The following is a 144,179-nucleotide window of genomic DNA, read 5'->3' as shown; positions in this document are numbered from 1 at the left end:
TGGTAAATTGGGCCAAATTTTGCTCAGAAATGTGACAAAAAGCACTTTTCAATTTATTACCCAAATCAGAAAAAAAACGTAGACCCGCGGTATGTGATTCTGGTGAAAATTTTGACCATTCATGAAACCTTGTTTTTTCCATGACAAATGACTCAAACGAGTGGGAAAATGCATGGGCATGGTAAATTGGGCCAAATTTTGCTCAGAAACATGACAAAAAGCACTTTTCAATTTTTGACCCAAATCAGAAAAAAACGTAGACCCGCGGTATGTGATTCTGATGAAAATTTTGACCATTCATGAAACCTTGTTTTTTCCATGACAAATGACTCAAACGAGTGGGAAAATGCATGGGCATGGTAAAATGGGGCCAAATTTTGCTAAGAAATGTGACAAAAAGCACTTTTAAATTTTTGACCCAAATCAGAAAAAAACGTAGACCCGCGGTATGTGATTCTGGTGAAAATTTTGACCATTCATGAAACCTTGTTTTTTCCATGACAAATGACTCAAACGAGTGGGAAAATGCATGGGCATGGTAAATTGGGCCAAATTTTGCTCAGAAATGTGACAAAAAGCACTTTTCAATTTTTGACCCAAATCAGAAAAAAACGTAGACCCGCGGTATGTGATTCTGGTGAAAATTTTGACCATTCATGAAACCTTGTTTTTTCCATGACAAATGACACAAACGAGTGGGAAAATGCATGGGCATGGTAAATTGGGCCAAATTTTGCTCAGAAATGTGACAAAAAGCACTTTTCAATTTATTACCCAAATCAGAAAAAAACGTAGACCCGCGGTATGTGATTCTGGTGAAAATTTTGACCATTCATGAAACCTTGTTTTTTCCATGACAAATGACTCAAACGAGTGGGAAAATGCATGGGCCTGGTAAATTGGGCCAAATTTTGCTCAGAAATGTGACAAAAAGCACTTTTCAATTTTTGACCCAAATCAGAAAAAAACGTAGACCCGCGGTATGTGATTCTGGTGAAAATTTTGACCATTCATGAAACCTTGTTTTTTCCATGACAAATGACTCAAACGAGTGGGAAAATGCATGGGCATGGTAAATTGGGCCAAATTTTGCTAAGAAATGTGACAAAAAGCACTTTTCAATTTTTGACCCAAATCAGAAAAAAACGTAGACCCGCGGTATGTGATTCTGATGAAAATTTTGACCATTCATGAAACCTTGTTTTTTCCATGACAAATGACTCAAACGAGTGGGAAAATGCATGGGCATGGTAAATTGGGCCAAATTTTGCTAAGAAATGTGACAAAAAGCACTTTTCAATTTTTGACCCAAATCAGAAAAAAACGTAGACCCGCGGTATGTGATTCTGATGAAAATTTTGACCATTCATGAAACCTTGTTTTTTCCATGACAAATGACTCAAACGAGTGGGAAAATGCATGGGCATGGTAAATTGGGCCAAATTTTGCTCAGAAATGTGACAAAAAGCACTTTTCAATTTTTGACCCAAATCAGAAAAAAACGTAGACCCGCGGTATGTGATTCTGGTGAAAATTGTGACCATTCATGAAACCTTGTTTTTTCCATGACAAATGACTCAAACGAGTGGGAAAATGCATGGGCATGGTAAATTGGGCCAAATTTTGCTAAGAAATGTGACAAAAAGCACTTTTCAATTTTTGACCCAAATCAGAAAAAAACGTAGACCCGCGGTATGTGATTCTGATGAAAATTTTGACCATTCATGAAACCTTGTTTTTTCCATGACAAATGACTCAAACGAGTGGGAAAATGCATGGGCATGGTAAATTGGGCCAAATTTTGCTCAGAAATGTGACAAAAAGCACTTTTCAATTTTTGACCCAAATCAGAAAAAAACGTAGACCCGCGGTATGTGATTCTGATGAAAATTTTGACCATTCATGAAACCTTGTTTTTTCCATGACAAATGACTCAAACGAGTGGGAAAATGCATGGGCATGGTAAATTGGGCCAAATTTTGCTCAGAAATGTGACAAAAAGCACTTTTCAATTTTTGACCCAAATCAGAAAAAAACGTAGACCCGCGGTATGTGATTCTGGTGAAAATTTTGACCATTCATGAAACCTTGTTTTTTCCATGACAAATGACTCAAACGAGTGGGAAAATGCATGGGCATGGTAAATTGGGCCAAATTTTGCTAAGAAATGTGACAAAAAGCACTTTTCAATTTTTGACCCAAATCAGAAAAAAACGTAGACCCGCGGTATGTGATTCTGATGAAAATTTTGACCATTCGTGAAACCTTGTTTTTTCCATGACAAATGACTCAAACGAGTGGGAAAATGCATGGGCATGGTAAATTGGGCCAAATTTTGCTCAGAAATGTGACAAAAAGCACTTTTCAATTTTTGACCCAAATCAGAAAAAAACGTAGACCCGCGGTATGTGATTCTGGTGAAAATTTTGACCATTCATGAAACCTTGTTTTTTCCATGACAAATGACACAAACGAGTGGGAAAATGCATGGGCATGGTAAATTGGGCCAAATTTTGCTCAGAAATGTGACAAAAAGCACTTTTCAATTTATTACCCAAATCAGAAAAAAACGTAGACCCGCGGTATGTGATTCTGGTGAAAATTTTGACCATTCATGAAACCTTGTTTTTTCCATGACAAATGACTCAAACGAGTGGGAAAATGCATGGGCATGGTAAATTGGGCCAAATTTTGCTAAGAAATGTGACAAAAAGCACTTTTCAATTTTTGACCCAAATCAGAAAAAAACGTAGACCCGCGGTATGTGATTCTGATGAAAATTTTGACCATTCATGAAACCTTGTTTTTTCCATGACAAATGACTCAAACGAGTGGGAAAATGCATGGGCATGGTAAAATGGGGCCAAATTTTGCTCAGAAATGTGACAAAAAGCACTTTTCAATTTTTGACCCAAATCAGAAAAAAACGTAGACCCGCGGTATGTGATTCTGGTGAAAATTTTGACCATTCATGAAACCTTGTTTTTTCCATGACAAATGACACAAACGAGTGGGAAAATGCATGGGCATGGTAAATTGGGCCAAATTTTGCTCAGAAATGTGACAAAAAGCACTTTTCAATTTATTACCCAAATCAGAAAAAAACGTAGACCTGCGGTATGTGATTCTGGTGAAAATTTTGACCATTCATGAAACCTTGTTTTTTCCATGACAAATGACTCAAACGAGTGGGAAAATGCATGGGCCTGGTAAATTGGGCCAAATTTTGCTCAGAAATGTGACAAAAAGCACTTTTCAATTTTTGACCCAAATCAGAAAAAAACGTAGACCCGCGGTATGTGATTCTGGTGAAAATTTTGACCATTCATGAAACCTTGTTTTTTCCATGACAAATGACTCAAACGAGTGGGAAAATGCATGGGCATGGTAAATTGGGCCAAATTTTGCTAAGAAATGTGACAAAAAGCACTTTTCAATTTTTGACCCAAATCAGAAAAAAACGTAGACCCGCGGTATGTGATTCTGATGAAAATTTTGACCATTCATGAAACCTTGTTTTTTCCATGACAAATGACTCAAACGAGTGGGAAAATGCATGGGCATGGTAAATTGGGCCAAATTTTGCTAAGAAATGTGACAAAAAGCACTTTTAAATTTTTGACCCAAATCAGAAAAAAACGTAGACCCGCGGTATGTGATTCTGATGAAAATTTTGACCATTCATGAAACCTTGTTTTTTCCATGACAAATGACTCAAACGAGTGGGAAAATGCATGGGCATGGTAAATTGGGCCAAATTTTGCTCAGAAATGTGACAAAAAGCACTTTTCAATTTTTGACCCAAATCAGAAAAAAACGTAGACCCGCGGTATGTGATTCTGGTGAAAATTGTGACCATTCATGAAACCTTGTTTTTTCCATGACAAATGACTCAAACGAGTGGGAAAATGCATGGGCATGGTAAATTGGGCCAAATTTTGCTAAGAAATGTGACAAAAAGCACTTTTAAATTTTTTACCCAAATCAGAAAAAAAACGTAGACCCGCGGTATGTGATTCTGGTGAAAATTTTGACCATTCATGAAACCTTGTTTTTTCCATGACAAATGACTCAAACGAGTGGGAAAATGCATGGGCATGGTAAATTGGGCCAAATTTTGCTCAGAAATGTGACAAAAAGCACTTTTCAATTTTTGACCCAAATCAGAAAAAAACGTAGACCCGCGGTATGTGATTCTGGTGAAAATTTTGACCATTCATGAAACCTTGTTTTTTCCATGACAAATGACTCAAACGAGTGGGAAAATGCATGGGCATGGTAAATTGGGCCAAATTTTGCTAAGAAATGTGACAAAAAGCACTTTTCAATTTTTGACCCAAATCAGAAAAAAACGTAGACCCGCGGTATGTGATTCTGATGAAAATTTTGACCATTCATGAAACCTTGTTTTTTCCATGACAAATGACTCAAACGAGTGGGAAAATGCATGGGCATGGTAAATTGGGCCAAATTTTGCTCAGAAATGTGACAAAAAGCACTTTTCAATTTTTGACCCAAATCAGAAAAAAACATAGACCCGCGGTATGTGATTCTGGTGAAAATTGTGACCATTCATGAAACCTTGTTTTTTCCATGACAAATGACTCAAACGAGTGGGAAAATGCATGGGCATGGTAAATTGGGCCAAATTTTGCTAAGAAATGTGACAAAAAGCACTTTTCAATTTTTGACCCAAATCAGAAAAAAACGTAGACCCGCGGTATGTGATTCTGGTGAAAATTGTGACCATTCATGAAACCTTGTTTTTTCCATGACAAATGACACAAACGAGTGGGAAAATGCATGGGCATGGTAAATTGGGCCAAATTTTGCTCAGAAATGTGACAAAAAGCACTTTTCAATTTTTGACCCAAATCAGAAAAAAACGTAGACCCGCGGTATGTGATTCTGGTGAAAATTGTGACCATTCATGAAACCTTGTTTTTTCCATGACAAATGACTCAAACGAGTGGGAAAATGCATGGGCATGGTAAATTGGGCCAAATTTTGCTAAGAAATGTGACAAAAAGCACTTTTAAATTTTTGACCCAAATCAGAAAAAAAACGTAGACCCGCGGTATGTGATTCTGGTGAAAATTTTGACCATTCATGAAACCTTGTTTTTTCCATGACAAATGACTCAAACGAGTGGGAAAATGCATGGGCATGGTAAATTGGGCCAAATTTTGCTCAGAAATGTGACAAAAAGCACTTTTCAATTTTTGACCCAAATCAGAAAAAAACGTAGACCCGCGGTATGTGATTCTGATGAAAATTTTGACCATTCATGAAACCTTGTTTTTTCCATGACAAATGACTCAAACGAGTGGGAAAATGCATGGGCATGGTAAATTGGGCCAAATTTTGCTCAGAAATGTGACAAAAAGCACTTTTCAATTTTTGACCCAAATCAGAAAAAAACGTAGACCCGCGGTATGTGATTCTGGTGAAAATTTTGACCATTCATGAAACCTTGTTTTTTCCATGACAAATGACACAAACGAGTGGGAAAATGCATGGGCATGGTAAATTGGGCCAAATTTTGCTCAGAAATGTGACAAAAAGCACTTTTCAATTTATTACCCAAATCAGAAAAAAACGTAGACCCGCGGTATGTGATTCTGGTGAAAATTTTGACCATTCATGAAACCTTGTTTTTTCCATGACAAATGACTCAAACGAGTGGGAAAATGCATGGGCATGGTAAATTGGGCCAAATTTTGCTAAGAAATGTGACAAAAAGCACTTTTCAATTTTTGTCCCAAATCAGAAAAAAACGTAGACCCGCGGTATGTGATTCTGATGAAAATTTTGACCATTCATGAAACCTTGTTTTTTCCATGACAAATGACTCAAACGAGTGGGAAAATGCATGGGCATGGTAAATTGGGCCAAATTTTGCTCAGAAATGTGACAAAAAGCACTTTTCAATTTTTGACCCAAATCAGAAAAAAACGTAGACCCGCGGTATGTGATTCTGGTGAAAATTGTGACCATTCATGAAACCTTGTTTTTTCCATGACAAATGACTCAAACGAGTGGGAAAATGCATGGGCATGGTAAATTGGGCCAAATTTTGCTAAGAAATGTGACAAAAAGCACTTTTAAATTTTTGACCCAAATCAGAAAAAAAACGTAGACCCGCGGTATGTGATTCTGGTGAAAATTTTGACCATTCATGAAACCTTGTTTTTTCCATGACAAATGACTCAAACGAGTGGGAAAATGCATGGGCATGGTAAATTGGGCCAAATTTTGCTCAGAAACATGACAAAAAGCACTTTTCAGTTTTTGACCCAAATCAGAAAAAAACGTAGACCCGCGGTATGTGATTCTGGTGAAAATTTTGACCATTCATGAAACCTTGTTTTTTCCATGACAAATGACTCAAACGAGTGGGAAAATGCATGGGCATGGTAAATTGGGCCAAATTTTGCTAAGAAATGTGACAAAAAGCACTTTTAAATTTTTGACCCAAATCAGAAAAAAAACGTAGACCCGCGGTATGTGATTCTGGTGAAAATTTTGACCATTCATGAAACCTTGTTTTTTCCATGACAAATGACTCAAACGAGTGGGAAAATGCATGGGCATGGTAAATTGGGCCAAATTTTGCTCAGAAACATGACAAAAAGCACTTTTCAATTTTTGACCCAAATCAGAAAAAAACGTAGACCCGCGGTATGTGATTCTGATGAAAATTTTGACCATTCATGAAACCTTGTTTTTTCCATGACAAATGACTCAAACGAGTGGGAAAATGCATGGGCATGGTAAATTGGGCCAAATTTTGCTCAGAAATGTGACAAAAAGCACTTTTCAATTTTTGACCCAAATCAGAAAAAAACGTAGACCCGCGGTATGTGATTCTGGTGAAAATTTTGACCATTCATGAAACCTTGTTTTTTCCATGACAAATGACTCAAACGAGTGGGAAAATGCATGGGCATGGTAAATTGGGCCAAATTTTGCTAAGAAATGTGACAAAAAGCACTTTTCAATTTTTGACCCAAATCAGAAAAAAACGTAGACCCGCGGTATGTGATTCTGATGAAAATTTTGACCATTCATGAAACCTTGTTTTTTCCATGACAAATGACTCAAACGAGTGGGAAAATGCATGGGCATGGTAAATTGGGCCAAATTTTGCTCAGAAATGTGACAAAAAGCACTTTTCAATTTTTGACCCAAATCAGAAAAAAACGTAGACCCGCGGTATGTGATTCTGGTGAAAATTTTGACCATTCATGAAACCTTGTTTTTTCCATGACAAATGACACAAACGAGTGGGAAAATGCATGGGCATGGTAAATTGGGCCAAATTTTGCTAAGAAATGTGACAAAAAGCACTTTTAAATTTTTTACCCAAATCAGAAAAAAAACGTAGACCCGCGGTATGTGATTCTGGTGAAAATTTTGACCATTCATGAAACCTTGTTTTTTCCATGACAAATGACACAAACGAGTGGGAAAATGCATGGGCATGGTAAATTGGGCCAAATTTTGCTCAGAAATGTGACAAAAAGCACTTTTCAATTTATTACCCAAATCAGAAAAAAACGTAGACCCGCGGTATGTGATTCTGGTGAAAATTTTGACCATTCATGAAACCTTGTTTTTTCCATGACAAATGACTCAAACGAGTGGGAAAATGCATGGGCCTGGTAAATTGGGCCAAATTTTGCTCAGAAATGTGACAAAAAGCACTTTTCAATTTTTGACCCAAATCAGAAAAAAACGTAGACCCGCGGTATGTGATTCTGGTGAAAATTTTGACCATTCATGAAACCTTGTTTTTTCCATGACAAATGACTCAAACGAGTGGGAAAATGCATGGGCATGGTAAATTGGGCCAAATTTTGCTAAGAAATGTGACAAAAAGCACTTTTAAATTTTTGACCCAAATCAGAAAAAAAACGTAGACCCGCGGTATGTGATTCTGGTGAAAATTTTGACCATTCATGAAACCTTGTTTTTTCCATGACAAATGACTCAAACGAGTGGGAAAATGCATGGGCATGGTAAATTGGGCCAAATTTTGCTCAGAAACATGACAAAAAGCACTTTTCAATTTTTGACCCAAATCAGAAAAAAACGTAGACCCGCGGTATGTGATTCTGATGAAAATTTTGACCATTCATGAAACCTTGTTTTTTCCATGACAAATGACTCAAACGAGTGGGAAAATGCATGGGCATGGTAAATTGGGCCAAATTTTGCTCAGAAATGTGACAAAAAGCACTTTTCAATTTTTGACCCAAATCAGAAAAAAACGTAGACCCGCGGTATGTGATTCTGGTGAAAATTTTGACCATTCATGAAACCTTGTTTTTTCCATGACAAATGACTCAAACGAGTGGGAAAATGCATGGGCATGGTAAATTGGGCCAAATTTTGCTAAGAAATGTGACAAAAAGCACTTTTCAATTTTTGACCCAAATCAGAAAAAAACGTAGACCCGCGGTATGTGATTCTGATGAAAATTTTGACCATTCATGAAACCTTGTTTTTTCCATGACAAATGACTCAAACGAGTGGGAAAATGCATGGGCATGGTAAATTGGGCCAAATTTTGCTCAGAAATGTGACAAAAAGCACTTTTCAATTTTTGACCCAAATCAGAAAAAAACGTAGACCCGCGGTATGTGATTCTGGTGAAAATTTTGACCATTCATGAAACCTTGTTTTTTCCATGACAAATGACACAAACGAGTGGGAAAATGCATGGGCATGGTAAATTGGGCCAAATTTTGCTAAGAAATGTGACAAAAAGCACTTTTAAATTTTTTACCCAAATCAGAAAAAAAACGTAGACCCGCGGTATGTGATTCTGGTGAAAATTTTGACCATTCATGAAACCTTGTTTTTTCCATGACAAATGACTCAAACGAGTGGGAAAATGCATGGGCATGGTAAATTGGGCCAAATTTTGCTCAGAAACATGACAAAAAGCACTTTTCAATTTTTTACCCAAATCAGAAAAAAACGTAGACCCGCGGTATGTGATTCTGGTGAAAATTTTGACCATTCATGAAACCTTGTTTTTTCCATGACAAATGACTCAAACGAGTGGGAAAATGCATGGGCATGGTAAATTGGGCCAAATTTTGCTCAGAAATGTGACAAAAAGCACTTTTCAATTTTTGACCCAAATCAGAAAAAAACGTAGACCCGCGGTATGTGATTCTGGTGAAAATTGTGACCATTCATGAAACCTTGTTTTTTCCATGACAAATGACTCAAACGAGTGGGAAAATGCATGGGCATGGTAAATTGGGCCAAATTTTGCTAAGAAATGTGACAAAAAGCACTTTTAAATTTTTTACCCAAATCAGAAAAAAAACGTAGACCCGCGGTATGTGATTCTGGTGAAAATTTTGACCATTCATGAAACCTTGTTTTTTCCATGACAAATGACTCAAACGAGTGGGAAAATGCATGGGCATGGTAAATTGGGCCAAATTTTGCTCAGAAACATGACAAAAAGCACTTTTCAATTTTTGACCCAAATCAGAAAAAAACGTAGACCCGCGGTATGTGATTCTGGTGAAAATTTTGACCATTCATGAAACCTTGTTTTTTCCATGACAAATGACTCAAACGAGTGGGAAAATGCATGGGCATGGTAAATTGGGCCAAATTTTGCTAAGAAATGTGACAAAAAGCACTTTTCAATTTTTGACCCAAATCAGAAAAAAACGTAGACCCGCGGTATGTGATTCTGATGAAAATTTTGACCATTCATGAAACCTTGTTTTTTCCATGACAAATGACTCAAACGAGTGGGAAAATGCATGGGCATGGTAAATTGGGCCAAATTTTGCTCAGAAATGTGACAAAAAGCACTTTTCAATTTTTGACCCAAATCAGAAAAAAACATAGACCCGCGGTATGTGATTCTGGTGAAAATTGTGACCATTCATGAAACCTTGTTTTTTCCATGACAAATGACTCAAACGAGTGGGAAAATGCATGGGCATGGTAAATTGGGCCAAATTTTGCTAAGAAATGTGACAAAAAGCACTTTTCAATTTTTGACCCAAATCAGAAAAAAAACGTAGACCCGCGGTATGTGATTCTGATGAAAATTTTGACCATTCATGAAACCTTGTTTTTTCCATGACAAATGACTCAAACGAGTGGGAAAATGCATGGGCATGGTAAATTGGGCCAAATTTTGCTCAGAAATGTGACAAAAAGCACTTTTCAATTTTTGACCCAAATCAGAAAAAAACGTAGACCCGCGGTATGTGATTCTGGTGAAAATTGTGACCATTCATGAAACCTTGTTTTTTCCATGACAAATGACACAAACGAGTGGGAAAATGCATGGGCATGGTAAATTGGGCCAAATTTTGCTCAGAAATGTGACAAAAAGCACTTTTAAATTTTTGACCCAAATCAGAAAAAAACGTAGACCCGCGGTATGTGATTCTGATGAAAATTTTGACCATTCATGAAACCTTGTTTTTTCCATGACAAATGACTCAAACGAGTGGGAAAATGCATGGGCATGGTAAATTGGGCCAAATTTTGCTAAGAAATGTGACAAAAAGCACTTTTAAATTTTTGACCCAAATCAGAAAAAAAACGTAGACCCGCGGTATGTGATTCTGGTGAAAATTTTGACCATTCATGAAACCTTGTTTTTTCCATGACAAATGACTCAAACGAGTGGGAAAATGCATGGGCATGGTAAATTGGGCCAAATTTTGCTAAGAAATGTGACAAAAAGCACTTTTCAATTTTTGACCCAAATCAGAAAAAAAACGTAGACCCGCGGTATGTGATTCTGGTGAAAATTTTGACCATTCATGAAACCTTGTTTTTTCCATGACAAATGACTCAAACGAGTGGGAAAATGCATGGGCATGGTAAATTGGGCCAAATTTTGCTCAGAAACATGACAAAAAGCACTTTTCAATTTTTGACCCAAATCAGAAAAAAACGTAGACCCGCGGTATGTGATTCTGATGAAAATTTTGACCATTCATGAAACCTTGTTTTTTCCATGACAAATGACTCAAACGAGTGGGAAAATGCATGGGCATGGTAAATTGGGCCAAATTTTGCTCAGAAATGTGACAAAAAGCACTTTTCAATTTTTGACCCAAATCAGAAAAAAACGTAGACCCGCGGTATGTGATTCTGGTGAAAATTTTGACCATTCATGAAACCTTGTTTTTTCCATGACAAATGACTCAAACGAGTGGGAAAATGCATGGGCATGGTAAATTGGGCCAAATTTTGCTCAGAAATGTGACAAAAAGCACTTTTCAATTTTTGACCCAAATCAGAAAAAAACGTAGACCCGCGGTATGTGATTCTGGTGAAAATTTTGACCATTCATGAAACCTTGTTTTTTCCATGACAAATGACACAAACGAGTGGGAAAATGCATGGGCATGGTAAATTGGGCCAAATTTTGCTCAGAAATGTGACAAAAAGCACTTTTCAATTTATTACCCAAATCAGAAAAAAACGTAGACCCGCGGTATGTGATTCTGGTGAAAATTTTGGCCATTCATGAAACCTTGTTTTTTCCATGACAAATGACTCAAACGAGTGGGAAAATGCATGGGCATGGTAAATTGGGCCAAATTTTGCTCAGAAATGTGACAAAAAGCACTTTTCAATTTTTGACCCAAATCAGAAAAAAACGTAGACCCGCGGTATGTGATTCTGGTGAAAATTTTGACCATTCATGAAACCTTGTTTTTTCCATGACAAATGACACAAACGAGTGGGAAAATGCATGGGCATGGTAAATTGGGCCAAATTTTGCTCAGAAATGTGACAAAAAGCACTTTTCAATTTATTACCCAAATCAGAAAAAAACGTAGACCCGCGGTATGTGATTCTGGTGAAAATTTTGACCATTCATGAAACCTTGTTTTTTCCATGACAAATGACTCAAACGAGTGGGAAAATGCATGGGCCTGGTAAATTGGGCCAAATTTTGCTCAGAAATGTGACAAAAAGCACTTTTCAATTTTTGACCCAAATCAGAAAAAAACGTAGACCCGCGGTATGTGATTCTGGTGAAAATTTTGACCATTCATGAAACCTTGTTTTTTCCATGACAAATGACTCAAACGAGTGGGAAAATGCATGGGCATGGTAAATTGGGCCAAATTTTGCTAAGAAATGTGACAAAAAGCACTTTTCAATTTTTGACCCAAATCAGAAAAAAACGTAGACCCGCGGTATGTGATTCTGATGAAACTTTTGACCATTCATGAAACCTTGTTTTTTCCATGACAAATGACTCAAACGAGTGGGAAAATGCATGGGCATGGTAAATTGGGCCAAATTTTGCTAAGAAATGTGACAAAAAGCACTTTTCAATTTTTGACCCAAATCAGAAAAAAACGTAGACCCGCGGTATGTGATTCTGATGAAAATTTTGACCATTCATGAAACCTTGTTTTTTCCATGACAAATGACTCAAACGAGTGGGAAAATGCATGGGCATGGTAAAATGGGGCCAAATTTTGCTAAGAAATGTGACAAAAAGCACTTTTAAATTTTTGACCCAAATCAGAAAAAAAACGTAGACCCGCGGTATGTGATTCTGGTGAAAATTTTGACCATTCATGAAACCTTGTTTTTTCCATGACAAATGACTCAAACGAGTGGGAAAATGCATGGGCATGGTAAATTGGGCCAAATTTTGCTCAGAAATGTGACAAAAAGCACTTTTCAATTTTTGACCCAAATCAGAAAAAAACGTAGACCCGCGGTATGTGATTCTGGTGAAAATTTTGACCATTCATGAAACCTTGTTTTTTCCATGACAAATGACACAAACGAGTGGGAAAATGCATGGGCATGGTAAATTGGGCCAAATTTTGCTCAGAAATGTGACAAAAAGCACTTTTCAATTTATTACCCAAATCAGAAAAAAACGTAGACCCGCGGTATGTGATTCTGGTGAAAATTTTGACCATTCATGAAACCTTGTTTTTTCCATGACAAATGACTCAAACGAGTGGGAAAATGCATGGGCCTGGTAAATTGGGCCAAATTTTGCTCAGAAATGTGACAAAAAGCACTTTTCAATTTTTGACCCAAATCAGAAAAAAACGTAGACCCGCGGTATGTGATTCTGGTGAAAATTTTGACCATTCATGAAACCTTGTTTTTTCCATGACAAATGACTCAAACGAGTGGGAAAATGCATGGGCATGGTAAATTGGGCCAAATTTTGCTCAGAAATGTGACAAAACGCACTTTTCAATTTTTGACCCAAATCAGAAAAAAACGTAGACCCGCGGTATGTGATTCTGGTGAAAATTGTGACCATTCATGAAACCTTGTTTTTTCCATGAAAAAATGACTCAAACGAGTGGGAAAATGCATGGGCATGGTAAATTGGGCCAAATTTTGCTAAGAAATGTGACAAAAAGCACTTTTAAATTTTTTACCCAAATCAGAAAAAAAACGTAGACCCGCGGTATGTGATTCTGGTGAAAATTTTGACCATTCATGAAACCTTGTTTTTTCCATGACAAATGACTCAAACGAGTGGGAAAATGCATGGGCATGGTAAATTGGGCCAAATTTTGCTCAGAAACATGACAAAAAGCACTTTTCAATTTTTGACCCAAATCAGAAAAAAACGTAGACCCGCGGTATGTGATTCTGGTGAAAATTTTGACCATTCATGAAACCTTGTTTTTTCCATGACAAATGACTCAAACGAGTGGGAAAATGCATGGGCATGGTAAATTGGGCCAAATTTTGCTCAGAAATGTGACAAAAAGCACTTTTCAATTTTTGACCCAAATCAGAAAAAAACGTAGACCCGCGGTATGTGATTCTGGTGAAAATTTTGACCATTCATGAAACCTTGTTTTTTCCATGACAAATGACTCAAACGAGTGGGAAAATGCATGGGCATGGTAAATTGGGCCAAATTTTGCTAAGAAATGTGACAAAAAGCACTTTTCAATTTTTGACCCAAATCAGAAAAAAACATAGACCCGCGGTATGTGATTCTGATGAAAATTTTGACCATTCATGAAACCTTGTTTTTTCCATGACAAATGACTCAAACGAGTGGGAAAATGCATGGGCATGGTAAATTGGGCCAAATTTTGCTAAGAAATGTGACAAAAAGCACTTTTAAATTTTTGACCCAAATCAGAAAAAAAACGTAGACCCGCGGTATGTGATTCTGGTGAAAATTTTGACCATTCATGAAACCTTGTTTTTTCCATGACAAATGACTCAAACGAGTGGGAAAATGCATGGGCATGGTAAATTGGGCCAAATTTTGCTAAGAAATGTGACAAAAAGCACTTTTCAATTTTTGACCCAAATCAGAAAAAAAACGTAGACCCGCGGTATGTGATTCTGGTGAAAATTTTGACCATTCATGAAACCTTGTTTTTTCCATGACAAATGACTCAAACGAGTGGGAAAATGCATGGGCATGGTAAATTGGGCCAAATTTTGCTCAGAAACATGACAAAAAGCACTTTTCAATTTTTGACCCAAATCAGAAAAAAACGTAGACCCGCGGTATGTGATTCTGATGAAAATTTTGACCATTCATGAAACCTTGTTTTTTCCATGACAAATGACTCAAACGAGTGGGAAAATGCATGGGCATGGTAAATTGGGCCAAATTTTGCTCAGAAATGTGACAAAAAGCACTTTTCAATTTTTGACCCAAATCAGAAAAAAACGTAGACCCGCGGTATGTGATTCTGGTGAAAATTTTGACCATTCATGAAACCTTGTTTTTTCCATGACAAATGACTCAAACGAGTGGGAAAATGCATGGGCATGGTAAATTGGGCCAAATTTTGCTCAGAAATGTGACAAAAAGCACTTTTCAATTTTTGACCCAAATCAGAAAAAAACGTAGACCCGCGGTATGTGATTCTGGTGAAAATTTTGACCATTCATGAAACCTTGTTTTTTCCATGACAAATGACACAAACGAGTGGGAAAATGCATGGGCATGGTAAATTGGGCCAAATTTTGCTCAGAAATGTGACAAAAAGCACTTTTCAATTTATTACCCAAATCAGAAAAAAACGTAGACCCGCGGTATGTGATTCTGGTGAAAATTTTGGCCATTCATGAAACCTTGTTTTTTCCATGACAAATGACTCAAACGAGTGGGAAAATGCATGGGCATGGTAAATTGGGCCAAATTTTGCTCAGAAATGTGACAAAAAGCACTTTTCAATTTTTGACCCAAATCAGAAAAAAACGTAGACCCGCGGTATGTGATTCTGGTGAAAATTTTGACCATTCATGAAACCTTGTTTTTTCCATGACAAATGACACAAACGAGTGGGAAAATGCATGGGCATGGTAAATTGGGCCAAATTTTGCTCAGAAATGTGACAAAAAGCACTTTTCAATTTATTACCCAAATCAGAAAAAAACGTAGACCCGCGGTATGTGATTCTGGTGAAAATTTTGACCATTCATGAAACCTTGTTTTTTCCATGACAAATGACTCAAACGAGTGGGAAAATGCATGGGCCTGGTAAATTGGGCCAAATTTTGCTCAGAAATGTGACAAAAAGCACTTTTCAATTTTTGACCCAAATCAGAAAAAAACGTAGACCCGCGGTATGTGATTCTGGTGAAAATTTTGACCATTCATGAAACCTTGTTTTTTCCATGACAAATGACTCAAACGAGTGGGAAAATGCATGGGCATGGTAAATTGGGCCAAATTTTGCTAAGAAATGTGACAAAAAGCACTTTTCAATTTTTGACCCAAATCAGAAAAAAACGTAGACCCGCGGTATGTGATTCTGATGAAACTTTTGACCATTCATGAAACCTTGTTTTTTCCATGACAAATGACTCAAACGAGTGGGAAAATGCATGGGCATGGTAAATTGGGCCAAATTTTGCTAAGAAATGTGACAAAAAGCACTTTTCAATTTTTGACCCAAATCAGAAAAAAACGTAGACCCGCGGTATGTGATTCTGATGAAAATTTTGACCATTCATGAAACCTTGTTTTTTCCATGACAAATGACTCAAACGAGTGGGAAAATGCATGGGCATGGTAAAATGGGGCCAAATTTTGCTAAGAAATGTGACAAAAAGCACTTTTAAATTTTTGACCCAAATCAGAAAAAAAACGTAGACCCGCGGTATGTGATTCTGGTGAAAATTTTGACCATTCATGAAACCTTGTTTTTTCCATGACAAATGACTCAAACGAGTGGGAAAATGCATGGGCATGGTAAATTGGGCCAAATTTTGCTCAGAAATGTGACAAAAAGCACTTTTCAATTTTTGACCCAAATCAGAAAAAAACGTAGACCCGCGGTATGTGATTCTGGTGAAAATTTTGACCATTCATGAAACCTTGTTTTTTCCATGACAAATGACACAAACGAGTGGGAAAATGCATGGGCATGGTAAATTGGGCCAAATTTTGCTCAGAAATGTGACAAAAAGCACTTTTCAATTTATTACCCAAATCAGAAAAAAACGTAGACCCGCGGTATGTGATTCTGGTGAAAATTTTGACCATTCATGAAACCTTGTTTTTTCCATGACAAATGACTCAAACGAGTGGGAAAATGCATGGGCCTGGTAAATTGGGCCAAATTTTGCTCAGAAATGTGACAAAAAGCACTTTTCAATTTTTGACCCAAATCAGAAAAAAACGTAGACCCGCGGTATGTGATTCTGGTGAAAATTTTGACCATTCATGAAACCTTGTTTTTTCCATGACAAATGACTCAAACGAGTGGGAAAATGCATGGGCATGGTAAATTGGGCCAAATTTTGCTAAGAAATGTGACAAAAAGCACTTTTCAATTTTTGACCCAAATCAGAAAAAAACGTAGACCCGCGGTATGTGATTCTGATGAAACTTTTGACCATTCATGAAACCTTGTTTTTTCCATGACAAATGACTCAAACGAGTGGGAAAATGCATGGGCATGGTAAATTGGGCCAAATTTTGCTAAGAAATGTGACAAAAAGCACTTTTCAATTTTTGACCCAAATCAGAAAAAAACGTAGACCCGCGGTATGTGATTCTGATGAAAATTTTGACCATTCATGAAACCTTGTTTTTTCCATGACAAATGACTCAAACGAGTGGGAAAATGCATGGGCATGGTAAAATGGGGCCAAATTTTGCTAAGAAATGTGACAAAAAGCACTTTTAAATTTTTGACCCAAATCAGAAAAAAAACGTAGACCCGCGGTATGTGATTCTGGTGAAAATTTTGACCATTCATGAAACCTTGTTTTTTCCATGACAAATGACTCAAACGAGTGGGAAAATGCATGGGCATGGTAAATTGGGCCAAATTTTGCTCAGAAATGTGACAAAAAGCACTTTTCAATTTTTGACCCAAATCAGAAAAAAACGTAGACCCGCGGTATGTGATTCTGGTGAAAATTTTGACCATTCATGAAACCTTGTTTTTTCCATGACAAATGACACAAACGAGTGGGAAAATGCATGGGCATGGTAAATTGGGCCAAATTTTGCTCAGAAATGTGACAAAAAGCACTTTTCAATTTATTACCCAAATCAGAAAAAAACGTAGACCCGCGGTATGTGATTCTGGTGAAAATTTTGACCATTCATGAAACCTTGTTTTTTCCATGACAAATGACTCAAACGAGTGGGAAAATGCATGGGCCTGGTAAATTGGGCCAAATTTTGCTCAGAAATGTGACAAAAAGCACTTTTCAATTTTTGACCCAAATCAGAAAAAAACGTAGACCCGCGGTATGTGATTCTGGTGAAAATTTTGACCATTCATGAAACCTTGTTTTTTCCATGACAAATGACTCAAACGAGTGGGAAAATGCATGGGCATGGTAAATTGGGCCAAATTTTGCTCAGAAATGTGACAAAACGCACTTTTCAATTTTTGACCCAAATCAGAAAAAAACGTAGACCCGCGGTATGTGATTCTGGTGAAAATTGTGACCATTCATGAAACCTTGTTTTTTCCATGAAAAAATGACTCAAACGAGTGGGAAAATGCATGGGCATGGTAAATTGGGCCAAATTTTGCTAAGAAATGTGACAAAAAGCACTTTTAAATTTTTTACCCAAATCAGAAAAAAAACGTAGACCCGCGGTATGTGATTCTGGTGAAAATTTTGACCATTCATGAAACCTTGTTTTTTCCATGACAAATGACTCAAACGAGTGGGAAAATGCATGGGCATGGTAAATTGGGCCAAATTTTGCTCAGAAACATGACAAAAAGCACTTTTCAATTTTTGACCCAAATCAGAAAAAAACGTAGACCCGCGGTATGTGATTCTGGTGAAAATTTTGACCATTCATGAAACCTTGTTTTTTCCATGACAAATGACTCAAACGAGTGGGAAAATGCATGGGCATGGTAAATTGGGCCAAATTTTGCTCAGAAATGTGACAAAAAGCACTTTTCAATTTTTGACCCAAATCAGAAAAAAACGTAGACCCGCGGTATGTGATTCTGGTGAAAATTTTGACCATTCATGAAACCTTGTTTTTTCCATGACAAATGACTCAAACGAGTGGGAAAATGCATGGGCATGGTAAATTGGGCCAAATTTTGCTAAGAAATGTGACAAAAAGCACTTTTCAATTTTTGACCCAAATCAGAAAAAAACATAGACCCGCGGTATGTGATTCTGGTGAAAATTGTGACCATTCATGAAACCTTGTTTTTTCCATGACAAATGACTCAAACGAGTGGGAAAATGCATGGGCATGGTAAATTGGGCCAAATTTTGCTCAGAAATGTGACAAAAAGCACTTTTCAATTTTTGACCCAAATCAGAAAAAAACATAGACCCGCGGTATGTGATTCTGGTGGAAATTGTGACCATTCATGAAACCTTGTTTTTTCCATGACAAATGACTCAAACGAGTGGGAAAATGCATGGGCATGGTAAATTGGGCCAAATTTTGCTAAGAAATGTGACAAAAAGCACTTTTCAATTTTTGACCCAAATCAGAAAAAAAACGTAGACCCGCGGTATGTGATTCTGGTGAAAATTTTGACCATTCATGAAACCTTGTTTTTTCCATGACAAATGACTCAAACGAGTGGGAAAATGCATGGGCATGGTAAATTGGGCCAAATTTTGCTCAGAAATGTGACAAAAAGCACTTTTCAATTTTTGACCCAAATCAGAAAAAAACGTAGACCCGCGGTATGTGATTCTGGTGAAAATTTTGACCATTCATGAAACCTTGTTTTTTCCATGACAAATGACTCAAACGAGTGGGAAAATGCATGGGCATGGTAAATTGGGCCAAATTTTGCTAAGAAATGTGACAAAAAGCACTTTTCAATTTTTGACCCAAATCAGAAAAAAACGTAGACCCGCGGTATGTGATTCTGGTGAAAATTGTGACCATTCATGAAACCTTGTTTTTTCCATGACAAATGACTCAAACGAGTGGGAAAATGCATGGGCATGGTAAATTGGGCCAAATTTTGCTAAGAAATGTGACAAAAAGCACTTTTAAATTTTTGACCCAAATCAGAAAAAAAACGTAGACCCGCGGTATGTGATTCTGGTGAAAATTTTGACCATTCATGAAACCTTGTTTTTTCCATGACAAATGACTCAAACGAGTGGGAAAATGCATGGGCATGGTAAATTGGGCCAAATTTTGCTCAGAAACATGACAAAAAGCACTTTTCAATTTTTGACCCAAATCAGAAAAAAACGTAGACGTATGTGATTCTGGTGAAAATTTTGACCATTCATGAAACCTTGTTTTTTCCATGACAAATGACTCAAACGAGTGGGAAAATGCATGGGCATGGTAAATTGGGCCAAATTTTGCTCAGAAATGTGACAAAAAGCACTTTTCAATTTTTGACCCAAATCAGAAAAAAACGTAGACCCGCGGTATGTGATTCTGGTGAAAATTGTGACCATTCATGAAACCTTGTTTTTTCCATGACAAATGACTCAAACGAGTGGGAAAATGCATGGGCATGGTAAATTGGGCCAAATTTCGCTAAGAAATGTGACAAAAAGCACTTTTAAATTTTTTACCCAAATCAGAAAAAAAACGTAGACCCGCGGTATGTGATTCTGGTGAAAATTTTGACCATTCATGAAACCTTGTTTTTTCCATGACAAATGACTCAAACGAGTGGGAAAATGCATGGGCATGGTAAATTGGGCCAAATTTTGCTCAGAAATGTGACAAAAAGCACTTTTCAATTTTTGACCCAAATCAGAAAAAAACGTAGACCCGCGGTATGTGATTCTGGTGAAAATTTTGACCATTCATGAAACCTTGTTTTTTCCATGACAAATGACTCAAACGAGTGGGAAAATGCATGGACATGGTAAATTGGGCCAAATTTTGCTAAGAAATGTGACAAAAAGCACTTTTCAATTTTTGACCCAAATCAGAAAAAAACTTAGACCCGCGGTATGTGATTCTGATGAAAATTTTGACCATTCATGAAACCTTGTTTTTTCCATGACAAATGACTCAAACGAGTGGGAAAATGCATGGGCATGGTAAATTGGGCCAAATTTTGCTCAGAAATGTGACAAAAAGCACTTTTCAATTTTTGACCCAAATCAGAAAAAAACGTAGACCCGCGGTATGTGATTCTGGTGAAAATTTTGACCATTCATGAAACCTTGTTTTTTCCATGACAAATGACACAAACGAGTGGGAAAATGCATGGGCATGGTAAATTGGGCCAAATTTTGCTCAGAAATGTGACAAAAAGCACTTTTCAATTTATTACCCAAATCAGAAAAAAACGTAGACCCGCGGTATGTGATTCTGGTGAAAATTTTGACCATTCATGAAACCTTGTTTTTTCCATGACAAATGACTCAAACGAGTGGGAAAATGCATGGGCATGGTAAATTGGGCAAAATTTTGCTAAGAAATGTGACAAAAAGCACTTTTCAATTTTTGTCCCAAATCAGAAAAAAACGTAGACCCCGCGGTATGTGATTCTGATGAAAATTTTGACCATTCATGAAACCTTGTTTTTTCCATGACAAATGACTCAAACGAGTGGGAAAATGCATGGGCATGGTAAATTGGGCCAAATTTTGCTCAGAAATGTGACAAAAAGCACTTTTCAATTTTTGACCCAAATCAGAAAAAAACGTAGACCCGCGGTATGTGATTCTGGTGAAAATTGTGACCATTCATGAAACCTTGTTTTTTCCATGACAAATGACTCAAACGAGTGGGAAAATGCATGGGCATGGTAAATTGGGCCAAATTTTGCTAAGAAATGTGACAAAAAGCACTTTTAAATTTTTGACCCAAATCAGAAAAAAAACGTAGACCCGCGGTATGTGATTCTGGTGAAAATTTTGACCATTCATGAAACCTTGTTTTTTCCATGACAAATGACTCAAACGAGTGGGAAAATGCATGGGCATGGTAAATTGGGCCAAATTTTGCTCAGAAACATGACAAAAAGCACTTTTCAATTTTTGACCCAAATCAGAAAAAAACGTAGACCCGCGGTATGTGATTCTGATGAAAATTTTGACCATTCATGAAACCTTGTTTTTTCCATGACAAATGACTCAAACGAGTGGGAAAATGCATGGGCATGGTAAATTGGGCCAAATTTTGCTCAGAAATGTGACAAAAAGCACTTTTCAATTTTTGACCCAAATCAGAAAAAAACGTAGACCCGCGGTATGTGATTCTGGTGAAAATTTTGACCATTCATGAAACCTTGTTTTTTCCATGACAAATGACTCAAACGAGTGGGAAAATGCATGGGCATGGTAAATTGGGCCAAATTTTGCTAAGAAATGTGACAAAAAGCACGTTTCAATTTTTGACCCAAATCAGAAAAAAACGTAGACCCGCGGTATGTGATTCTGATGAAAATTTTGACCATTCATGAAACCTTGTTTTTTCCATGACAAATGACTCAAACGAGTGGGAAAATGCATGGGCATGGTAAATTGGGCCAAATTTTGCTAAGAAATGTGACAAAAAGCACTTTTAAATTTTTGACCCAAATCAGAAAAAAAACGTAGACCCGCGGTATGTGATTCTGGTGAAAATTTTGACCATTCATGAAACCTTGTTTTTTCCATGACAAATGACTCAAACGAGTGGGAAAATGCATGGGCATGGTAAATTGGGCCAAATTTTGCTCAGAAACATGACAAAAAGCACTTTTCAATTTATTACCCAAATCAGAAAAAAACGTAGACCCGCGGTATGTGATTCTGATGAAAATTTTGACCATTCATGAAACCTTGTTTTTTCCATGACAAATGACTCAAACGAGTGGGAAAATGCATGGGCATGGTAAAATGGGGCCAAATTTTGCTAAGAAATGTGACAAAAAGCACTTTTAAATTTTTGACCCAAATCAGAAAAAAAACGTAGACCCGCGGTATGTGATTCTGGTGAAAATTTTGACCATTCATGAAACCTTGTTTTTTCCATGACAAATGACTCAAACGAGTGGGAAAATGCATGGGCATGGTAAATTGGGCCAAATTTTGCTCAGAAATGTGACAAAAAGCACTTTTCAATTTTTGACCCAAATCAGAAAAAAACGTAGACCCGCGGTATGTGATTCTGGTGAAAATTTTGACCATTCATGAAACCTTGTTTTTTCCATGACAAATGACACAAACGAGTGGGAAAATGCATGGGCATGGTAAATTGGGCCAAATTTTGCTCAGAAATGTGACAAAAAGCACTTTTAAATTTTTGACCCAAATCAGAAAAAAAACGTAGACCCGCGGTATGTGATTCTGGTGAAAATTTTGACCATTCATGAAACCTTGTTTTTTCCATGACAAATGACTCAAACGAGTGGGAAAATGCATGGGCATGGTAAATTGGGCCAAATTTTGCTCAGAAATGTGACAAAAAGCACTTTTCAATTTTTGACCCAAATCAGAAAAAAACGTAGACCCGCGGTATGTGATTCTGGTGAAAATTTTGACCATTCATGAAACCTTGTTTTTTCCATGACAAATGACACAAACGAGTGGGAAAATGCATGGGCATGGTAAATTGGGCCAAATTTTGCTCAGAAATGTGACAAAAAGCACTTTTCAATTTTTGACCCAAATCAGAAAAAAACGTAGACCCGCGGTATGTGATTCTGATGAAAATTTTGACCATTCATGAAACCTTGTTTTTTCCATGACAAATGACTCAAACGAGTGGGAAAATGCATGGGCATGGTAAAATGGGGCCAAATTTTGCTAAGAAATGTGACAAAAAGCACTTTTAAATTTTTGACCCAAATCAGAAAAAAAACGTAGACCCGCGGTATGTGATTCTGGTGAAAATTTTGACCATTCATGAAACCTTGTTTTTTCCATGACAAATGACTCAAACGAGTGGGAAAATGCATGGGCATGGTAAATTGGGCCAAATTTTGCTCAGAAATGTGACAAAAAGCACTTTTCAATTTTTGACCCAAATCAGAAAAAAACGTAGACCCGCGGTATGTGATTCTGGTGAAAATTTTGACCATTCATGAAACCTTGTTTTTTCCATGACAAATGACACAAACGAGTGGGAAAATGCATGGGCATGGTAAATTGGGCCAAATTTTGCTCAGAAATGTGACAAAAAGCACTTTTCAATTTATTACCCAAATCAGAAAAAAACGTAGACCCGCGGTATGTGATTCTGGTGAAAATTTTGACCATTCATGAAACCTTGTTTTTTCCATGACAAATGACTCAAACGAGTGGGAAAATGCATGGGCCTGGTAAATTGGGCCAAATTTTGCTCAGAAATGTGACAAAAAGCACTTTTCAATTTTTGACCCAAATCAGAAAAAAACGTAGACCCGCGGTATGTGATTCTGGTGAAAATTTTGACCATTCATGAAACCTTGTTTTTTCCATGACAAATGACTCAAACGAGTGGGAAAATGCATGGGCATGGTAAATTGGGCCAAATTTTGCTAAGAAATGTGACAAAAAGCACTTTTCAATTTTTGACCCAAATCAGAAAAAAACGTAGACCCGCGGTATGTGATTCTGATGAAAATTTTGACCATTCATGAAACCTTGTTTTTTCCATGACAAATGACTCAAACGAGTGGGAAAATGCATGGGCATGGTAAATTGGGCCAAATTTTGCTAAGAAATGTGACAAAAAGCACTTTTCAATTTTTGACCCAAATCAGAAAAAAACGTAGACCCGCGGTATGTGATTCTGATGAAAATTTTGACCATTCATGAAACCTTGTTTTTTCCATGACAAATGACTCAAACGAGTGGGAAAATGCATGGGCATGGTAAATTGGGACAAATTTTGCTCAGAAATGTGACAAAAAGCACTTTTCAATTTTTGACCCAAATCAGAAAAAAACGTAGACCCGCGGTATGTGATTCTGGTGAAAATTGTGACCATTCATGAAACCTTGTTTTTTCCATGACAAATGACTCAAACGAGTGGGAAAATGCATGGGCATGGTAAATTGGGCCAAATTTTGCTAAGAAATGTGACAAAAAGCACTTTTAAATTTTTTACCCAAATCAGAAAAAAAACGTAGACCCGCGGTATGTGATTCTGGTGAAAATTTTGACCATTCATGAAACCTTGTTTTTTCCATGACAAATGACTCAAACGAGTGGGAAAATGCATGGGCATGGTAAATTGGGCCAAATTTTGCTCAGAAACATGACAAAAAGCACTTTTCAATTTTTGACCCAAATCAGAAAAAAACGTAGACCCGCGGTATGTGATTCTGGTGAAAATTTTGACCATTCATGAAACCTTGTTTTTTCCATGACAAATGACTCAAACGAGTGGGAAAATGCATGGGCATGGTAAATTGGGCCAAATTTTGCTCAGAAATGTGACAAAAAGCACTTTTCAATTTTTGACCCAAATCAGAAAAAAACGTAGACCCGCGGTATGTGATTCTGGTGAAAATTTTGACCATTCATGAAACCTTGTTTTTTCCATGACAAATGACTCAAACGAGTGGGAAAATGCATGGGCATGGTAAATTGGGCCAAATTTTGCTAAGAAATGTGACAAAAAGCACTTTTCAATTTTTGACCCAAATCAGAAAAAAACGTAGACCCGCGGTATGTGATTCTGATGAAAATTTTGACCATTCATGAAACCTTGTTTTTTCCATGACAAATGACTCAAACGAGTGGGAAAATGCATGGGCATGGTAAATTGGGCCAAATTTTGCTCAGAAATGTGACAAAAAGCACTATTCAATTTTTGACCCAAATCAGAAAAAAACGTAGACCCGCGGTATGTGATTCTGATGAAAATTTTGACCATTCATGAAACCTTGTTTTTTCCATGACAAATGACTCAAACGAGTGGGAAAATGCATGGGCATGGTAAATTGGGCCAAATTTTGCTCAGAAATGTGACAAAAAGCACTTTTCAATTTTTGACCCAAATCAGAAAAAAACGTAGACCCGCGGTATGTGATTCTGGTGAAAATTGTGACCATTCATGAAACCTTGTTTTTTCCATGACAAATGACTCAAACGAGTGGGAAAATGCATGGGCATGGTAAATTGGGCCAAATTTTGCTAAGAAATGTGACAAAAAGCACTTTTAAATTTTTTACCCAAATCAGAAAAAAAACGTAGACCCGCGGTATGTGATTCTGGTGAAAATTTTGACCATTCATGAAACCTTGTTTTTTCCATGACAAATGACTCAAACGAGTGGGAAAATGCATGGGCATGGTAAATTGGGCCAAATTTTGCTCAGAAACATGACAAAAAGCACTTTTCAATTTTTGACCCAAATCAGAAAAAAACGTAGACCCGCGGTATGTGATTCTGGTGAAAATTTTGACCATTCATGAAACCTTGTTTTTTCCATGACAAATGACTCAAACGAGTGGGAAAATGCATGGGCATGGTAAATTGGGCCAAATTTTGCTAAGAAATGTGACAAAAAGCACTTTTCAATTTTTGACCCAAATCAGAAAAAAACGTAGACCCGCGGTATGTGATTCTGATGAAAATTTTGACCATTCATGAAACCTTGTTTTTTCCATGACAAATGACTCAAACGAGTGGGAAAATGCATGGGCATGGTAAATTGGGCCAAATTTTGCTCAGAAATGTGACAAAAAGCACTATTCAATTTTTGACCCAAATCAGAAAAAAACATAGACCCGCGGTATGTGATTCTGGTGAAAATTGTGACCATTCATGAAACCTTGTTTTTTCCATGACAAATGACTCAAACGAGTGGGAAAATGCATGGGCATGGTAAATTGGGCCAAATTTTGCTAAGAAATGTGACAAAAAGCACTTTTCAATTTTTGACCCAAATCAGAAAAAAAACGTAGACCCGCGGTATGTGATTCTGGTGAAAATTTTGACCATTCATGAAACCTTGTTTTTTCCATGACAAATGACTCAAACGAGTGGGAAAATGCATGGGCATGGTAAATTGGGCCAAATTTTGCTCAGAAATGTGACAAAAAGCACTTTTCAATTTTTGACCCAAATCAGAAAAAAACGTAGACCCGCGGTATGTGATTCTGGTGAAAATTTTGACCATTCATGAAACCTTGTTTTTTCCATGACAAATGACACAAACGAGTGGGAAAATGCATGGGCATGGTAAATTGGGCCAAATTTTGCTCAGAAATGTGACAAAAAGCACTTTTCAATTTTTGACCCAAATCAGAAAAAAACGTAGACCCGCGGTATGTGATTCTGGTGAAAATTTTGACCATTCATGAAACCTTGTTTTTTCCATGACAAATGACACAAACGAGTGGGAAAATGCATGGGCATGGTAAATTGGGCCAAATTTTGCTAAGAAATGTGACAAAAAGCACTTTTCAATTTTTGACCCAAATCAGAAAAAAACGTAGACCCGCGGTATGTGATTCTGATGAAAATTTTGACCATTCATGAAACCTTGTTTTTTCCATGACAAATGACTCAAACGAGTGGGAAAATGCATGGGCATGGTAAATTGGGCCAAATTTTGCTCAGAAATGTGACAAAAAGCACTTTTCAATTTTTGACCCAAATCAGAAAAAAACGTAGACCCGCGGTATGTGATTCTGGTGAAAATTTTGACCATTCATGAAACCTTGTTTTTTCCATGACAAATGACTCAAACGAGTGGGAAAATGCATGGGCATGGTAAATTGGGCCAAATTTTGCTAAGAAATGTGACAAAAAGCACTTTTCAATTTTTGACCCAAATCAGAAAAAAACGTAGACCCGCGGTATGTGATTCTGATGAAAATTTTGACCATTCATGAAACCTTGTTTTTTCCATGACAAATGACTCAAACGAGTGGGAAAATGCATGGGCATGGTAAATTGGGCCAAAATTTGCTCAGAAATGTGACAAAAAGCACTTTTCAATTTTTGACCCAAATCAGAAAAAAACGTAGACCCGCGGTATGTGATTCTGGTGAAAATTTTGACCATTCATGAAACCTTGTTTTTTCCATGACAAATGACACAAACGAGTGGGAAAATGCATGGGCATGGTAAATTGGGCCAAATTTTGCTCAGAAATGTGACAAAAAGCACTTTTCAATTTATTACCCAAATCAGAAAAAAACGTAGACCCGCGGTATGTGATTCTGGTGAAAATTTTGACCATTCATGAAACCTTGTTTTTTCCATGACAAATGACTCAAACGAGTGGGAAAATGCATGGGCCTGGTAAATTGGGCCAAATTTTGCTCAGAAATGTGACAAAAAGCACTTTTCAATTTTTGACCCAAATCAGAAAAAAACGTAGACCCGCGGTATGTGATTCTGATGAAAATTTTGACCATTCATGAAACCTTGTTTTTTCCATGACAAATGACTCAAACGAGTGGGAAAATGCATGGGCATGGTAAATTGGGCCAAATTTTGCTAAGAAATGTGACAAAAAGCACTTTTCAATTTTTGACCCAAATCAGAAAAAAACGTAGACCCGCGGTATGTGATTCTGGTGAAAATTGTGACCATTCATGAAACCTTGTTTTTTCCATGACAAATGACTCAAACGAGTGGGAAAATGCATGGGCATGGTAAATTGGGCCAAATTTTGCTAAGAAATGTGACAAAAAGCACTTTTAAATTTTTGACCCAAATCAGAAAAAAAACGTAGACCCGCGGTATGTGATTCTGGTGAAAATTTTGACCATTCATGAAACCTTGTTTTTTCCATGACAAATGACTCAAACGAGTGGGAAAATGCATGGGCATGGTAAATTGGGCCAAATTTTGCTCAGAAACATGACAAAAAGCACTTTTCAATTTTTGACCCAAATCAGAAAAAAACGTAGACCCGCGGTATGTGATTCTGATGAAAATTTTGACCATTCATGAAACCTTGTTTTTTCCATGACAAATGACTCAAACGAGTGGGAAAATGCATGGGCATGGTAAATTGGGCCAAATTTTGCTCAGAAATGTGACAAAAAGCACTTTTCAATTTTTGACCCAAATCAGAAAAAAACGTAGACCCGCGGTATGTGATTCTGGTGAAAATTTTGACCATTCATGAAACCTTGTTTTTTCCATGACAAATGACTCAAACGAGTGGGAAAATGCATGGGCATGGTAAATTGGGCCAAATTTTGCTAAGAAATGTGACAAAAAGCACTTTTCAATTTTTGACCCAAATCAGAAAAAAACGTAGACCCGCGGTATGTGATTCTGATGAAAATTTTGACCATTCATGAAACCTTGTTTTTTCCATGACAAATGACTCAAACGAGTGGGAAAATGCATGGGCATGGTAAATTGGGCCAAATTTTGCTCAGAAATGTGACAAAAAGCACTTTTCAATTTTTGACCCAAATCAGAAAAAAACGTAGACCCGCGGTATGTGATTCTGGTGAAAATTTTGACCATTCATGAAACCTTGTTTTTTCCATGACAAATGACACAAACGAGTGGGAAAATGCATGGGCATGGTAAATTGGGCCAAATTTTGCTCAGAAATGTGACAAAAAGCACTTTTCAATTTATTACCCAAATCAGAAAAAAACGTAGACCCGCGGTATGTGATTCTGGTGAAAATTTTGACCATTCATGAAACCTTGTTTTTTCCATGACAAATGACTCAAACGAGTGGGAAAATGCATGGGCCTGGTAAATTGGGCCAAATTTTGCTCAGAAATGTGACAAAAAGCACTTTTCAATTTTTGACCCAAATCAGAAAAAAACGTAGACCCGCGGTATGTGATTCTGGTGAAAATTTTGACCATTCATGAAACCTTGTTTTTTCCATGACAAATGACTCAAACGAGTGGGAAAATGCATGGGCATGGTAAATTGGGCCAAATTTTGCTAAGAAATGTGACAAAAAGCACTTTTCAATTTTTGACCCAAATCAGAAAAAAACGTAGACCCGCGGTATGTGATTCTGATGAAAATTTTGACCATTCATGAAACCTTGTTTTTTCCATGACAAATGACTCAAACGAGTGGGAAAATGCATGGGCATGGTAAATTGGGCCAAATTTTGCTAAGAAATGTGACAAAAAGCACTTTTCAATTTTTGACCCAAATCAGAAAAAAACGTAGACCCGCGGTATGTGATTCTGATGAAAATTTTGACCATTCATGAAACCTTGTTTTTTCCATGACAAATGACTCAAACGAGTGGGAAAATGCATGGGCATGGTAAATTGGGACAAATTTTGCTCAGAAATGTGACAAAAAGCACTTTTCAATTTTTGACCCAAATCAGAAAAAAACGTAGACCCGCGGTATGTGATTCTGGTGAAAATTTTGACCATTCATGAAACCTTGTTTTTTCCATGACAAATGACTCAAACGAGTGGGAAAATGCATGGGCATGGTAAATTGGGCCAAATTTTGCTCAGAAATGTGACAAAAAGCACTTTTCAATTTTTGACCCAAATCAGAAAAAAACGTAGACCCGCGGTATGTGATTCCGGTGAAAATTTTGACCATTCATGAAACCTTGTTTTTTCCATGACAAATGACTCAAACGAGTGGGAAAATGCATGGGCATGGTAAATTGGGTCAAATTTTGCTCAGAAATGTGACAAAAAGCACTTTTCAATTTATTACCCAAATCAGAAAAAAACGTAGACCCGCGGTATGTGATTCTGGTGAAAATTTTGACTATTCATGAAACCTTGTTTTTTCCATGACAAATGACTCAAACGAGTGGGAAAATGCATGGGCATGGTAAATTGGGCCAAATTTTGCTAAGAAATGTGACAAAAAGCACTTTTAAAATATTTGACCCAAATCAGAAAAAAACGTAGACCCGCGGTATGTGATTCTGGTGAAAATTTTGACCATTCATGAAACCTTGTTTTTTCCATGACAAATGACTCAAACGAGTGGGAAAATGCATGGGCATGGTAAATTGGGCCAAATTTTGCTAAGAAATGTGACAAAAAGCACTTTTCAATTTTTGACTCAAATCAGAAAAAAAACGTAGACCCGCGGTATGTGATTCTGGTGAAAATTTTGACCATTCATGAAACCTTGTTTTTTCCATGACAAATGACTCAAACGAGTGGGAAAATGCATGGGCATGGTAAATTGGGCCAAATTTTGCTCAGAAATGTGACAAAAAGCACTTTTCAATTTATTACCTAAATCTGAAAAAAACGTAGCCCCGCGGTATGTGATTCTGGTGAAAATTTTGACCATTCATGAAACCTTGTTTTTTCCATGACAAATGACTCAAACGAGTGGGAAAATGCATGGGCATGGTAAATTGGGCCAAATTTTGCTCAGAAATGTGACAAAAAGCACTTTTCAATTTATTACCTAAATCTGAAAAAAAACGTAGCCCCGCGGTATGTGATTCTGGTGAAAATTTTGACCATTCATGAAACCTTGTTTTTTCCATGACAAATGACTCAAACGAGTGGGAAAATGCATGGGCAGGGTAAATTGGGCCAAATTTTGCTCAGAAACGTGACAAAAAGCACTTTTAAATTTTTGACCCAAATCAGAAAAAAACGTAGACCCCGCGGTATGTGATTCTGGTGAAAATTTTGACCATTCATGAAACCTTGTTTTTTCCATGACAAATGACTCAAACGAGTGGGAAAATGCATGGGCATGGTAAATTGGGCCAAATTTTGCTCAGAAATGTGACAAAAAGCACTTTTCAATTTATTACCCAAATCAGAAAAAAACGTAGACCCGTGGTATGTGATTCTGGTGAAAATTTTGACCATTCATGAAACCTTGTTTTTTCCATGACAAATGACACAAACGAGTGGGAAAATGCATGGGCATGGTAAATTGGGCCAAATTTTGCTCAGAAATGTGACAAAAAGCACTTTTCAATTTATTACCCAAATCAGAAAAAAACGTAGACCCGCGGTATGTGATTCTGGTGAAAATTTTAACAATTCATGAAACCTTGTTTTTTCCATGACAAATGACTCAAACGAGTGGGAAAATGCATGGGCATGGTAAATTGGGCCAAATTTTGCTCAGAAATGTGACAAAAAGCACTTTTCAATTTTTGACCCAAATCAGAAAAAAACGTAGACCCGCGGTATGTGATTCTGGTGAAAATTTTGACCATTCATGAAACCTTGTTTTTTCCATGACAAATGACTCAAACGAGTGGGAAAATGCATGGGCATGGTAAATTGGGCCAAATTTTGCTCAGAAATGTGACAAAAAGCACTTTTCAATTTTTGACCCAAATCAGAAAAAAACGTAGACCCGCGGTATGTGATTCTGGTGAAAATTGTGACCATTCATGAAACCTTGTTTTTTCCATGACAAATGACTCAAACGAGTGGGAAAATGCATGGGCATGGTAAATTGGGCCAAATTTTGCTAAGAAATGTGACAAAAAGCACTTTTAAATTTTTGACCCAAATCAGAAAAAAAACGTAGACCCGCGGTATGTGATTCTGGTGAAAATTTTGACCATTCATGAAACCTTGTTTTTTCCATGACAAATGACTCAAACGAGTGGGAAAATGCATGGGCATGGTAAATTGGGCCAAATTTTGCTCAGAAACATGACAAAAAGCACTTTTCAATTTTTGACCCAAATCAGAAAAAAACGTAGACCCGCGGTATGTGATTCTGATGAAAATTTTGACCATTCATGAAACCTTGTTTTTTCCATGACAAATGACTCAAACGAGTGGGAAAATGCATGGGCATGGTAAATTGGGCCAAATTTTGCTCAGAAATGTGACAAAAAGCACTTTTCAATTTTTGACCCAAATCAGAAAAAAACGTAGACCCGCGGTATGTGATTCTGGTGAAAATTTTGACCATTCATGAAACCTTGTTTTTTCCATGACAAATGACTCAAACGAGTGGGAAAATGCATGGGCATGGTAAATTGGGCCAAATTTTGCTCAGAAATGTGACAAAAAGCACTTTTCAATTTTTGACCCAAATCAGAAAAAAACGTAGAACCGCGGTATGTGATTCTGATGAAAATTTTGACCATTCATGAAACCTTGTTTTTTCCATGTCAAATGACTTAAACGAGTGGGAAAATGCATGGGCATGGTAAATTGGGCCAAATTTTGCTCAGAAATGTGACAAAAAGCACTTTTCAATTTTTGACCCAAATCAGAAAAAAACGTAGACCCGCGGTATGTGATTCCGGTGAAAATTTTGACCATTCATGAAACCTTGTTTTTTCCATGACAAATGACTCAAACGAGTGGGAAAATGCATGGGCATGGTAAATTGGGTCAAATTTTGCTCAGAAATGTGACAAAAAGCACTTTTCAATTTATTACCCAAATCAGAAAAAAACGTAGACCCGCGGTATGTGATTCTGGTGAAAATTTTGACTATTCATGAAACCTTGTTTTTTCCATGACAAATGACTCAAACGAGTGGGAAAATGCATGGGCATGGTAAATTGGGCCAAATTTTGCTAAGAAATGTGACAAAAAGCACTTTTAAAATATTTGACCCAAATCAGAAAAAAACGTAGACCCGCGGTATGTGATTCTGGTGAAAATTTTGACCATTCATGAAACCTTGTTTTTTCCATGACAAATGACTCAAACGAGTGGGAAAATGCATGGGCATGGTAAATTGGGCCAAATTTTGCTAAGAAATGTGACAAAAAGCACTTTTCAATTTTTGACTCAAATCAGAAAAAAAACGTAGACCCGCGGTATGTGATTCTGGTGAAAATTTTGACCATTCATGAAACCTTGTTTTTTCCATGACAAATGACTCAAACGAGTGGGAAAATGCATGGGCATGGTAAATTGGGCCAAATTTTGCTCAGAAATGTGACAAAAAGCACTTTTCATTTTATTACCTAAATCTGAAAAAAACGTAGCCCCGCGGTATGTGATTCTGGTGAAAATTTTGACCATTCATGAAACCTTGTTTTTTCCATGACAAATGACTCAAACGAGTGGGAAAATGCATGGGCATGGAAAATTGGGCCAAATTTTGCTCAGAAATGTGACAAAAAGCACTTTTCAATTTTTGTCCCAAATCAGAAAAAAAACGTAGACCCGCGGTATGTGATTCTGGTGAAAATTTTGACCATTCATGAAACCTTGTTTTTTCCATGACAAATGACTCAAACGAGTGGGAAAATGCATGGGCATGGTAAATTGGGCCAAATTTTGCTAAGAAATGTGACAAAAAGCACTTTTCAATTTTTGTCCCAAATCAGAAAAAAAACGTAGACCCGCGGTATGTGATTCTGGTGAAAATTTTGACCATTCATGAAACCTTGTTTTTTCCATGACAAATGACTCAAACGAGTGGGAAAATGCATGGGCATGGTAAATTGGGCCAAATTTTGCTCAGAAATGTGACAAAAAGCACTTTTCAATTTATTACCTAAATCTGAAAAAAACGTAGACCCGCGGTATGTGATTCTGGTGAAAATTTTGACCATTCATGAAACCTTGTTTTTTCCATGACAAATGACTCAAACGAGTGGGAAAATACATGGGCATGGTAAATTGGGCCAAATTTTGCTAAGAAATGTGACAAAAAGCACTTTTAAATTTTTGACCCAAATCAGAAAAAAAACGTAGACCCGCGGTATGTGATTCTGGTGAAAATTTTGACCATTCATGCAACCTTGTTTTTTCCATGACAAATGACTCAAACGAGTGGGAAAATGCATGGGCATGGTAAATTGGGCCAAATTTTGCTCAGAAATGTGACAAAAAGCACTTTTCAATTTTTGACCCAAATCAGAAAAAAACGTAGACCCGCGGTATGTGATTCTGGTGAAAATTTTGACCATTCATGAAACCTTGTTTTTTCCATGACAAATGACTCAAACGAGTGGGAAAATGCATGGGCATGGTAAATTGGGCCAAATTTTGCTCAGAAATGTGACAAAAAGCACTTTTCAATTTATTACCTAAATCTGAAAAAAACGTAGACCCGCGGTATGTGATTCTGGTGAAAATTTTGACCATTCATGAAACCTTGTTTTTTCCATGACAAATGACTCAAACGAGTGGGAAAATGCATGGTCATGGTAAATTGGGCCAAATTTTGCTAAGAAATGTGACAAAAAGCACTTTTCAATTTTTGTCCCAAATCAGAAAAAAACGTAGACCCGCGGTATGTGATTCTGATGAAAATTTTGACCATTCATGAAACCTTGTTTTTTCCATGACAAATGACTCAAACGAGTGGGAAAATGCATGGGCATGGTAAATTGGGCCAAATTTTGCTCAGAAATGTGACAAAAAGCACTTTTCAATTTATTACCCAAATCAGAAAAAAACGTAGACCCGCGGTATGTGATTCTGGTGAAAATTGTGACCATTCATGAAACCTTGTTTTTTCCATGACAAATGACTCAAACGAGTGGGAAAATGCATGGGCATGGTAAATTGGGCCAAATTTTGCTCAGAAACATGACAAAAAGCACTTTTCAATTTTTGACCAAAATCAGAAAAAAACGTAGACCCGCGGTATGTGATTCTGATGAAAATTTTGACCATTCATGAAACCTTGTTTTTTCCATGACAAATGACTCAAACGAGTGGGAAAATGCATGGGCATGGTAAATTGGGCCAAATTTTTCTCAGAAATGTGACAAAAAGCACTTTTCAATTTTTGACCCAAATCAGAAAAAAACGTAGACCCGCGGTATGTGATTCTGGTGAAAATTTTGACCATTCATGAAACCTTGTTTTTTCCATGACAAATGACTCAAACGAGTGGGAAAATGCATGGGCATGGTAAATTGGGCCAAATTTTGCTCAGAAATGTGACAAAAAGCACTTTTCAATTTTTGACCCAAATCAGAAAAAAACGTAGACCCGCGGTATGTGATTCTGGTGAAAATTTTGACCATTCATGAAACCTTGTTTTTTCCATGACAAATGACTCAAACGAGTGGGAAAATGCATGGGCATGGTAAATTGGGCCAAATTTTGCTAAGAAATGTGACAAAAAGCACTTTTCAATTTTTGTCCCAAATCAGAAAAAAACGTAGACCCGCGGTATGTGATTCTGATGAAAATTTTGACCATTCATGAAACCTTGTTTTTTCCATGACAAATGACTCAAACGAGTGGGAAAATGCATGGGCATGGTAAATTGGGCCAAATTTTGCTCAGAAATGTGACAAAAAGCACTTTTCAATTTATTACCCAAATCAGAAAAAAACGTAGACCCGCGGTATGTGATTCTGGTGAAAATTGTGACCATTCATGAAACCTTGTTTTTTCCATGACAAATGACTCAAACGAGTGGGAAAATGCATGGGCATGGTAAATTGGGCCAAATTTTGCTCAGAAACATGACAAAAAGCACTTTTCAATTTTTGACCAAAATCAGAAAAAAACGTAGACCCGCGGTATGTGATTCTGATGAAAATTTTGACCATTCATGAAACCTTGTTTTTTCCATGACAAATGACTCAAACGAGTGGGAAAATGCATGGGCATGGTAAATTGGGCCAAATTTTGCTCAGAAATGTGACAAAAAGCACTTTTCAATTTTTGACCCAAATCAGAAAAAAACGTAGACCCGCGGTATGTGATTCTGGTGAAAATTTTGACCATTCATGAAACCTTGTTTTTTCCATGACAAATGACTCAAACGAGTGGGAAAATGCATGGGCATGGTAAATTGGGCCAAATTTTGCTCAGAAATGTGACAAAAAGCACTTTTCAATTTATTACCTAAATCTGAAAAAAACGTAGACCCGCGGTATGTGATTCTGGTGAAAATTTTGACCATTCATGAAACCTTGTTTTTTCCATGACAAATGACTCAAACGAGTGGGAAAATGCATGGGCATGGTAAATTGGGCCAAATTTTGCTAAGAAATGTGACAAAAAGCACTTTTCAATTTTTGTCCCAAATCAGAAAAAAACGTAGACCCGCGGTATGTGATTCTGATGAAAATTTTGACCATTCATGAAACCTTGTTTTTTCCATGACAAATGACTCAAACGAGTGGGAAAATGCATGGGCATGGTAAATTGGGCCAAATTTTGCTCAGAAATGTGACAAAAAGCACTTTTCAATTTATTACCCAAATCAGAAAAAAACGTAGACCCGCGGTATGTGATTCTGGTGAAAATTGTGACCATTCATGAAACCTTGTTTTTTCCATGACAAATGACTCAAACGAGTGGGAAAATGCATGGGCATGGTAAATTGGGCCAAATTTTGCTAAGAAATGTGACAAAAAGCACTTTTAAATTTTTGACCCAAATCAGAAAAAAAACGTAGACCCGCGGTATGTGATTCTGGTGAAAATTTTGACCATTCATGAAACCTTGTTTTTTCCATGACAAATGACTCAAACGAGTGGGAAAATGCATGGGCATGGTAAATTGGGCCAAATTTTGCTCAGAAACATGACAAAAAGCACTTTTCAATTTTTGACCAAAATCAGAAAAAAACGTAGACCCGCGGTATGTGATTCTGATGAAAATTTTGACCATTCATGAAACCTTGTTTTTTCCATGACAAATGACTCAAACGAGTGGGAAAATGCATGGGCATGGTAAATTGGGCCAAATTTTTCTCAGAAATGTGACAAAAAGCACTTTTCAATTTTTGACCCAAATCAGAAAAAAACGTAGACCCGCGGTATGTGATTCTGGTGAAAATTTTGACCATTCATGAAACCTTGTTTTTTCCATGACAAATGACTCAAACGAGTGGGAAAATGCATGGGCATGGTAAATTGGGCCAAATTTTGCTAAGAAATGTGACAAAAAGCACTTTTCAATTTTTGACCCAAATCAGAAAAAAACGTAGACCCGCGGTATGTGATTCTGATGAAAATTTTGACCATTCATGAAACCTTGTTTTTTCCATGACAAATGACTCAAACGAGTGGGAAAATGCATGGGCATGGTAAATTGGGCCAAATTTTGCTCAGAAATGTGACAAAAAGCACTTTTCAATTTTTGACCCAAATCAGAAAAAAACGTAGACCCGCGGTATGTGATTCTGGTGAAAATTGTGACCATTCATGAAACCTTGTTTTTTCCATGACAAATGACTCAAACGAGTGGGAAAATGCATGGGCATGGTAAATTGGGCCAAATTTTGCTAAGAAATGTGACAAAAAGCACTTTTCAATTTTTGACCCAAATCAGAAAAAAACGTAGACCCGCGGTATGTGATTCTGGTGAAAATTTTGACCATTCATGAAACCTTGTTTTTTCCATGACATATGACACAAACGAGTGGGAAAATGCATGGGCATGGTAAATTGGGCCAAATTTTGCTCAGAAATGTGACAAAAAGCACTTTTCAATTTATTACCCAAATCAGAAAAAAACGTAGACCCGCGGTATGTGATTCTGGTGAAAATTTTGACCATTCATGAAACCTTGTTTTTTCCATGACAAATGACTCAAACGAGTGGGAAAATGCATGGGCATGGTAAATTGGGCCAAATTTTGCTAAGAAATGTGACAAAAAGCACTTTTCAATTTTTGACCCAAATCAGAAAAAATCGTAGACCCGCGGTATGTGATTCTGATGAAAATTTTGACCATTCATGAAACCTTGTTTTTTCCATGACAAATGACTCAAACGAGTGGGAAAATGCATGGGCATGGTAAATTGGGCCAAATTTTGCTCAGAAATGTGACAAAAAGCACTTTTCAATTTTTGACCCAAATCAGAAAAAAACGTAGACCCGCGGTATGTGATTCTGATGAAAATTTTGACCATTCATGAAACCTTGTTTTTTCCATGACAAATGACTCAAACGAGTGGGAAAATGCATGGGCATGGTAAATTGGGCCAAATTTTGCTCAGAAATGTGACAAAAAGCACTTTTCAATTTTTGACCCAAATCAGAAAAAAACGTAGACCCGCGGTATGTGATTCTGGTGAAAATTGTGACCATTCATGAAACCTTGTTTTTTCCATGACAAATGACTCAAACGAGTGGGAAAATGCATGGGCATGGTAAATTGGGCCAAATTTTGCTAAGAAATGTGACAAAAAGCACTTTTAAATTTTTGACCCAAATCAGAAAAAAAACGTAGACCCGCGGTATGTGATTCTGGTGAAAATTTTGACCATTCATGAAACCTTGTTTTTTCCATGACAAATGACTCAAACGAGTGGGAAAATGCATGGGCATGGTAAATTGGGCCAAATTTTGCTCAGAAATGTGACAAAAAGCACTTTTCAATTTTTGACCCAAATCAGAAAAAAACGTAGACCCGCGGTATGTGATTCTGGTGAAAATTTTGACCATTCATGAAACCTTGTTTTTTCCATGACAAATGACTCAAACGAGTGGGAAAATGCATGGGCATGGTAAATTGGGCCAAATTTTGCTAAGAAATGTGACAAAAAGCACTTTTCAATTTTTGACCCAAATCAGAAAAAAACGTAGACCCGCGGTATGTGATTCTGATGAAAATTTTGACCATTCATGAAACCTTGTTTTTTCCATGACAAATGACTCAAACGAGTGGGAAAATGCATGGGCCTGGTAAATTGGGCCAAATTTTGCTCAGAAATGTGACAAAAAGCACTTTTCAATTTATTACCCAAATCAGAAAAAAACGTAGACCCGCGGTATGTGATTCTGGTGAAAATTTTGACCATTCATGAAACCTTGTTTTTTCCATGACAAATGACTCAAACGAGTGGGAAAATGCATGGGCCTGGTAAATTGGGCCAAATTTTGCTCAGAAATGTGACAAAAAGCACTTTTCAATTTTTGACCCAAATCAGAAAAAAACGTAGACCCGCGGTATGTGATTCTGGTGAAAATTTTGACCATTCATGAAACCTTGTTTTTTCCATGACAAATGACTCAAACGAGTGGGAAAATGCATGGGCATGGTAAATTGGGCCAAATTTTGCTAAGAAATGTGACAAAAAGCACTTTTCAATTTTTGACCCAAATCAGAAAAAAACGTAGACCCGCGGTATGTGATTCTGATGAAAATTTTGACCATTCATGAAACCTTGTTTTTTCCATGACAAATGACTCAAACGAGTGGGAAAATGCATGGACATGGTAAATTGGGCCAAATTTTGCTCAAAAATGTGACAAAAAGCATTTTTCAATTTTTGACCCAAATCAGAAAAAAACGTAGACCCGCGGTATGTGATTCTGGTGAAAATTGTGACCATTCATGAAACCTTGTTTTTTCCATGACAAATGACTCAAACGAGTGGGAAAATGCATGGGCATGGTAAATTGGGCCAAATTTTGCTAAGAAATGTGACAAAAAGCACTTTTAAATTTTTGACCCAAATCAGAAAAAAAACGTAGACCCGCGGTATGTGATTCTGGTGAAAATTTTGACCATTCATGAAACCTTGTTTTTTCCATGACAAATGACTCAAACGAGTGGGAAAATGCATGGGCATGGTAAATTGGGCCAAATTTTGCTCAGAAACATGACAAAAAGCACTTTTCAATTTTTGACCCAAATCAGAAAAAAACGTAGACCCGCGGTATGTGATTCTGATGAAAATTTTGACCATTCATGAAACCTTGTTTTTTCCATGACAAATGACTCAAACGAGTGGGAAAATGCATGGGCATGGTAAATTGGGCCAAATTTTGCTCAGAAATGTGACAAAAAGCACTTTTCAATTTTTGACCCAAATCAGAAAAAAACGTAGACCCGCGGTATGTGATTCTGGTGAAAATTTTGACCATTCATGAAACCTTGTTTTTTCCATGACAAATGACTCAAACGAGTGGGAAAATGCATGGGCATGGTAAATTGGGCCAAATTTTGCTCAGAAATGTGACAAAAAGCACTTTTCAATTTTTGACCAAAATCAGAAAAAAACGTAGACCCGCGGTATGTGATTCTGGTGAAAATTTTGACCATTCATGAAACCTTGTTTTTTCCATGACAAATGACACAAACGAGTGGGAAAATGCATGGGCATGGTAAATTGGGCCAAATTTTGCTCAGAAATGTGACAAAAAGCACTTTTCAATTTTTGACCCAAGTCAGAAAAAAACATAGACCCGCGGTATGTGATTCTGGTGAAAATTTTGACCATTCATGAAACCTTGTTTTTTCCATGACAAATGACTCAAACGAGTGGGAAAATGCATGGGCATGGTAAATTGGGCCAAATTTTGCTCAGAAATGTGACAAAAAGCACTTTTCAATTTTTGACCCAAATCAGAAAAAAACGTAGACCCGCGGTATGTGATTCTGGTGAAAATTTTGACCATTCATGAAACCTTGTTTTTTCCATGACAAATGACTCAAACGAGTGGGAAAATGCATGGGCCTGGTAAATTGGGTCAAATTTTGCTCAGAAATGTGACAAAAAGCACTTTTCAATTTTTGACCCAAATCAGAAAAAAACGTAGACCCGCGGTATGTGATTCTGGTGAAAATTTTGACCATTCATGAAACCTTGTTTTTTCCATGACAAATGACTCAAACGAGTGGGAAAATGCATGGGCATGGTAAATTGGGCCAAATTTTGCTAAGAAATGTGACAAAAAGCACTTTTCAATTTTTGACCCAAATCAGAAAAAAACGTAGACCCGCGGTATGTGATTCTGATGAAAATTTTGACCATTCATGAAACCTTGTTTTTTCCATGACAAATGACTCAAACGAGTGGGAAAATGCATGGGCATGGTAAATTGGGCCAAATTTTGCTCAGAAATGTGACAAAAAGCACTTTTCAATTTTTGACCCAAATCAGAAAAAAACGTAGACCCGCGGTATGTGATTCTGGTGAAAATTTTGACCATTCATGAAACCTTGTTTTTTCCATGACAAATGACTCAAACGAGTGGGAAAATGCATGGGCATGGTAAATTGGGCCAAATTTTGCTCAGAAATGTGACAAAAAGCACTTTTCAATTTTTGACCAAAATCAGAAAAAAACGTAGACCCGCGGTATGTGATTCTGGTGAAAATTTTGACCATTCATGAAACCTTGTTTTTTCCATGACAAATGACACAAACGAGTGGGAAAATGCATGGGCATGGTAAATTGGGCCAAATTTTGCTCAGAAATGTGACAAAAAGCACTTTTCAATTTTTGACCCAAGTCAGAAAAAAACGTAGACCCGCGGTATGTGATTCTGGTGAAAATTTTGACCATTCATGAAACCTTGTTTTTTCCATGACAAATGACTCAAACGAGTGGGAAAATGCATGGGCATGGTAAATTGGGCCAAATTTTGCTCAGAAATGTGACAAAAAGCACTTTTCAATTTTTGACCCAAATCAGAAAAAAACGTAGACCCGCGGTATGTGATTCTGGTGAAAATTTTGACCATTCATTAAACCTTGTTTTTTCCATGAAAAATGACTCAAACGAGTGGGAAGATGCATGGGCATGGTAAATTGGACCAAATTTTGCTCAGAAATGTGACAAAAAGCACTTTTCAATATTTGACCCAAATTAGAAAAAAACGTAGACCCAGGGACCAAATAAAATTTGACCCAAAAAAAACTTCTAAAAATTTTGGGACCAAAATAAAAAACGATAAAAAACGTTTCCTAAAGAGCTTCGCAAAGCGAAAAAGAGGTTAAAGAATGTCTTTGTTGACTCCTCCCCCGAAACAGCGCACTTAATCGATCCATAAATATCAATTCAACACTGCCATTGTGCAGTATTTATTCACTATTGCACCCTAAAAATGTATAAATGTGTTGTAATCATCAACATTATACATATTATATTTAAATTACAAAAGGATGTATTAACAAAATACTCCTAAAGATACATTTGACTAAATAAATACTCAAAAATCTAATCTATTTTAAAACATTAAACTTTTTTTTACTTTTTTAAAACTATTATTGTTAATGTAACGGAGGAGCAGACGGGATGCGGACGTAAAAGCAGGTAAGACCGAAGAATTTATTAATAAACAAATAAATATATAAACAAACAAACAGGGAAAGAACTAGAAAATGTATAAACATAAACAAACAGGGGAAAACACAAAGAGCTATACTAAACAGAAAATGAATAAACAGGGCTCGGGAATATATACAAGGATAAATACGTAAATAAATACAAAACAGGGAATAAACAAGGGTATAAACATGATAAACGAAAAACTAGAAATAAACAAGAGATAAACTGAGCGTGACGAAAACCGTGAGCAAACTATAGAAACGTGGCAAGACAAATGACAGAGGAAGGTGCAAAGACCGACAGCAAACATAGGCTGTATTCGGAATGGCATACTGCGTACTGCATACTGCACTAGTATGTACTGCATACTACACACTGCCCAGTATGTAGTATTCGGTACTGTAACACTTTTGATTGTAGTACCCTACACGGTCCTGCTGTGACACACCAGTCAGTGCTCTGTAGTGCTCTGAATTCCTCAGAGTGAGTTGTAAACAGAAAGAACATGAAAAATGTCCTACCTTTTCATTATTAAAACTAATGAGATCTGCATACTGTCCAGAACAGCAATTGCTGCTTTTATTTTAGAGTTTAATGTAAGTGCAGTTAACCCAATTCTAACAACCATTTAGCAGCAGCCCCCACAACCCAAGTATGTTCCAGTTAAATATGTTTTCCTATTTATTTTAGTAGATTACTATTTTCATCTATGTAAATACCAACAAGAAGAACACATTTAAACAAACTCTCATTCATATTTACACAATCTCAACAATAAAAGAAATGAGACACGTTGCACAAGTGAAACAATTTTATTAATTTGTATTCAAATCATTCCCTTATTTAAAAGAAAAATATGTATTAAAACTGAGGGAATTATTAAATCAACAGAACGATTGATTAAGAAGTGAATTATTTATTAAATTAACAGGACGATTTATTGGAATTATTTATTAAAGTAACAAATTTATTAAAACTGAGCGAATTATTTATTAAAAGAACAGAACAATCTATTGGAATTATTTATTAAATAAAGAGAACGATTTATTAAAACTAAGGGAATTATTTATTAAAGTAACAGAATAATTTATTTAAACTGAGGGAAACATTTATTAAAATAACAGAATAATTTTTTGGAATTATTTATTAAATAAATAAGCACGATTTATTAAAACTGAGGGAATTATTTACTAAAATAACAAAATAATGTATTAAAACTGAGGGAATTATTTATTAAAATAACAGAATAACTTATTAAAACTGAGGGAATTATTTATTAAAATAACAGAATAACTTATTAAAACTGAGGGAATTATTTATTAAAATAACAGAATAACTTATTAAAACTGAGGGAATTATTTATTAAAATAACAGAATAATTTATTAAAACTGAGGGAATTATTTACTACATCAAGGCAGCACACAGCGGAGGGTCCCGGCCGCGGAGAGCGCTCGGCCGAGGCAGCGGAGGGTCCCGGCCGCGGAGAACGCTCGGCCGAGGCAGCGGAGGGACACGGCCGCGGCAGCGGCGGGTCTCGACAGCGGTGAGCCAATACTTTCCAAAATAATTCCCTTAATTTAAAAATATATATATTTCCATAATTCTCTCGCACTCGCCTCCATCTTGTTTTTTTTCTGAAGCCAGCTGGAGAAGCCAGTTGCAATGCATGTTGGGATGCAGTACACCGCGAAGATAGCTCCCCATGCACACTGCGGAATCGGAGCGGAGTAGTACACCATCCGGGTACCTGTAGTGCACTACAGATCCTCAGTTTGGTCGCATACTGTGTACTGCATACTAGCTTTAGGCAGATTTAGTACGCGAGTAGTATGTAGTATGCCATTCCGAATACAGCCATAGGCTGCGTCCAGAAACCCCAAAAGTGTCTCCTTTTTCCTACCGATCCTCCTCCTCTCCTCCGTGACCCGGAAACTGATTTCGTGACGCCATCTTGCCGCCTGTCCGAATACCGTAGGAGACGAAAGAAGCCCCTTAAAATTCTCCTGTAGTAGGCTTCCATTGAAGGATACATCAGTGTATCCTACTCCGGAAGACTTTTAAGGATTTTCCAATGACATCACTGCATTCACGCCCACAGAGCACGCGAAAAGCAGTGCGAGGAGCAGGCAACGCCCAAATATACGTCATAAACATATTAATTAACTAGGTTCCTTATCTAATTATACAGCCAGTAAAGCACTAATATATGTTTTTATTTAGATAAGCTGTATGCTCAGTAAAACTTTATTAATGTTCCCATATTTGTAACATGATATATATATATATATATATATATATATCTCACTGGCCAGAGATGCGGCCAAAATGCCTGGGAGTAAGCAGGATTTTATTGGAATATCTGAATATTTAGCTGTGTGACAGTAATGTTCCATTGATGCTGTTTCATCTAATATTTTTTCACTTCAACATGTATGCAAAATATAATATGTATTATTATATTTATTATTTATTAAGATTTGTTATTTGTTTTATTACATTCAATGAAATCATATTTTACTATTAAAATAATTTAATATTTACATATGCAACCTTCATCAATGGCTAATCAGGCTGCACTTTGAAGCTTGATCTCTAGAATTTGGAATTGTGTTTATTGATCTCTCGTTTTTATTTTTGTATGTGGAGCTTTATTCAGAAGCTGTGATTGGCTGGGCAGTATCCGGCATGTGCTAAAAGTGAGCGTTGTGATTGGCTCAGTTCATCGGTAGTCAACATCCTATCTAAAAGGGATCAGCTGTCCCATTTCCCCAATTACAGCTCCTTCCCTCCATTCCTCCTCCTCCTCTCCTCTCCTCAATTCCTCCACCTTCTTCCGGGGTAGGAGAGGAGGAGTAGGAAAGGAGGAGTAGCAAAAGTTTCTGGACGCAGCCATAGACTAACAGGTACTACTTATACTAACATGAAACAATGAACACCTGGGGAAGGGTGGAGCTACAAATTACACACACGTGACGGAAAACTACTGTGACAGGAGACACAGAGGAGCACAGGTCACGTGGGGAAAGCACACAGAGACATGAGACAGGGCTAAGACGTGACAGTAATATATATTATATTAATAGATATTATACTAATATTATTAATAGTAATATTAATAGTAATATTAATGTATTATTATTATAATTATTAATAATATTAAAATAATATAATAATACGTATACATATGTTCCTGTATTTTTTTTTTTTAACCAACAGGAATATGTTTTATACTTCATACACTCTGTGAAGCTCCAGCTCATCCTAAATCACCATCTCAGTTGGGTTTAGGTCAGGGGATTGTGAAGGCCATGCACCTTTTTGTTTACTAGATAATTCCATATGCGTCAATTATTAGTGTTCATGGTTTTAATATTTATCGACAATGTAAAAAAAATTATAAAAACATTAAATGAGACGTGTCCAACTTTTGACTGGTACTTATATATTTGCGAGCTGACACACCCCAGAGTTTGCCCAGATGAACGGCCACAATGTTGGTTAGAAGCACCTGGTTAAGGAATAATATTAAATATTACCTGCACATTCACCAATACCCTTTACAATACGTGTAGGTAGGCCTGGACAATAATTCGATATCGGTATTTATCGCGATAAGAAATGTTTCAATAACGGTGATATCATTTTTGTGGTGTATCGATATGTATTATTTACAGAATCTGTCACGGACAGGCGTTTTACTGGCGTCAGCTCGCCGCACAGCTGAACACAATCAGCCTCCGTAGCTGGACTATCTCTGTGCGTGATGATGTAATCACATAGGCACGTAGCCAGATAGGCTAGGCTAGGCTAGATTTGGCTAGGCTAGGCTAGGCTCGGGTACGCTACGCATCTAAAATGCCTCGCGCTGGAGCCAAACGGAGCCGGGACGAGCGGATCCAAGGCTAAGGTAGGCTCGGTTCGCATCTGAAATGCTCCGCGCTGTAGTGGAACGGAGCGGAACCAAGCCGAGCCTAGCCTAGCCTAGCCTCGGGTCCGCTCGGTCCGCCCACGGGTCCGCTCGGTCCGACCACGGGTCCGCTCGGTCCACCCACGGGTCCACTCGGTCCACCCACGGGTCCACTCGGTCAGCGGTCAGTCTCGGGTCCTCTCGGTCAGCCGCGGGTCCTCTTGGCTCCCAGCACGGGACATTTTTGATGCAAAATGAATGCCCCTGCCGCTTCCACAAGTGATCAATTGAAGGAGGGAGGTCTAATTCAGTGGTGAGGATTTGGTTCGACTCTCGAAGGTCTGCTAAACTTCAGTTTGCTGCTAATTGTGCCGGAGAGTGGAGCCGACCAGCAGCGGTAACGTTAAAACATCTAATCTGTTCCACCACCTCAATCAGTTCCACTACATACAATATTTTCCTTATACTGGCTGAATCACTTTTATAGCGTATGTTGTAAGTTATTTAAGTTATTTAAAGTTTATGAATCCTTTAGGTTTGTTTATTTGACGGGGATATCATGTTCCTTTTATGTTTATAAAGAGTTGTATTTTGGCTGAAGCACTTTTGTAGCTTATATTGTAACTAAGTTATTTATAGTTGATAAAGCCTATAGGTTTGTTTATTTGACGGGAAAATCTTGTTGCTTTTATGTATATAAAGGCTTCTTTTATTCTTTATCCTAGTTGAAACACTTTTGTTTTGATCTGTTAAATTTGTTTACAAAAGAATAAGAAGCTCTGCTTCTGTCCTAATTTAAAGTTATTTTTATTGGTAATAGTTATATAGGCTTATGTTTGACAGGGATGTCATGTTTTTATTTTGCTATATGCAAATAAATTTGAGCATTGATTTATCTTGACTATTTTTTATTTCTTAAGTATTATAATGTTTTCGTGAAAGGACTTAAATTAAATTTTCAGACAGTAGTAGGTACATATTTCCATTGCAGGGATTCTTCGCAGTTTTCTGTGGCCTTCTAAGTATTTATATCGATATCGAAATTATATCGTATCGACCGAAATTAAGGAATATATCGTGATATGAATTTTGGCCATATCGTCCAGCACTACGTGTAGGTGTGATTAAAGACACCGCAGGCGTCCCCTGCACCGGACCTACGATAGCACGAATTTTCACAATAGCATGGAAATACATAGTGTTGTGCTGTAATTCCCGGGCTGGTGGGAATTGTATATAAGTGTGTGTATGGCACAGTAACAGCCTGATTACAGAATCCAGAGACTTTGCAGCTTTGCTTAGACCGTGATCAACATCTGCAGGAATTGACTGATTGCATTTCTTGCAGCATTAATGTCAAGAACTCTACCATCGCTAATCTGGATTTTATTCATTTATTCGTGGGTTTGATTGGTCAATTACAATATGCCCAGTTAGACTACAAGCCACAGACAAAGTTGGCATTAAAATATAATATAATATAATATAATATAACTCATTCACTCACTCATCGTCAACCGCTTTATCCGTTAAGGGGCGCGGGGGGTGGCTGGAGTATATATAGTAGCTGGCTGGCATCGTGCGGAAGGCAGTATACACCCTGGACAGGCCCCTAATCCATTGCAGGGCAGACAGACACACAGACACATCCACTCACACACTCACACCTATCCGACATTCTAATTTTTATCCGACATCCAATTAGGCTGAACGTGCAGTCTTTGGACTGTGGGAGGAAACCGGAGCACCCGCAGACACGGGGAATAATATAATATAATATAATATAATATAATAACAATTATATTAATTAATTTAAATAATAATTATATAATAATATAATTTATTATAATTAATAGTAATATAATATAATTGCTTCAACCACGGAAATGATAATGTTTCACCCTCAAAATTAGCGGTCCCTGTTGTTTAAAATGCTGAACTGCAAGTCGAGATCCCCTAAAGTAGCTCTTTAAGAATAACGACTGGGTCAGGGCACTCGTTAATCTGCGAGCGAGTTTACGTAGTACATTAGTTACGCACGGGTTTGGGAAACACTCTTTAATTAACGATCAATCTTAAGTACGAGTTAACGAAGTTCTTAGCGTTACGAAGCTTTCGGGAAACCCACCCCAGAGCTCTTGCTATAAATGTATTTTTTAATGTAACTGTCAGACAAAATACACCCGCCCCGGGTGCAACTCGTCATTAAAACAGACTACTGGACTACTGAAAGCCCTGTTGGCCTCGAGTACATTGGCAAGCTAACACATCGTAGTCTGTTTTAATGACGAGTTGCACGTGTGTGTGTGTGTGTGTGTGTGTGTGTGTGTGTGTGTGTGTGAGACACCGTCACTGATGCAGCTCTGCGTGCACTACACTCATTTCCTAACCAATAGATGTCGCTGTCTGACAGATTCGTTGAGAGCCAGCAGTTTTCCTAAAGGGGCAGCGCTTAATTAAGGGGTAACCCTACATTAAATGGCTACAATACAGCTGGGTTACATCAACAGCTAACTGACAATGCGAACAGTTAACTGGCGATGCTAACAGCTACCCGTTGATGTTTACTGTAAAAGTTTTCTAAATGAATGTGTGATGTTTGATAACATGTATGTCTGTGCTTTATGGGTGCATGTATTTTTTCTTAAATGTGGGATTTGTAGTAACACTAAAACTAAATAAAAGTATGCAGTGATGGCATTATTTACACATGGTTAAACCATATCACGCTTTTTATGATAAACATTACATTACATAAACAATATTATTATTAGACATTTTTCAGAAGAGTAATTTAAAAAAGAGAGTAGACTGTAAGAGATGTTGGTTAAATGATACACTTCAATTCAGTGCTCTTAATCCTCTCAATGATCTGAGAGAGAAGGAGGAGGAGCTCCACACCTGAGGCTCAGTGTAGAGAGCTCCTCCTCATTAACCGTCTGCATAGTGTAGAAACTACAGCAGTCTGTGTACAGCAGGCACGTTAGAAAGTGTCTAGACTGAAGACATAAATCCTATCAGCGTTGTTTTGTTCTTCGCCTCTTAAAGCCTCCACATGGAATTGTGTGAGCGATGCGCGCGACTTTTTAAAGACGTTGAAGCCCTTATTAAGGAGGAAACAGAAAGCTTTGTGCAGAGAGTGAAAGGTGTTGCTGGGAGAATCTCGAAGTGCTGTGGCTGGGGTAAAACATCTGCTGTCCCTCATGAAAAACTTTATGAACTTCTGCGACGACAGCACTTGAAGCGTGAAAGCAGCTCCAGACTGAACCATCACCTTCCCACAGGTCAGTACTCCTCAAAACCCTGTAGAACAAAGAGCACATGCTGACACCTCCAGTCTAGCGAGTATAGTCAAAGTCAAAGTCAAAGTCAAAGTGTTTTTTATTGTCATTTCAGCTATATACAGAGTACACAGTGAAACGAAACAAAGTTCCTCCAAGGACCATGGTGCACATAAACACAGTGTAGACAGAACAATAGTGCAACAGTACAAAAGTGCAGACAGACAATACAACACCATACAGACAAAGAATAATAAATAAATATAGCCGCAAGTGGCAATCATCGGGTTCAAGCACCAACTTGCACAATGGTGCCTACTGGAGCATTGAATGGTGATGTGTAAGAAGGTCTAATATGATTGGAGATGCCCTGTCACATTTAGAAATTATCAAGTTTTTCACCTGTTATTAATGTTGAGCAGAGGCCTTTCAACCTGATCAGTGCTTAAATTCACATGTAAATCTAGTGAACTTTGTAGGATATTCATTAAGTGAGTTAGAACTAGTCAAAAGGTGTCTACATGTTATTGGTATTGATCAGGTGGCTTCAACCAGAATGTTCACAAAGTGGTATTCAGATTGACCTTTGAACCTTTGCAGAACAAGCTGAAATGTTTGACCAAACAAGTTTAAATTAACACAAAGGAGTGAATGTTCTGATATGACATGTAATTACGAAGTTATTATAAATCTAGTTCTGAATTAAATGGCGCTTCATCAAGCACCAACTAGCACAATGGTGCCTACTAGAGCATAGGATGGTGATGTGTAAGAAGGTCTACCACAATTGGAGACATTCTGTCACATTTAGAAATGATCAAAAGTCTTTCACCTGTTATTAATGTTGAGAAGAGGCACAAAGGAGTGAATGTTCTGATATGACATGTAATGTCAAGTTATTCTTAATCTACTTCTGTATTAAATGGCGCTTCATCAGAGTGATATTGTACAGAGGTCTTTAACATTGTGAGATTACAGCAAATACTGCAGAGTTACAGCAATTTAGGTTAGAAATTCCAAGGACGCACAGATTGCTTGATGCCTGGAGAGTATTGTATGTGAAATTTTCACAAATGTTTTTAATGAACATTTACCTAGAGACTCTACAGTGTGCAGCAAGACTGAAATGGAGGTGATAGGCCAAATATCCAGAGAGTAGTTTCAATATAGTTATTTTCAAACAATTAGCAATTATGAATGAACAAAGCACTTTTTAAACATAGTTGTATTGAGAAATTTGTCAGAGCCACTGTACTAAATATGGCAAAAACAATTAGATGTCAAAATAGTACAGCATGATTGACATATACTCGTTTTTTTGGAACAGCGCCCCCCAGTGGGCGGATTGTTTCAGCACTTTGCAGGTCACTACAGTGTCTCCACCTGAACATAACTGCCAAATATCATCCAGATTGGGCAACATTCAGCCTGCCAAAATGTCTGCTGAATGCTGATTGGCTGATGGTGTTCAGCCATGTTGATTGATTAAGTTGCCCTTTGAACATCCTTTAGAGGCTGTATGATAGATTCTGCATGCAAAGTTTCAACTTTCTAGGTTGCACAGTTGCTGAGAAACAGTGCTCCAAATTTACCTCTTGAAGTGAATGGGGCATATATCCGGAAGGACTAATTTGCATATGGCGGCCATATTGTTTACATATTTCAACTTTTTCTTAATGAATATTGAAGCGCATGCTCTCACGAGTGTTTTGATACCAAACATGCCAGGATTGGTCAAAATTCCTAGGACTAGTTTGCAAAAGTAGGTTTTGCATATTATGCAAATTAGCACAAAATCTATATAGACGGAAGTGCATGGTCCAAATTGGAAAGTTGTTGGTATTGACCCAAGGAATCCATCAAAAAAGAATTTTGAATGTAGGTCTTATGGTTTTTGAGTTATTGAGAAAATTGTGAAAAATGAATTTCCTTGTTTATAGCGCCACCACTTGACCAATCGGTGCCATTTTTGTTGTCCACCGAGATGCACTGATCCTACATCTACCTACCAAGTTTCATTTCTCTATGACTTACGGTTTAGGCTGCACAACTGTTTTTACAGGAGAAAAAGAATAATAATAATAAATATAGCCGCAAGCGGCAATCATCGGGTTCAAGCACCAACTGGCACAATGGTGCATACTAGAGAACTGAATGGTGATGTGTAAAAAGGGCTAATATGATTGGAGATGCCCTGTCACATTTAGAGATTATTAAAAATTTTTCACCTGTTATTAATGTTGAGCAGAAGCCTTTCAACGTGATCAGTGCTTAAATTGTAAATTGTAATTGTAATGTCAATCTAGTGAAGTTTGTAGGATATTCATCAAGTGAGTTAGATCTAGTCAAAAGGTGTCTACATGTTATTGGTATTGATCAGGTGGTTTCAACCAGAATGTTTACAAAGTGGTGTTCAGATTGACCTTTTGACCTTTGCAAAACAAGCTGAAATGTTTTACCAAACAAGTTTACATTAACACAAATGAGTTCATTGTCTGACATGACATGTAATTACAAAGTTATTCTAAATCTAGTTCTGAATTAAATGGCGCTTCATCAAACAGCAACTGGCACAATGGTGCCTACTAGAGCATAGGATGGTGATGTGTAAGAAGGTGTAACACAATTGGAGACACTCTGTCACATTGAGAAATTATCAAAAGTCTTTCACCTGTTATTAATGTTGAGAAGAGGCACAAAGGAGTGCATGTTCTGATATGACATGTAATTACAAATATATTCTAAATCTAGTTCTGTATTAAATGGCGCTTCATCAGAGTGATATTGTACAGAGGTCTTTGACATTGTGAGATTACAGCAAATACTGCAGAGTTACAGCAATTTAGGTTAGAAATTTCAAGGACGCTCAGACTGCTTGATGCCTGGACACTATTGTATGTGAAATTTTCACAAATGTTTTTATTGAATCTTAACCTAGAGACTCTACAGTGTGCAACAAGTCTGAAATGGCGGTGATAGGCCAAATATCCAGAGACTAGTATCAATATTGCTATTTTCAAACAATTAGCAGTTCTGAATAAACAAAGCACTTTTTAAACATAGTTGTATTGACAAATTTGTCAGAGCCACTGTACTAAATATGGCAAAAACAATTAGATGTCAAAATAGTATAGCATGATTGACATGTATTCGATTTGTTGGAACAGCGCCCCCCAGTGGTCGGATTGTTTCAGCAATTTGCAGGTCACTACAGCGTCTCCACCTGAACATAACTGCCAAATATCATCCAGATTGGGCAACATTCAGCCTGCCAAAATGTCTGCTGAATGCTGATTGGCTGATGGTGTTCAGCCATGTTGATTGATTAAGTTGCCCTTTGAACATCCTTTAGAGGCTGTATGACAGATTCTGCATGCAAAGTTTCAGCTTGCTAGGTTGCACGGTTGCTGAGAAACAGTGTTCCAAATTTAACAATTGAAGTGAATGGGGCATATATCCGGAAGGACTAATTTGCATATGGCGGCCATATTGTTTACAAATTTCAACTTTTTCTTAATGAATATTGAAGGCCATGCTCTCACGAGTGTTTTGATACCAAACATGCCAGGATTGATCAAAATTCCTAGGACTAGTTCGCAAAAGTATGTTTTGCATATTATGCAAATTAGCAAAAAATCTATATAGACGGAAGTGCATGGTCCAAATTGGAAAGTTGTAGGTATTGACCCAAGGAATCCATCAAACAAAGAATTTTGAATGTAGGTCTTATGGTTTTTGAGTTATTGAGAAAATTGTGAAAAATGAATTTCCTTGTTTATAGCGCCACCACTTGACCAATCGGTGCCATTTTTGTTGTCCACCGAGATGCACTGATCCTACATCTACCTACCAAGTTTCATTTCTCTATGACTTACGGTTTATGCTGCACAACTGTTTTTACAGGAGAAAAAGAATAATAATAATAAATATAGCCGCAAGCGGCAATCATCGGGTTCAAGCACCAACTGGCACAATGGTGCATACTAGAGAACTGAATGGTGATGTGTAAAAAGGGCTAATATGATTGGAGATGCCCTGTCACATTTAGAGATTATTAAAAAATTTTCACCTGTTATTAATGTTGAGCAGAAGCCTTTCAACGTGATCAGTGCTTAAATTGTAAATTGTAATTGTAATGTCAATCTAGTGAAGTTTGTAGGATATTCATCAAGTGAGTTAGATCTAGTCAAAAGGTGTCTACATGTTATTGGTATTGATCAGGTGGTTTCAACCAGAATGTTTACAAAGTGGTGTTCAGATTGACCTTTTGACCTTTGCAAAACAAGCTGAAATGTTTTACCAAACAAGTTTACATTAACACAAATGAGTTCATTGTCTGACATGACATGTAATTACAAAGTTATTCTAAATCTAGTTCTGAATTAAATGGCGCTTCATCAAACAGCAACTGGCACAATGGTGCCTACTAGAGCATAGGATGGTGATGTGTAAGAAGGTGTAACACAATTGGAGACACTCTGTCACATTGAGAAATTATCAAAAGTCTTTCACCTGTTATTAATGTTGAGAAGAGGCACAAAGGAGTGCATGTTCTGATATGACATTTAATTACAAATATATTCTAAATCTAGTTCTGTATTAAATGGCGCTTCATCAGAGTGATATTGTACAGAGGTCTTTAACATTGTGAGATTACAGCAAATACTGCAGAGTTACAGCAATTTAGGTTAGAAATTCCAAGGACGCACAGATTGCTTGATGCCTGGAGAGTATTGTATGTGAAATTTTCACAAATGTTTTTAATGAACATTTACCTAGAGACTCTACAGTGTGCAGCAAGACTGAAATGGAGGTGATAGGCCAAATATCCAGAGAGTAGTTTCAATATAGCTATTTTCAAACAATGAGCAATTATGAATGAACAAAGCACTTTTTAAACATAGTTGTATTGAGAAATTTGTCAGAGCCACTGTACTAAATATGGCAAAAACAATTAGATGTCAAAATAGTACAGCATGATTGACATATACTCGTTTTTTTGGAACAGCGCCCCCCAGTGGGCAGATTGTTTCAGCACTTTGCAGGTCACTACAGTGTCTCCACCTGAACATAACTGCCAAATATCATCCAGATTGGGCAACATTCAGCCTGCCAAAATGTCTGCTGAATGCTGATTGGCTGATGGTGTTCAGCCATGTTGATTGATTAAGTTGCCCTTTGAACATCCTTTAGAGGCTGTATGATAGATTCTGCATGCAAAGTTTCAACTTGCTAGGTTGCACAGTTGCTGAGAAACAGTGCTCCAAATTTACCTCTTGAAGTGAATGGGGCATATATCCGGAAGGACTAATTTGCATATGGCGGCCATATTGTTTACATATTTCAACTTTTTCTTAATGAATATTGAAGCGCATGCTCTCACGAGTGTTTTGATACCAAACATGCCAGGATTGGTCAAAATTCCTAGGACTAGTTTGCAAAAGTAGGTTTTGCATATTATGCAAATTAGCAAAAAATCTATATAGACGGAAGTGCATGGTCCAAATTGGAAAGTTGTTGGTATTGACCCAAGGAATCCATCAAAAAAAGAATTTTGAATGTAGGTCTTATGGTTTTTGAGTTATTGTGAAAATTGTGAAAAATGAATTTCCTTGTTTATAGCGCCACCACTTGACCAATCGGTGCCATTTTTGTTGTCCACCGAGATGCACTGATCCTACATCTACCTACCAAGTTTCATTTCTCTGTGACTTACGGTTTAGGCTGCACAACTGTTTTTACAGGAGAAAAAGAATAATAATAATAAGAAGAAAAATCTTAGCAAAAACAATAGGGTTCTACGCACCTTCGGTGCTTGAACCCTAATAAGAAGAAGAAGAAGAAGAAGAAGAAGAAGAAGAAAAATCTTAGCAAAAACAATAGGGTTCTACGCACCTTCGGTGCTTGAACCCTAATAATAATAATAATAAGAAGAAGAAGAAGAAAAATCTTAGCAAAAACAATAGGGTTCTACGCAGCTTCGGTGCTTGAACCCTAATAATAATAAGAAGAAAAATATTAGCAAAAAAAATAGGGTTCTACGCACCTTCGGTGCTTGAACCCTAATAAGAAGAAGAAGAAAAATCTTAGCAAAAACAATAGGGTTCTACGCACCTTCGGTGCTTGAACCCTAATAAGAAGAAGAAGAAAAATCTTAGCAAAAACAATAGGGTTCTACGCACCTTCGGTGCTTGAACCCTAACAAGACAGTGTGCAAATTTTGCAGTGTGCAAAAAGGACCAGGTGAGGTAGTAATTACTCTATTACACAGTGTGCAATAGAGTCCAGTGAGGTAGTAGGGTTTTTAGTGCTTTCCATTTTCTGGGGTAAGTGGGGTAAGAGTGTGTGTGCATGTACAGAAAAACCGTCAGTTCAGTCTCTGCAGTTAAGGAGTCTGATGGCTTGGGGGTAGAAGCTGTTGCAGAATCTGGTCGTGCTGGACCGGATGCTGCGGTACCTTCTTCCCGAAGGCAGGAGGGAGAACAGTTCGTGTGAGGGATGAGTGGGGTCATTCACAATGCTGGTTGCTTTGCGGATGCTGCGGGTGGTGTAAATGTCCGTGATGGAAGGGAGAGAGACGCCGATGATCCTCTCAGCTGTCCTCACAATACGCTGGAGGGTCTTGCGGTCAGAGGTGGTGCAGGTCCCAAACCAGGCAGTGATGCAGCTGCTCAGGATGCTCTCAATGGTCCCTCTATAGAAGAGTGTGAGGATGGGTGGAGGGAGACGGGCCTTTCTCAGCTTCCGGAGGAAGTAGAGACGCTGCTGGGCTTTCTTGGCTGTAGAGCTGGTGTTCAGGGTCCAGGTGAGGTTATCTGCTAAGTGGACACCAAGGAACTTGGTGCTCTTAACAATCTCCACAGAGGACCCGTCGATGTTGAGTGGAGAGTGGGTGTGTTGTGCTCTCCTGAAGTCAACAACCATTTCCTTTGTCTTGTCCACATTCAGGTGAAGGTTGTTGACTGTACACCAGTCTGTCAGCCGCTGCACCTCCTCTCTGTATGCTGACTCATCGCCTTTGGTGATGAGACCCAGCACGGTTGTATCATCGGCGAACTTGATAAAGCTGTTAGAACTGTGTTTTGCAGAACTGTGTTTTTCGTGTTACCGGACGAGGACTACAGACTACAGTTCTACAGCACAGCAGAGTGTCTGCTCTAGTCTTACAGTACATTATAACCGTTTACTAGAGAGAACTGTACCAGCACTACTAATAAAACAGGACTAGTCAGTCACTTACAGGTGAAAACTTGTCACTGCTTTATTGTTGTCACCTGACCACGTGATACTCTAGTTAGTTATTTTAGCTAGCTTCCAGCAGACTTTAGCTCACACCACTAATCACTCCTACCTGGATCCATATAATTGCACTGCAGAAAATCCTCTGGCCAAGTATATGTATATTGAATATAATATGTGTATGTAACTGAATTTTGGCTACACATTAAAAACAGTGGTACAAACCACTTTCTTGTACTCAAAGGTAGATTTTTGATAATTGTACCCTCAAATCTATAATATTAGTCTTTACAGGGTCAGATGTGTTCCCTCTAAAGTACAAAGTCTTTCCTAACAGCAGGAGGTTCAGATTTGTACCATTTAACCAGCAAGAAGGTACATTCGTTATTCTGCATCACTGTACTAATAAACAATATATATTTTAATTATACATTTTCATTTGATGACCAGACAATTTTGGATCATCAAGTTCTTGACACATATTCAGTTGGTGATAACCTTTATAATCTTTACTGGTATAAAAAACATGGGTACAAAAAGTCTTTCACTGAAAGGTACTCTATTGTTCCTTCAATATAAGGTACAGCCACCAGCTACAAGCTTTGTACTCTTTAAAGTACAAATCAGTGTACTGGGTATTTATTTATGTAATATATAAATAAACAAGACATATCTTCGTCCAGTACAATTAGATGTACAAGTGGGTCATAAAAATGTATATGTGCAAGAATATGTAAATCATTATATTGTCCTGTTTAAATTATTCATTCTCATTTGTTGCTTCTGGGCAACATTATGCAGGTAGACCACTTGTTTGATTAATTAAGATGAAGCAGTGCTTCTTATCTCTGGTTCTGGAGACGTCCTCCGACCCTCCATGTTTTGGGGGCTTCCTTGCTCTAAAATAGCTTGTTATCAAAAGTCACAATCAAGCACTAAATGAAAGTTTTATTACTTTCATTGCTTTTTTCATTGTTCATTTTTATTGTGTCCTCAGTTTGATGGACTTCCAGGGAAAAGTATACCCTTTAATGAGAAGCAAACTGAGTAAACTGGTTGATCATTTGAGTTCGATGGACTAGTCTATCAGCATGCCCAGTTGGACCAAGCTGTAGTTCTCAAAATACATGTAGCATTCCAAAATACATAGATTTTAGCCAATGCTCCCAACAGGCTTACAATGGTAGTGATGGGGGCATAGAAAGCGATGTATTTCGGAATATTGGGGCCAAACAGAGGTGGGCTATTCAACAAAGGTTTGTACTCGTTATGTTTCACTACACTTCAAGACCATTTCACACAGGATTCCTCCTTTAAATGGAAACATTACAAAACTTTACAGCAAGCTAATCATGTTGACCCTGTGTTGCTCAGTGTGAACTGACTGGGCAGTCATTCCTCAGGGTTGCAATATGAAAATATCATGTTTGTCAATATCTAGGACCTTAGTGTTCATTCATATTACTTTGTCTCTATTGTGAGAACAGGATCTAGTACAATCTAGTATAAAAGTCATATTTTGGCTCTTCTTGCTGTGTTCTTTTTACAGTACAGAATCGTGACTCAACTGTATTACTGGAGACATGCTGTACTCTCCTGCAGTCAGATGATGTGGAGGATCAGAGGACAGTGACTCTGTCCATGCTTAATCTTCTCATAGACAGGAAAGGCAAGTGTGTCCAACTGAGAAATAGCTTGTTACCACCAAAAACAATAAGCAGTTGGTTCTATGCAGTGCCTCTCAGATTAAATTTAACTTTTTTATTTTCAGTTAAAGAAGAGCATGTCATTGAGATGGGGCTTTTGGAGCCACTGGTTGATCTCCTACAGTCTGGTGATAACACAGTTCAATGTCACTCCAGTGCATGTATTGCTTTGCTAGCCTCTTCAGGTGTGTGCTTTTAGGTTTGTTAGTGTTAGTTGGACATTCATAGCTTTACTTTACCCTACCACATGTTCCAACTTCTACTCTATTTTTCCTTTTTAATTCAGATTCAAACAGAGAGGTGATTGTGGCCTCTGATGCTGTGCTGCCTCTGCTTGTCCTGGCACGGGCCTTTGATCCAAAAGTTCAACAAAATGCTGTCAGAGCCCTTCTTAATCTTACCAAATCTGGTAAGGTTTGTGGTCACATGGATTTGAATCACAGACATTTACTGGAAATTTTTATCAGCTGATCGACCATCTATTTATAAAGTTTTGAGTCTTTAAAAAACTGCATAATACAGACACCACACACACTCTTATTTGCATACGTGTAGAGTCTGAGACTTGACTCCTGTGTTTTTGTTTTCTAGAGAATACGGTAGATGTGCTTTGTAAAGAGGGAATTATACCTGTGCTGGCTCTACTGTTACAGTCAACTGATTCTGAAGTTCAGGTACTTTACCTATACCTTTCTGTCAGATTCTGTCAGCTCTAAGGGCCTCTTGGTAGAATGCAAGGTATAACGAATATACATTTTATATCTACAGATTTTTGGACACCTAATTCCCTTAGGCACATTAATATGCCCCTCTGCTCCACTGTTTAAAACAGAGCGGACCAACCACAAATTAATAAAGTGCACACTTTCAGTTTCACGATGTTGGTTTTGCAACATTTCATAACCAGTCTCTCTCATTATAAGGCACTGTAATGTTTGGAACAGGCTTACCATATGTTTATGATTTACTAATGTGTGTTTCTTTACTTTATTAGTTTTGTTTATGATTGCTATTGTTCAACATGAGGATTAGAGTCACATAAAATCACATTTTATTAGGAGTAATATTCTATAGAGATAGTTTAAGCTGTGTGTGTGTGCACAGTTAAATACTTGTGTGAGATGTGTTGGCTCAAATTTGTGTCTGTAAACATTTTTGGTGTATGCTGTCTTGAAAAATGACAGTTATGTTCAGACAAAGAAAAATGTAACATAGTCTTTTCATGCCCTTGTCTAAGTTCTGCAGCTGCTATGCATTGAGTAATATTGCTGCAGTTCCAGAGCATCACAGAAAAATGCTCCAAATTGGTGACCGTTTCCTGCTGAAATCCCTGGTCTTACTTATGGGCTCATCTGTTCTTAAGGTAGGCATAGACTGGTTTAAGAGCATGTAGTAAAGCATTCTGTAAATAGATTTTTCATATTTTGTGCACTTTTCAGTAGGTGGTCATGATATTTTTATGTTCTCTCAGAATTCCACCCAGGCCAGTCAGTGCCTCAGGAGCCTCACTTTGAATGGTAATTGTTTTGTATAATACCATTTAAAGCAAATGACCGTATCAGACTGGTTTGTAAAGCTTAAGAAAACTATTCAAACTCAAAATGTAGATTATAAAGGATCGTTAATTACATATTTTTATGTAAAAATTATTTGTTGGGTGGTATAAGTCTGTACTTATGTGACTCTTATTAATTATTTATCATATTTCTATAACCAAGCATGTAGATGAGACCTTTCCTATGGTAGATCTTAAAAGGATCTTCATGCTAAAAACTGAAACAGCCTGGTCCTCAAAGCCACTCCCCAATCTGGATTGTCTAAACATCTGTCTTCAAATGTGCTGACCCTCTGCTGTCCGTTGCTTACATATTGATTTGGTTTTAGGGGCTGGGGTATTGTTAGTTTCATCCTTTAAATTCTGATTAATTGTGAAGTAAAGTTTTTATAATGCACCCTGGTTTTAGGTGAGGCACATAATCAACTGGTTGGGCTGGATTGGGTGTGCCCACTGTTGACCCTCCTGAGAGCCCCAGAACATACCCCCCCTGAAACTGCTTTAATGCTGCTCTCTCAGCTTTCTGCCCACCCACCAAAGAGAGTAAGAGTACTTTCCATTATATATGTATATTTACCCCAATGCTTTTATCTGTTCTTATTTTACAGTTCTCTTGTATTGTACAATCCCTTCCTCCAGGGTCCACATATGATATGTCTTTAATTTAGCCAGTTCAGTATATTATTTCAGGCCTGTGTCTGAAATTGGTCTGTGCTTTAGAAATGTTTATGGTATGTTTTAAACAGTGATGTGTTGGATTCCTTATTTTTATTTGTAGGAGTCTCTGGTGAATCAGGGTGTGATTCCTGTTTTGGGAGACCTGCTTCTCACACATCTGCCTAACCCAACTATAGTCACTCACTGCACTGTTACCTTCAACCACCTCTGGGACATTGTGGAGAGTCTGCAGGTAAAGCAAGCAAGTAATTAAACATTCACACATATGAGGTCTTAGGACGATGTACTGCCATGACAAAAACTGAAACATCTGAGGCGCTGTGACTCACATGCCACATTTAGACAGTTGTTATTTTACATGTAATCAGTATTTGATTTGGTTCTCTTGAGGTTATAATGCATTATAAAGATGACAGATTTAATGGTGTAAACATATTACAGGCTTAACATAGGGACTTTTTTATTGTAAGTAGAAAATAAAGTCATAATTGGCTGTACAGCTTCATGGAATACTGCTTAAAGCTGCATCCTTTGTTAAAAAAATTTTAATGTTTATAAATTCTTAGGACAATAGAACCTATAATTGTTTGTTTTAAAGAAATGTATTTAAAAAAGTCTTAACCTGAATATATATAATTAGCTCCACCAGTTTCTATCAATGATGGAGTCTCAGTTTCTGCCTGTTCTGCATGTACCGAATGTAACTAATAGAGTGATGTTTATTGTGTTTTTAGGTCCCGCTGCCGATCGAATGCTTGTCTGGGCTTCTTCTGGCTCTTGAGTTTCATTGGAAGGAGGATGACGTTGTTTTAAGTGTATTAATTTGCCTCTATTCACTGGCTTGTCATGGTAATTTGTTTAATCATTAGGCTTGATCTTACCCAGAGTATTTTCAGTATGTTAGAGTTGATTTCTTATATTTATTAATCAGCTTTTGCCTTATTATTCTCAGACTCTCTCCGATTCGGTCTTGTCGAGAAAATGACTACAACTCACATTGGCAGACTTGTGGTCATCTCCAGTGAAAGCAAAAATGTTGAATTGTCTTTTGCTGCCGGTTCTTTAATCAGCAAATTAGACATAAATGGTAAAGTTGGGATCATTTATGCTTTTAATAATTGCTTTATTATGTTATTGTTTGATCATTACCAATAAATTCCCTCCTTGTGTTGGGATATTTTATACAGATGAACTACTGAAACTTCACCACAAAGCCATTGTGGAATACTTGATGAGATTCCTTCGCAGTCAGGAAGTGAGATTTCAGCAGCTTGCTATCTCTAGTGTGTCTAATCTCAAAAAAGGCAAGTTAGCATTTTTCCAAAAGCCCATGCATTTTTTATTACAAGGTTTGATTTTAAGAAGTATAAAACCCTTCCCTATTCTCAGTCAAATGAGCAGGGTGTGGAAAAACGCCACCAGGTCCAGGTGCAGCTCTTTGAATGTCAGTTGGCAGTTGAGTGATAAGATTGCGTCTGTGCAGGTGGAGGGCTGGGCAGAATGGTGACGAGGGTGGATCTGGAGCAGGAGCTGAACAGAGTGCAGCAGCAGACTGAACACACCAGACAGCTGCTCCTGATGCTCCGGCAGGACACTTTAACTATGGGCAAACCCTGAAGCAGCAGTGTTGATTGAATTTATGTGTTTACCATGACTAATGCAGAGTTTTATAGCAACTTGTATTATTAATTTTTGCATAGCAGTGTTTTTATGTTTGTGTTTTTATACTTTTAATAATACTTTTTAAATTATTTTTTACAATGTTTTGCTGAAGAACAAAGTTCTGGATGATGTGACAATTTTTGTACACAGTGAGGTCTAAATGTCTAAAACCACCAATAAATGTTCTTCAGTTTGCCATTCCTTTCTAATTTAACACAAATGTTTAAGTAACATCAATCAATTTTATTCTATCAACATTTATAAGTGAAAAATAAAAAATAAAAAATAAAACTGAAAAAACTGTGTATTAACCATAGACTGTAAATAAGTATGGGCATAGACATCTTATATGATGTCTATGAGTATGGACAACAGGACAGCGGTTGAAAAGTGAAGCCACTACGTCTCTTACGCCCTCTGGTGGCTGGCTTCAGTACAACTTTTAACCGCGCCTATTTCCATTCAACTGAATAAGAGATCTTGAATCTAAAATTACACATCCAGGATTTTTTTTTTGCAGGCCCCCCTCCTGTGCTAATAACCCCCAGTGTTTTTCTTTACAGTTAATACGTTTTATAGGAGTTATTCTGTAATATTAAAAGGGGTGTGGCGATGTGGTGATTGACAGCTGAGGACAAGTTGATTGATAGGTCACCTGAGAACGTGAACGCGCACCGCCACAGTGGCTCAGTCGCGGAGCTCACAGTCAGATCTTTCTGACATTCGGATTTTACTGTTAAAAATGACATTTCTGAAGTAAAGCAGGGGCTTGTTTAGCAGTTAACTGTTGTAATAGACCCTCAGGGAAACGTTCTCTGCAGTTTTCGGTAAGTGGATAATTTCCCTCCATTAGTTCATTAGTATTCATTCATAGTATTTTAGTATCTAGGTTTTTTAAAGCTAGCGTTAGGTACTTAACGCTAGCTAACTAGTTAACTGGGTTAGCCAACTCAGGTTAGCTAAATTAAGTAACTTGTTTGGTGAAAATGACAGTGAGACGCAAAGAGTAATTGAGGGCGAGTATTAAAATATTTCACGATTATTTCACAAAGGGGAGGAGAGGGTTCGGGCAGTCAAACCCCGCGTCACAGAGTGTAAGTTACAGATTCTGCCTCATAAACTTAACCGAGCTTACCACATTTTTAGTTGTATTTTTTTAGCTCATATTTTTTACGCACATAAAATGATCAATGTAACTACATCCAGCCACAGTCTGTAGTTTCTACTAAATGAGCTAAAATACTTCAAGTCCCAGAGTGCAGTTGGTGTCCTCTGCACGCATGCGTGTTAATAACTTTGGTCTGGGAGGGCTGCTGCTGTGCTAAAAGTTGGGGTCTGCGGTTCAGCTGTTAGCGCGTGGGTCCTGTTCAGGTCTGGTTGGCAGAAATGGCGGCTCGGTATGATCGAGCTATAACTGTGTTTTCTCCGGATGGTCATCTGTTTCAGGTGGAGTATGCTCAGGAGGCGGTGAAGAAGGGCTCCACAGCGGTAAGTCAGTCAGGGAGTGCTGGGTCTGCATTAGCTGGGACTGAAACCGGGAGGCTAACCCCTGCCTAGCGCTATCTGTCTTATAAGCTTAAGCTTCATTTTTAAGAGCGTGGAGAGACTATGGGGTCAGTGCCGGTGATTTGCTGATACTGTATTCAGTAAACGAAACGAATCAGTAGTTAGCTAACGGGATCAGCAGTGAGAGGCTGGCTGTGAGCCGAGCATTAGCATTAGCATTAGCGCCTTTTGAATGAAGACTCCGCTCACCGTGACTTGCATGTTGTGGTGGCCGGTGTTCTGTCGAGTTTTGCTACCCATCGATATGTGCTTCCTTACCACTTTGCGCCTGCGCCGACCAACGTTTTTAATATTCATAATAATTCAATACGTTTTTATTGGGAGCATTAAAAAACCTGCTTGTATGTTAAAAAAACACTGTAAAATAACAGTTAAGATAATAATAACATATAATATATATATATATATATATATATATATATATATATATATATATATATATATATATATGGTTTCTAATCACGTATATGATCATAACTTTTAAAACTTTACCTGATACAGGGATTTAGCCTATCCACATATCCTACATAGGCTTCTGCTGAGAGTATTTTCTAATACGTTTATTTTTTTGGTATTTTTAACAACTTTAAAATAAAATAGTACTAGTGTAGCACAGTTTGAAAAGGAAGCACAATTCGACACAACACTGGCGTTAGCATAGAGGCTAACTAGCCGCTGGCCTGCTGTATCAGCTGTAAACAATATGAGGCTTCTTGTAAGCTGTATTATATTATATTAAATGCAGCAGAACTATCTCAGCACATCTCCTGTCCACTGTACTCGTATCTGATGTCTGTAAAGTGTAGCTGTGTAGCCAGTTGTTGTTATGAAATGATGCATTAACTGAATGTGTTTATAGACACCAACCTGCGGAGGGCGACATACTCCTACTTCTTAGCTCAGACTCTAGAGCTATGTGTAGTTTGTTTAGTGAAGCTTATATTAAAAGAACATGTACTTCTCTACATTTGGTTTGCTGTTTTAGAGCCTTTAAAGTAGCAATAAATTTAAATAGGTTGATAATAGATATAAACCCGTCCTTCAATTAAAAAAGTCCTCTCACAATTTAGAGGGACTCTAGTTAATCTGAGGGAGTGATTTAATGTTAACTAATTGGAGGAAAGGATTTATAAAACAAAGGCGGGCAGTTAAATTATATTATATATTCATAAATGGGGAAAAATAAACTGAAAAAAAGGCTTTATTAAACGTTGGGGAACAAATTATTATACTTGAACAACAATATATTTATGTGAGAAGAACAATATATTAAACTTTATTATTTATCTGAAGAAATGATAGATTAGTGTAAATTAACATGTTAAAATGACTAGAATTAATTATGAAATTTGGGAACAAGATCATTTTTAAATTAAAGTGAGTGATTTATTAAACTGAACAAGACATCCAACCTCTGGAATATAATCAAGAGGAAGATGCATGATCACAGCCATCAAACTAAACTGAACTGCTTGAATTTTTGCACCAGTAGTGGCATAAAGTTATTCAAAAGCAGTGTGTAAGACTGCTGAAGAAGAACATGCCAAGATGCATGAAAACTGTGATTAAAAAACAGGGTTATTCCACCATATATTGATTTCTGAACTCTTAAAACTTTATGAATATGAGCTTGTTTTCTTTGCAATATTTTGGGTCTGAAATCTGTTTCTTTTTTGTTATTTCAGCCATTTCTCATTTTTTGCAAATAACGCTCTAAATGACAACGTTCTTATTTGGTATGTGTAAAAAAGTCTGTCCAGTTTATAGAACAAAACAGCAATGTTCATTTTACTCAAACATATACCTATAAATATCAAAATCAAAGAAACTGATTCAGAAACTAAAGTGGTCTCTTATTTTTTTCCTGAGCTGTATATTCAGTTAAAGAAACAACAATGAACTGAGGGAAAGGGGAACCATTTGTAAAACTAAGCGAACACATTGTTTAATTAAAAGTTTAAATATTGGTTATAAAACCACCTCAACTACTGCTGTCTCATGTAGTAATGATCCTCATGTTTCTCTTTTTGTTTTTCTGAAGGTTGGAATCCGGGGTAAAGACATTGTGGTCCTGGGTGTAGAGAAGAAGTCTGTGGCGAAGCTGCAGGAGGAGCGAACAGTTAGGAAGATATGTGCCCTTGATGAGCATGTTTGCATGGCTTTTGCAGGTAAACCTTCACTTTCATAACTTCCCACCAGAGAGTTACACTCATTCTGTCAACTTAAGCGTCAGTCAGTGTAATCTGACCTAAAGCTTGTATGTTATATTATTTATTCAGTACTTGTCCTATCTTGTAGTTTGTTTTCTAAAGGGGAAACCAGTACACCATTCCCTTCATACTCCACTTAAAAAAAAATCTCAGCGTCAGCATGAGTGTTGTATCTGTGTACAGCTATGTATATGATTTTTCTTTACAGGTCTCACAGCTGATGCGAGGATCGTTATCAACAGAGCAAGGGTGGAGTGTCAGAGTCACAGACTGACAGTGGAGGACCCAGTTACTGTAGAATACATCACCCGTTACATTGCCACACTTAAACAGGTACCAGTCCTTAAAAAAAGTAGCTTGCTGTCAGATGTAAACAACTTCTATTACAAGCACGCTAAGCTTATTAAGGCAAGCCCAATTCCAATTCATGTTGTAGCGTTTCTAATGTTTTTGTGATCTTTTTTTTTTTCCATTCTTGTTAGCGTTATACACAGAGCAACGGACGCCGTCCCTTTGGTATCTCTGCCTTGATTGTGGGTTTCGACTATGATGGGACTCCCCGACTTTATCAGACAGACCCGTCAGGAACGTACCATGCGTGGAAGGTAAGGAAAAAGCTGTACCTAATGCTAAACCCGTGTTTCTCCGGCCAGGAAAATGATCTATGAGCTGTGCTGGCATTAATCCTAACATTACCATACCTAAAGCTGGCTGGTATGACATTCAGTTTCATAATAATGTAGGCTATGCATTATCACAAGGTTGTTCTTTAGTGTGAGTATTCAGGTTATTGAAATCATTTCACTGATTGTTGCTACATTATGTTAAAAATATTTTATTCCTAACATACCCTGGATTAGTTCTTGGACGGGGATTAAGCCTAGTCCTGGACTACATTTTTCTTTCAATTGAGAATCTCCATTTAGAATTCTGTGCATTCAGGATTAGATCTACTGCTCTTTAAGTCCACATCTTTGTGGACACTCCTTTTTAAATGCCTTTAGCTACATATTGCACAGATTTTGTTGTCAAGGCCTTGTATAGAATTATTGCCAATACAATAGGACTCTCTGCAGTAGATGCTTGTACATCCTGATCCCACCAATGCTTTTGTCACTAAATGCAATTTAAGCCTTACAGCAATACTCAAACTTTTCAGAACATTCAGAACACTAGCTGTTCATACAGAACAGTACAAAGTACCATGTGAACTACGGGGCTGGTCAGTATATAATCTTGCTTGTTTTGGTTTTCCAGATGGGGATTTAGCCCATCTTAGACAATACAGCACAGCTAATGGATATTCCTTATTAAAAGAGAAATGTAGTCTATGGCCCAATTCCATTTCACCCCTTCCCCCACCACTGTGCCCTACCTCTCTGTTTTGCAGTGCACACCTAGGGGTAGAGTGTCCTAACTGAAAAAAGAAAGCTGATTTCAGCCCCCTATCATAGGGAGGAATAAAGGAATGGCCAATTAAAATTAATTTCTGCACCAACAATTGTCCCAATTTGTAGGTAGAGAAATTCACTTTTTGCCCTTTAACTCTGATCGAAGAGGAAGGGTTTTACTCAAAAACAAGCGGTAGGGGTACAAATTAGAAATGGGATTGGTTCTATGACTAGGCATACTATTCTTGTAAATAGACCTTGACTATAATGTGTCATTTACTGCGTTTGTCAGATAAAATGCTGAGGTATACAGTAAAAGAACTTAAAAGTTACAAAAATATATATATTTAAAGGTTTATCATGGTGTGTCAAGTTTGTAGGGCAGTAGTAGCTGAGGGGAAACAAAAAAAATTATAAACTTTTTTTTTTAAAGCTAATTTATTAATTAACTGTTGTTTATTTGGATGCTATGATGTTCAATATCATAGTTATATTGCTGGCAGGCTCTGGATACTTGGATACCTTGAAGTTCACAAAATGGTTAAAAACAAACTGCTTGCCAACGAGGGCTCCACTAATAGTTAACTAATCCTTCTTATCTAAATCCCTTAACTTCACTAAAGCTGAAAAACATTATCTTGGCATGCCTGTGTATACTGTATTTTATATATATTACTGTATTTTATAATTATTAATTTTTATCATTTGTAAGGCAAATGCGATTGGACGCAGTGCTAAGACAGTGAGGGAGTTTCTGGAGAAGAACTACACAGATGAAGCCCTTGCCAGCGACAATGATGCAATCAAGCTGGCTATTAAAGCACTGTTGGAGGTGAAGATATATTTAACCTTTAAAACCTATAATTGAATACATATTTTTCACATATTGCTTGATCAAATGAATCCATATTTATGTATTTACTCAGGTTGTCCAGTCAGGTGGTAAGAACATTGAGCTGGCTGTAATCAGGAGAAACCAACCCCTCAAGGTAATACAGTCTTACCATTAATCCATTTTATACTAGTGGTGTGTGTGTTAACCTTTTTGTTCTTTGTATTTGGGTCATGGAATCCTCTAGCAAGGGTTTTTTTCTGTTTACCAACATTAATCCTTAATGTTTGTATTAAAACTTTCACATGTACTTCTTTAGAAATTACAATGTGTGAGCATTACACAATTTTGGTCACCATAGTTGACATCATCTAATGTATATACAACTATTGCAAAGATGTATCATAAGACATCTGATTCTTAATGCCAAAACCATCTCTTCTGTGTTTGAACATTTAAATTGGTTTGAGTTTTTTGTTAAAAAAGAGATCAATACTTGGTTTTAAAATGTAACCAATAAGTTAGACTTTAGGAATGTTGGATTTTTGGATGTTATTTTAGTAGGTGAAAAGGAGTATGCTTGTGCTACTTACCTGACTGTAAAATAGTAGATTTGTAAAGTTTATGTTCTCTAAACATGCTAACATAACTGACAGTTTAAAGCAACATTGTTGTAGTTAGCACTAAAATAACCCAGAAATACCTTGTTCACTTTTTATTTTTTTTTACCACTTTTTGCAAAAATGACAAATGATCTCCTCTTGTTCACTAGATCCTAGAATCCAAGGAGATCGAGACACTGGTTGCTGAAATTGAGAAAGAAAAAGAAGAGGAAGCCGAGAAGAAGAAGCAAAAGAAAGCCTCGTAGATTAGACATGCTCACACTAAGTCCGTTACTCTGTTAGTTTTGTTTATTTGGGCAGAGGCACTTGGCTCAGGCCCAGGCTTCATTTCTATTTCCTTGTTGGTTAAGAGCGCATATCTATTTCTTCAGATCCTTGCTGCAAATAATGCATCCAGAAATCACCTTCAATAAACAACTATTATAAGTTTAATAGTTTTTTGACATGCTCATTTTTAGATGACTTTCCTAAACTGTTTTCCTTTGTGTGTAAAGCATGTTTTGGAGGAAAATTTGGATATAATGTAATGATAACAATATGGAAAGCATTGTCTTTCTTTTCAGTATTGCACTCACTAAACAGCACAGTGCCCAGCATCACATTTGGTGAATATGAGAATGTGCTCAAACTGACGTGAAAATAAAGTTGTGTTGTTTGTATTCTGACTGGATCAATCCTTGAGTTGATGTAAGTTCTGCAAGATTCATTTTCATGAACTGCTTAATTCTGTGTGCCAATAGAGAGCAGATCACTGCCAGTGTTAAGTTTGTGACTATGTATTCATGATCCCACTGATGAATATTAATATGAGATAAATTGGCTTTGTCTTCCTCCATTTGACGTCTCGTCAGTGGGCCGGAAACCTAGAGCGCTCTCGTTCTCTCTGCCTTTGATCTGCTTAGGGAACTGAAACACACTGCAGACAAGAAACTCTCGAGCCAGGCTGAAGATACAATCAATAATTAATTAATTTAAGCGTTCCAGTCCAAAACAATTTTGACACCCCCTCATTGAGTAAAAATTTCATTGGGTGTTTATGCAGTAGTCAACATGAAGCACTGGAGAGGAGAACTCTGCTGAGCCAGTAGTTGAACTGAATGGTCTTGTGATTTTAAGTGATGTACCTTTTCTTCTACATGTGGCCTTAACTGTAGTATATGCTGACGTGCCAATAGTCATGGAGGACGGCTTAGGAACTTCCACACTTGTATAAATGATTAGGTGTTATCTTGTGAGTACAGTTAAACACTTCACATTTTGTTTAATGGTGATGTAAGTCATTTAACATTCCTTGGAAAAATGACATCCACACTCATACCCTGCAGGTCAGTGCAGTGTTCATTAGCTTCCAAGGGACATGGCAAAGTTTGTGGGACATAAATTCTAATCCTCTGCCCAACATAACATTTGACACTATTTATAGATTCATGCACAATTCTGAGTAACAATTATTGAGATTTCTGTTAATGGGGTTCATTGTTAGATGCAATTAAGAGTTGTACAGACACTGACAACTTCACTTAAAATGAAATAAAGGTGCTGCAGATGGAGTGATGCTATGTGAACCATGTTTGTTGTGGAGAAGCGAGTGTGAAAACCCATTTTGATTAAGCTTAAAGGTTCTTCACGGAACCAATATTTACCATTTCTCTCTTTTGGGAGTTTGGGGATTTTCCCGCCCTTATTTTTTTACATAGAGATCTAGAATGTGCTTTATTTAGAATTATATTTCTTCATTCATGAAGGCATGTTAAATAAAATTATTTAAAAATTAAAAAAAAAAGCTCAATATATGATTATTTGTTCAAAATATTTGACTGTTGTTACATCAAGCAGTATCTGCATTCAAGTAGAGACTGAATAAACACCTCCTTAGTATGATCAGTCTATTGTACATTCCAGGGTGGATGCAGATTAGTGATCCTGTGTAATTGTAATTTTGAAAGCTTTTATCTTTCATAGCACAAAAAAACAAAACAAATAAGAGTTCTTCTATGGCATCACTCAAAGAACCCTTTGTGGCTCCTTCATTTTTAAAAGTATTGTTTCCCCTAAAGCTGTTTATATGATGAAGTAAGCTCTGCTCTCATAACTCCTATATTGGCAGACTAGGAGAAATCAATGGTCATTTTAAACAGGAGGGTCTGCTGGTTCACTTTCAGAGCAAACTTCAGCTGCCAAACGAGAAGATGAACAAAGTTTATACACAACTGGCCAATCACTGGGCTAATCTAGTCTCAGCATACTGAATAATTCAAAAATGGGGTCATTAGTGAGGGAATGTGGTTAGAGCCTTACTGCAGGAAGTTATAGCTCAGCTCTGTGTCATTTTTCCCTAAATCACATTCCTTCACTGTAGGTGTAGCTGGGACTGGAGGTGCTGCAGGCATTTACTGTAGATGCTTCCAGCAGCTCGTTTCTGCTTATTCAGAGCTAATAGAATATTTCAGAAATCTTTGCCTCAGGGTAGCACACTCAGAATTTAAGTCAGTGCAGCGAATGGCTGTGCAAACAAATGCACTTTTGCTATCCTTTAAGGCAGAGAACCTGGTGATAGATCCAAGAAATCTGTATATATAAATGGACTTTTATTTTATTGATCATCTTCATTAAAATTAAGCAGTCTACATATTATGTTACAAAACACAAATTCATAAAAATGGGGACAATCCTCCTCTTAGCTTATACATAAGTGTTCTCTGTCATAAATTTTGTCCCTTAACTCCCTCTGGCGATGTTGCCTCAATTGTCCCCCTCTGGACCCTGTGGCTGAATGCAGCTCCTGTGGGTCAGCTCTGGTCCCTGAAGCAACATCCTGCTCTCATTGGTTGTTCCTGGACCCTCGGGCCATATTATGCCCTGATTGGTCAGCCCTTTTGCCTGCAGCAGCGGCCTACTCCGATTGGTTGGTCCTAGTCCCTGAGGGGTTTTCTTGTTCTGAACGGTCAGGCTTGGTCCTTGAGGGGAGGCAAGGTCCTGGGGCTTATTCTAAACCCCCAAGTCATGAGCCTTCCTTATTTAAAAAGGGAATAATAATAAACAATGTCATTAAATGACCTCATTAAAATTAAAGTTGCATGGTTGTATAACCAGGAAGGAGAGGAATCAATATTTTATGAATAAATATGAATAAACTTTTATCACTCAACCAGGGCCCATTACAGATAGAAACATCACACAAGTTTGCTGCTGTAGTGTTTTAATAACACTCTTCTTTTTCACCGTACAAATAATTAAAGTGTGAAATTCATTAGTCAACGACTATTTCTTGAGTAATATTCCAAAATAAATCGTAATTTCACAAACAAAACAAACAAATTATCAATTAGCATTTTTTCAGTAGCTATGCAAGACAATAGAGCATGTATGTGTGTATTTAACTACCGTAGATAAGCATTATAGAGTAAACAAGAGTGTCTAAGTGTTGGGTCCTGTTCCATGCAGAAGATCAAATCTCTGAAAGTCACACGTACTGGAGTTCTCTGACCAGCTCTCTGTGCATAGAAACTCAGCGCCTGAGAGAAAGAGAGAGAGAGAGCAAGTGAGAGTGAAAGAGAGAAACAGAGAAAGAAAGAGAGACAGAATATCCTGCTGGAACCAAGACTGATCAAACCAGTAGCAACTAGACTGCATTAAAGAGGCGCTCTCTGCTCGTCTTGCTGCTAGGCTATGCTGGTGGCTCTACCGAGAGATGCATACTCCACTAAAGATAAAGTAAAAACTCCCCAGGCAGAGAAGATTCAAGGCCATTTGGGTAATCTTGTTCAAAGGCTTATGGGTATTATCTGCAATGCAAACACACACATGCACACACTCTACTTCATTTATCATATTCCTTTCCCTAAGGAGGGCAGAATTAAAACATACCACAAATTAAATGTGAATTTAACTGAACTAAATACACAACTCTTTTGTTAAGTCATTCCTTCATTACTTCTTTTCCTGAGAATCCTGAGAAGTCTAAGTTAATTATATCAATATTAATATGAAGCAGCAAATCTCTCCCCCTAAATATATATATCATGCATATGTATACGTGTCTGCAAATGTCCACATTTCTATTGTTTGTGGAACAAAAATGTTTTGTTCATTTGTTGATTTATTTTTCCCCAATCATGAGTAGCATGAGCGAAGGTTTAGACACTACCAAGTCCATATTTACACTCATCTCTGCAAAACACATATTAGGCTGTTCATTTCATCAGCAAGTTTAAAAGTCTACTGCCATATGTTTAAGGCATGTTTTAAATCAGCATTAGTTATAGCAGCCAAATGTTCAGGGCAGTTCCCTAGTCTGAGAATAAGCCCAGATTTGGACTATAGAGCATTTCATGAAGAATCTCCACTGAAAGAAAAACTGTAGTCCAGGACAAGGACTAGGATTAATCCTATGTCCAATCCTATGTCCAGGAAACCTTTCTCTTCTTTAACAAATTGCTTACATTTGCTTCATTTAGATCTGACAGTTTTCATGTTGGTCCAGACTTTCACAATTCCCCTTGAAATTTGCTGTAAAACTGTATTGTGCTCTGTAATTGGCCATAATTACCAACAGATGCCTAATAATTCTGTCCTACTTAATAATTCAGTTAAGGACAAACAATTTACTAAGAAGATTTTAAAATGGGAAACATTGTCTTAACCTTTGTAAAACAACACTTACCATTTATTTATTTATTAATTTAAGTAACACAATATTCAAACAAAAAAAATGTATATAGAGAAAGAGAGTGTTGTCAGAAATGCAAAACCAAACAACCCAAAAATGCAGTGAAAGATACCAACTTTTACAAATACATGCTTGACAAACTAAAAACTCTCTCCACTCACTCCTTCACACACACACACACAGACAGACACACACACGGTTGTGTAAACACGTCAATACCTGGTTAGGCCCGGGGACAGAAGCCTCCAGAGGTTTTCTCTTGCGAGGCCCCAGAGCTGCTAGTGCTGCCAAGTTAGCTTCCCTGTGTTGCATCTGGGCCAGCTCCAGCTGCTGCATCTACACAAGAGAAACAGAGAGAAGGTAAATGTTTGAGAAGCAATAACTACATTAAACAATCTGAAACAAATACAGCGAGTATGTACATTACTGAGAACATAATTTAGGCAACAGTTCAATTTTCTTTTCAAAGTTCTTTTCACACTTTCTTCTAAAACTAACTGGAGTGATAAACAAATTTTAATATACAACTACATATCTACTACAGACATCATCAGAACCATATACTTGGATACTTGGTTGAATCTGGTAAAATAAAATTGGGATAAAATAAGTGGGATACTTGCTGTGTTATTCATGTTTGCTGCTCTGGATTTGTAATTGAACAATAAAATGTGTTTTACGTGTAGATTTTTAGCTTTACTTCATCACATTGAAATATATGGCATTAACAGTTTAAAATGTCATCATTTTATAACTTTATATGATAGTAAAGGTTAAGTAGACCATCAGTTTTGCTGATCATAGCACAATTTGGGTGGCTAGGCCAAAGAAAATGTCTAGAAAACCACAGATGACAATTAAAGTTGATTCTAAAAACTTCGTCAATCAGTCTTCCATTGAAGATAAGGAACTCTGCACTGTGGAGTCTCCTGCATTGAGTGAAGGTGTGACTGTCAGTTCATACAGACAATTCTAGACAGATGTCAGCGGTCACGATCATGACCACCCACTGCATTGTCCACTGTGGGAAATTATGCAATCTAGGATTTATTCACGGTACACATGTGACACTTTAGATAAAGAAAGGTTAAATACCCACACAATTTGAGAAATATAATGTCCTATCCATCTGCACACACTATCAGTCCTTACTCAAATTCCTATCAATCAAGCTGCCTTGCCATTTTGTGAGTTGCACCTTTGCTTTCATCACAAGGGGCATTTGACATGGGGCAATTATGATAGTGGGCTGAGAGACATTTTGACCATGCTTTTAATATCTCAATATCTCAATATCTTCAATATCTCCAAATGCAGTTGGATTACAAGGACTAGACCAATTAAGTTTTCATTCATTCATCATTCACCTTCTATGAAGGGACAAATAATGATTTCAGGCCTGGACAAAAGGGTCAGAACACTCCAGCAGCACAGTACACACAATATCAAATATGTATTCTCAAATTAAAGATGAAAACACTTATTTCCATGGTTTTATTTTAGTAATAATCAGGGAATCAAACGAAAAACAATAGACACACACACACACACACACACAGGTGACACACACACACACACAGACGACACACACACACAGAGGACACACACACACACACACATCCACACACATCCACACACATACAGGTCTAAAGGCCTTTCATTTCATTCTGCTCCCTGTACAGCCTCGGGCCTCGATTTCTGCTCCAATTAAACTCAATTAAAATTAGCCCCCAATCAGGGGAAAAAAACTAGTCTCTGGGGTGTGGGATGTGTGTATGTGTGGCACACATATGGTTAGCCATGTTAGAACTATCCTCAGGGAACAACTTAAACACAGGTAGAAAGACAAACACACAGACAACAACAAACCTAACAGACCTCTTTCGCTCTCTGTTTGAGCCTAAGCTGGTCAGGGTCTTCACTGCTGGAGCGACTCTAAAGGCAAAAAAAGACAAGAAACAAAAGATGATTTGCTTGATTTCAGGTCTCTCTCTCTCTCTCTCTCTCTCTCCCTTTCACACTTATAACCTTAGCGATGCAAAGAAGCGTCTCCCTCTCCTCTTCTTCTCTCCTCCTCTTTTCCACTTTCTCCAGCTGCTCCAGAAACTTCAGCTGAGACCGTGTGTCGGTGGTCTGAATGTGCCTCCAGTCATCCTAACCACAACAAAGATGCAGAATGAGTTTATCAACAGTATTTACAATACTAGGCAGTTAATTAACACCCGTTAATTAACACCCGTATGAGTAAACTAACTGAAGTTTGTGATTGTGGGTATGGGTGATTCAGTAAAGGTGCTTAAGGATGTTGTTTTATATATATATATATATATATATATATATATATATATATATATATATATATATATATATATATATATATATATATATATATGTCAGCTTTTCAAATATATGAAACTGAATAATACTGTTATATGCAGCACTGTGGCTTGTATAAGTTTGTGTGGACCTTATATGAGATACCGCGATGCTGTGCTACGGCACTGAGCTTCTCCAGCAGATCTCGGAGACGCTCCTGTGTGGCATGAGAAAGCAACTCAAGCACATCTGGACTCACCTCTACAACACCATGAGAACTGCCTACAAACACATACACACACAGGCACACAACTGTTTTTATTATTTATGTGCAACTGAGGCAATCCATTTTATGAGTCATCAAAACCAGAGAATATTGGCTGTAATAGAGCACAAAAAGATTCTCGCTATTGTTTTTACTTTAAAGTTTGGCTTGGCATAGCTGTGAATGTTTGCCTGACAACTAATTACAATATAATCAACTGTGAACCACAATTTCTCCCCTCTCTCTTATAGCTAAATTCATATTTCTTGGCCACAATTGGCCATATTTCTTGGCCGCAGCTCAAAACTGACAGCAGACAGTTTAAGCTCAAATAAAGGAGCAATACTCATTAATGCTCGAATGCATGATATAGCACCACTGGTGGATAAAACAAAAAAAAGGCTACATCTGCTTTACTTTTGTATTTGCTTTATTTGCCTTTTTTTTTTTTTTTTTTTTACATTTTTAAGCATTTGCTTACGCGAAAAATGTGATTATGTAAGGATTGCTGGTGATTGAATGGTGATTATCAATTTAATTGAATTCTGTATTCAACTACATATCGCATATTCTCTACCTCAATAACCACTGTGCTCATGTACGATCTATAAGTCATAGCACGTTACATATCTCTGCACCTTATCTTTACCATGGACATTTAGTTTGTTGCATGTTTGAACTTTATGTTGTCTATATTGCACTGTTTGTTCCATGTTGCACCATGGTTTACGAAGAAACGTTAGTTTAATGCAGAGTGCACTCAGATGGAATGACAAAAAAAAAAAACGCTTGACTTGACTAACTAACCCACTGAGTTGAAGTCAAGACAGATTTTGTTGTACTGGTCCAAATCAAGACCAAGACCAGACTGGGATAAAACAAACAAACAAACAAACAAACAAAAATTGTATTATTAAATTGTAAAAAAAAAAAAAAAAAAAAGATCCAATAATGCAAAATGATTAAATAAGAAATGATTAAATTTGCAAATTAACCTGTCCTAAATTTCTCTTTCATTCTGGCCTGAATATATTTGTATCTTTATATGCACTGCCTGTACATACAGCTGTTTAAAATCAAACATGTTTATTGATCAGACAGTGACCTATTTTTCTCTCTCTGTCCAATTACAATTAAGTTTAATTTTAGATTGATGCAGACAAACCAGACTAGTATACGATATATATACTACATTATAAAAAAAAACTTTCGGTAAAATACTTAAAATGTATTTATATTCATTCATTCATATTTTATTCATTCTGGCAAAAAAATCTGATAAAGAACAGATCTACCAAAAGGCCAGTGTTGGGCTACATATTCATTACATAAACTACAATGTTAAAAACTACAAGCTTATTTCAACAGACGGTCAAGTTTTACCCAACTCCGCTTCAAAACAAGGGCAGGAAACAACAGGAAGCTACTCATTTCTCTAGGACTCCAGTGATATTTGCATGTGTTTGCTGTGCTCATATTTTTTCTCCACGGGGCCAGACGTTAAGCGTTGCTGTTGCTCTTTGTTATGCTTGCTGAGTAGACAGACATCTGCAAACACTCTGTGATCATCTCGTTTGGCCTTTTCTGCTGATGCAGGCTGAGTTCCTGCAAGGCCAAGCCTGTCTCTTTCATTTCCACATTCTCTCGTTCTGTCTCCTCCGCCTCCTCCTCACGGCTCCTCTACCTCCCGGCTACCTCGCTCCATCTCCCCCTCCCTCTCTCCCTCCATCTTTCGCACTTTCTCTCCCTTGTTCTGATGCTTATTTTGATCAGCGCAGCAGAGTGGATTCCTGCCACTCTGGCAACTTTACGCTGGCTCCACAGTCATTAGCATACTGATTAAGCAGAACAGCCTCGTCAGAGATACTGCTGATCAAAGAGAGAGCCGCTCCCCTCTGTCTCTCAGAGCGGCTCCGCAACATGTGCCAAAAAAACGGCAGGAGGGAGAAGAGATAGAAGAAAAAGAGAGAGGTGGGGATAAAATATGCCTAGAGGAAATCATACACGGGGGGCATGTACACACTGCTGTGAGGTGTACGACTTTCCTCATGGTGGTCTTTGCAAGTGTTTGTTTGAGAAGGAGAGGGAATAAGTGTGATGGCACATTTACCAATATGCAGCACTCTTTGCTGCAGAGTTGTGGTCTGCAGGAAGGGCTCATCCCTGCAGGAGTGGACCACCGAGCCCACCAACTCTGCACTGGACGCAAGGATGCGAGCATTTTCCTCGCTCAGGTTTACCCCAGCCATCGAGGCCACATCATTAATGTCATCGTCATCCCTAATTGGCACCCGAAAAGCATATATATATATATATATATATATATATATATGTGTGTGCAAAATCAAACACAGAAATAAAAGATTATTAGACAAAGTTTTTAAATCATGGTGGGCTTACACTTATTTTAACCTAAAAAAAAACAAACAAAAAAAAAAACACAGTGACACACACACACACCACAGTGAAGCAAAGTAGCAGGGTGTCAGAGTCATTACCGGAAAGAGCCCGGGGTGCTGTCCTTGAAGCTGTGTGCACGTGTGGCTGGAGGTGGAACAGAAGAGGGGGTTTTAGATGCCTGCAGGGAGTCCTGCTTCCCAAAAGCCCCTATGAGGAACACACACACACACAAACACCATACACACAAATTGCAGCAGTGAGGGCACAGTGTTCCTTTTAGCTCCACGCAAAAAAAAAAAAAAAAAAAAAACAATCAACTGGGACAGCAAGCACGTTAGCACTAGCCCTTTCTACACAGTCCATTACACATTCTGTGTGTGTAGGGATTTTGTTTTACCTGCAGGCTGTGTGTTAGTCTGAATGACCAGCTGCCTAGGCTTCTGTACAGCCAAGTCAGCACGGGACGAGGAAATCACAGACTGCTTGACAGACGCTCCTTTGGATTGCTGGATCACCTAACCAAACCGAAAAACTCCTGTTATACCTATACATTAAAAAAAAAAACAATTACAGCACAGCCCACCACATCTAGAATTAGACAGCTGAAGAAGATATCAAAGACAGTCATACTTCATTACAAATTCAGGGAGTCTGCAGGGAAAGGCTTGACGCGCATGTCGACTCTGAAGCACTCTAAAACTTTTGAGTGCTTCTCAGGAATAAGAAAAATGAGCTGCGACATTTTGCCGGATAGACTCCAATACATATGAATGCAACAAACACAATCTGGATATTAGATTACGAGAAAACAAATGACATTATGCAAAAATGACACATGAAGTGTGCGATAAGGGGGACCTGAAGGGATACTGGTGGCTTTAAGTGAATTAGAGTGAAGCATGGGCGCAGGGACTTAACCAGACGATGAAGACAAATCGAGGAGAAAATGTCATAAAAATGAGTCACACTTCAGAAAGAGGGCTTTTTTTCTGTGTCTCTTTCAAATACAAAAGAGAAAAATCCAGGGCTACCTACTCACAAGGCATTAAACCTGGCCAAAAGGCTCAAATTTTAAAGTGAGTGTTTTATTTAGTTTTGTTTTCAAGATTTAAAGGTAGGGGACAAAGTTTAATTAAAATGAAATAATAAATAAAGAAATAAAGAAATTCCTGTAAATGAGATGTAGGAGATATTTTTTCCTTTAAATTGAAAACATTGATTTCACGGGCTGTGTAGTCCAGGACTAGGTTTACTCCCGGCCTGGAAAACTGCCCCTTAAAATGTACAACTCAATTTTAAGGTCCCATTTATTAATATTTATCCATTTATTTATTTCAGGCTTGCAAAACATTCAAAACAAATTTTAGGACAGGGGCAGTTTATGGCTAATAATGAGGTTAAAAACAAACAAACTTAATAATAATGTTATTTCTAATAGCTTCAGTTTGTCAACAAATGTGACAAAATCATTAATCCTGAAGAAATTAAGACATTTTGGAAGGAATTTGCACACTGTTCCCTCAACAGTGCATCACATGAATAAACAAATCATGGGTTCAAGACTAAACAGAATATCTGATCTCTGATCTCTCAAGATAGCACTGTATCAAGAATTTTCATTCCACGATCGCTCATTTCCTTTAGTACTTTACTGTTCAAAATAAAATCCTCATATTAGCCATACCAAGAAGCAGCATCAACTTCTCTTGGCTTAAAAAAGCATCTGGGATGGACCATCACAATGTGAAGAAATTGAAATATTGCAAATTGTTACATGCTTCACTGGCGCAATTTTTTTGGCACATATGGAATGTGTACATTTAAATCAGACACTTCTGTTGACAATAATAGCCTTGAAGTTTGAAAAAACCTGGGTCTTACCGGAGGAGTGGACCTTACTGAAACACTGCCTCTAAGAGTCTGTGAGACAGTAGAGACAGTAGAGGACGGGACACTGTGTTTTTGGCTGGTGGTGCAGACTGCTGAAGTAGTAGTAGTAGAAGGGGGTTTTGGCTGGTCACACTGCTGGATAAAGAGCTGTGAGTTTGGGGTTAGCTGACGAACAGCAGGTAGACTCCTCTGAAGTACACAAGAAGACAAGGTTCTGAATATTGTATCCTCAAGACCAAATTCATTTTAAATTTAGGCAAATGTGCCTTACCTTCAGAAAAGGCACCAGGTATGGCTGAGGAGAGGATTTGAGCTCCATGTAGAGTTTTTCTGTGAACTCTTCTGCCTCTAGCTGTCCATCCTTAAAAAAAAGGAGAGGCTGGGATAAGGTCTGAAACTTTGATGGGTAAAAAAACGAAAACAAAACAAGGCTTGCTTATAACTAAATGTGTAAATGTCTATGTTGGGGTCTATTTAGTTGAAATATTAGGGCTATGTATTAGAAAAAATAAAATAAAAAAACCTAGATTACGATTTGGATTTTTAGTTCTTACCATTTAAATTCATGCAAATACAACAAATACGCTGTAAATGTAACAAATAATGCTTGTATTTCAATTTAGGAAGTGTAAAATTTGAAAATTTCTGTTATTTACATGTTTTTGACAGAAGCACAAGTCTATCAGCTGAGATTCCCTCAGGCAGCTTCTATGTGGAGTTATATAACTTCATTTTGGGAGATTGACCCACGCCCTTACTCCTCCCTATATTAACAGTCACTTTCTGTCTACCTGCATGTCGAACAACCTCACACCCACCTCCTCCCCATCTTCCTCCCTCATTTATTTTCTTCCTCTCTTCCTTTATTTTTGTGTGGGGGGCTTCAGCTTTGTGTGGGGAAGCTGAAGCCCCCCCACACAAAAATAACCCACAGTGGACAGTGCAGTAGGTGGTAATGATAGTGAGGCCCCACACATACTGTATATCCCACTGGTCAGTGAAGCGCTCTTTAGCTTCCATGAGACACAACACTAGTCCCAGACACACAAGTTTTGTCATGTCTGTGTATGACCTAAAAAAGGTTGATATGAGAACCCACCAGGAGGTCCTTGACAAGAGCTCGAACATTCTGCGCCATGTTGGCTGAGCGGGTGCCACTCGACGCTAGCTTCATCAGGGTGACCAGGAAGTTCTTGCATTTCTTTACATTCTCCAGTGTCTCCTGTGTTGGACACAAATCATTACACATTCACAAAACAGGGATTCATAAATTAGTAGATGAAACAGTATCTATAGATAATCATACATATCACTCACAGCTGTGACTGTGATGGGAGCAGAAGACTTGCTGGTGCTGTGTTTGGTGGGAATGTTTGAGGAGATAACTCGAGGGGCACTGGCTGCTGGTCGGATGGTCTGGGTAACTGATGGAGATGCTTTGCCAACAAACTGAGAAAAAAAGCAAAAATGTAAACAAATGATCAGCATGTAAGCTTCTGCTTGGTGACATCAATCCTACCTTCATGACTGATGTACTGGTAACAGAGGTGCTGCTTGGAAGCTTCTGAGTAGCTGTGGCTTTAATGACCGTGGTCCCTGTGGTGGAGCTTGGCTTAACCCCAGTAGTGCTTAAGACAGCAGTGGGTTTAATGATTGTGCTCGCTGACATGGACGAGGGTTTGATTATGGCAGTCCCTGTGGTGGAGGTGGGTTTCACAACACCTGTCCCTGTAGTAGGTGCAGGTTTTATTATGGTGCCCACATTTGCAGATGAAGGTGGGATCGAGACTCTGATGATAGATGTGGCTGTGGCAGCTGCCTGCAAACAAAAATACCTTTAATAGCATGATTTAAAATTCAGCATGTCTAAAAGAGGGTGCTAATTGGCCACCAATTAAAGAAGATTTCCAGCTTAAGTATTAGCCTTTAGTATGAGGTCATGTTATGTTTGCTTTTACCATGCTGACAACATACAATAATTCTTATAAATAAATAAAAAGGTACAAAAAGCTCCATAGTCACAAACATGCCACCAATATGACCAAGCTGGTTGACCAAAATGAACATTATTACCATGGGATCGACCAGTCTGACCAAGGTGGGTGACCGGTATGAACTATATAACCAAGGTGATTGAGCCATGTCAACCACCATGACCAAGTTGATCAACCAGTATGACAAATTTGGTTGACCAACATGAATTTTATTACCAAGGTGGTTGAGCTACCTCGACCACTATGATAAGTGTGGTTGACGAGTATAACCAAAGTGGTTCACCGGCATGACCAAGCTGGTTGACCAACATGAACAGTATTACCAAGGTGGTTTTCCAGCATATTCTAAGTGGTCAACTTCTATGACCAACCTGACTGACTGATTAGGATAAATCATGCTGAATGACCAGCATGACTAGAGTTTTCCAAGTTGATTGAGAAGCATGACCAAGGTTTGATTGACCAGTATGATAAAGTGAGTTAATTATCATGACCAGCTTTACCACACAGGCCCACCAGTATGAACAGCTTGACGAGCTGGTCTATCAATTCTCCTTAACCCTCAACTGCTGAAAAACACAACTTTAGACCAGCTTTTGGGGGTATCTGGTTTCAGATGGACTAAACTGGTCTGAAGTTGTATTTTTCAGCAGTATACACACACACACACACACACCTGAGAGACTTGTGGTCTTACAGCTGCAGAGACAGCAGGAGGTTTGGGCCCTAATCCCTGAGCCTGTGCTTGAGCCAGTGCCTGCTGGGAAACCAACATCAGCTGCCCGCTGTCACTGCGAATTAAAACCATACCTGGATAAAACCACATTTGGACAGGTGAACAGGCTAGACAAAACATTTGTAAGATATGTAAAAACTCAAGAAAAACAGAAAAGAGCAAGTTGGAACATGGACATAACAACAGCGTGATGCACCTCCAGGCCCAGAAATGCTGACCTCCGGTTCAGAGGCTCTGCTGAGAGAACGTCAGTTCAGTTTTATCCAGGACAGAATTGACAGGAAAACACCAACCTTGTGGGATGTGGAAGTTGGCAGGCAGTTGGAGAGAGGTGGTCTGAGGGCTACGGGCCACTGTTACAGTCTGCTGTACAGTAGATGTCCTTGGTAATGTCATCATTGGCCCTTGGGCTGGAGCTGGAGTGGTGGTGGTGGTACCTGCGGCTGGGCTTGGGGTCACAGTAATTCCTCCAGGATGTGAACTCAGTGCTCCCAGTCCCTGAAGAGCGGCCATGCTTGCTGAGGCAGGAGCTTGAACCACTCTTGCTCCCACCATAAGTGGAGCAGTGGATCTGACGGGTGCAGAGCTCACTATGATCTTTGGAACAGAAGACACAGAGGCAGCAGGCAGAGTGGAGCTGACTGCTGCCAGGACTGCAGTGGTCTTTGAGAGCGTGCTGGGGGGTCTGGCAGGCTCCTCCTGGAGTGACTCGGGTGTCTGTGGTGATGGATTGTTGTTTTCGTCCGGCTGAGCTGCTGAAGCTTTGGTTGAAGTGTGAGGAGGCGCGGTGGGGGCAGTGGAGGTGCTCACACCTGATACCTGAAGCACTGCTGCTGCTGCTGTTTTGGCAAAAGACGCGTCGCTGGCCGCGGCTAAGGCTGCGTCACAGGACCCTTCACCCGGGCCCACTTTACCCAAAACACCCGCGTTTTCCTTCTCAGACATGCTGACCTGAAACCGTGTCCTGCCTCAACAGCGCACCCGAGCTGCAGGGTTTAGAGCTTAGCCACGCGCGCGCTGCCCGTGTTTAGCGTCTCACCTGCACGTGATTAACGTTCCCCATCAGCTGTCGCGTTACAAAACATTTTGTACAAAAAATGTTGTACATTTTATATGCTTTTCTTGTATGTGGCGGATATTTTTTTTTACCACGTTGTTAACTTAAAAATATTTTTTTTTTGCCCAAATTATCTCATAATTCTGGCCAACTTTGGTAAAATCAGCTACATACATCACACATCAGATCAAAAAATATACCGCATTAGAATAATAATTACGAGTGTGACTTATTTAGTATAACTAATTAAAAATAAAATATAACAATTTAAATATCTTTCCAATATCCCAACTACATTCATTTAACTAGTCTACACTATAGAACTCGTTCCCAATTGGTAAGTGATTTTTTGTGAAGAGATTTTTTACTTTAATATAAAGTTTACTTCGTATTAACAAAGAATATAAATATTCAATAGTTGTTCAGTCTTATTATTGAGTTTTATTGAACATTTTAGTCTGCAAAATAGCTGACTGAAGTTCATAAAATCCATAAAGCTACCTAGAAATCAAGTTTCTGGCTCTTTACTGTCTTTTTTAATAATATTTTATATTTTGAATTAAGATTTTTCTGGTTGGTTCTGCTGCTCGACTGTATTATACATTTCATATTTTGTATTATTATATATCTTAAACCATTACTGATGTTTAAATAGACATAATAACCTTGGAAAACTTGGAAAAAAAGAAAATATATATTTTTTCTTTTTATATAAAACTTAATTAACTATTTGGGCATTTCAATTATTAATTTATTTATCTTCTTAAATATATCAAGCTATTTAAGGTGTTCAATAATTTTTGTCCATCCTGTAATCTTGAAATAAGAAACCGTTGACCTCAGTGACATAGTTTCAAGGGACTGAAGACACTTGCTGCGTATTTAGTAAATAATAATATTAATTTCACATAATCATCCTCATAATTTCTCTATGTTTAGCTGAGATAATTTAAAATTTAAAATATTAAATTATTCTTAATAAGGTAAAAGGACAGTGGCATAACATAATTTTAAAGAAAAAATGTGGTCAGAAAAAAATCTTGAATGAGATTAAATCTTTGGTGAAATGAACTCATAAAAAACACAGTAGAACTCAGGGACATGTTTAATAGTGAAATAATATGTAATGACATGTAAATAAATTTCCAGAAAATAAAAGTATGCAGACATGGTTTCCAACTTTATTTTTATACTGACATGTATAAAATCCTGATTATGCCCATGTTTAACTGTACAGTAGAAATATAGCCTGGGCTCATTTTATATTAATTTCCATATCAGTAACAGATTTTAATAGGTGGGCATTTGAATTGTCTATGACAATAACAGATTGTTCCTCTTGTGATTAATGGCTGTGAAAGTTAACATGTTATTTTTTTTATTTGATTGTGTTCAAATTCCATTCAAGTTAAAAAGAGATGTTTCATCAGCTGTAAGTGTTCTGTTTAGTGTACATCTCCAGAATCATCTGTAAAGTGTCTGTATGAAATTGTCTATGTTTAAATTATTAATCCCTCATTTTGTGTGATGAGTTTGTGTATGCAATACTCAATTCAGATTCTCTGAACTGTGAAGGTCATTTTTATCTCCGTCAGTACAGCTGGTTCGACACAGTTTATAGGACAGTTTCCTTGATTGAGTTCCTTACACAGGGCATTGATTGGATTTCTATAGACTTTTCTTCTGTTTATTACACCCAGTGCAGAGGAACCCAGCAAATACAAGCCAAAAAGTTTTAAAACAAACTTGTGCTTGCCATAATCAGATTAAATCAGGTGAAATTATGTGTTTATAAGACCATGACAATTCAAATCATCAGAAAAAAATATGTTTTTGCCCATTACATATCATATTTTTTGTATGTGTTGTGTATATCCACTGTATATACAGTCTTAAACGAGAGTTTGGGCACCCTTGTCTAGATGACATATTTTATCTTTTTTTTTTTTTATTTAGAAGTAGTAACACACAGCATCGATAAATGACCAAATATTTTCAGCAAACTTAAATGCACAGTTACTACACACTTTTTATTATTGTAGAAGTGTGTTTTGTTTTTAGATCATATAAATAAATAAATAAATAAATCAGCATCATCAGTTTGACCCCTTTAAAAGTTTTGCACCCTAAATATTCCAGATGCTTAGATTTAAAAATAAACAAATGAGGCCTGAGGAGCTGTAAATTACCCGACTCTTTAAATCTTGTACTAACACTTATCAGACATAGGCACCCCTAAAATATATTTAAAAATTTGCTAATGAAATAATAACAATATTACTGATGTTGGAGATACACTACACTAGAGAATTGTTCCCATGATCGTAACTGCCAAGAACCTGCATGAACATTTAAATTAATGAGAAGGTGGTTCAGCTATACTGGAAGAAACAGAGTCCTCCAGGAAGAAACATGAAATAAAAACATTACCTTTGACCTCATCACAAAATTCAACATTTACAGTCTAATACAGATTATCTAAAAAAATTATGATGAGATAAGTGCTAAGTGCTAAGTCAACATATAACACTTTTCTGGTCACAATCACCGAAGGTGTATTTGGACAAAAAAGAAACTGTATGTAATGAAAGATAACTCATTGCTGTAAAGTGTATAAATATATCTCTATAATTATATATTTGCCACTGGGGTTCAGTTACAACCAGTGGTATTGGTAATATGGCACAGGTGGTAGAAAGAATTTATTACAGAATGAACCCTCAAATCCTGAATGCAAAAGTAAAATCATTAGTTAAAAGGCTAAAGGCTTCTATTAAAGAAACAATAAAGAAACACGTTTCTGAATAAAGCTTGAGCATGCTGCATTTGTAAGACAAGCAAAAATGATCTTAGATGTGGCATTCTGCAAAGAAGTGTGGAAAAACGGATTTTTTTTTAGCAGCTACAAAAAACTGTTTACAAGTTGTGATTTTTGCCATAAGGGTTTTTATTAAGTCTAGACTCAATAAGAAGCCCAGACCTTTGCACAAACTGCACTGTATATGTTTTGAAAGACAGCGCAACTGTGTATCATCATTTGCTGAAAATATTGTATTTGGTTACCGAGGCTGTGTTTACTCAAAATGACAAAATGTGTCTTTTGGCCAAGTGTGAAGGGCTGTAGTAGAAACAATCCATTGTCATGTCTGTCCTTTGAAAAAGTCGTTTGTCTTTTCTGCAATGTGTTTTTTAGTCCAGTGGCTCCTGTTTTATTCGGATGACGGAGGTTGTGACCCCACGCTGACCTCGCTTGACCTCCCTTCGCAAAACATATTCACTGAACTGAGACGAGTCCACACCACCTCCGCATGAGCCAGCAATCTCAAACCCCCTCTGCTGGAGGCGCTCCAGAACCTGAGACACACACACACAAATACACACAGAGTTAATCTTGTTTTGAACTGAATCTGCACTGAATGACAGATCAGCAGAGATATCATGGAATTATGGAGCCACTCAGCTGTGAATAAAAGACACACTGCTGCACACACACATGCACAGTGGAAGTAATAAAAAGTGCCTGAGAAGATTCTACTGACCCATTAAATGTCAAACCATCTTTTCCCCTCACACACACACACACACACACACACATAAACACTTATTTCTCAGACCTCCAGATATTCACTCCACAGGGCTGTAAGATCGTATTCCATTAGAGTGCCCTCAGGCTGCCTCTGTTCTCTACTTTCTCTCTCTTCGCTTCTCTCCTCTAAGACCCGGTCTTTTCTCCCTCTGTCAATTTTTGTTCATTTATCTTATAACCTCTCGTCTGTCTGCTGTTCTGTGTTTTTCTTTCTATCTTCAGTACTTCCTCAGTGTTCCATTAATGTGACCGCAGGTGCCAATGGGCAAAAGATTTAATAACAGAAAGGAATCAGACAGCCTCTAAAAACACACACACACACGCGCGCTGTGGCTTTACACATAGCTGCTTCATTTAATATTAGTGGGGTCAACCAATTAAAAATAATTAATTAATTAATCACAACAGAATTCTGTGATAAATCATGATAAATCACATTTTTCCTCCTTAAGATTAAGCTTTTGATAATAGGTATTTAAATGTGAATAAAATAATCAGTGTTAGATACCCTTAGATTTGTATTATTATTGCCAATCACAACAATATTCTGTGATCATAGGTAAAATCATGAATACAACTGTATTTTTGGGACGGGGACAGTGATAATGTGTAGTGCGGTTTACACCTGGCAGACTAGATCTTTTTTTACTGTATTATAATATTTCAGGTTGTAGTTTTGATGCTTTTTAAACTAGAATATTGTAATGTTCTCAGTTACTGAGTTTAACTGAGAGCTTTAATGGAGAAAATAAACACTGGTGTAGCTCCATATTCCACACTCAACAGCTTGAAAAGAGGAAACATGTCATCAGCTGTGTGTGAGAAAGAGCATAAACCTCAGCATAAATAAAAGGCTATCAACCTTCTGAACTCAGTAAGTAAGCTTGCTGTATTATATCGCTAAATAAACTGCTAATGGGTCACCATGCTCTGTCAATTTTGTTTTACGATTAATATATATTTAACATAAATGATATAAATGATTAAAGTAAGGACTTGGGTCTTATTATAGTCTGTGAGCATTAGAGGCCCATTTAGTCTGCTATTATTCAGTAGCCCTATTATGACAATTGTTGTTACAAAATCAAAACATAATGATACTTAATTTTGACATTGAACTCTCATGACTGGGTATAAAAAGAGCGTTTTAAAGAGATAGAAAAACTGCATCTAAACGTTGTAGAAAAGACTGAGAAAATATTTCTCAACATAAAAATGTGAAAACTTTTAATATACCACCATCTACAGTATAGAAGATGGTAGTGGTTCTGGATTGTGCTGACAACTTTATCCTGAACTCAGTGTTATGTTCACGGCATGTTACTCAATATGTCATGTGACCCACCTGCACAGAGTTGAGATGGCAGTACCCATTCAGAGGGAAGCGAATTACATGGGTGGAGTCGTGGTTCCATCCTGCGTTCACTGAATTACACATGACGTCTCCGATCTCAGGGAAGATGTCTTCAATAAGAGCCTTATCCCCGCTCAGCGTGATCCTTTCACCCAGCTCTGGAGCTACTCGCACCACCACACACTCACACAGCCGTGACACACAGCCTGAGTCTCTCTCTGATCGCCAACGCTCCAGCTCAGTCTGAAGTGGCTGCAGCTGGAAATACCGGGCTTCCTCGTACAGCAGAGAGTAGTCCTGCACACACACAGACACACACACACAGATGTACACAAATAAATAGCTTTAATATGCCTGTATACACACAGTGAATTGTAAGTATGAAATACACTGCTGTATAAAAAGCATTTGCCCCTTTACAGTTTTTAATTCATACATTTTTCACACTTGCATCATATTATTAAAGATTTTTTATAATAGACAAAGTAAATAAAAATGCAGTTTTAAATAATGATTTTATTAATTTAAGGAGAAATCCTGTCTGATATGGACTTGGGGTGTAGTGAAACATGATAATGAGTACAAACTTGTGTAGAATAGCCCACTTCCATTCACCCCCACATTCCAAAATACAGCGATACAATTTGAATTTATTCAGGTTATCCTTATCTGATATTAAAAATGGTTTGATAATCTGCAAAATGAAAGTATGACTAAAAAAAAGGAAAAGCCTTAGAAATCTATAAAAAGCCAAATGCTTATTTACAGCACTGTAATATATATATATTAGTGCCTCTTAAAGCGTAAGTCTGGACAATCATTAAATTGCTCCAGACCATGGATCCTGACATCTCTGTCTCTGAGGGGGTTGCGAGAGTTATGCTACTTAATGGAATTTTCTCAGCAAATTGTGCATTCTTTACTGAGACTCACGCGCTCATACTGCTCAACTGTTTGACTAAAATGATTTAGCTTTGTGCATGTGTGTTGCTTGCCCATATTTGCTTAATAATTGAGCATTTTTTAGAACATTCAACTGGAACCAAGAAAGTAAAAAAAAAAATCCCAACTACTAAGTTTATACAATTAGGCAAACAGTAAGTCTTCAGGATGTAGCTAAGAGGCAAAGGAGTTTCAATCCCACCAATTAGCACTTTGCAAACTGCTTGCTGAAATCACACACTTTTGCCTCAAACTGGGCTGAGGTGTTAAGTAACAATAAATAGACTTACTGATGTGGTTTCTGACAAACTGACACTGTTGTTTACAACTAATCAAACAAATCAGTGGCTAAAAGGCTAAAAGCAGCCATTGTCAGCAGCTTTAAATCTTAAAGCCCATTTTTCACCGGGCCTGTTATAATGGCAAAGACTTTTATGTTACCAAACAACTATATTTTAAGTTAAAGCAGCAGGACAACCTACAGGAAGGTTCTCCAGTCTGCACTACCGATTAGGGGAATAAATGGAATCAATAAATTGATCAATGAACCAATCAATAAATAGCTCGGATGTTTTTCTTATCGTAAAATTGCATTAAAGCAGCATTTTATGAGAATTATTCTTGTTTCTTGGCACCACCCTCAGTCAAGAAATGTAATTTATGCTTTAAGCCAGACATGTACACACCTGCATTTCTGGACAAGCTGAGAGATATAGAACTGCCGATGAAAGTGAAAGAAGCCTATGAACTGACACTGTAAAATATTATGTATGTGTGTTACGCAGTTCTCACAAGTGCTGTACAACCTGCTAAACCAAAATTACATAGTGTAGTTAGCAGAATATTGAGTCTGGATCAGCAACAATGGAGATGCAATTCTCTCTACTACAAGCCAATGAAGCATCACAAAGATTCAGCCTCTGATGTTTTAAGGTAGAATTACAACATTATATTGCTTTAAATGCAATATCCAACCGTTGACAATTTACAAATCCCTAATGTCTGTGTGATGTAATGATTACACAGCAGTTCAGGGTTGTCACATATATTTTATATTGTTTCAGGTTTAATATGTGTGTAAATATGACTTATCTAACATATTGATTAAAACTAAAATATCAAATGAGAAATTTGTTTTGTTTGTTTCTTCTGAAAACGGTGGGTAACTCTGACTATGACTATGTGAATTGAATTAAGGTAAAAAAATTGTAATAAGTGACTGGATCAATAAAGGATATGGGTATATAAACAGATAAATGACAAGAGGTCAGATTTACCTTAAAGTCATCTGGGATGAGCAACTTGGAGGTCCTGAGGAAGTTGAGGATGTAGCGGAACATGTGACCATCACGATCAATGAAGTAGTGCTGCTTTAGACTGTCCAGTACTATGGGCTCTGTGCCATCAAACAAACGTCCGATTCTGAAAGATAAACAGAACAGTGAAGTAGAGTTTAGAATATTTCTGATATTTCATGCCCTTGAGACCATTAGTACTACAAATTAACTGAATTAAACTGAACAGGGTGAAAGAGAAAGGGATGAAGGGATTTAGTACATTGAGATGCATGAAAACAATTACAGATTGTTGACATGCATCTTGTCATGGACACACAGGTACATGCCACATGAGGGAGCTGCTCTACTAACATACACTATCTGTCCAAATGTTTGTAAACACCTCTTTAATTAATGCATTCAGATACATTAAGTTGCACCTATTGCTGATAGGGCCGTACAAATGCACACACATGGCAAAAAAGTAATGGCAACAGAATAGGACACTCCATATTTAACATAAATACACATAAATGCACATGAATGTATACACACATAAATATGAACCTACTGGCTATTGGCTAGAGTGATATACAGCTATGGAAAAAAGAGTTTCTTTGATTTTACCAAATAGAATATAATCAAGAGGATTATTATACGTACATACACATGGATATTTTAAACTTGTATGAATGTGTAATGAACAATATTCATTCAAGCTGTCTGACCGGTGGTAGGATGGTCCGCCCTTATATGTGAGTTTTGGTCCTCCCAAGGTTTCTTCCTCCTCCAGCTCTGAGGGAATTTTTCCTTGCCTCTGCGCTCACTGGGGATTCTGTATTATATGTTCAGTGTTTCGTCTGATTCTTTATTCTGTAAAGCTGCTTTGTGACATCAGTTGTAAAAAACGCTATATAAATAAATTAGATTTGATTTGAAGATGGATGATCACAAGCCATCAAACCATCTGGTTTGGTTCCTCCACCTCACATGAACGAGCCAAACTCCAGCGCGTTATCAAGTCAGCAGAGAGGATCATTGGATGTAACCTGCCAACACTTCAGGAAATCTACACCAGCAGGATGAGGAAGCGTGCTGGCAAAATCATGACTGCCCCCTTACATCCTGGACATCACCTCTTCCAGACTCTCCCCTCTGGTAGAAGGCTTCGAACAATCAAAACCAGCACAACACGACACGCTAACAGCTTCTTTCCCAGAGCTGTAGCACTCCTTAACCACAGTGGACACCTCTGAGTCTCAAAACATCTCACTCACTGAACTGTATTCACAACAGACTGGATTTACAATCTGCTCACTTGCACTTTGCTTATTTGCACAGCTATACAGATGTTCCTCTGTAACTTCCTAAGCAATATTTAATATAAACCTACCTCAGAAACATTCGGTTTTAATAATATATTCATATGTGTACAGTACAGATTTTATTTTATTTTATTTAGCTCTTAGCTCCTAACACTCTTCAGTGCGCTTTTTCTTTCTGTAGAACTTTTAACTTTATTCTTATTCTATTTATTGTTTATTGTTCATTCATTTGTAGTGTGATGTTTGTCTATAGTCTCTGTATTTGTTACATGTCATACACGTGTTGCTCTCACCAAGACAAATTACTTGTATGTGTAACATACTTGGCGAAATAAAGTGATTCTGATTCTGATTGAAATTTTGCAACAGGAGTGGCATAAAGTTATCTAAAAGCAATGTGTAAGACTGGTGGAGGAGAGCATGCCAAGATGTATGAAAACTGTGATTTGTTATTCCTCCAAATATTAATTTCTGAACTCTCTGCATAATTTTTGTTATTTCAGCCATTTCTCATTTTCTGCAAATAAATGCTGTAAATTACAATTTTTTTAATTTAGGAATTTGGGAGAAATGTTCCCTGTAATTTATAGAGTAAAACAACAATATTAATTTTACTCAAACATACATATAAATATCAAAATCAGAGAAAGTGATTCAGAAACTGAAGTGGTCTCTTTTTTCCAGAGCTGTATATCCCCTTTATAGAAATGAGCTGTGAAGCAGTGGAACTGATTTCCCTGGAATTATTCTATCCAGTACTTTTGAGTTTGATGAAGGGATGAGGTGGGTTGGTGATCATCTAATATCCAATCAAATTCTCTTTTTTAATCCCAATGGTTTTGGAAGAAACAATGAATGAGCAGGTGTCCCGTTACTTGTACACATATAGTGCATGTGCAAAACAGTGTATCTGTGTGTACATATGTTTGTCTGCTCCATATGTCTCTTAACTACATGCCAGTTTAATAATGATTCTAGTCTACCACAGACTCTAAAGAGCCCCCAAGGCTTCTCTGCATGCACACAGACACACACACCAGCATCATTATCAGAGATCAGCATCAGAGTGGGCATGACCGGAGGGATCTTTGCGTCTGCTGATGCAGATGTCACAGTCATGTGCAATTCTGCGAAGATTCCGTCATCATAACAAAGATGTGTGTGCTGTCACAGCCTGAGGTGAAATGGACCACAGCTGCATGTGTCACTGACTACCTTAAACCACACCCTAATAGACCACATTCATTAGGTCATGCAGTTACACCAGGACATTAGGTCAAAGCATAATGACAGGACTCAGATGGGGGAACGCTCTATGGGTTCTATGCTCTGTGGGTTAAGAAGGCTTTGGTACTGTATACAGTAATGTGAACTTTTGTTAGATTTAATAACAGAGTTTGTGACGCTTTATGTATAAACTATTTTTTGTAAGACTGTATGACTGTATGTTCATTAGGTCAGCATTGTGCAATAGGCACACAGTATCGGATGTTGGAATCAGAGACTCGTTTGTGATTACGAGTACGAGTAAATAAGCATGGAATATGACAAATACCCAGTTTATGCATCTCAGGTCAGTGTATACGAACATAAATGTGATAAAAGCTTGGGTAAGTTGTTCTATGAGAATGTATGTGATTGTATGATATTATAAGAATATAAGAATGTTTAAGTATGCAAGATTGTAATAGACTATATAAAATTACATGAGATTACATGACCATGTGTGAGAATAAATAGGAATGTAATGAGACTGTGTGAGATTATATGTAAGTATAATGTAAGTATATAAGACTTTGTGAGATTGTACAGAATGTAAAGAGATTGTGAACGATTATATGAGACTGTGAGTTTAAACAAGAGTATGTGAGATTTATCATGCTGTATAAGACTGTGTGAGATCATACGAGTCTGTATGAGACTATAAAGGAGAGGCTGTTTAAATGGCAGTTAGACACTATGCTGGCCTGAGACTGTTTGCTTGAGGCTCTCCTCTGATGTTTGACTCAGTCAGCAGCCACAAGACATTAATGCTCCCTGGCACTGCAGAAATGTACCGGTCAGCGAGCTAATGAGCACAGACAAGACAGACAGATACACACTCACACAGAAGGGGCAGGCACACTCAGACATATAAGCACTGTAAAGGACAAACGACTCATACATGAACCACATATGAACCCAAACAGCATGACATCGGTTTTAGAAAAGCAAGGATTATGAGGAATTTTAGACGACAGGGTTGTCATGAGGAGGATAGGGGTAGTGATAAAAGAATTGTGACAGCATGACTAGTGCAAAAAAAAAAAAAAAAACAGAAAATGGTGTTTAGAATGATCTAAAAAATAAATACACAGTCATACACTCTTACATAAAACCCAGAATGCATTAACTATATTTCTGGTCCTCTTTCGATATTAAATATAGAGTGTATATGTGTCATGTTATATGGATTGTACCTAGATTCAGGGTATTTGGTGAGTGTGGCGAGGCTGCTGGTGTACATGTGTCCGCCCACGTCGATGTGCACTGGCGCGTTGGCCTTGGTGAGCTGGGCAGGCGTAGGGATGCCAGCTGTGCCCAGCGGGGAGGCCGGCGAGCGAGCCAACAGCGGCCGAGTCGACATTGCCACGCTGCTGCTGCAATGCTCCTGTTAAACATACACACATACGTGGAATACAAAAGGGAATTTGTCAAAATATCACTTATACAAATATATTCATAAATATAAAGAGGAGCTATTATTTGTAGTGGAATTAGGTGTTTTATGTCAAACAAAATATGCCCATCAATATTTCTGGTCCTGAGCAAAAAAGGAACAAAAACATAGATAAGAGTGATGCTCTAGGACCAGTTTTGACAGACACCAGAGCAAAAACACAAAAAAAGAGAAAAAGGCTAAGAGTTAAGTGGGGAGGACACACACCTTCCTGCATACGATGCTAACTTGTGTTTAAGTGTGGGTATTTGAGTATGTGAATGTGGATGACAGACAGAGTAAAAGTGTGAGCGAGAGAGAGAGAGAAAGAGAGAGGAGAGACAAGCAGAGAGAGCGAAACAGTTGGACAGACACCCCGGAGGCAGCAAACATGTCCCTTGGGACTGCAGTGAATGTCCAGTCCCCTTAATGGCTCATGTGACCATGTGACGAGAGGACAGTGCTGAATTTAGGCCACAGCACTGACAAACCAGAGAGGTGAAACTGATTTAAAAAAATAAAATAAAATGACAAACACCACCACAAACTATATCTTACCTAGAGCCAAGTCCTAAAACAAATACACAGTGTACTGTCTGTACCACTCCTAGCATGGCAATGGACACACAGACTGCCGTTAAATTTGCTGTCACTGATTTTGCTGTCAGCAGGTAATTACAGTCATTACTGTGATTAGCTATAATTGTTCTCATTAGCATGTGTGAGACTGCTCTGGTGCTCTCGGAGATCATATCATCTGCTTGTGCTGTGAAAAAAAAATAATAAAAAGGGCTGCTTGCAGAATCTCAGTGGTCAGCATTTAGCAAAGCGCAATGCAACAGCCAGCGGCAAACTCTCGCTCTTTTAAATATGAAAAAAGCAAACAAAAAACAAAGCATAAGTGTTGTTAGCGCGAGCTCGTCTCGGTGCCCATTTAGCCGAGAGCACAGTAATCTTATCTGAAGCAGACTGTCTTGGAGGATGAGCCATGCAGAGAAGATGAATTCTGCAGGCTGGCTTATATACTGACCTGAAAAAACACAAGCATTAGCCCTCTGTACGTCTGTACATGGACTCAGGCTGCCACAGAACAACACTGGGAACTGAAGTGTGAAACTGGGTGTACACAGGGTGCCATTGGGATGTGTTGCATAAAGCTTTTGGTGAAAGTCAGCTTACGTCAGAGATGAATTTCAAGGATTTACGGGTCTTTTCTCATAATGAAACAGATCATTGTGTTATTTTTCTGCTGTTTTTTAGTGCATCGTATTTGAACAAATATTAATTTGGAGACTTGAATTAAGCTCGGTGAACAAATTATATTAAAAGTAATTAAGAATTCACTTTTTGACTTTTTTTCCAATTATAACAAGGAGTGGAGACCTGTGCTGAACATATGAAGGCTAGCATGTACAGTAACTTGCTAAAATGAAATTAACAAGAATTATATCCCATCTTAAAAAACGCTGCACTGACTTGTTGGATATGCATGTAGAGTCTGCTGCATTGAATGCAGATATGATTTCAGCCAGATCTTCTGTGATTTTCTGTTCTGTGATCCAACTGGACTGTCTACTGTGGGTGATAAATGCTTCTTTAAGATATTCCTGCTACACTCTTGACACTGTGGATCAAGGAACATTAAATACCTGCACAACTTTAAAAATGGAATTTTCTCTCCATCTGGCACCCACTATCAGACCACACTCCGATAATTTACACTGCCTTGCAATGAGCACACTGGCCAGTGTTCAACCTCACTCACAAGATAACACCCAACATATAAAGGTTGGGCAGTCCCAAGCTGTCTTCTGAGGTAACACTTCATGACCAACTTACATAAGGCTATTCCATGTATTTTGGCGTGTCAGTGTACTTCCTTCAAGTCACACTGAGCAAGCCAACCGCTTCTTTTTAAACTGCTGCTTAAGTAATGAATTAGACAGACAAACACGTTTGGAGGCGCATATTAACTGTCAGTACTTTGACATCAACTGTTCTAAGTTCTGTGAGTTTCAATACTTATACCTATGCATATGCTTAATTTTAGGTATTTTATGTTATGCTTCTCCAGAGCACAATATTCTAGGTGCATTACCTTTGTGTCAGTACTATGCTCACCTCATTCATTTTTACTTTGGTTCAAGCTAAAAAATTAGCTTTAGTACAGCGGATGCAATATCTTGGACAAAAGTTGGGTGACCAGTTTGTGAACCAGAGCTTACAGATCCCCAGTATCAGAGCAGACTTCAATGAATGTAATCAAATCCTCACAGCAACATTCTAACTTAAAGTGCAATGCAAAGTGCAAAAATTAAACAATATGGGAAGCTTAATGATAAAACTAAAGTCTGGAAAGTCTGAACCTGGCAACAGCTGGTATTAAAGAATGATCTATGGGTGCAGCAAATATACTGTAAGTCAATTAGCAAGGTAGCAGTGGGAGTAGGGGGGACTCTACTGTCCCACTGAGGACTGTCGTTTTGGGGAATGGTGTTTACAGACATATGGCATGACTGAGACTCTATATAACGATAGAAAGGGTACATGCTTAAACTAGGTGTTGCCTCAGGAGGCCCACTGTTATGGTAATGAATATGAATAAAGTATGCATGAGTTTGAGAGCTAGAGAGTAAGAGAGGACAGAGCGTAATACGCATGCTGGGCTGAGTCAATAATGTGTGTGTGTGTGTGTGTGTATGTGTGTGTGATGGAGTGAGACTGAACAGAGTGTGTGTGTTGGGGTTGAGTGGGGGCATTTGTCCTATTCCTAAAACTGCACAAATAACACTGCTGTGTAGTGCTCCTGTATCGGTTTTTCTAGAAAATAAAGATGGAATAAAAGCAGTGCCTTAAAAACCCACTTTTGATTCAACAAAGCATTGGTATTTAAAAATGTTCACAGGGACCTTCTAATGGTATTTGTTTGGATATTTATGGATCTTAGAATCAATATGTTAGACTTAAAAATTATCTTGCACAAAAAAAACTTTTTTCTGAATATTTTCTTCCTGGCTCAACTTAGAACATATAGATGCTCAGACTCTAGTTAAAGCTTTTCGCTTATTCAACTTAGTCACGCAAACTTGGATGTTTTTAGTGTAGTTTCTTTAAACTTTAACTGATCTTGTTTACAATAATGGTTCTCATAAAAAAGCACTAAAGGTGATGACTGTTACTTTTAAAAAAAAGTATGTCATAAAAATATAGAAATATGTGACAAAAAAGTTCTGAGACACACCTCTCCAAAAACTTTCACACGTGTTTTTTACATCTTCATCCTTTCCACACTGTCCCATTCATTCTGTAACTCTGAGTGTCCCGAACAGGACGTTCTCAGCACTGTGTCCCGTCCCCTTGATGAACATTGCTGTCTCTACTGCACAGAGCTCCTGCACTTTGGGAGAACATGCTGTACACTGCAAGAGGCTATAGTCTAACTTAATTCATCAGAAGCCACCAACAACTTGTGGGGCCTATAGAGTGAGCGCTGACCGGTCCAGCTCTGAGTTTAAACCGACTGCAGTCATTCTAAATGCCCAGATATAATGAAGACTTAAAAATATTTGCCCCACAAACCTGCAGACAAATATTTCAGGGATGCACAGAGAGATGATGAGTCAAACGGGCTGAGAGTGTGCTTTTTTATTGGAGTTGAGGGTGAGAGAGTGAGCTGAGAGGATGGGTGGACTGGAGTCACAGAGTTTGATGGAGAGAGAGCAAGGCCACGCTGAGACACTCGGGTGGCTGATGGACGAGAGAGACGTGACGTCAGGTTTAATGAGCTTTTGCTGGCTGCTTTATTGATGTTGTTGTTTTTTACCTGCGCTGGCGGCGCGTGCGTGGCCTGTGCCTCTCCGTTGCGCTCGCGAGCGCTGACCGCAGTGACCGCCGGAGGCTCGGCGCAGAGTCTTTTGGCGGGAACGCCGGGCTCCGTGCTGGAGGCGTTTGGGTTAGCAGAAAGGGGAGCGCGCGGCGTCCGTTTTCCCGCTCTGGCACAGCTCGAGGTGCGCGTAAGGGGCGTCTGCAGTGACTGCAGCGTCTGCAACGTTTGCAACGCGTGCGAGGGTGGTGATGGCAGCGGAGGGGGCGCCTTGGAGCCAAATCCCGCCACGCTGTGCAGCGTGGCTATGGACACGGCGCCGATGCAGTGGTTGGTGTAGGTCTTGGAGAGCTGCGCGGCGCGCGACAGCATCTGCATGCGCGTGCCCAGCAGGTTCTTGCCCACGGCCTTGTTCTCGTACCACGTGGAGTCCGCCTCACCACAGTGCTCGCGCGGCCGCTGGAAGAAGGCTCGGCACGCGGGGTTGCGCTTGGTCAGGTACTTTACAAAGCTCGCGTACGGACACAGCGCCGTGCCCGTCTCGTACATGCGCGGCGCGCTCTCCTCGTCGGCGTCCGCGTCCGCGCGCCTTTTGCCCCACGTGCTGCTGCTACTGCTGCTGCCACCGCTGCTCCCGCCTCCCGTGGCGCGCGACCGGTGGTACGGGCCGCCGAGCGACTTGAAGTAGACGAAGCGGCGGCCGTCCTCGTCCTCCGCCAGCCCGAACGAGTCCTCCTCAAGCTCGCGCTGGTTCTCGCGGCCGCGCGTACAGAAGTACATGCACGTCTCGAACCACACTTTGTTGAGCAGCCCGAACGGGGAGCTCGCGCTCAGCGCCGCTGACGCGTACAGGCGCCGCAGGTCGGCGCGCGCTATAGCCTGCTTCTGCACCACGGGCCCGGCGCCCTGCTCCTCGAGGCGGCGCAGCGCGGCGGCGAGCGCCAGGTTGGCGGCGCGCAGCTCCGGGTCCTTGGTGAGGTCGAGCGCGCGGCAGAAGGGCGGCTCGTTCAAGTACCGGTTAAGCGAGCTGCGGATGCTGATCAGCGACGACTTGCTGTACAGCTGGCCGCTCTTGGAGCGCGCCTCGGCGTAGAAGGAGCGCAGCGCGCGGCACAGCGCGTGCTTGTCCATGCTCTCGAAGTCCGTGCTCTGCGCCCTCTCGCTCAGGTACTCGCGGAAGATACGCACGGCGTAGCGCGTGGCCAGGCGCGTGTTCTCGCTCAGCCTGCAGCGCGCGGAAGGCGAGCGGGAGCGCGAGCGCGCCTCCCCCTCGGGATCCGAGTCCGGCTCGGGCTCCAGCTCGGTCCGCGCGTCCCGCGGCTCCGCGCGCTGCCCCCACGCGTGCTCCTCGCCTTCCTCTTCCTCTTCTTCCTCCTCCTCCTCTTCCTCCTCGCACTCTCCAGCCTCCGTGATGCGGACGGCCCGGATATCCCCCTTCTCTCCTCCCTCCTCCTCCTCTTCCTCCTCTCCGGCGCCCGCTTCCCTCTCTCTCTCCCCGCCGCTCGAGCAGTGCTCCCCGCTGCCAGGCATTCTCGCCATATTGCAGTCTGAGACTGTATGAGTCCCGGGGCACTGCGCATGCGCTATATTGGACCGCAGAGCTGAGAGCTTTTGTGTGTGTGTGCGTGCGCGCGTGTGTTTTAGTGACCTTCAGCTACGAGCTCAGGCACGCGCTCTTCTTAAAGGTGCAGAGAGAAGAACAGAGTGAGCATTCCCAAAAATCACTTGACATCCACCACCCCCCTGCTCACGCTCACACACACACACACACTTGAATGCACAATGCCTGAGAGTGAGAGAGAGATAAAAAGGAGACTTGGGTCTGTATTGGACCGTTTCTGAGTTAGGGAACACATACACACACACAGTTTGACACCCACAAACACTGCTGCGTATTTCTACTACACATCTACACTCTGCCTCATACAGACTATAGAGCTGTAGAACATGCATAACACTTTGGACATTCTTTAAAGAGTTTTTTTATCAGGATGTTTATGTGCATTGCTCGTACTCGTGTGTTTCAATGGAGTAGGACATCAGAGTATGTTCATCATTGTGACTAATCAAGATAATCTCTGCTGCAGTCACATCACAATGCAGAGCAAAACCCTTATAATAATCCATCTCTCTTTCTCCAAGTACTAGCGGACTTAGTAGACCCCACAGGTGACCTTATGGTTGAAAAAGTGTTCCTAAAATGCCCAAGAGGCTGGTAAAAAAGAAACAAGGTGCCCTATTGGCTGCTCTCTTCAAGTGGAAAAAAGTCATAAAGTGCCTCTTCTTCTTGCAATACATTAGGATGATGTGACCTCTAGATCAAGAAAATCTGAGAATTTGTCTTCATAAGTGCCTTTTATAGTAGAGAAAAGTGTCCAAAATGATGCCCTTTCCAGTTGAGAATATGATATATATAATATGATGCTGCAGCGCTGAATAGAATTCTCCTACAATTATACATAATGAAGTGCCTGGTTAGGGGCTGCTCTTAATGGAGAAGTGCCTCAACAGTGGATTAAATGTGTTGTGATGCCCTATAGGATCCTCCACAATGGGATAAACTGTCTTTGATGGTAAAACACAAAGTAAATCACAGTCAGTAAGTGCGTCTTTTCTTTTTCTGCTTCTGCCCTTCAAGCAGCTCAAGTCCACCTCCACCACTATCTCTGTGAGAGAACAGCCATAGCCAAGCTAACCAGGCCATCAAAGACGCAAAAGAGATAATCCATGGCCACTTCTGGGACTTCTGGGACTCTGCACAGCACGTATGGCAGGGCATCCAGGTCATCACCAACTGCAACACCTTCACAGTCTGAGACTGTGATGCATCCTATTCAGATCCAGATCAACCTGAAGCTAAACACAGTGTGACAAGGAACAGCACCCATTGTCCCAGTGACCAGAAAGTGTCCACAGCTGATGTGAAGAGAACTCATTACAGAGGACTGGCAGAGAAACAAGAGGATGTGCAGAACAACCAGCTGATGTGTCATCAACTTCTATTTGTGAAGCCTGGTTGGCTTTAAGAGCTAGACCCTCTTCCTACAGTGAAAGAAGTCTTCAAAGTGAGCATGAGAAGTGTTTTGTTGAGAGGCATATCATGAAGCAGCTGCCCTCTCACTGGACATACTGCAGTTTGCTTCAAACACCAACTCCACAACACTGGGGTAGAACCAAAATGCGACTGTTAATGGAAAAAAAAAAACTAAATGGATTCCTTTCAACTTTAGGAGAGCTAAAAAGGATAACACCTGGCTAATTATTAATACCGCTTCTATAGAGATGGTGTTCAATGGTGTTCATATTGTTAATAACTTCACCTGGTGCCCCAACCCCATCTTCATGTCAATAAATCCCAACAGCATTCTTCCCCCACCAATCTCACAATGATCTACAGAGAGATATAAATAAACCTTAAAGCTGTGTGTATGTGTTTAACGAGCAGAGTGTACTTGCACACCTATAGGAATGGGTTTTGATATTATAAGTAGTTTGACCAGAGGAGAATGGGTCACCCCTGGTGAGTCTTGGTTCCTTCCAAGGTTTCTTCCTCCTTACGTTGTTTTCCTTGCCAGTTTTTCCTTGTGATTGTTGCTCACTGGGGGTTCTATGTTCTATATTTTATGTTTTGGTTGATTACTGTAAAGCTGCTGTCCAACATCAGTTGTAAAAAGTGCTAAATAAATAAAACAGATTTTACCTAATTTAGTCTTGTCTCCATGTTGATCCATGGTAATTACAACTCACTTAAGTGTGAACGTGTTGGTTTTGCAACCACCAATCATCATTTTTGTGTTTCTCTAGATGCAGTAAAAAGCTTGGACATATATTATAGGATTTCACATGATTTTTTGTTGTGCCCACCATATTCAGGATCTAATTTCTGTATTTTGTCAATGGTGAAAGATGGCTAAAATGACCATCTTACTTTAAAGGGAAACACAGATACACAAATGTAATATATGTACATGTGAGACTGTCATATATACAATATATGGGCATATAAAGTAGAAACATGCACATATACAGTACTCTCTATAATTAGTGGCACCCCTGGTTAAGAAGTGTTCTTTGGCTTCTAATATATTTTTTTAAATAATAATGGAGAACAATGCAAAAAAGAGAAAAATCTGCATCTGCAGGTGAGTGGCTATTTTCTTGTTGCCATTACCTGATTTGTAAAGGTAGACACACATCTGCCTTACTTAAATAGTGTGTTCGCTTGTCTTTCCAATGTTTAAGAGCGAATAAAAGAAACAGGCCTCTTTGTAACGCCATATTTATACCCAGGCAAACAGGAAGTGATGAATTACTAATTAAAGGTTCCTTGATACTTTGATCCACTTTATAAACTACAGTAGAAATGACATCAATTGTTTAGGTACATTTATTTGCAAGAAATTACTAAGGGAGCCAATAATTGTGTAACAGGTAATTTTATGAAAAATAATTATTTCTTAGTCAGGATTTTTTATTTAATTTGTTTTAATATTATTATTAGTATATATGTAAATAAGCTCTAATCTGTCTGCAGAATCCCTTTAAATCATAGTATGTATATCATATCTCTCCACCTCTCCACACATATTCAGTACTGAGTGCTGTGTCAGTGCTGCAATGCCCTGTCTGTTTACTCTGCCTACTGTCCTTCATTTTTAGCATTTGTATTGTACAGTTTTCGCTGTGTGTGCAGATTTGCACTTTATGTATATGTACTGTTGTGGTTCTTCACATTGCACTAAAGTACTAAAGGACCATTTCACTTAACTGAATACTTCTATTGTTGAAATGAAAACTAAGCCTCTTAAACCTGAACTGTCTCTCTCTCATCTAGTTGAGTGGACAGTAGGCAGTTCCACAAGAACAGAAACATGGCAAAAATCACCATTTATATGCTAATAGAGCACTGCTAGAATGTTTGTGGGACCTTTATAATTTACTGTATTTTTGTATAATTGTTTTTAGCTTATTTCAAATTGTTTAAAGGTTTTATTTAATGCAACAATACGTAGTAAATGTATCTTAAATATACAGATTAAATCTGGTTGATTCTTTTATGATTGTAATGGAGAGAACAATGTTTCTGTCACTGACCTCTTGACCATAACACTAAAACCTGTACTACTATATAACTATATATGAAAGTTTTGGGAATATTACTTTTAATGTTTCCATTAGGTTTAGATGAAAACCATTATTATGTCACAGAACATTTCAGGAACATTATTTCTGTAGCGTTACAGGCAAACCTTCCAGGAACCATTTTTTTTTAAACATTGCTAAATGTTCTTATAACATTCTTTGTTTGCAGGGGAGAAACTGATCGCTCTGTTACCAAGCCATGGCAGAAAGTTCATTAAGGTTATCTCGCACAGTCAGAAACTATGAAGCCACACATCTTTTTTTTAACACACCTGATGTTTTTTTTCAACATTAAATAATTTTGTCATATATTTTCTTTTCATTATATTTTCCTGCAACTAAAATGCATAAACATTTAAAAATGATTTAGTTTCTTCAGCTTATCTTTGTGTATTAAAGATCTGAAACATTATTAGTGAGAAATATGCACAAATATAAATAATTATTCTGGGCCTTAATCAGCAGGGCATAAAGCCCCCCAGCATTAGGATGTGGAGCAAAGAATTTCAAGCGATGAAGCTTTTTTTAACAGAAATGAGAATTCAGTAGAGAACTATCTTTCAACATCGACTTTAGTAATGCTGCTGTGGCTGTAAAATCTAACCAAAACCTCACCACAATGTTTCAAAATCTAGGTAAGGCCTTTCCAGAAGAGCAGAGGCGGTTTCTGCAAAAGGGGTATTTTCTATTTGCACATAAAAAAAGACAAACTAATCATTTTTTTTTGTTAGAAATTAAAACCCCCCAAACCCCCCAAACAGTCATGATTTCAATTACTTTTGAATTGTTACTTTTGCTTTACTAATAGAGAGGTTCCTTTACAAAGCAGAAAGGAAAAACTAGGCAAATTTGTTTCACAATTTGTTTTGTATACATTTTTCTCTAATAATTTTATGCGGGCTGCGTTGTGTTCACTGCTCACAGCCATGTGATTCTGTTTACTATGTTTACATCTGCGCTGCACGTTCAAAAGCACAGATATACACAGTGGAACACAGAATCTTCTCGCTATGGTGCGCATTTTGGGTGCGTTTAGATTTATGTCTTTGTGAAACCAAACCTCTCCAACTAAACAAACTCAGCAACTGATCTGGACTAAAGAAAGGAACTACAGGTGTAAAAACGCCCTAAGATGTTCATACCTGTGACTTTAGCACACAGTGCTGGAAAGTGCAATGCACCTAATGGTAAATTAATGATTTATTTATCAATGGCACTGTATCACAGTGTATCTAAATGACTAACATATACAGTTGTGGTCAAAAGTTTACATACACTTGTAAAAAAACATAATGTTATGGCTGTCTTGAGTTTTCAATAAGTTCTACAACTCTTATTTTTCTGTGATAGAGTGATCGGAACACATACATGTTTGTCACAAAAAACAGTCATAAAATTTGGTTCTTTCATAAATTTATTATGGGTCTGCTGAAAATGTCACCAAATCTGCTGGGTCAAAAATATACATACAGCAACATTAGTATTTGGTTACATGTCCCTTGGCCATTTTCACGGCAACTAGGCGCTTTTGGTAGCCATCCACAAGCTCCTGGCAAGCTTCAGGTCGAATGTTTGACCACTCTTCTTGACAGAATTGGTGCAGTTCAGCTAAATGTGATGGTTTTCTTGCATGAACCCGTTTCTTTAGCACTGTCCACATGTTCTCAATGGGGTTTAAGTCAGGACTTTGGGAAGGCCATTCTAAAACCTTAATTCTAGCCTGGTTTAGCCATTCCTTTACCACTTTTGATGTGTGTTTTGGGTCATTGTCTTGTTGGAACACCCAACTGCGCCCAAGACCCAACCTTCGGGCTGATGGTTTTAAGTTTTCCTGCAGAATTTGGAGGTAATCCTCCTTCTTCATTATCCCATTTACTTTCTGCAAAGAACCAGTTCCACTGGCAGCAAAACATCCCCAGAGCATAATACTACCACCACCATGCTTGACAGTAGGCATGGTGTTCCTGGGATTAAAGGCCTCACCTTTTCTCCTCCAAACATATTGCTGGGTGTTGTGGCCAAACAGCTCAATTTTTGTTTCGTCTGACCAGAGAACTTTCCTCCAGAAGGTTTTATCTTTGTCCATGTGATCAGCAGCAAACTTCAGCCGAGTCTTAAGGTGCCTTTTCTGGAGCAAGGGCTTCTTTCTTGCACGGCAGCCTCTCAGTCCATGGCGATGTAAAACACGCTTGACTGTGGAGACTGACACCTGTGTTCCATCAGCTTTCAAATCCTTGCAGACCTGCTTCTTGGTGATTCTTGGTTGACTCTTGACCATCCTGACCAATCTCCTCTCGGCAGCATGTGATAGCTTGCGTTTTCTTCCTGATCGTGGCAGTGACACAACTGTTCCATGCACTTTATACTTGCGTATAATTGTCTGCACAGTTGCTCTTGGGACCTGTAGCTGCTTTGAAATGGCTCCAAGTGACTTCCCTGACTTGTTCAAGTCAATAATTCGCTTTTTCAGATCCACACTGAGTTCCTTTGACTTTCCCATTGTAGCTTTTGTAGCTGAGTCTAATCACTGGGTCAAATGAGCCCTATTTAAATGGGCTCATGAGAAGTCAACAGCTGTAGTCAATCAGAATCACTTACAAGAAGTGAAGAGGCCATGACATGAAGCTAATTTGATTGACACAACTCGCTACATCACCAAAATTGACAAATTTTGTTGCTGTATGTATATTTTTGACCCAGCAGATTTGGTGACATTTTCAGCAGACCCATAATAAATTTATGAAAGAACCAAATTTTATGACTGTTTTTTGTGACAAACATGTATGTGTTCCGATCACTCTATCACAGAAAAATAAGAGTTGTAGAACTTATTGAAAACTCAAGACAGCCATAACATTATGTTTTTTACAAGTGTATGTAAACTTTTGACCACAACTGTATCTATTTATAGTCAATAAGCAGGATAACCAACTAACAGCCAGAAATAAATAACCAGCCCCGGAGATGCATATAAAACACGTACCTACGAGGTCTTGCTATACATTTACCTCTCTCTCGTTTTCACTCTCTGACTCTTTCACCTTATGCGCAGTAGCAGCAGTAGACTCTCATTTGACTCCTCTGTAGTGCAGAGATCTTCCTGTGTGGATGAGCTTCCATTTTAAACGAGAAGCCTCTTTTCTTTTGTCTCGTTCTGTCGTTTCTGCCCGCAGGCATGTCACCAGAAACAGCTATGACATCTCTCAAAGGAAAGAGAACACAGAGAGGCTGAGGGAAAAGGGGAGGGAAGTAAAAAAAACCCTCTCCTCTCCTACCACATTTGAAATTCTCGTTAGTGGAGCCCATTTCACACCTAGATACCCAATTAGCAATTAGCCGAGCTTTAAAGTGCAGTCCTGAGCCGGGGCCCTGATCCGGGCCTGATTTGTATGCGCTTTGTGCAGATGGTGATAAGGCAGGGAGGCAGAATACATGTATAGTTTTAAATTTAATTTCATAATCATTTGCATGGCAGGGTGGCCCGCGGGCACGAGGGAAAATAACATGCCCGCTCTTCAAAAGGCACATCAGGCTCGTTACATGGCTGTGTGGAGGATTGGAGGAGGCTTTTTTTATGCGCAGGCAGGTAATGTGTTCCCTGACTAATCTGCAGTGATAGAGAAGTTCAGAAGAAGCACTTAAAAAAAAAGCGCAGAGCAGAGCGCAGCGTCACAAATCGTCTCTCCCTCCGAGGCCCGGCGCCGAGCACTGCGGAAATGAACACCAAGGTGCGATAGAGCTGCAGCCACTGCCAGAGCCCTGGGCTATCACGAAAGGGTAACGCTTAAGTGTGCATGTGCGTGGTGGAGTGAGTGTGTGTGTGTAAGTGAAAGTAGGTGACAGAGAAAGTGTAGAGGACATGTATAGTCAAAAGTTTAGGGACCCTGGGTTAATTCTGTAAATTCTCACGTTAACCTTTTGACTGATAACATAGCACTCATTTGAAATATGATAATTTGTGTGGAAGTAAAAGTAGAAGATCAGACACGAAAGTCACAAACACAAGCAGTACACTCATCCAAACTTACCATTTGCCAAGTGTAGGATGTTGTTCACAGCTGTGTTTTCAGCATACCATGCTAAAAACAATGCACCTAATAGGTCATTCTCCACTCCTCATATAGTGAAAGGCAAAGATTTGGAGTTCAACCAAAGTTTCTTCCCAAGAATATTAGGTGGTTTATACACCCTTTGATGTAGTAATAGCTTCTGCTCTTCTGGAAAGGCCTTATCTAGATTTAAACAATGCGGTGAGAAATTGATTGAACTGTATAGCCACAGCAATATTGGTAAAGTCAAGTACTGATGTTGAATGATTAATAATAATAATAATAATAATAATAATAATAATAATAATTCTTTAATGAATTCTTGTCAACCTCATCTATTCCCTGTTGAATGGAGCTCAGTCATTTTAGAGCTCATTGCTGTACATTCCAATGATGGGGGCTTCATGCCCTTCTATCCTGACACTAGGCAAATGTGTACAAAACATATTTAAAAAAACAAGGTAGTTATGATTTGTTAATGTGACAATTATCCAACTACCTACTAAGGATGAGGTTATCATATCAGGACCAACTCTATTTCTTTTATAAAGCTCCACAACTTTAGCTTTTGGCACTTAATGTTCTCTTATATAAAGGCTGCAGATCCAGGGGTTCATGGACATAGGGAATTGTGGTAAACTAAATGCTAATGCTGTTGTTGTCCAACTGCACACGGTCACTCAGGTTTGTGGACGGTGGAGTGGGTGGATGCCGGAGTTTCAGGGAGCCTCCGTGTCTATGTTACCTTCTTAAATCTATTAGGCTGTTCTATTAGGCTGTTCATTCAGATCTATCGGAGTCATTAGCCACACATTGATAATGTTTTGTATTCTCTGTTTTACATAAATCCAGACAAAACTAATTCCATCTTTCTGCCTTCCTCCAAGTTATTAACTGCCCACCTGTCCGGCCCGATATCAACGAATGTCCAGGTCCTCCTGTCACCTGTCCGGCCAGACTGATGGAAGTCTTTGGAAGTCAGACTCCCCCATCACCCACCACAGATCATCTGCCACTATCCAGTTTATGCCATCTGCCTCAGACTAGTTACATCCAAGTTTAAATAAACTCTAACTAAAAATATTCTAACTGCTTCCACTGTTGTTGTGGCTATTCATCTGAATATATCAGACCAGTGTTTATATACATATATATATATATATATATATATATATATATATATATATATATAGTTGATAGTACATGTGATAGTACAATGTACATGTGAGCCTTGGTTCTTCCCAAGGTTTCTTCATCCTCCAGCACTATAAGAAAAATGTGCTATATGAATAAATTAGATTTGATTTTATTTATTTTAGTATGACCATTTAATAGTATAGAATCAAAGACAACTGACTTAAAATCTCTCAGACATTTATCCTACTGTTTTGGGCAACATTTTTGAGACAAAACATCTTACAATCGTGACAATAATAATAATATTTGGGGAAAAATAATGTTTAGGTTCCTCCTATGTGAGTTCCCTGTTGAATGGAAATGCCCACTGGTCATGATCTCATTAGTTACAGAGCCAGGCTTTCTCTTTCTCTGGGTTTTGTGCTCTAATGAGCAACTACGCGGCACTTCTATAACACAGCACACACAAAGCTACAGCTCCCCTACACTTCACTCAGCCTAACTCCACACAAATACAGTATCTGACCTGCCCATTTGAACCTGCCACTACTATACATATCCCACTTACAAGCCACAGAGAGTTATGGGATGATAGGAACATGGAAAGACACTCTTGACATCTTATGCTTTCAAAAAGTTAATCTTATCCATATTCATATGGATGCATATGTATGAGCGCTAGTGTGAAACGGAGAGGGAAAGAGAGCGAGCTAGAGCGAGATTAGTAACCTGGGTTTGAGGTGTTTCCAAGCTCACATTAACATGTTGAATATTTTAGAAGCGTGAGTCAGAAAACTCAGCAACCAAAGCTCAGACTGTGGGCAGCACTTCAGCAAATACTCCTCACTAAACACTACTTGAAATGGAGTGTACATGGGGGCAGAGTAGCCAGCTCAGATAAACAGTGCATGTGGGTGGATTGTGTCTTAATTGTGCAGGTATATGCCTATCCTCTGCAAGAACAATCAAAGCACAAATTTTGCATGGTCCAGTTAAAAGCCACAATGCTCAGTGATCAGCTTGATAAGTTAAAGAATTACTTTACATGTTTGGCCTAATCTTTGGATGTAATTTCTAAAGCATATAGATATGGATTTGTTTTGATACAAAAACAGAACAAAAAGTGCAGAAAACCTTCTGTCTTTAAAGACAAATTTGAAGCTTTAATATATCAGCAAAAAGCTAGCAGCTGTGCTCAGAAGGTCTGGAGCAGGGTATATGCTATGCTGACAGCCATCCTCGATAGAGTTGGAGCCATATTGCTTACAGACACACAAGCGGGCTCAGCAAGGTTGGAATAAGTTAGCCGCAATGCTAACAGCCAGCCTCAGGAGGGTTGGAGCCACAATGCTCCAAAAAGATACAACAACTGGGCTCATAAGGGTAGATCGGACAAATGTACGAAGGGATGCAGAGCTAAATATGAAGCATTTGTTTGGTCTAAGATGCTGATGCTTTAGTGTGACTTCTACTGGCGAAAAAAAACCAACAAAAAAACAACATATTGCTGCTTTAATGGCAACCCCACATATTTTTCATCATGTCTGCATTACCTTATCAATAAGATGTGAAGAAAATTGTTCACAGTAGTTTGATGTGAAATGCTCTGTTCTACAAAAATAATAAAAACTTAGGTGATAAGAACCAACTGTCTGAAAAGTTTCAAGCTATGTCACAGTTTTTTTGCAAGAAAAAATGAATATGTTTGCTTACATTGTTACTCAAACAAGCAATAAATATTTACCTAATTTAAATAAATTACAGTTTTCTTTCTGCCTCAGTCTGGACTGCAAATCTGCCATAAACGTATTAGTAAATTTTTTGTTTTTACCTTGTTAAAAAGAAGCAAAATTGCAAAGAGAGTAGAGGTGTGCCAAAAAATCGATTCACATAAGAATCTTGATTCTCATTTACTACGATTCAGAATCGATTTAAAATGTCCCAAAATCGATTCTGAGGGGCGGGTTTTAGACTGATTTTGGGCTGGGTATTTTTGTTGGACCTGGCAACCCTGGGGATAGCGCTTGTCCTTTCAAACGGAGATCTTCCAGACACACACAGAGCGTAGGTGTTTGAGAATCACCGGTAAGATGGCAGAACAAGCACTATATTACATTAGATTAACGTGTAGTTTCAATGTTTTATGGCAGAATGCTTCATAACAAGCATAAAAAAGATCGCTAGTAGTTAGTTTCAGTAACTGTTAGCTAGCTAACTAGCTAACTTTCCAGTTCCACCTTAAATAACGCTACAGGTGGCAGCGGGCTGCAGCATTTAAGGCGGAACGGAAAAATACAATAAGCTAATCAGAGCTAATTTCAGCTCCTCATCACAGAGGAATTAAGGAATGGACCATATGAATTAATTTCTCCACCTCCTGCCCCCTTTCTGAAGAAATACAACGACCTTAAAGTTAACTAGTTAATCAGCAGCTGCTCCTGAACTTTAGCGCTCCACTGCTATCATCACATCAGCCCAGCAGCGTCACCTACACACCACCGCTAGTAGCCTGGTAATAAAGCAGTGTTATTTATTATTTATTTATTGTTCATTAACGTCATTGTGATATCCCAGTGATTCCTCTGTCACTGAGGACCCACATTCCTGCACATTTTATTGTTTTTGTAACACATTACCTGCTCCAGGACCAGTGTATATTATGGAGGGTTTTTTTTTCAATAAGATTCATAAGCCAGAAGCAGAAATTTTTATAATTCAAATCGTTTTGAATCAAAAATCGATTTTGAATCGAATCGTGGCCCCCAAAATCGGAATCGAATCGAATCGTGAGATAGTAAACGATTCCCACCCCTAAAAGAGAGTTTAAAAAGGTTGCCAAAAGTGCGTTATAGCACCAAAAGGTTTTCGCAATTGTTATCAGTCAACATTGCCCAGTGTAATGTACAATCTCTATTGCATGGAATATACTTATTTTGCCTGTTACACATTTCTTCAGGTTTATCAAAATTTATAAATGCAGAAAAATGCAAAAAAAATGTCCTAATGTAACTTAAAGCTCCACTAGGTAGCATTGAGATTTTGTGCTCGTGGGCTCCCACTACAGTTGTAGAGTGTAATAAATGTTTCAGGTGGATTAGTTTCTCTTTATCATTTTCTGGCTTACACAGACATATTCAGTCTCTTTCCAGCTTCTGCCAGAGTGTCTGTATGTTAGTTTGTAAAGAATGAACCAGTAGTCCTCATAGAACTGTTAGAACTAAAGGTCGGAAAGCAGGTTGCAGTTCTCGCGAGTGTTGGTCGCGGCCGCCTTGGAAAACTTACAGAGTCTGGTGATTTTCAAGCTGTAATTTCACTTCTTTAAAAAGATCAAAAATCAAGGAAATCCTACCTAGTGCTGCTTTAAGTAATCTGAATGGACTGGGGTCTGGAATGTTAGCTAGGTTCCGTTGGTCATTTTGGACAGTTATTAAAATAGTGATCAATGTTGTGTTCTGATGGCTGTGATCACCATCATTGTAAAGAAATCTGAGCTAGTGTGTATATCTGCAGTGGACCAACCACATCAAACCTCTCTAAATGACTGTTTACATCTCAAGCATTTTATTATGCAGTAATTCAGAAAAAATCAATAAATTCTCCCGGCAGGTTCTTTCTGTTGTAATATTAAGTGCACGGAAATGCATTAAAATTATTGTCTGTGGCTATTGATCGAATACTACTGATGCAGCAGATGGAGAAAAAAAGCTGGAGTAATGCTTTACACCACACACACACACACACACACACACACACATTTTAAAACAGGATACAGATGATAGTGTCTCAACAGAAGTTTGTTTCCTTAGGTAAGGAACAGCCTGCCACTCTTTCCTTAACGAGCGTACAATACAATATTAATAACACATCAAACACATGAATCAGCCACAGGCAGCAGTGTCTATCTCTCTCTCTCTCTCTCACACACACACACACACACACAAACAAACATTATCAACACCAACTATATATCATACAGTAAAACGATTAGCTTTGTGACCTGCAGAGTAAACAGTAACTGAGCCTTAACCTTTTTTCATCACCCTGTTTCTCAATCTCATTCTCACTGACCCGTGCATGTCATCTCCGTCAGGCCACTGCCCCACTGCCCGCTGTGGCAAAAGCCATGACTAACACTTTTACTGCAACACTCCTAGAGGACAGCATGATGACTGCAGAGAAATGCTGAACGAATACAGTGACTCCAGGTCCTGATACTACAGTAACCTTGATCAGCATATCACATCTGTGGTTACATTAACAGATGTTTAAATCCACATACACACAGCTTGTCTAGTCTTTGTACAAAAGTACTGTGATTGGAATAAGATACTTTACAGCAAATAAACATGAATCCATTGGCACTATGAGCTCATGTGGTATTAAGTCCCCCAGCACTGAACTGTGGATCTGTGTTTTCTGGAACAATGTTGCTTCACCTAATACTTTAGGGATGAGGTCGAGTGGTGATTATCCAACAGACTGAGCATACTAACAATCTTGTTGCTGAATGCAATCAAATCCTCACAGCAGTGTTCCACAGTCTAGTGGTAAGCTTTCCCTGGACAGTAGAGGCAGTTAGTCATTCAAAAGCAGGATAACATCTTTTAACACCCAGAGTATTTCAAAAGAAACAATGAATAAGCAGAAATGCCAATATTGGAAAGTTATAAGATGTATAACAATTGTTTGTTAAAGAGTCTATAGGATAAATAACTGTAATTATCTTGCTACATGGAAGTGATAAACTGTAAACAGCTGTAGCAGTTGTACCAGAGCTAGGCTATACAATACAACTACTCTGCAACATAAACCAGCCAATAAAATTTCATTGGTTTCAAAACTTTCATTCAGAGGCATAAAATAACAGGATTGTAAATAAGCTTCTTCAATAGCATCTGAGCACTTTTACTTAAAATACTCAGTAAATGTACTGTATGCCATCGTAAGACGCCTGCTCCATTACAAACTGAGCGGTTACATAAAATAAAGAAACCTTTTTTCTTAAGATTAATTTTTTATTTATTTTTTAATATATTTTATTGAGGAAGGTAGAGAAAAGAACAAAAAAGACAATAGTAAAACCGGAAGGTAAAGAATCAAGACAAATCCAATTAATGAGAAAAGAAGAGTGTTGATAAAAAATATTCTTTGCGGAACTACTAACAGTCCTTCTATGACACTGATTCAATAAACCCTATTTGGCAACTCATAAAGCTGCTAGAGCAACACAGAGTCTGATGCCCAGACCAGACAACAGCCCCCACCAGGCCAAGCACAATGCCAGAGAACAGTATGCTACAACATGAGTGCTATTCACAGAGCCGGAAAAGCAGCCTCTGGTGAACATTTAGCTTTACTACGACAGCCTGCACTCTGCCAACTGGCACAATGACTGCAGCCCCATTCACACATGCCAGAAGACAATGGCACATGTGTGACCCATTCACAGTACAGTGGTACCAGTACACACACAATTACAGGAAACTGGGCATACTTTGAATTATGAGCTTTAGAAAGAATTGTGGGCGCTGTCTGAATCATCACAGCCATTACTCATCTCAGTGTGAACTGTTCCACAAAAGAAATTTTAAATCCTTCATTTAAGCAGATTCCTACTTTAGAAGGTGCTGGTCTTTAAACATTTCTACACATGTTAATGGTGTAGAAAGAGCCTTTAAATTAGATGGGGGACCGTTACAATCCAATATTGGTTTCGAGACCCATATTGATGTACTTAATGTATGGAATGTTAAAGAAACAGGGCCAATTCTCTATTCAATCCAGATTCCAGTCCACAGCTTGGTTGGACCATCAACAATCTGTAGAATTAACATAACACACATCACCAATCCCAAATTTTACCAAGAATTTGCAGCTGTCCTAGCAAATAACCATAAAATAACGAGCAAATAACCAGCAGTTGCTATGACTAGGGCAATTTATACTTCCATGTCGAACCTAAGCTGTAGCCTATGTGTCACCGTGTGCTAGGGGTGTCACGATTCTCTAAATCCTCGATTTCAATTCTATTATTTTAGGGTCACGATTCGATTCTCGATTTTCTTTTTTTTACAGCAGAGAGGCCTATGCCAGTTTTAGATTAGTCTATGGTCAGTCATTGGTTTGATTCATTAAATTTACAATATCTTATTTCAAAAGGTGGGATTGATATAAGTGATGCAAAGTGATACAAGTGATCTGTAATACACCACATTAGGCACTAATGGTCAAATTTAAATAATTTAATTAAGATGTATATGTAATGCCATCTAGTGTTGTTTTTTGGTAGCAGCAGTGTGCACTATTTAAACAGCAAATGTGCCACATAAAATAAATAATAAAAAAAACAAGAACAGTCATGCACAAAATAATAGAACAACTAGAGCCTTAACAAACTGAACTCTATCCTACTATAACAGTTAAACATGAAAAATAAGACTTTTCTGGTCCCTGAGAATGACAAGTTTTTTCTTTCACAAAGATATATTATTTACATTAACATATTTGAGGCTAGACAAAACTTTTTATATTTTCAAGTTTTTCTTTAAGAAGATGAGAATGTCCACATTCTCTGGAGAAAGGGCTGCTCTTTAAGCAGTCACAATGTCCGCAGCGTCGGCTAGTGTGCTGCGCCATTTGCGTCGCGTGCTGCGCCATTTGATTAATCGCTAATTGCTATGATGTAATTTGGCTGGTACGCTTTTAGCCTAACACAGATTCTCGTGGCAGTCTATTTTACAGGTTGACATTTTTACCCTGTTCTATTTCTAGCAGAGTCTGATGTGCTGCTGTTCACTGCTCCTGAGACACAATGGGGTTTCACCACAAGACATTGTCTGTGAAAGCACAGTCTAAATAACTTAAAGGAGAAGTCCAGTGTGAAATGGACTTGGCTGTAGTGAAACATGACAATGAATACAAACTTTTGACGAAAAGCCCACCTCTGTTCACCCCCAGCAATCCAAAATACAGCACTTTTAGCTGATGCTCCCAACAGGCTTACAATGTTAGTGATAGGGGCATACCATTGCCCATGCAAAGAAATTGCTCTTTTTACAACATTAACACTATTAACAATTTTAAAGCATCTCCACACTTTATGGGTAGAATTCTGAGGGCTCTGCCATTCAAAATAAGGCACTGAGTGCTTTGAAAGAGCACAGTTACAAATTAAGGCATGATAAGTTGACTGAGGAGCACAAACGAATAGGTAGTATAAGGGAACAGACTGCAAAAATTATTTTGTGGATCTAAACTACCTCAAGGTAATGTGTGCTCTCTGAGAAATGCGTGAATATTATTGAGATATTTTCAGCAACAGCTGGAATTCATGGATTTCCACTGAATTTATTTTGAAATCTGTTGTAGGATTCCCTATCCTACCTATTCATCAGTCAATTGTGACTTAATTTTAATATGGTGGCACTTGAAGAACTACCTCAAGGTTCTGTGTGTAAAAACACAAATTGTGCTCTTTCAAAGTTCTGTGTCTTGTTTTAAATATCAGGGCCTTCAGAATTATACCACTGAAATAGATTTTTTGTATGGGCAACAATATGTCCCTATCGAAATCATTGCAAGCCTGTTGGGACCACAGAGTGCCAGAAGTTCCCAGATGTTGGACTATTTGATAAAAGGTCATATGATCTTTTAATACAGCCCCAGTCCATTTCCCAGAGAATTTCTTCTTTAATCTAGCTAACCTGAGCAGCTCCTGCTCATCATTCACACTGGAGTGCTGAGAGGGGGTCCAGTCTATAAAACACAGTAACTAGAGAGCATTCACAAATAATGTAATGTACGAGTAAAAAACTGAGTGAACAGCTGAATACACCACTGAGATAAAACCTCTGACGGAGACTGGGACGCTGACGGCTAGACTAGCAGTTCCAGCAGTACAGTGCACTCAGGCAAATTCAAAGCCCCCTGTTCCTGCTCTGCTCTTCAGCCTGGGTGAGGAGGGACCCCTAGTCCTGATGCCCTACGAATATGGGTATGTTACTTATTCTCTATCTCTTTCTCTCTCTCTCCCTCTTTCTCTCCGTCTCCCTTTATCTCTCTCTCTATCCGTCTTTTTGTCACCCTTTCTCTCTTTCTCTCTCGTGTAATTGTGTCCTACACTGAAACAGCACGGACCGGATCGATGTTTGTTCCACCCGTTTTCCGCCACAACTGTCCACACCACTGCCTGTTCAGCAGAGGGCACACACACACAGACACACAAACACACACACACTCACACGCACACACAGACCCACTCGCGCACGCGCCTAAAATCTCGCACCCCTCACCTGGACCAGGTGCCCCCTCTCTCGTTCAGCACGGCTTGGCTCCGCTCCAGCGCTGAGTGCTTGAGCTCCGGGCTGTGTGTGTGTGCGTGTGGGCCGCCGGGTATCCGCGCGCCCTGCCGCCCCCGTCGCGCTCCGCTCTCAGCTCGCGCGCCGCGGAACAGAGCGATAAAGGCGGCGATACTGAGCTGCTAGTAATGGTTCTGATTCTGGGGTTGTGGTGCTGCTGTTGGTGCAGTCGGGCAGGCCGGCTGCGCGCGCGCTGTGTCTCGGCGGCTGCGCGGAGGCTCCGCTGGCTGTGAGCTGCTGCGGAGCCGCTGATGAACGCTGTGATTGGAACGCGGATGGAGCGCTGCCCCGGGCGCTTCCTGCAAATGGATGGACCGGGGGCGCGCGGGAGGGAGCGCGCACAGCGAAAGACATCGAGAGGCAGGCTTTTTATTCCTCACGCGCGCGCGCACACATACACACACACTCTCATACACGGCGCGTCGCTGAAGAACAGTGTGATTTTCTGTTGATTGTTTGCTAAGATAATAAATGAATAAAGAGTGATGGATGATTAAAAAGGCAAGGTTATTATTACAAAACACACACACACATACACGTTGCATTTGTGCAGTGTTTCTCAGTGACCTCTTTGTGAACATACACTACATGACTAAAACATGTGGACAAGCACATAATTAAATTAATTATTTAATAACATTTCATCGTTTAAATGTAAATATTTGTATGCTTTCATTTCAAATTATTATATGATATACTATTGGCAACACTCTGTACTGAGACTGTAGGTCGGTATTAATAAGGCTACACAAAACCTAAGTGCCTCATGACAGCTAATAAACACATTTATAAATGCAAATTTCAAAATGTGTCATATTTCATAAATGCTGCTTATGTCAACAGATCTTCTGGTGTGAAATGATACAGCATGACAACTCTTATTGTAGCATAATGATAATGATGCAACATAGCTACCAATGGAGGCAGACAGCAAAACTAATCAAAAGGGGAACTTTAGGATAATGATCTCGAGCACTTTTGAGGAAACATTAATATGCTCTGTGGTAATTACAGTGAATCACGTTATAAGGGTGTATATGATTTTCTATGTTTTTTCTAACATGCCTACAGAAATCCACTTCTATTCAGTCACACAATTTATGAGGTTGGGCAGTTAGCTCTGCCATCCATCAAAGAAAAAAGACACAACATAGGAAGTGAAGTAAAATATTCGTGTCTATATTTTTCTGATAATATATTGTATTAGTAACTTTTGACGAATACCGCACCTCTGTTCACCCCTAGAATTCTTTTAGTTGCTTTTAGTTGATGCTCCCAACAGGCTTACAATGCTAGTGATAGGGGTTAAAAAATGAAGCACCTACGTCTCTTACGCCCTCTGGTGGTTAACCCCGCTCATTCCTATTCAAGTGAAGGGGGGATGACGAAGGTGGCCAAGAAAGCCCAACGCACGGCAAATTGAAAAGAGCTGCAAAAGCGCAAAACATAACCATCATTATGACAACTAAGGCACTACAAATAGAGAAACATTCTGTAAATACAGCCACAACTCAAGGGAAATTAGTCACAACACAACTGAATTTCCCCGGGGGAAACCAAAAATGCTGTACCCCTAAGTTAGGTCTTCATTAATGGTAAGTGAACATTTTTATATGCATACAACCCTGGTAATTGCAGTTAATAAACATAACTTTCTTTTCAAAGTTTGGCCACTAATAGTCCTCTGTACACACAGCAAAGTCCAAGACGTTACTGAAGACGTAATTTAGAAGTAGCTAAAGCATCTTTTGGGGTCCCCCGGGGAAATTTTGTTGTGTTGTGGCTGTATTTGCAGTGTGTTTCTGTATTTGAAGTCCATTTCTTTATTTGCAGCACCTGTCTTGTAATTTTGATGCATGGCTTTGTGCTTTTGCAGCTTTTCAATTTCCAGTGCGTTGGGCTTCCTCAAGGTGACAGAATCTTTAATGTAAAATTACACATCCCGTATTTTTTTTACGTGTTGGAGTCAGCAATGTTAATAACTCCCAGTGTTTTCTTTATATTTATTGTCTTTTATAGAAGTTATTTCATGATATTTACAGGGGTGTGGTAATGTGGTAATTGATAGCTGTGAGCAAGTTGCTAGCAGTAAGAATATGAAACTTCAGGACTGAAAACCCAAATCAGTATCCTGACTTTGTAGTCTTCTTTTTGAGTAGTGTGTCTTTATCATGAACCATGTCAAAATACGTAAGGTTTTGTCTCTCTTTTCAAAAATATTAGTCATAAATTATTCAAAACACTTTATTCAAAAAATGAAAAACTCAACATAAAGAAGAAATTATATTTATTTATTTTATTAACTGCAGCAGGATATCAAAGTACTGAACAATATTGTAACTTCATTTTGTTTATAATGGATCTCAATATCATAGAAAATTATTTCCTAAAATAATATACAAGCTCAGTTTGCAACAGATTTCTTTAATAGTACACTTCTATCTCTTTTGAATTCACTAGTTCTCACTGTAAATTTTTTGCACTCAATTGCTGTAGCCATCATTAAATCTCCCTCTCTCTCTTTCTCTCTCTCTTGCTCTCTCTTTCTGACAGTAGAAGCAATGATTAAGAACATTAATCACAGTCAGGCTCAATTCTGAGTGTTGCCACTCTAACTGATTTTAAACATCTACAATATTGACAACTACAGAAGACGTGTGATGTATGAGGTGTTGATTTGTGTGCTTGTGCATTTTTTAGACTGTCATCAAGCAGTATATGTGTTTTGGCATGTTTAAAAAGCACGAAAGATTCCTTGCACAATAAGAGAGAGCAGGGTGAATTTGCATGCATGTGTACGAACGTGTGTATGTGCTGCAAGTGAGTGAATGAGTGTGTGTGAGCACGTGTGTTTGTGTGTGTCACCTTCTCGGCTGACTCAAGGCACTCTGAGAATCAAACAATTTCATGCAGCGAGTGGAGGAAATGAACTGAGCCGTAAGCCATAATAAAATTATCCAAATGTTATTATGGCGCCGGCTGCTTCTGTCCTACTTTAATACACATTTCAGCTCCGTGGGCCTGCCTGCCGGCTCTAGCCCTCCTGAATAAATCAACATTAGCTTACATCTAAATTATTAAGGAAGTGACTTAGGCTCCTGTTTATTGTATAAATTATTGGAGGGGTAAAAGTGTTAAATGCTCACATCCCTCTTTACAAATACATAATTCCCTAAATAATGACTGTCTTGGATTTTTTTGTTGTTACACGCATGCCTGAAAATTACCATGTGTACATTGAAACTAATACTGCACTGAATGCAACATGTTTAATGCAATGTGCAATGTTCAATTGCACATAAAAAACACATGGCATCAACACATACATTTACAGCTAATAAATTGTATACACATTTGATGCATCAATTATAGATTCCTTTTGCAATGTTTTTAAATGCCCTCTTTTCTATAGAGAGCGTGGCTAAGCCTAAAACCTCTAAAAGACGTGGTGCCTCTCATTTTTATTTAGTTTTTTGAGATATAAAACTCAGTGTCGTGCCTGGTGCCGAAGGCGCTCCTGTTTCTCCCACACTGTGCTCTACTTGCGATCTGCAGTCTCCAGACTACAATGCCCAGAATGCAACACACACTGACATAACATTAAGTATTAACCATGTTTATCAAACATTACAAATCACTGCAAACCCCCCATCTCCACCGTGATGCATGTGATGCATGGTGGTGGCAGCATCATGCTGTCAGAAAGCTGCTCAACAGCAGGCTATGGAAGAGGGTGAAGTGAAAGCAGCAATATATAAAAAAATCTTGGAGAATATTCTGATTCAGTTTGTAAGAGAACTATGACTGGGGAGAAGAAAGTATTTTCCAGCAGAACAATGACCTAAAGTACTCAGGTAAAGCTATACAGATATGAATTTTTTGGAAAAGCAGAGTCAAAGCCCAGGCCTCAGTTCAGTAGATAATGTGTGACTGGATTTGAAAATTACTGTTTCCACCTTTTCTCCAAGCAGCTTGACAGAGCTCAAACAGTTTTGAAGTGGAGTGGAGGAAAATTGTATCCATTTATAAATGCAATAAAGAGGAAAATTCCATGTCCATCCACATGGACAGGAACTCCATACAGTACAAACATTAATCTTTCAACATTTGCTGTTGTGTTAGAAATACTTCATTATTAGATATATTTTAACTTTTAGAAAAAAGTTAAACCTATTAAAATGTAAAAATCAAGTTTGACACAAATTCCTGAAATTTACATTTCAACCATAACTTATAAACCAATACTGGTAACACTGGTAAACATTCACTTGGATTCCATCATTCTCTGGTTTGGTCTGTTACTATTTGACACAGCTGACTGGGGATGATTAACATTTTTTACCAAGCTATATGTAGTATATTCTTCTTACAGCAGTTTTTGTTCTTTACATAGTTTCAACTGGCATGGGTGCATTCCGTTATCCATGTCTGAAAGCTTGTTAAGGAACTACAAGCATTTACTTTTAACTGCAGACTTGTTTGCATTTGGCCCGTACCTCTATTTGTTTCAGAAATGTAAATTACAAGGTGATTGCAACATTTTTTTGCTCTATATTGCATCATTTCATATTTTCTCCTACTAGCTGGAAAAAATATGCCATTAATTACAATTGCAGTTTAATGTTTGGAGGTATATTTACCAAAGACACAAGTGACTGAAGTGAGCACACTGTATGATCTCATCTGATGTATCCTCCTGATTTGCCCACAAGAACTGCAAGCTCAGGGGTGGAAACAAAAGTTGTTTCTGAACTTTTTTCTTGATATATTCAAAACAGATGTATACAAGATATACAAAAATAACAAAATAATAATAAAATAACATGCCATGCAGGGAACCATCTGGTGTGTTTTTGAGACAATGAAATGAAATGACCAACACTTGTACATGGACACGCTCCAAAAAATTGTGAATTCAAATTACAGTGTAAGCCTAAATAATGTTCAGTAAAATGCAAAACAAGTTAACATGCATGTGTTTCAGGCTATGTTGATCGTTTTAGAGACTGATTTTAGTGTAGTAAGTGTGTTTGTAAATGTAGATGTGACCTAAATTAGACTAGGACTAATGCATAAAAAAATCATCATTAATGTTCTTCTTTTGCTTTACAGAAAATCACTTTTCAGATCAACACATTGGCTTTAGATACAACACAGTTACACCTGTCTCCAGACTACAGACTTGAAGTATGACAGAATATGATATTATCCCACATTAAACTTTTAGTAAAACTACTCACAACATCAGCGTATGTAGTTATTTAACGAAGAAAAATGCCCAGCGTTAGCTCTTATATCGTTCAGTGGTGAGTATTATTGACCTGTAGCCTGCTGCTAACCCCGGCTAGCACTGCTGGAGTAGCATTAGTATTAGCAGCAAACCGCGCTAAGCGCTAGCACTTGCGCTGTTCAGAGGTACAGAGGACAGGACTGTAGTCTGCGTGTTTACCGTGTTAAAACAAGCTACGTAGGACAAATTGCTAGCTAATATAGCCCTGGCTAACTTAAATCTAAGCTTACTGTAAATAAACAGAAGCCCTTTACTCACCTAAATAAACAGTTTTTAGGAGAGAAATCTATGTAGATCAACATCCAGCACTCGTTTGACTGTAAAAAAATAGTTTTTGTTTATTTAAGTAAGCTTAGCTTTACAGGTCTAGACTCCCAGCAGGGAGACCTGCTGAATTAGAAGGAAAACATGGCAACACCCCCTTCCCTAAAATTGTTGCATAATGTGCCTTATGTATGAAAATAGACCAGAAAATAGACGTTTATTGATATTGTGCCTTATAATCTGGTGCGCTTTATAGTGCAAAAAATACGGTACTGAAGAACCCTGGCATAAGACTTTAGACAGAGCTAGATTTGTGTGGTTATGTAACGTTGAGCAGATGCCTTTCCCTTCCTGTACTCAACTCAGATTGGGTGATAACTTGACTCAGTTCTAGAATTTTTAAGATTTTTTTTTCACTTCACTCATCCCTTTGATTTGTCCCTGAATATTCATTGAGCTGCTTAATATTAAACCAAACCTCAGCTTGAGCTCGTATGAATATTCATATAGTCAGAGTGAGATTGTTCATAGAGGGGAGAGGCTTCGCCCTAGGCTCTGCCTACAACTATTACAGCATCAAACTCTTTCAAAAGCTTTTTTTTCTATTTATAATTGTGTGTGTATTTGACTGCTTGTATGTATATAACTCTAATTTATAAGTGCGACACAGATTTACTTAAACACACATTAGCGCACAAACACACACACATATGTTGGCAGTGTTCAGTCAATAGGCCTGGTTTGGATAGCATCCTTAGTGCATTGCAATCAAGAGCCTCGCCTGTAGTCATGTGGGAAAATTAATATTTCAGCAGACTAAATGCAGAGTGTTTTTTTGCTCAATTAATTTAAATAGAGCTATTAAGATTTAAACTTAATAAATAGCTGAGGGAGACAATAAATGGTGTAGGCCACAACCATGGCTCAGGAGTGCCTTGGGACTAAACACACACACACACACACACACACACACACACACACACACGCAAAGCAGGGTACAAGAAATCAGATATCATATGAGAAAAAATGATAGTCTTATGTCCTTTTTAGAAGGTACACAGACACACACACACACACACACACACACACACACACACACACACACACACACACACACACACACACACACACACACACACACACACAAAGATGAAAGTGATAAGATTGCCTTTGCATTTTGCTTTGTCCTGCAAAAATATGAGTTAGTGATGCCCTCTGCTGGTAAACAGGATCAGTTGCAGCAACAGTTTGCATCAGTATGCAGTGAGAAATAGTCCTATGGCACAGTTATTAATGTTTAAAAAATTAGCTTGTAAATACTTTATAAATCTTTAATAAGTATATACAATACAAATATATATCCTACATTGTTTTTTTTTTTATTCAATGTTATATTATGCTAATATACACCTCGTTATGATTATTGGTTGATATTTAATCTGGGTAGTAAAAATTAATAACAGATGACTGACTGATAGAACAGATAAAATAAGATAAGCATAACGTAATGTTTAACATTATAAATGAACGTGGAATTGCTATCTGACAAACAACAGACCACAGTCTTTACTATAAAGAAAACAAAGATTACTGTGTTTCAGAAAGTGCATCGGCTTTAGGTTAGTGATTTAATACCACTAGAATCAGCCTAGCACAAAGCATTTTTACACTTAAGCCTAAACCGAAAGCCTGGTCTAATAGTCATGGCTTACCACCACTTTAGAAATCTCTGGTTTGCAAATAATTTTATCCTGTAATGCAATTAGATCTGTTAACATTCTTGCAGTTACAATTCACAGTTTACATTTTAAATACTTCATCACAAAATGTATAGCTTAACTAAATTAAATTATGCACCAACGGCACTATGATTGCCATAAAAAATATTTTAAACATTAGTAATTTGTCCATTTCAACCCAAACTTACTCTACTCTAGAAGCTTCTTTAGAAACTAAATTCAAATGACTAAATTCAATAACTAAAACAAACTTTTTTAATCATTACGGTCATAGGACAACAGCTAAGCTTTAGAAACTACAGAAAAAAGTCAATAAAAATAGGTTTTAAATAAATTGCATAAATTTAAAGCATAATGTAAACATTCAGATTAGAAAATACAGCATGCGATAGTAAGTCAGTGGCAATGAATGTGTATATTTATTAAGCTTTATTAATCGGATAATTAAGGTTAAGTCTGTAAGGTTCCCTGAAATTACATATCAGTTACACATATCAATGACTTATGCACAAAATAAATAAATAAATAAATAAATCAAAAGGAAAACAAAAAATCAAAGAAACAATAATCTGTGAGCATGTAAACCAAAAAAACAGAATAGAGATAATTTCATGTGTTTTTTTGCACATAATTTATAATTAACATGATTTTATTCCAGCATTATACTAAGCACAAGCACTTTCAGACTTTTCAGATTTAGTATAACATACAATCCTACTCACACCTTATGGTTTGGTCCCAGTGGAGCTGCTGATTCACAGTCAGACAGCTGTGATTTATCTGTCTGTCAGCGCTTCACTTACCCTTCTCTCCTGGCTTTTACCTGCTATCAGTCACCAGTCATCAGTCACTGACTGTCAGCACAAACCAGCAGAGACACACTGAGTTACTGTCTACATTTCTATTAAAGCTACACACAATATCACCAGACAATCTAATAGCTCTACCACTACCAAAGAGAGAAAAAGAGAGAGAGAGAGAGAGAGAGAGAGAGAGAGAGAGAGAGAGAGAGAGAGAGAGAGAAAAAAGAGCTAAAGAGGTAAAGAGAGAGGGAGGAGGTTTTGGAGATGTGCACTGAGGAAGAAATAAGGTAAAGTGTTGGCTAAATTCTCTGCCTGTACAACATGTAACTGTGTCACATCATTGCTCATAAGCAAAATGTGTCAAATCAACATATTATGTTTAAAACAAATCCAAGGCCTCATTTTTTTGTGTAGTTTGACTGTGACTCCATGATTAAAACTTACTCGACACATTCACCAGTAACAGACTGAATTAAGCCTTTAAGCAAAATTTCAATAATAATATGTAACACAGTGGTGGTCCATCAAAGGACACAAGTGGTGCTCACTCTCAAAATTGTTTAACATTACATATTCAAACCTAATTTAATTGTTTGTGTGTTTTCATAAGCCTATGTTTCTATTTGTGAGAACAAAAAAAAATCTACACAACACAAGCAAATTACCACATGCTCTAATTGAAGCCCACCAGATGAGGCTGTTGACCTACTGCCTCCTCTTATGAATAAACTGACCAATCAGAATCAAGATGCAAATGATCTAATGTCCTTCACTGCTGGTCAAAACAAGCTGCTAAATAGAGGCAGAATCAAATGAGCCTCCGTCTGTACTGAAAAGCAGCTACAATCAGGCATTATGTTATGAAGCACTCTTCATTAAGTGTCACTTTAGTGCTCAGTGAGTCATTAGACTGTCTCTCTGTTTACAAATGAGAGTAAGCAGTTATTAGACCAGCTCTCTTTACAGCTTAGGGTACACTACGAGCTGTGACCTGGGTATACTGGTTAGAATTAGACTTTAAAAACTGCCTTTTATAATTATGAGTACATTTCTCATTGAGACACTGTGTGTTTTTTACACACAGCTACATAGTTTAAGATTGTATTATATTTCTATATTAATTTTATTATCTAATTAATCAAATTTTAAGACTGTATGGTAATGAAAATTACTGTACTACCCTGTGCTTTATTATTATGGTTTTGCATAGTTGCTTTAGGTGTACTTTCTCCAGATATAATACATATTAATGTTTGTATTACCTCTGTATTACATCTAATTCCCAAAGGCCAATTCCCTCATGTTTTCTTCCAATCAAACAGTGATGGCAAGCTGGAAGAGTGAATGTTGGCGTGTTTCTCCTCCAAGATGCATGAGGGGCCACCGCATCTTTATTAGACAGCTATAACACAGCGTCCTTGGACAGTTCAATGCAGGGAAAAGCTAACTGCCTCTCCTATTCCATCAGCCTCCAACATACCCAGGGGAAACAAGGCTAGGGATGTTATCCTGGACTCCTGATCACAGCACAGCAGTGGCATCATCAGGGACTGAAAGGACATTTTTGTTACGGACACGCATGCCTGACTTTGACGGAAAGTGGGGGAGATATTGTTTCACAACTAGCAGGCAAAATACAGGGATTTTTAGGGTGAACTGTGTTAGTGTTTTGACTCATCAATTTAAAACAATTACTTTATTTCCTCTAAGTGGACACCTTCTAAACTTAATAATGAGCATCATCCTGCTTACTTCACCAGAGTTACATAGTGCAGTTAGCAGTGTAGTACTTAACCCAGATAAGCAATAAAAGAGATGCTATTCTCCTTAGTAATAAAAGGACTGGATATAAAATTTACATTTGAATTAAAATAAAAGAAGCAAAAGCATTCCCTCTAATAAATGTGGAAAAGAATGTGCTGCACTTGCTCCATTTTTTTAGCTGCTTGAGGCTTTGGACCACCACTGCTATCAGGTCTTTTTCATCTTTTTACATAAAACACTGGTGAATGTCTATTAATGATGGGTTGAATGTGTATTAGGTGATTTTTACACATTTGCTTAGTGAACAAGACAGTTTTTAAATGGGTTAGCTGTGTGTGTGTGTGTGTATGTGTTTGTGTGTGTGAGATTTCTGTTTGTTAGGCAGTTTTATGCAGTTCACTATTCAAGTCTGCTTCAGCTGATAACAATCATAAATCAGGTGCTGACTCAAAGGTGAATATAATGTGACTGTTAGAGCTGATGCATAGTGTTCTACTTGTACCCACTACCATGCAGCAATAGAAAATAGTGAAAAATATTGTAATAATAAACACACACACATACACTCACACCCAACACCTCTAGATGAGGTCTGTCTCTTTAAGCTGGGCTGTGGTGTAATGTCCAGATTGTTGTACTTCCTCCTCAGTGCTTCTCACTAGTCATACAGAGGACAACACCTCACCGGCCGCCTCCCTCTCCTTCCTCTCTGCTCGCTCCACGTCCAGCACGGTGAAAGCCGGCTGCTTGACCACAAGCTGAGCTTGCTCGCTGGGGAAACGGGCTGGATCCATGCCTTCATATTGACCTCGGGGGAAGGAGCTCCGGGCCAGAACACTGGTGTAGTGTCGCTTCAGCTCAGGGTCAGGACAGAACAGGTACTCGTACAGAGCCCCTGCTAGAACAGCACCTATCACAGGACCCACCCAGTAGACCTGAGACAAAGAGGGAAGGAGGGAGAAACTGTTTTATTGTTTGGGTTTCGAGCAGGCCCTCTGTTATTACTAGTGAAGTATTTATTGTCCAAAGAAAGATCCTGACAAACAGGAAAACTCTGAAATGTCACATACAGGCCACGGGTGGCCATTCCAATGTAATGTCCAACAAGAAGTTACCCTTTTTAGCAATGTAGGCAATGTGGCAGCAAAGGGTGTATACAAATATATTTTTCACTGTGGCTTTAACACTTGAAAATGAGTTTTGTTGCAGATACAATTTAAAAGTATCGGAAATTTAAATCTTTCAAATATTTGTCACACTAGACTGGATACAAATTTCAATGCTTCTTTTCAAACTGCTGCTAATGCAAGGACATAATCTTAAGAAAAGAGCTGCTGGCAGTCTTTCAGTCGATATTTGACCCTCAAGGGCAAGAATTGTTGACCTCTGATCAAAAGCTATGTTTTTTAAACCCATTTATTCACAATGGCATGCATCTGTTTGAAAAAAGTTAATCAGAATTCCCCAATACTACCGGTCTTCAACATCGTAAAAAGATGGCCTTGAAAACGAAGCTCAGGAATGACTATGTGAAAGATGTGAAGTGAAAGATATGTGAGTCAGACCTTTACAAATGCTCAAAATGTTCTTACAGCCCATGTGCCCCTACAATTAAACAGAAAAATGCAGGAGCGCAAACATACACAAAGCGTGTATGTGAGTAATCTAAAGTCATGGTCTTTTATGACTCCCTGTTGAGTGGCTTGCCATGTGCAGACATGAAAAGAAATGCAAATATATGACAGACCCAGTGGTTTTCCCAGTGCCCCATGATGACTGCAGGGCCAAACGAGCGAGCAGGATTCATGCTGGCTCCAGTGTACGGGATCTGCTGGAACACACATTCACATCAGTAAAACTTGATAAAGTTGGGGGAGAATAAACCTTTTTTTTTTATATAGTTCCACATCAAATTGCCCTGGCATACTGTGAAAGTGATAAATAGACAGTCAACAAATTCCTTAAGCTTTAATAGTAACATAAAATTAAATGTTCATCAAAAAGTGTATAAAAGAGTTATGAAAGTGATCTGCTATATGCACATTTACAAGGACCCCAACCTACTATCCAAAAACAAGGCATATAAATTATAAATCAGCAGGAGCACAAGATGATGTTGACTAGAAGAGCAGAAGTAAGCTGGCAGTGTTTAACAACAGTGATCAGCAGTTTTTGTGCACAACAACACTTGCAGTATAACCACAAGAGAAGCTTATCTTACCTACAGAAAACTGAAGTACTAGAGTAATGTAATACACTACTATACAAGAGAAAGTGCACATAAAGAGCAAAGCTACTCATCACTAGACGAAGGTCTGTGCTGCTCCAGCTGTAAGGTGAATAACAGTTGAAAACAAGAGAAGAACGGAAGACAGGAGAGGAAATAAAGTAAAGAGTAAAAAAGAGACTGGATAATGATATAAAAAATAGAGAAAAGAATAAGACAAGAGAGATTACAAGAAAGCAGAGTGAATGAAAGATGAAGTGAAGTGAAAAGGAGAAAAAAAGAACTAGAAAGATGTTTACATAAAAGAAATGAAAAGACTGAGTTTATGAAAGTATTAAATAGACATAAGAAACATAGGAAATGAAGTTAAAAATAGTTCAGAGAAGACAAAAGAAGAGGAGAGAGGACAAAGGGTGAGAAGAGAGACAAGATAAGAAACGGACAGAGCAGGAAAGAAGAGAGGAGAAGAAAAGAAAAAGATAAGAGAAGAGGAAAGAGTACACATAATAAAAATTAAACAGAAAAGAAGAGAAGATATAAGAAGAGAACAGAAGAGGAGAGAAGATGAAAGAAGAGACACCATGAAAACAGTAGAGGTAACTATAGGTCAGAATAAAACAGAAGACAAAAGAACAAAAGAAAACAGATGTAGAGATGAGAAAAGGAGGAAGAATAAATATGTGAGAATAGTATGATGTAGAAGAGAAGTGCACAGAATAAAAAGAAATATAAGAATAAAGGCATGAGATAAGTTAAGAGAAAAAAAAGTTTTTTTCTTTTTTTTTTACTGAAATTCTGGCTCTGAAGTGTCTTCTGTAACGTCTATAATGCTATTAGGCCTAAACAGCATGAAGGGCAAAATGAGGACACTGTACTTCCTTAGCAACCAGAGTGTGGCTCCAAAAGCACCCTACACACCGCTGAGGCTGTTGGCATAAACCTGACATAATCACTTGGCACCATAGCTTGGCTACGATTTTCTGAGAGCCGAGAAACACACCTGCTGAGCCTTCATCCCCTGTGCACTGGAAAGTCTTAAAGTAATGGGCTGAAGTGATGTGGCAGCTAATCCACCTGACATGCTTTAATCAAACCATTTGTTTACACAAATGTAACAAATCTTTCTAAGGTGATTAGACTCAGGAATCCCATAATGCTTTGCAGGTCTTGGCTATGTCTGTAGCTGCTGCTAGTGTAATTCATTAAATCTTTCATTTTAATTCTTGCTCTGTATCTGCTGATCCTGTTATCTGAGGAAGAAACTCAAGGGTAAAGTGACTCACGGCGAACAGGTGGCCGATGCACACAGATAAACCGATAGCCAGTGCTGCCGAACCCTTCAGGTCAGAGCGCTTGGGGTCACAGGTGGCAAAGACAGTGAAGACCAGCTCGAAAGTGATGAGGAGTTCAATCACCAGGGCATGGCCTGTGGAGATACCTGCATTGACCTGCAGAGGACAGTAGAGAGAAGAAACAAAACAGGTCTGTAAACACTAAATAGTGTATAATAGAAATAATATCATCAACAGAAGGGGGCAGTATTAAGACTACTCGTTCAACTACATTTATGGAGGTCAGGTACTGATTGGTGATCAGTTCTGGATCACAAAAATCCTTTTCTCCAGAAAGCGCAGCTTCACTGATTCACAGCTTAGTACTCATGCTCTTCATTCCCTTTAGGTGGTGGTTAGTCAATTAAAAAAATCATCAGATTAATCACAGCAATATTCTGTGATTAATCCTGATAAAATTATGATAACCAATATTTTAATGCTGGTACTTACTGATTTTTGGGAGGCCTAGGAAACTAGAGCCTTTTTACTTTATTATCACATATCAGCATACTTTTGTGTCCTTTTAAATTATAATCTTTAAGTTTAAGGAAGGAGAAATAAAATAAATAAAATCACTTAAGTTGTTGTGTCTATGGATCCTGCATTATCCACGCAATAGCTAGCAGGAACAAAACTAACCTCTGCACCCTTACATCTGGTTCTACGAAATTCAATTGTCCTGATATCACTATTAAAACTCATTTTGATTATAAACACATGCAATTTTGTTTATTTCCACAAAATAACAGATGTTACATTAAGTCTGCAAAATCTACAGTACTGTCCCTGGATCCAAGCTAATGTAAAACATTATGTGTTACTGAAGAAAGCTCACAAATGAATGTAGGTTTAATGGTGACTAGTTTTTAAGAGTGTTTAAGTGTAGTGTAGTGGTCTGTGGTTTGAGACACATCACTGTAGTTCAAAGGGCAGCATTCACACCTACTCTAACAAACTGCACAGAGCAATTGGACCAGGATTCATTTTTATCGAACCAAAACTAACAAGTATAAAGACACCCTTAAGTGCAGTTTTTTCAGAGCATCCCATTCTAGTAGCAATACTTTATTATATCCTCCTAAGACCTGGACATTTGTGTGACATTTTTTACTTTCTCCTAGCTATTTAGGATTACTAGGACCTAAGAAGTATAACAACTAAATGTTGTCCTTGTACAGGAAGTCATTTTGGCAAATTACATGCAACAACTAAATGTTAGCTTTCCACAAAACGAAAATAAACTAATTTCAAACATAAAAGTGGAGGATAATTTTTACCTGGCCTATGTTTCTGTCTGAAATGGCTGTAAAAACCTTTGACTGGGCTTCCCGCCATTTAGTTTTCAACCAATTGAGTGTGATGTTGTCATGTTGTGACCACTAGATGGTACGGGCAGTGTCTCCATATGAGGCCAAAGGGGCAATGTTTTAAAAAATTAAGTATCTTGGTGCAGAGAAGCAGAAATGTAATGTCCCCACATGAGGACACTGGGTCTCAAGAGGATATGGATATGGTTTACATGCAAACACAAATGTGAACCTGACATAATTCTATTCAACAAACCGATGTAACTCCCAGGCTCCCTCTCACAGCAGGTGGGGTCACACCATACAGGATGGCCGTCCCTACAACTGCTCCAATGCACTGTGCTCCCAGGTAGAACACTCCCTTTGCCAGGCTCAGCTTCCGTGTGGCCACCATCGCTGTTGTGACTGCTGGATTGATGTGAGCACCACTGATGTGCCCGAAGCATTGAACCAGCGTGGCTATAGACAAGCCAAAGCACAGAGAAATTAGGACGAGGTCAGGGGGTGGGGGGCTTTCCTGCCCTGCCGACCAGTTGATGGTGGAGCCCAAGCCAAGCAGCACGAAAATCAGCATGGCCAGAAACTCTCCGCCAACTGCTCGCCAGAAATCCTGCGTCCACACTCCCTTGAAGGCGGCCATGGTGCATTGACGACCGCTGGAGCACGAAGGAGGACACTTCCTGAGATAAAAAGAGAGAAAAAAAGTTTTGGGTTAAAGGATGCGATTTTTGAAACTGCTGGGCCATTTGATGTTTCAATTCATTAGAAACCAACACACTAATTGTTTCTAAAACCACATATTCAAAATCTGTCAATCAATAGATTACAAAGAACTGTTGTGTAAATAAAACAATTTTAGGCCTGTCACAATAATAGCAATATCGATTTATCGTTCAATAAATAAACATGACCTCAATTATTTTTTGATAATCGTGATATCGTCTATTGTGTTTATTTCTATGTTTGTTCACACATATAACGGGGAACAGTATTTGAGCCAGTCATGTTTCAATAACTGTGACTCAATACACGCAGTGTGGACTAAAGTAGAGGAAGAAATAAGTAATAAGAAATATAATTCCTAAACTAATAATAATAAATGATAATTTAAAATTTTCCTGTCTTTAAAAAGTGTATAAATGTTATTTTATGCTATTCTCTTATCATTATGTCAGTGGAATTTAATAGTCCAAAAATAATAAAAATAATTCCAAAAATATCGTGTATCGCAATAATTTCTGGGACAGTACATCGTCCACAAACAATTTTTATCGTGACAGGCCTAACCAATTTCAATATTAAACCAGTTTGCAGGAAAAAAATATTAAATTTCATATATTTTAAAAGCACAATAACTTTCCCACCTCTTAACAACAATCAGAAATGTGCCAAAAACTAACAATTTCTTGCAGGTTTTATCAATATCAAGACCAATTTCCATCTCCTTGTCTTTCAATGTCCCCAGTGTGTGTTTAGAGAGAACAGTAAGAAGCAGTCCTATTATTACTCCCCAGCACTACCACTGTAAATATCCAAAATATGCTTTTTAAATATCTTCCCAAAGTCTAATAAATTTCACCAAATTCTTCTCGATATAGAATGTAAAACAATTAAGGCTATATGATAAAACACAAGGCTAACATGGCTCTGCCCTTCCTTCAAGCAACCTAAATAGCTAAACTAACATATTTGGTATCATAGTAAGCTAGATAGCTATCCAGATATCGTGATGTGTTTGGTGTGTTGATTCTCCCTGTTACTAACAGCTTTAATAACTTCACTCAGAAGTCATGGAGGGAGGGCTGATGGAGCAACCTACAACAATGTGAGGAGAAGTTTGGAGAAGCCTGTCTAATGGGACTGTGAGAGAAAGCCGGGGTTTAGCCTAGCATGTAACAGAGGGCTGTCAGTTATGCACAACCTTTGGAAGACATAGGTAAGAGATATACCTGCTATCTGGCCAAGCTCTTACGCAGACAACCAGCTGCATTGTGAATGTAACTGTTCATACACTTGCCTATGTGTTACTGGAGGCTTTCACTAGAGGGCACTCTGCCCCCACTCTGTTTCTCGAGCTTTTTCCACCATGAGCGGATGTAGCAGTCTCGGATTTGTTTCCACTTCAGTTTACATGTTTCCACCTTCACTATTGAAACAATTCTATTTGCTCGCTAGCTAGTTTGACAAGCATATCAGGACACATACAGATGCAGGTAGTTTCCGACTTTCTGCCATTATGCGTCATATTAATTTCTAAAGAATATGCACAACCAACGCTCCAAACAAATGCAGGATACACAAGGCAGCCATCATTCACACAAACACGTAGTTAACAGCAAGTAAAACTTTACTATAAGACTACAAACAATTTCCTAGAGGATTTGATGTATGCATTTTGTCAATTTATAAAGAGAATTTTAAATCATATTTCTGCTTTACGTTTTCTATTTAAACTGCAGAACTTACATAACCCTCACAATATAGTATTACACAGGAATTCAATATATCATAATGTTTTCCAATAGTAAATAACATCCACAATAACGTTTTTTGTCAATTTATTGCAATAAATGATACAATTGTCATTTTAAGACCATTTAAATGCCCCTGACATAATGATAATTGAATATCATATCACATTTATACTAGGGGTGTACCATATCATATGGTATGCAATAATATTACCAACATTTTTGAATATCGTTAACAATGTTATACCTTGAAATTTCAGCCACCCCTAATTATCACATAAGGGTACTACGTTTTTGCTATTTTTAGGAAAGGGGAATTCACTATGTTCTCATTTCCCATGATATAAACATTGTATATACTTTAATCCTGGATATTTGGAGATATTTGGGCTGCATTATTAGTATCATGACATTCTGGATCATTGATTTCTTCTACAATCTGATGAAAATTATTTTATTTTTAATATCTCTTTATAATTATATATAAATATACAAATAAACACAATAGACTATAGCACTATTATCAAATAGTATTGAGTTCACGTCCATTTATTTTAATGATAAGTCGATTATGCAATTATCGTGACAACCATCAAAGAGGTTTTACAAAATATTAGATTCTCAGCTGAAACCCGAAACCCAAAAAGGGATAATAAATTAATTGAGTCTAATTTGAGCAGCTTTGCCCTTTTAGAGTTTCCACGTCGAAGTAAGCGCAGCGTTAAATCAGCGCATTAACTGGTAAATATAATAATACAGAAAGTGTGAAAAGTGTGAAGTGAGATAAAGGTTGTGATTGGTCTCAGTAAAACTTACCTAAAACAACCACACAATTTATTTCGTCCTGTAAACTCCTCTCTCATCACTTTATGAGCATCCCATCAGTTTCAGCGTGTAAAATGAGTCAGGTTATCTCAGATCAGAGTCAGTAGTTCACTCTGTGTCGCTCCTGGGGCTCCGGTAGCGATTGATGCGCTCAGTCTCGGGGGAGGTTTTAGGTTTTGGCCGCGGCTCGTGTCTCTATTCAGCAGCGCTACTGATTATTTCCGCCCGTTTCGCGTCAACCACCGCGCGCGGCGAACTTCTGACCAATCAGAGAACAGCAGCCGTGATGCTGTTGGGCAGTTCTGAAGCGGGAGGCGGTGCTTACCGGAATACGGGTGGGGAAAACGCCCCCCTGGCCCCAAAGCAGCGCTGGGAACAACAGCGTGTTAAAATTCTCCTGAAAAGCATCTTAGCTTAAAACTCTAAACAACTTATTTACTTCTTATTTCCACGTGCCCGTGCAGCTGTCCCTTTGCCCTGGTATTCAGAGCTCTATTCAGACAGAATTAAAAATGTTTGTGTCTATAATAAAAAACGTGTTATTTGTGTCTGCAGCAAAATTGCATAAATTTAATTAAAACACTAAGTAAAATACAATTTTAAAGATTTACACTGAATGAACACATAATTCCAAATATAAAGGGATGTTAGTCTTCACTTTAAACTTTTTGTATATTTTATACAGTTTTATTTACCGAGGGGGATGGGCTGTTTACCACATGCACAAAACTCCCAAGTGGTTAAATAATATTTTTTTGTTTACAATTATATTTTCCTGTAGATTTGAAGGTTTTTAAAGAACTAATTTAAATTACTTTTAAATGATTAATTTAGCTATTTTTATTAAAACTATCAAGCTATGTAAAAGAGATAACTGCCACTTTAAAACAGTAACCTTTGGTATCAGTGAAATCACAACCTTCATGCTATTTTATTATCAAGGTGTTGACCACACTTGTTGCATATTCAGCAAATAATTATATTAATTTAAAGTGGCCGTTTTTTTTTTTTTTCTAAACTAAAAGCAGAAGCGTTTCTGAGTGGAGGTGGGATAAAATATTGTGTTTAATGGTACCAGTGTGCTGGAACAACCCTCCCTGCTAAGCCCAATATATTAATTCTAAAAACTGGGGTGTTGGGTCACTTTTCACGGGAGTTCCTCTGGCCACGTCATGCGACTTTATGTACTTTATGGACGTCACACGTACAGCCTCTAAAAAAGGATCCGGCTGAGTTTTTATATGAGCACACTCTTGGCACTTTTAGACTCTTTGGCTAATTTTCTGTGCTACAATTGCGCACTCTCGCCGCGTATCAACTGCGCTACAAAGGCACAGCGGCTGGTGGAGCAATGGAGACTTTAGAAGGGCTCTTTTTCCCATAGTAAAAACAACGTTTGTGGCTGAAGTTTCTGACTGAGCGCACTCTCTCTCTCTTTCTGACTGAACATAACCTAGAATCTGATTCATCCGCTCTGAAAGAACACCGCATCACACTCGTCCAGTTTAAAATAATTTTTCTGCATCATCGGTGCAATTACCCATTCTTACCAGAGAGAGTCCTAAATCCCCCAAATCCCAAAACTTATGGACATGAGCTTTGACTTAATTTGTCTAATATTGGCCTATTTTTTATTAAACTCGGAATAAGAATGCTAGAATCTAGAATTTAGAATCCGTTTACTGAAAATATTAAACTGTCAACAGCTGTTGAGAGGTGATCTTAGATCAGTACATTTACTCAGAGATTCCATTAGAAAATGAGAAATGATTATGTCCATTGCATCCATATTTAGATGAGGTAAAGCTTACGCTGTGTATAATACTAAAGTAAAATATCAAGATAATTTCAATAATTGTAGAAATAATTCCTAAATTCATCTTTAAAGCAGAACAAGGTCACCACAAACAATTTCAAATGTGTGCAGCTATAGGTCAACCATGTTTTCATCAAATGGCAAGTTTTGCTAAAATTGTCCATCCTGTCGTGTAGCTTGCCATGAGAGGGTGGATGCATGCGTAACAGCAAATTAAAAGTAAAATAAAGGGTTTCAGATGGGAAAATATTATTTCAATGTTTCAAAGGACCAAAAGATATAGTATTTTAATAATTACTCAATATTTACTTTTTACATAGTCCAATGGGAACAAGTACATTTACGAACTTAACTCACTGTGTAAGTACACATGGCATATGTGGTCTACTTTTCAAGTAGAAGAGGAAAAACACAGCCTATACAGAAGACATAATGTATCTCCATGGGTCTCAGTCAGCATGGTAGCATTTACAGAAACGTATTATCACCTGCAGTATTTCAGTTATTTAGCTATCACTGTTTACCAAAACAAACCCACTGTTCATTTAGGCACATAAATATGCAAACAGGTAGCCAGCTCCCATCATCAGCCCTCCATCAGTGCAGCAGACCTGGCAGGAGGGGAGTTAGCTGTGTCACATTAAGTTTATGGTCACTGTATCTCTACTGTGCCCATAAGACAGTATAAGCTCTTTTAAGAGTCAGTAATAAAAACAGGGAGAAAGGTTCATTACCAATCTCATGATACATGTTCTTGCAACACTTGTGTCGTGACATCAGCTCTTATGGATACTGCCTGGCAGGTATGACGCAAATAAATAAACATGTTTGGCTTATATGTATTTTAAATTTTCTTACCAATTTGAGGGTCAATTACCCAAGCTCCCATTACTAGCTTTTACTAGCATTTCCCTCAACAATCAGGCTGGGTAACACGTTTGGAGGAAAGCGCAATAGGTCAGCTAACATATAACATATATAGCATAACATAATCTGTGCTGAACAACATTACACCTGGAATGCTAAGTGAAGGCAGTGCCAGTAAGCAAAGCCATTTGTGCTCTCTCGGACTCCGGCTGCTGATGGCAAACAGAATCGTAATCCGAACTGGTGATTCTCTGATCACAAATACAGCCCCTTGGTCAGCTGGATGACTCAAAGTCCAAGAATTCTTTCAATTTTGAACATCTTATATGGTATTCTTGGTACATGGTAAACAGCTGATGTTAGAGATAGGGTAAAGGGTAGTTTTTAGGCCGAGTTTAGGGGATTTAGGGTGTTAGTATTTTTGTGAGTCTGCACAGCTGACCTAATGCCAAGAGGGCAAGCAAAGAGAAGTGAAATGAGTGAATCAGGCTCCTCCGTGCATAATGCTGGTACCACTTTCTAAAGAACACACACAGAATATTGGCATGGCGAGTTGGATAAATGAATGAATGAATGAATGCACAAAGCATGCAACAAAGACACAGACTGGCAAAGAGCCATGTGTATAATCAAGCTTGCTAGGTTTTGTTATTCTGGTCAAGTTATCTTCAGTGGCTATGTTTCTTTGACTAAACAGAGAAAAATATAAGCTTTACTGAAGATGTCTGGGGATAACAAGCCACATCACATCACATGATTATTGGAAAGTTATTGATAAAGCATTAGTTGTACATAATTTATCTTAAATGTCTAAAAAATCAAGTTAACCTACAATCCCAAATCTTCAGAGCTCCTAAGGTGACATCATGTAAAAAAAAATATTGTGTGGCTACTCCTTATTAAGGCATAGGAACGAGATAATTAAGGCGTGGAAATGAGATCCTAATGTGTGGGAACGAGATAATTAAGGCGTGGGAACGAGATCATTAATGCATGGAAACAAGTTAATTAAATCTAGCCGGAAAATAATAAAGCTTGCTTTTCTGTAAATGAATGCTCATAAAGAAACTGAATATTACATCAAAGCTCCTTAAATCCAAGGATAATCTTTACTAAGAAATTGGAGAGTGAATTGGTTTATTTTTATTTTAATCTCTAAATGAATTATGGTGATACTTTGGAGTCTCTTGCAGTGAGACATGGTATAATTCTAAGTAAAAGACTTTTAATTCTCATACTAAAAGCTGATTGGCTCAGACGCAGAAAGTTTGCAGACCTGTTTACCTTCTTTAAGCAGTCATTTTGTGCACAAACCCTGAGAGCTGCTTGCTTTATTAGCTGTGAAACAAAAGGCCTTTTGGCCATGCCTTAATGGCTTCGATTTAATTAACTTGTTCCCACGCCTTAATAAGTCATGTTCACGCCTTAATGATTTCATTCCCATGCCTTAATTATCTCTTTCCCACGCATTAGTATCTCGTTCCCATGCATTAGTATCTCATTCCCAAGCCTTAATTATCTAGTTCCCACACCTTAGGATCTCGTTCCCACTCCCTAATAAGGCGTGGCCATGCATTATTTTTATTTTTTTTACAGGATGTCACCTTAGGGGATCTGTACAAATCAGAAAAAAATGTGACACAAAATTAATCTATGGAAAATGCAATATGCAATTTTCTTTTATTTCCTGTAACTTTTATTTGATTGCAGACAGTATGAACCCAAAAAATTGTATTATCCAGACTGTTATCAGCAACAAATCAAAAAGCCAGGGTTTTTAATGGTATGCAGCTGTGTCAATGCCTTTGGCACAGTTAATATCCACTTTTTTATGTCAGTTTTAATGTAAGAAAGTACATTAAGGTCTTAGAGCAACATACAGTTGCAAATCTTAAGACTTGTGCTTGAATGGAAAAAAATAACACCTGAAACACTTCATCACTGTGTGTGGTGAAAAGGCATGGCAACTTAACAAAGTGGAAAATTCTTTATCTTTCCAACTTTTGTGGAAGGTGTTGCAGGCCTGGAATGCAGGAATGGATGTTTATGAATAAATAAAATTAACTCAAGGACACAGAACATGAAATATGTCAGGTTCATGCTGTCTGCAATCAATACTTATATTTTCCATACTGTACTAACGTTTGATTTGGGAATGTAAATAGAAAAAGTAGCTTATTTTAAAAGAAAGAAAGAGAAAGTGTACAATTTCATTCCACAGCTGTGACTAGTAAACAAAAAGAACTAAACAAAAAAAGAACTCAAGTCAGTATGGAACACATACTCTCCTATTTTATTCATTTAGCTATCACTGTTTGCCAAACCTAACCAACTGTACATTTAGGCACAGAATTATGCAAACAGGTAGCCAGCTCCCATCAGCTTTCAGTAACTACGGCAGATTGGGCAGGAAGGGTGTTTGCTCTCTCACTGTTCGTTGGTTTTGTGGCTATTTTTTATAGATTTAAAATGTTTAAAGTTACATTCAGAGCTGTTGGAACTGCTGAAAAGGCAGGAAAGCATGGGGAACAAAGATAAACCGTGAACCTTGACAGCTACGCCTTAAAGCTCCACAGTAGAAAACTGTTTCACTAGTCTAGAGTCTGCAAAATCCTGCTGAAGGTCTTCTGCAGTCAAACAGGGGTTTCGATTTACCTTTTTTTTTTTTGCAAGCCTAGCATCAGTACTCACTGAGAGTTGTCTTGGTCTTTCACAGCTTTAAAGAAGTGAATCCTAATATAGCACTATCCAACAACGTGAACAACAGAACTTTGAGGGAGACAGCAGCAGCTACAGTTCAAGCATATATGAGGAATCAGTCACGACACAGATGCAAAGTTTTCCCTATAACTTTACAAATCAGGCCGTCGTTGCCTCAGAGTTGGGGGAATATAAAGCAGGAGTTTCTGCTTGGCAGCCCTAAACTCCTCTCTGATCTCGGAGTGTGATTGCAGGCTGTTCTTAGACACAGAAGCAAGAGCTCAGATAAAGCCTTCAGAGGAACTCCGCAGTGGCACATAACATAATGCGGCTGTGAGCTGTGTTTGTGTGTGGCGGGCTATATTTTAAAAGTTTTATTCGCTTCTCCACACACTCCAGTCTGAGGCCTCCCTGTGTAATGCTTGCTGTCTAATCTCATATGTGCAGACTGTGGAGTTGCTTCAGCCGACGCTATTTGGTCCATCAATCACAGGCACAGCAAAACTTAAACACTAACCGGTTTGGATGCACACAGGCTGCATTACTGACGTGTGTGTGGGAGTGTGTGCTGGGGTGTTAGTCACAGATAGGAAAGAGGAGGAATGTGGAGGTTGTGTATTTTGAAGTTACACGTTTTAGTGACAGTCTCCTTGCATCCCTGCTGTCATGCAGTTTGCTCTCTCTGGGTTTATGAGTTTGTGAGTGTGTGTGTGAAAGCATCATGCTATACCCTGCCCCTTACTTTGATGTTCTCATTAGCAGGACGCTCACGAACAAGACCGCCTTTGTGTGTTCCGACAAATCTGCATCTTCATGCAAGCTTAGTCAATCTGAATATTTGTTCTGTCCTAATGATGAACTCCTTAACTAACAATGCTGACAGTGTTCTACTCCCCCCATCACCAGCCCATCTCTTTCTCTCTCTCTCTGAACAACAAAATAAAAAAATAAAAAGATCCATGCCAACCATCCTCTGACACCCCTGTTCAACCCAAACCAAATTCAAACCAAACTCCCTCCCCATCCAGTGTCCTCTACCGGAAGCAGGAGCGTTATGTAATCATTATATAAAAATTCATGCCCTCATGGGCACTGACATTCCATCAGTATTGATGAGGGAGAGTGACACAGAAACAGACACAGGGGATGTTTTTTTCCGGGTGTTTGTTATCTACACAATTAGGCTCTGAATGTTTCCTGTGCGCTAGCATGTAAACTGAACTCTGCTGCTGATAAAGATCAGTTAGAGGTCACCAAATCTTTGCATTGTTTGTATAATACTATGATACTGTATATATGTATATATAGATATATAGATATATAGATATAGATATATATATACATATATACAGTATCTAGTTTGGGCCTGATCGAAATATGTGTAAGTGTAAATAGTTAAATGAGTAGAAAATGAACTGATCTTTAAAAAGCATGAAGATAAAGAAGACACATTTCTTTATAGTTTCATAGTTTCAAAATAACAAAGAAGGAACATGGTCTGAACTAAAAGTTCAGGCATCCTGCATGGTCAATTCTTTTTTTCAGTTATGTCCTTTCATCAACAATCACAATGGGTAAAAGCGTTTTGTAGTCTTTGCTTGTAAAATACTTCTCATCTGTGAGATTCTTGCATTAATTGGCAATCTAAAGTCTATACACAGATTTTTTTTTCACATGACTGTATACATTAAAAACGCACCCCAGATTGTCTCAGGCTAATATATTAAAGATTACAAGGGGTTGTCTGATTAGATACTGTGTGTTGCCACAAGAGCAAAGCAAATAATGCTATTCCCACTACCCTATAAAAAGACTTTCAGAGGCAACAGTGTACGTCTTGGTGAGAAAACATTATGCCCAGTTGACAGACGCAGAAGCAGGAAAGGCATTTGGATGAATTGCCCACCATCAGACTTCATGTTCAGTGGTTTTATGAATGAGAAACATGGACTGCTTTGGAAAGTCTTTAAGGGTGAATCCTGGTCCTTTTTAAAATCCAACAGCAGATGGGTTTGATTATGGAGGCCTCATAGTGAGCGCATTAGTCTTGCCTTTGCTGTTGATGTGCACAAAGTATTTATTTGTAAACTGTGATTGTGCAGGATCTACAGGCCCAGCTGCAACATCTGTAGGCAAATGTGCTGCAAGATGCCATATAGAACCTGTATGCCTCCATGCCCAACTGCATCTTATCTTTTATTTAGGTAGAAGTGGCCCAACAGGGTACTAGATCCATTCAATTGTACAGTTTTCCACAATAAACATATCCTTTTACACTCTAATCACCTACATATAGCGTTATTAAATTTAAACCTATAAAGTTTTGTTCCATTCCAACAACTCATTCTTGGTGCATTCATAATTTTGTGAATGTGTGTAGATTGTGTAATATAAGGGTCATCACAAAAATCTTTAACTTGTGCCTCTTAAAGTCACTGGAGACATATTTTTTCAGTTTATACACTACTTGACTACAAACTTAAGCTTAAAGATTCTATACTTAGGCTTGCTGCTTTAGTCAGCATTAAACAATGATGGATAGTTTATAGGTTAGCACTGATTACTTAATTTAGGCTTCAGCTAAATTATTAGCTATAAACTTTAACATTGATTAAAATATATGATGTTGATAGAAACAACTTGTAATCAGTGATAAGAGGAATAATTATAAATGCCAGGCTTGGGAATTGTCTTTGTACATTCAGAAAATGAGCCCTGGCATGTCAGTGCTCACAGAATACAAATTGAATGCTTAAAAACTCATAACTTTTAAAATTTCATTTAATTTCCAAAACCTCTAACTGGCTTAGATGTTTGCAGGAGGGCGTATGTCCTTTCAAGGAGGGGCTAAGCAGCCCCCCTGTTATTCTTTGATT

At 38.2% G+C, this 144,179-nt stretch overlaps 5 protein-coding genes across 6 annotated transcripts; 2 read left to right on the top strand and 3 right to left on the bottom strand.

Moving 5' to 3' along the window:
• The first annotated feature begins 49,020 nt into the window (after positions 1–49,020).
• Positions 49,021–62,445, top strand: LOC103031223 (uncharacterized). Its single transcript, XM_007233019.3, has 13 exons — positions 49,021–49,420; positions 58,206–58,325; positions 58,428–58,547; positions 58,649–58,771; positions 58,954–59,036; positions 59,600–59,725; positions 59,834–59,879; positions 60,327–60,460; positions 60,696–60,827; positions 61,330–61,444; positions 61,548–61,682; positions 61,783–61,899; positions 62,079–62,445. Exons 1-13 carry the CDS (start codon positions 49,192–49,194, stop codon positions 62,210–62,212), a joined length of 1,614 nt encoding a protein of 537 aa, XP_007233081.3. The 5' UTR covers positions 49,021–49,191; the 3' UTR covers positions 62,213–62,445.
• A 1,095-nt stretch (positions 62,446–63,540) lies between these two features.
• Positions 63,541–69,538, top strand: psma8 (proteasome 20S subunit alpha 8). The gene is made up of 7 exons (XM_007233016.4): positions 63,541–63,745; positions 65,865–65,991; positions 66,242–66,366; positions 66,516–66,638; positions 68,137–68,256; positions 68,351–68,413; positions 69,029–69,538. Exons 1-7 carry the CDS (start codon positions 63,644–63,646, stop codon positions 69,122–69,124), a joined length of 756 nt encoding a protein of 251 aa, XP_007233078.1. The 5' UTR covers positions 63,541–63,643; the 3' UTR covers positions 69,125–69,538.
• A 2,529-nt stretch (positions 69,539–72,067) lies between these two features.
• taf4b (TAF4B RNA polymerase II, TATA box binding protein (TBP)-associated factor) lies at positions 72,068–84,156 on the bottom strand. The gene is made up of 15 exons (XM_022664198.2): positions 83,443–84,156; positions 83,090–83,223; positions 81,939–82,238; positions 81,737–81,868; positions 81,519–81,641; positions 80,691–80,780; positions 80,411–80,608; positions 78,927–79,044; positions 78,628–78,736; positions 78,240–78,409; positions 76,016–76,146; positions 75,577–75,702; positions 75,427–75,483; positions 73,768–73,884; positions 72,068–72,394 (listed from the first exon to the last, which is right to left on the bottom strand). The coding sequence occupies exons 1-15, from the start codon at positions 84,092–84,094 to the stop codon at positions 72,260–72,262; spliced, it is 2,592 nt and encodes an 863-aa protein (XP_022519919.2). The 5' UTR covers positions 84,095–84,156; the 3' UTR covers positions 72,068–72,259.
• Positions 84,157–85,367: 1,211 nt separating this feature from the next.
• Positions 85,368–118,251, bottom strand: kctd1 (potassium channel tetramerization domain containing 1). 2 transcript variants are annotated; one of them, XM_015601215.3, is made up of 5 exons: positions 117,831–118,251; positions 95,150–95,340; positions 91,366–91,510; positions 89,138–89,443; positions 85,368–87,560 (listed from the first exon to the last, which is right to left on the bottom strand). In XM_015601215.3, exons 2-5 carry the CDS (start codon positions 95,314–95,316, stop codon positions 87,396–87,398), a joined length of 783 nt encoding a protein of 260 aa, XP_015456701.1. In that variant the 5' UTR covers positions 95,317–95,340; positions 117,831–118,251; the 3' UTR covers positions 85,368–87,395. The 2 variants fall into 2 exon arrangements, with proteins under 2 accessions (XP_015456701.1, XP_022519926.2); XM_022664205.2 differs by lacking the exon at positions 117,831–118,251 and adding an exon at positions 99,212–101,069.
• Positions 118,252–124,833: 6,582 nt separating this feature from the next.
• aqp4 (aquaporin 4) lies at positions 124,834–136,111 on the bottom strand. The gene is made up of 5 exons (XM_007233017.4): positions 135,912–136,111; positions 132,881–133,304; positions 131,267–131,431; positions 129,504–129,584; positions 124,834–128,691 (listed from the first exon to the last, which is right to left on the bottom strand). The coding sequence occupies exons 1-5, from the start codon at positions 135,956–135,958 to the stop codon at positions 128,419–128,421; spliced, it is 990 nt and encodes a 329-aa protein (XP_007233079.3). The 5' UTR covers positions 135,959–136,111; the 3' UTR covers positions 124,834–128,418.
• Between the last annotated feature and the right edge of the window lie 8,068 nt (positions 136,112–144,179).

The sequence above is a fragment of the Astyanax mexicanus genome, chromosome 1 (assembly GCF_023375975.1).
Source record: "Astyanax mexicanus isolate ESR-SI-001 chromosome 1, AstMex3_surface, whole genome shotgun sequence".
Taxonomy (NCBI): domain Eukaryota; kingdom Metazoa; phylum Chordata; class Actinopteri; order Characiformes; family Acestrorhamphidae; genus Astyanax; species Astyanax mexicanus.
The sequence above is the reverse complement of the archived record's forward strand: the minus strand, read 5'-3'. Positions and strand labels throughout refer to the sequence as shown.

Bases quoted from the DNA above. Each gene is read 5' to 3' on its own strand.
- LOC103031223 (XM_007233019.3), top strand. From the start codon at position 49,192: ATGGAATTGTGTGAGCGATGCGCGCGACTTTTTAAAGACGTTGAAGCC. The intron at 59,037-59,599 runs GTACTTTACCTA...CCCTTGTCTAAG, and splicing joins CAACTGATTCTGAAGTTCAG to TTCTGCAGCTGCTATGCATT. The intron at 60,461-60,695 runs GTAAGAGTACTT...TTTTATTTGTAG, and splicing joins CTGCCCACCCACCAAAGAGA to GAGTCTCTGGTGAATCAGGG.
- psma8 (XM_007233016.4), top strand. From the start codon at position 63,644: ATGGCGGCTCGGTATGATCGAGCTATAACTGTGTTTTCTCCGGATGGT. The intron at 65,992-66,241 runs GTAAACCTTCAC...TTTTCTTTACAG, and splicing joins TGTTTGCATGGCTTTTGCAG to GTCTCACAGCTGATGCGAGG. The intron at 68,414-69,028 runs GTAATACAGTCT...CTTGTTCACTAG, and splicing joins GGAGAAACCAACCCCTCAAG to ATCCTAGAATCCAAGGAGAT.
- taf4b (XM_022664198.2), bottom strand. From the start codon at position 84,094: ATGTCTGAGAAGGAAAACGCGGGTGTTTTGGGTAAAGTGGGCCCGGGT. The intron at 81,642-81,736 runs GTGAGTGATATG...TGTCCAACACAG, and splicing joins CTCCCATCACAGTCACAGCT to GAGACACTGGAGAATGTAAA. The intron at 72,395-73,767 runs GTATTGACGTGT...TCTTTCTCTCAG, and splicing joins CTGTCCCCGGGCCTAACCAG to GCGCTGAGTTTCTATGCACA.
- kctd1 (XM_022664205.2), bottom strand. From the start codon at position 100,750: ATGGCGAGAATGCCTGGCAGCGGGGAGCACTGCTCGAGCGGCGGGGAG. The intron at 95,341-99,211 runs GTAAAAAACAAC...TATGTTTAACAG, and splicing joins CGCACGCGCCGCCAGCGCAG to GAGCATTGCAGCAGCAGCGT. The intron at 87,561-89,137 runs GTGGGTCACATG...TGTGTGTCTCAG, and splicing joins GCCATCTCAACTCTGTGCAG to GTTCTGGAGCGCCTCCAGCA.
- aqp4 (XM_007233017.4), bottom strand. From the start codon at position 135,958: ATGAGAGAGGAGTTTACAGGACGAAATAAATTGTGTGGTTGTTTTAG. The intron at 133,305-135,911 runs GTAAGTTTTACT...TTTTTATCTCAG, and splicing joins AAATTGTGTGGTTGTTTTAG to GAAGTGTCCTCCTTCGTGCT. The intron at 131,432-132,880 runs GTTTGTTGAATA...TGTCCTCTGCAG, and splicing joins GGAGCCTGGGAGTTACATCG to GTCAATGCAGGTATCTCCAC.